The 122,992-nt window shown below is 48.7% G+C and overlaps 2 protein-coding genes across 6 annotated transcripts; one reads left to right on the forward strand and one right to left on the reverse strand.

Annotated features, from left to right (window-relative positions):
• Window positions 1-28,295: 28,295 nt before the first annotated feature.
• Window positions 28,296-62,429, reverse strand: SHE (Src homology 2 domain containing E). 3 transcript variants are annotated; one of them, XM_063946836.1, is made up of 7 exons: window positions 62,288-62,429; window positions 46,916-47,786; window positions 45,464-45,590; window positions 31,711-32,010; window positions 29,977-30,127; window positions 29,664-29,783; window positions 28,296-29,241 (listed from the first exon to the last, which is right to left on the reverse strand). In XM_063946836.1, exons 2-7 carry the CDS (start codon window positions 47,336-47,338, stop codon window positions 29,058-29,060), a joined length of 1,305 nt encoding a protein of 434 aa, XP_063802906.1. In that variant the 5' UTR covers window positions 47,339-47,786; window positions 62,288-62,429; the 3' UTR covers window positions 28,296-29,057. The 3 variants fall into 3 exon arrangements, with proteins under 3 accessions (XP_063802906.1, XP_063802905.1, XP_063802907.1); XM_063946835.1 differs by having other exon boundaries at window positions 62,193-62,429; XM_063946837.1 differs by lacking the exon at window positions 62,288-62,429 and adding an exon at window positions 62,005-62,041.
• On the forward strand, window positions 62,254-106,495 carry TDRD10 (tudor domain containing 10). Of its 3 annotated transcripts, none has more exons than XM_063946833.1 (18): window positions 62,254-62,524; window positions 65,700-65,752; window positions 66,163-66,212; window positions 68,394-68,464; window positions 70,440-70,578; window positions 71,695-71,752; window positions 71,870-71,925; window positions 76,191-76,251; window positions 84,144-84,211; window positions 91,451-91,521; window positions 95,805-95,967; window positions 96,053-96,092; window positions 100,173-100,233; window positions 100,571-100,718; window positions 100,797-100,942; window positions 101,059-101,213; window positions 101,473-101,540; window positions 106,206-106,495. In XM_063946833.1, the coding sequence occupies exons 1-18, from the start codon at window positions 62,430-62,432 to the stop codon at window positions 106,245-106,247; spliced, it is 1,545 nt and encodes a 514-aa protein (XP_063802903.1). In that variant the 5' UTR covers window positions 62,254-62,429; the 3' UTR covers window positions 106,248-106,495. The 3 variants fall into 3 exon arrangements, with proteins under 3 accessions (XP_063802903.1, XP_063802902.1, XP_063802904.1); XM_063946832.1 differs by lacking the exon at window positions 62,254-62,524 and adding an exon at window positions 62,582-62,738; XM_063946834.1 differs by lacking the exons at window positions 62,254-62,524; window positions 95,805-95,967; window positions 96,053-96,092; window positions 100,173-100,233 and adding an exon at window positions 62,582-62,738.
• Window positions 106,496-122,992: the final 16,497 nt, after the last annotated feature.

The raw sequence follows: 122,992 nt of genomic DNA on the forward strand, positions 1-122,992 counted from the left end.
TCAAAAGTAGGCAAGTATGCTCCTATGACATATTCATCGTACACTTAACTATAAGTAAAAGTGTGATATATGTGCACCTTGTCATTCAGTTACATCCCCCTGTATTTAAAACAAGTATTGTTCAAAATGCCATGACTAGGACTGTAACACTGAAACTCATGCACCGCAGTCAGACACCTAACACATGGAGCATTTTACCCCTGCATAGAAAACCGGGTAATTCTAACTATATGAAGCTCGTTGTAATAGGCAATTTCAGCCATTGCAGCCACACACTGCATACTGTATATCTGGTCAGCTGCAATGCATTAAACAGACCATTCCAACTCTATAGTTATAGATACCAGGTTTCCTATGTAGGAACAAATACCTCTAAAAGTGTTGTGTGTCTGACTTGTGGTTTGAGCATTGTATGTTTTAAGTACAGGGGGATGTATGAGGGTGCACATATCTCCTGTATGGGTGTAGAAGCTGGGTGAGCTTGACTGGTTCCTCCCCCAGTACATCAGTAAAACATTGTTCCGACATGGGGGAGGGGTACTGGGTGTTTAGAAATCACCGCTGCTATAATTTGGTGTAATGGGGGTTATTCAAGTTTGTTAGCAAAACAAAAAAGCACACTAACAGGCAAAACCATTTGCACTGCTGGTGGGGCAGATGTAACGTGCAGAGAGACTTAGATTTGGGTGGGTTACAGGGCTGTTTCTAGCCAATTTGGCTCCCAGTGCGAGATTTAAAAATGCACCCCCCCATGACATAAAAAAAGTCCCCCCCCCCCCCCACACACACAGATGAAAAAAAAAAACTTGTGCGCGCACCCGAAAAGGGGGCGTGGCCTCGTATAAATGGGCGTGGCCTCATTTAAATGGGCATGGCCTCGTCTGAAAAGACTACCTCACAATCCAGTTTTTGACCCTGCTCCAACAGATCACGACCACCACAGGAAAAAAAAATTCTACCATATTAAGCCCCACACAGTAATGCCCCCTGTACCATATTATGCCACACACCGCAATGCCCTTGATACATTAAATCCCCACACTACGGCAGGCAAGAGTCCCCATTTCACACATTACGGCACATGTCCCCATTTTACACATTGAGAGAGAGAGAGAATACTTACAGAGGCGATTACCGCTCTTCGGCCCGCATCACCAGTCGCTCCTCGCGCCGGCCTTTCCCTCTTCCTAACTTGGATCCCCCTCTGTACTCCGCTCGGGAGTGGGGGTGGGGGGAAGAGTTTCGCGGAGTGACGGGGTTGCGTCGTGACGTAACGACGCAACCGCGTCATTCCGTGAAACTCGGCCCCCCGAGCGGGTTACTCGGGGAGAAATAGGAGGGGGAAGCAGGGAGCCACAGTTAGTGCCGCAGCGGGCGCCCAGTGCGGTTGCACTGCTCGCCTGCCCCAAGAAACGTCCCTAGTTATATTGTTTCTGTGCCGGGTAAATACTGGCTGCTTTATATTTACATTGAAATTTAGATTTCAGTTGAACCCACCCCACCCAAATCTACCTCTCTCTGCACATGTTACATCTGCCCCATATGCAGTGCACATGGGCCCTCATTCCGAGTTGTTCGCTCGGTATTTTTCATCGCATCGCAGTGAAAATCCGCTTAGTACGCATGCGCAATGTTCGCACTGCGACTGCGCCAAGTAACTTTACTATGAAGAAAGTATTTTTACTCACGGCTTTTTCTTCGCTCCGGCGAACGTAATGTGATTGACAGGAAATGGGTGTTACTGGGCGGAAACACGGCGTTTCAGGGGCGTGTGGCTGAAAACGCTACCGTTTCCGGAAAAAACGCAGGAGTGGCCGGAGAAACGGTGGGAGTGCCTGGGCGAACGCTGGGTGTGTTTGTGACGTCAACCAGGAACGACAGGCACTGAAATGATCGCACAGGCAGAGTAAGTCTGGAGCTACTCTGAAACTGCTAAGTAGTTAGTAATCGCATTATTGCGAATACATCGGTCGCAATTTTAAGAAGCTAAGATTCACTCCCAGTAGGCGGCGGCTTAGCGTGTGTAACTCTGCTAAATTCGCCTTGCGACCGATCAACTCGGAATGAGGGCCATGGTTTTGCCAAATTGCTAACAAACCTGAATAATCCCATAAATAAACTGGGACACTGCTATAGGGAATACAATGGATTTATTCCAATATAGGGCATACATGTACTGGTGTCTATATACAAGCACTGTGTCCCCCTCTATTTATAGCAGCCGTGATTCCAGAAAGTCAACAAATTTGTCCTGAATCTCACAATAGAGTCAGTTCTGCTTGTCAGCAGCCACAAGCAGAAGTTACAGAAGGGGAAGAAGCGGCTAAATGTATATTTGGGGACAGAATTCCTCCCGTTACCGGCAGATGTGCTGACAGTGCAAAGGGCTGAGTAATGGACACTACCACCCCCCTCGCCCACAGATGCTTTTCTGATGTTTGTTTTCACAATCTGTAACGTATTCTGTGCAAAGCAACTTCCATTTCTCCAAAAACTGCTATGTTAAAGAACTATACATTACACTGGACGGCCCACAAGCACCTATGGCGCCTTAAAATGGCTGTGCCAAGATGGTGGCTGCGTCCTGCGGACTGTAGTAGCCAGTGATTTATTTTCCCACAGATCAATGCACACACAAGGCCTGGTTCAGAGGCAGAACAGTCTGTTGAAGATCGCCGGTCTGAGACTTTTGCAAATGATGCTACAAAGCCTTCCCCTGGTGTACACCCATGTGTACGACTGTGTGACGACTGAGACCGCACTACGAGCATCTGTTAACGCTGTATTAGAACCCAGAGGCACGTATGATGTCACCACCGGTCGCAGATGTAGACTTACGGTCAGAGTATGGCTTCCTATGTAAGTGATTGAGCGCCAGAGTATGCAAACGCTACAGCGCCTGTGTGTGTAACTCTGTATAACGCGAGCGCAGTAAGAACTGTCCGGATATTTCGCACACGCTCAGTACTGGCCCATTCTGCATGAGCAGCGGCCCGTCACTACAGGTGATTTTAGGAACCGTGAGTACGAGGACAGTTCCAGCTGGCAGTGCTAATTAAGCAGGAGGCCCCGTCTGCAGTTAATACAGGAGGTCAACCACGCTTGTTGTCTTGGTCGCGCCTCTACGGGAGGTAAGCAGCCATAAGCAAGATTGCTCTTTCCGCAGAACCTGCGTAACAAAACTGCGCAATGTTCCAAGGGTTTTCTGAATCCCCACCTAAGTGCAATAGATGGCTGGAAGTACGCCCATGTCACTTACTGCTCTTCAGCAATTTTTTTTAGAACTACAGGTTCCAGCTTGCCCTCTGGAAGGTCATGCTGTTTCTTCTAGTTCCCCAGCAGTGAAAAGTCAGAAGCACGGATAAAAATGAAAGCCACCTACCTTGCATTCCAGCCTTCTCCAGAGCAGCGTAGGGGAGGGAAGTCTATCCACGTGTGACGCTTGTATCCCTATAGAATATAAATACCCTATGTAATCACAGGTCTGATCATTTAAGGCAGGGATGAGGGACCTTCGGCCCTCCAGCTGTTGTTGAACTACACATCCCAGCATGCCCTGCAACAGTTTTAGCATGGCCAAATAGCAAAACTGTAGCAAGGCATGCTGGTATGTGTAGTTCAACAACAGCTGGAGGGCCGACTGTTTCCCATCCCTGATTTAAGGGCTCACATAATATAATAAAAAAGTCCCCTATGATATAAAGTACTTTAAATAGAGGCAGCTGGACCAATATTTATGAGAACGCAAGCGGTCAGGTCACTGCCGTCATCACTGAGGTACTTTATGGGTGCCGGAATATTCCAGAGACTGTACACTGCGACATAGAATACACTAATAGTACATTGCTAGGCTGTGTTATCACCAGTATTAGGTCAGGCCACACAGCGCTTCTCTCTCTCCACGCTGGCCTAGCGTTGTGTAAACGGCTATCAGTCACGGGTCCGAGCATAGAAAAGCACCAGCGTCAGAGATACCGCCACATTCCTAGAGGATAATCATAGAGACACGGCTTTATTTATTTCATTTATATTTCAAATCAGATTATAGATAAAAATAAGAATTTACTTACCGATAATTCTATTTCTCGGAGTCCGTAGTGGATGCTGGGGTTCCTGAAAGGACCATGGGGAATAGCGGCTCCGCAGGAGACAGGGCACAAAAAGTAAAGCTTTAGGATCAGGTGGTGTGCACTGGCTCCTCCCCCTATGACCCTCCTCCAAGCCTCAGTTAGGATACTGTGCCCGGACGAGCGTACACAATAAGGAAGGATTTTGAATCCCGGGTAAGACTCATACCAGCCACACCAATCACACCGTACAACCTGTGATCTGAACCCAGTTAACAGTATGATAACAGCGGAGCCTCTGAAAAGATGGCTCACAACAATAATAACCCGATTTTTGTAACTATGGCCCTCATTCCGAGTTGTTCGCTCGGTATTTTTCATCGCATCGCAGTGAAAATCCGCTTAGTACGCATGCGCAAAGTTCGCACTGCGACTGCGCCAAGTAACTTTACTATGAAGAAAGTATTTTTACTCACGGCTTTTTCTTCGCTCCGGCGAACGTAATGTGATTGACAGGAAATGGGTGTTACTGGGCGGAAACACGGCGTTTCAGGGGCGTGTGGCTGAAAACGCTACAGTTTCCGGAAAAAACGCAGGAGTGGCCGGAGAAACGGTGGGAGTGCCTGGGCGAACGCTGGGTGTGTTTGTGACGTCAACCAGGAACGACAAGCACTGAACTGATCGCACAGGCAGAGTAAGTCTGGAGCTACTCTGAAACTGCTAAGTAGTTAGTAATCGCAATATTGCGAATACATCGGTCGCAATTTTAAGAAGCTAAGATTCACTCCCAGTAGGCGGCGGCTTAGCGTGTGTAACTCTGCTAAATTCGCCTTGCGACCGATCAACTCGGAATGAGGGCCTATGTACAAGTATTGCAGATAATCCGCACTTGGGATGGGCGCCCAGCATCCACTACGGACTCCGAGAAATAGAATTATCGGTAAGTAAATTCTTATTTTCTCTATCGTCCTAGTGGATGCTGGGGTTCCTGAAAGGACCATGGGGATTATACCAAAGCTCCCAAACGGGCGGGAGAGTGCGGATGACTCTGCAGCCCCGAATGAGAGAACTCCAGGTCCTCCTTAGCCAGGGTATCCAATTTTGTAGGATTTTACAAACGTGTTTGCCCCTGACTAAGTAGCCGCTCGGCAAAGTTGTAAAGCCGAGACCCCTCGGGCAGCCGCCCAAGATGAGCCCACCTTCCTTGTGGAATGGGCATTTACATATTTTGGCTGTGGCAGGCCTGCCACAGAATGTGCAAGCTGAATTGTATTACACATCCAACTAGCAATAGTCTGCTTAGAAGCAAGAGCACCCAGTTTGTTGGGTGCATACAGGATAACAGCAAGTCAGTTTTCCTGACTCCAGCCGTCCTGGAACCTATATTTTCAGGGCCCTGACAACATCTAGCAACTTGGAGTCCTCCAAGTCCCTAGTAGGCGCAAGGCACCACAATAAGCTGGTTCAGGTGAAACACTGACACCACCTTAGGGAGAGAACTGGGGACGAGTCCGCAGCTCTGCCCTGTCCGAATGGACAAACAGATATGGGCTTTTTTGAGAAAAAAACCACCAATTTGACACTCGCCTGGCCCAGGCCAGGCCAAGAGCATGGTCACTTTTCATGTGAGATGCTTCAAATCCACAGATTTGACTGGTTTTAAACCAATGTGATTTGAGGAATCCCAGAACTACGTTGAGATCCCACAGTGCCACTGGAGACACAAAAGGGGGGTTGTATATGCAATACTCCCTTGACAAACTTCTGGACTTCAGGAACTGAAGCCAATTCTTTCTGGAAGAAAATCGACAGGGCCGAAATTTGAACCTTAATGGACCCCAATTTGAGGCCCATAGACACTCCTGTTTGCAGGAAATGCAGGAATCGACCGAGTTGAAATTTCTTCGTGGGGCCTTCCTGGCCTCACACCACGCAACATATTTTCGCCACATGTGGTGATAATGTTGTGCGGTCACCTCCTTCCTGGCTTTGACCAGGGTAGGAATGACCTCTTCCGGAATGCCTTTTTCCCTTAGGATCCGGCGTTCCACCACCATGCCGTCAAACGCAGCTGCGGTAAGTCTTGGAACAGACATGGTACTTGCTGAAGCAAGTCCCTTCTTAGCGGCAGAGGCCATAAGTCCTCTGTGAGCATCTCTTGAAGTTCCGGGTACCAAGTCCTTCATGGCCAATCCGGAGCCATGAGTATAGTTCTTACTCCTCTACGTCTTATAATTCTCAGTACCTTAGGTATGAGAAGCAGAGGAGGGAACACATACACCGACTGGTACACCCACGGTGTTACCAGAACGTCCACAGCTATTGCCTGAGGGTCTCTTGACCTGGCGCAATACCTGTCCCGTTTTTTGTTCAGACGGGACGCCATCATGTCCACCTTTGGTATTTCCCAACGGTTCACAATCATGTGGAAAAACTTCCCGATGAAGTTTCCACTCTCCCGGGTGGAGGTCGTGCCTGCTGAGGAAGTCTGCTTCCCAGTTTCCATTTCCGGAATGAAACACTGCTGACAGTGCTATCACATGATTTTCCGCCCAGCGAAAAGTCCTTGCAGTTTTTGCCATTGCCCTCCTGCTTCTTGTGCCGCCCTGTCTGTTTACGTGGGCGACTGCCGTGATGTTTTTCCCACTGGATCAATACCGGCTGACCTTGAAGCAGAGGTCTTGCTAAGCTTAGAGCATTATAAAATTACCCTTAGCTCCAGTATATTTATGTGGAGAAAAGTCTCCAGACTTGATCACACTCCCTGGAAATTTTTTCCTTGTGTGACTGCTCCCCAGCCTCTCGGGCTGGCCTCCGTGGTCACCAGCATCCAATCCTGAATGCCGAATCTGCGGCCCTCTAGAAGATGAGCACTCTGTAACCACCACAGGAGAGACACCCTTGTCCTTGGATATAGGGTTATCCGCTGATGCATCTGAAGATGCGATCCGGACCATTTGTCCAGCAGATCCCACTGAAAAGTTCTTGCGTGAAATCTGCCGAATGGAATTGCTTCGTAGGAAGCCACCATTTTTACCAGGACCCTTGTGCAATGATGCACTGACACTTTTCCTGGTTTTAGGTGGTTCCTGACTAGCTCGGATAACTCCCTGGCTTTCTCTTCCGGGAGAAACACCTTTTTCTGGACTGTGTCCAGAATCATCCCTAGGCACAGCAGACGTGTCGTCGGGATCAGCTGCGATTTTGGAATATTTAGAATCCACCCGTGCTGTTGTAGCAGTATCCGAGATAGTGCTACTCCGACCTCCAACTGTTCCCTGGACTTTGCCCTTATCAGGAGATCGTCCAAGTAAGGGATAATTAAGACGCCTTTTCTTCGAAGAAGAATCATCATTTCGGCCATTACCTTGGTAAAGACCCGGGGTGCCGTGGACAATCCAAACGGCAGCGTCTGAAACTGATAGTGACAGTTCTGTACCACGAACCTGAAGTACCCTTAGTGAGAAGGGCAAATTTGGGACATGGAGGTAAGCATCCCTGATGTCCCGGGACACTATATAGTCCCCTTCTTCCTGGTTCGTTATCACTGCTCTGAGTGACTCCATCTTGATTTGAACCTTTGTAAGTGTTCAAATTTTTTAGATTTAGAATAGGTCTCACCTAGCCTTCTGGCTTCAGTACCACAATATAGTGTGGAATAATACCCCTTTCCTTGTTGTAGGAGGGGTAATTTGATTATCACCTGCTGGGAATACAGCTTGTGAATTGTTTCCCATACTGCCTCCTTGTCGGAGGGAGACCTTGGTAAAGCAGACTTCAGGAGCCTGCGAGGGGGAAACGTCTCGACAATCCAATCTGTACCCCTGGGATACTACTTGTAGGATCCAGGGGTCCTGTACGGTCCCAGCGTCATGCTGAGAGCTTGGCAGAAGCGGTGGAAGGCTTCTGTTCCTGGGAATGGGCTGCCTGCTGCAGTCTTCTTCCCTTTCCTCTATCCCTGGGCAGATATGACTCTTATAGGGACGAAAGGACGGAGGCTGAAAAGACGGTGTCTTTTTCTGCAGAGATGTGACTTAGGGTAAAAACGGTGGATTTTCCAGCAGTTGCCGTGGCCACCAGGTCCGATGGACCGACCCCAAATAACTCCTCTTCCTTTATACGGCAATACACCTTTGTGCCGTTTGGAATCTGCATCACCTGACCACTGTCGTGTCCATAAACATCTTCTGGCAGATATGGACATCGCACTTACTCTTGATGCCAGAGTGCAAATATCCCTCTGTGCATCTCGTATATATAGAAATGCATCCTTTAAATGCTCTATAGTCAATAAAATACTGTCCCTGTCAAGGGTATCAATATTTTTAGTCAGGGAATCCGACCAAGCCACCCCAGCTCTGCACATCCAGGCTGAGGCGATCGCTGGTCGCAGTATAACACCAGTATGTGTGTATATACTTTTTATGATATTTTCCAGCCTCCTGTCAGCTGGCTCCTTGAGGACGGCCCTATCTATAGACGGTACCGCCACTTGTTTTGATAAGCGTGTGAGCGCCTTATCCACCCTAAGGGGTGTTTCCCACCGCGCCCTAACTTCTGGCGGGAAAGGGTATACCGCCAATAATTTTCTATCGGGGGGAACCCACGCATCATCACACACTTCATTTAATTTATCTGATTCAGAAAAAACTACAGGTAGTTTTTTCACATCCCACATAATACCCTCTTTTGTGGTACTTGTAGTATCAGAAATATGTAACACCTCCTTCATTGCCCTTAACAAGTAACGTGTGGCCCTAAAGGGAAATACGTTTGTTTCTTCACCGTCGACACTGAAATCAGTGTCCGTGTCTGTGTCTGTCGACCGACTGAGGTAAAAGGACGTTTTAACGCCCCTGACGGTGTTTGAGACGCCTGGACAAGTACTAATTTGTTTGCCAGCCGTCTCATGTCGCCAACCGACCTTGCAGCGTGTTGACATTATCACGTAATTCCATAAATAAGCCATCCATTCCGGTGTCGACTCCCTAGAGAGTGACATCACCATTACAGGCAATTTGCTCCGCCTCCTCACCAACATCGTCCTCATACATGTCGACACACACGTACCGACATATAGCACACACACACAGGGAATGCTCTGATAGAGGACAGGACCCCACTAGCCCCTTGGGGAGACAGAGGGAGAGTTTGCCAGCACACACCAAAGCGCTATATTTTACAGGGATAGCCTTATAATAAGTGCTCCCTTATAGCTGCTTTTATAAAATCACAATTTCGCCAAATTTTGCCCCCCCTCTCTTGATTTAACCCTGTTTCTGTAGTGCAGTGCAGGGGAGAGCCTGGGAGCCTTCCTGACCAGCGGAACTGTGTGAGGAAATGGCGCTGTGTGCTGAGGAGATAGGCCCCGCCCCCTTTTCGGCGGGCTCGTCTCCCGCTTAAAAATGGATTCTGGCAGGGGTTAAATATCTCCATATAGCCCCGGAGGCTATATGTGAGGTATTTTTTGCCAAAAAAAGGATTTTCATTGCTGCCCAGGGCGCCCCCCCCCCCCAGCGCCCTGCACCCTCAGTGACTGCCGTGTGAAGTGTGCTGAGAGCAATAGCGCACAGCTGCAGTGCTGTGCGCTACCTTAAGAAGACTGAGGAGTCTTCTGCCGCCGATTCTGGACCTTCTTCTCTTTTCAGCATCTGCAAGGGGGCCGGCGGCGAGGCTCCGGTGACCATCCAGGCTGTACCTGTGATCGTCCCTCTGGAGCTAATGTCCAGTAGCCAAAGAAGCCAATCCATCCTGCACGCAGGTGAGTTCACTTCTTCTCCCCTAAGTCCCTCGATGCAGTGATCCTGTTGCCAGCAGGACTCACTGTAAAATAAAAAACCTAAGCTAAACTTTTCTAAGCAGCTCTTTAGGAGAGCCACCTAGATTGCACCCTTCTCGGCCGGGCACAAAAACCTAACTGAGGCTTGGAGGAGGGTCATAGGGGGAGGAGCCAGTGCACACCACCTGATCCTAAAGCTTTACTTTTTGTGCCCTGTCTCCTGCGGAGCCGCTATTCCCCATGGTCCTTTCAGGAACCCCAGCATCCACTAGGACGATAGAGAAATATAGTTCTTTACTATTGGTGCTTTCCCCCCCCCCAACATTTTAGTGGAACTCACGCTGGATTGGTAGATCCACACACAGGGGCGGAGCCACAGTAACCTATATAACTGCAGCCACTGCATTGTGACCTGTATCAAATATCCCTATGACGTCACCTGGGGATGAGGGAGGGGCTTCAGCCGTCAGTAATGGAGCCGGGAGGTAATACTCTGTCAGGGTAACACTGAACAGTATATTTTGCCATCACGATTCATCTCTTTAATAAAAATATTATACAAAGACAAAACCATAAGGGGTCTGCAGGAACACCTATTGTGAGGAAGAAGGGGAGAGGTATCTGTCCTGATATTTTCCACCCAGAAGTTGAATATTAATGATAAATTAGGAGTTATTACGCTTCCAGTAATGAAGAGAGCAGGGGGATGGACTGTGCAGGAAATGGCAGACACAGACATTGCACTTGAAAACAATTTATCTGACCAGGACCAGAGAAGACTCATTTGGCTCCGACTGGCGAGACTCCCTAACGTTTCCCACAGATAGAACCCACAAGCGGCATCACTCTGCGTGAGAGTAACACAGGAACTACAGCCTGTTTGTGTCGCTTTTTGACCAGAGACACGTTTGTGTTCTGTTGGAACCTTGGCCCTCATTCCGAGTTGTTCGCTCGGTATTTTTCATCGCATCGCAGTGAAAATCCGCTTAGTACGCATGCGCAATGTTCGCACTGCGACTGCGCCAAGTAACTTTACTATGAAGAAAGTATTTTTACTCACGGCTTTTTCTTCGCTCCGGCGATCGTAATGTGATTGACAGGAAATGGGTGTTACTGGGCGGAAACACGGCGTTTCAGGGGCGTGTGGCTGAAAACGCTACCGTTTCCGGAAAAAACGCAGGAGTGGCCGGGGAAACGGTGGGAGTGCCTGGCCGAACGCTGGGTGTGTTTGTGACGTCAACCAGGAACGACAAGCACTGAACTGATCGCACAGGCAGAGTAAGTCTGGAGCTACTCTGAAACTGCTAAGTAGTTAGTAATCGCAATATTGCGAATACATCGGTCGCAATTTTAAGAAGCTAAGATTCACTCCCAGTAGGCGGCGGCTTAGCGTGTGTAACTCTGCTAAATTCGCCTTGCGACCGATCAACTCGGAATGAGGGCCCTTATGTCTAGTCAGGGACTGATTTATTTGTTGTAGCTGATTAGACAATTTTCCGCCCACGGCAGGTTCACAATATGTACTACATTAGGAGGTAAAGCCACAGGAGGACCCATAGGGGGCGCAAGGCGTTCTACCAGAGTACCCAACAGTGTGGAAATGGCGCGGGGCCAGGAGCCGCAGACTGACTGGGAGGTGTGTAACAAACAGCACAGAGACCATCATGTAACATGTTCTCCTCAGCCACACCGGCGGAACACACTCCGCAGGAGATTAACACAGGAGCTTCAGCCTGTTTGTGCCCATTTTTGTTAGACATATTAGCAACACAAAGTGGACGTACCACAGAGAGAGCTGCCAGTACGGCTCAGTGGAGGGGCTGGGCTGGACAATGACGAGAGGAGGGGGCGGGGAGGATGCAGAACAGGGCGTGGCGAAGGAAGGGCAGAGGCGGAACGAGGGCGGTGTTACAGCGGTACACCGTTTAAACCACGCCCCCCGCTGTGTAATGCCGCTATAACCAGCATTTTACAGCAGGGGGCGTGACTATGATGACGCGATACAACTGTCCGGACCGCCCACTTTACTCTCAAAGTGGGCGGCCGGGCAGGGGGGAACTGAAAAACCGGGAGACTTGTCTGCTCTTCCGTGGGGCTGGGAGGGTCACCCGATTTTCGGGAGCTTCCCTGCCATTCCGGGAGAGTAGGCAAGTATGACGTACCAGTAGAATATATGCAATGTAATTAGTATAGGGTATTATGTGACTAAAACACAGATAAAATATTCATATATAGATATAATCTGTGAAATATAACCCAGACAGTACCAAAGCCCAGGGTATGAAATAACAGTGATAGATATCTGGGATACACTGAAAGTGAAACCAGACAGAACACGGCACACAGCCACATACAATGCAGAAGATTATACAATAATACTGCAATGGACCCTTATATCAACTACTCATCTCTGAGGCAGGTAGGGTAAGGCAGAAACTTGTACAATATTACTGCAGCGAACACTTACTTCAACTATACAGCCTTGTGAGGCAGGAAGGATATTTAAGTGATGTAAAAACCTGACCTGTTCAGGCGTTTTTACAGGGACACAGAGACCAGCAATCTCGGAGACCTGCTTGCTGCCTTGCTGTAAAATGGCCGCCCGGTCTCTGTGAGGGAAGAGGGAGAGTGAGGCAGCCCAAGGGCGGGAAATCTGCTGTAGATGGCGGCCAGAGCCGGGGAGGGGTTACAGGTCAAAGTGTCTCCTTCCCTGTGCTGGTCTTCAACCCCAGGTACTATGGGCCTTATTAAACTGATGTTTAAAACACCTGGAACTGTGCCCTCTTGCCAGGTGGTCTAGTGGGGTCCCTGCTCGAAGACAGTGTATCCTTGACGTGAACGAAAGGCGCCGGGATCCCGGACCGGAATGTCCAGCACCCGGCGCCTATGTTCACTGGTGGACTTCTAGTTGGTATAAGGGTATGTTCTTTTTTCTTGTATATTGTTACTTACCTTGACAAAGGGACGATGTAGCCCTGAAACGTTGGTATCTGCTGTGATGTATAACCTCTGATTGGGGGTAGGTTTGAGGTTCCCAATACCAATTATTATACCTTCTCACTCAGTATCTCAATACGAAATAGTCCAGAAAAAAGGTCTTATATGTACAATACCATTGTGGTCTCTTCCTTCAATCTCCAATGGTCACAAAAAGCCCCTAAGCTCCATGCCAGTCAGTCACATAAATAAATTTGGCTATGCTGTGGATTGCTCGTTCTTGTGGCAAGTTTTGTCTACCCATATATTCAAAGAGAGACAAAAATTCCTATATGGTACAGTGTTTATTCTAGAAAAAATAATTAAAAAAATAGAGTCTAAACAGCGCTCCAGATATTGCGGTGTATAATGCACACCAATTGTCCGGTACCTACCGGGAACGGAAATCCACCATGAATGTCCTGGTCTGGATTGTCCATCTCCCTCCTGTCTCTCACCAACGCGTTTCACCTCTAATTGGAGCCTTTTTCAAGGTGTACCGGACTGCTGGGCTTATGGTTCTGTTTATCCCACTTCTGATCACCCATTGGTGGATCCGTTCGGGGGATAGTGACCTTTCCAATAAACATCTTAAAATTCCACTAGACCTTTTTTTTTTATAAATCTCTTTAATCTTTCTACCTAACCGCAGTGGTTATAGTAATCCTTCCTTGATCTCTAGATCCAACTTCGTTCAATAGATAAAGCTTAATTGCGTTCCACGGTGGTTCTTTATTCATTATATTTACCGTTTCCACTACCGGAAGTACGTACTTACTGCAGGCCTTTCTATTGGTATCCTCTCCCGGACACCACTTAATCTTTCCTGTGTTCCATCTATCCTGGAACGGACTGTCTTACTTCCTTTGCCGCTTCCAGAAGTGCGTCACCACTCCTTCCGTCTTGCGCCGTCTATGCATTCCACGGGTTAGCCGATCCTGGAAGTAAGTTCCTTTACTTCCTATCTCACTCGTGGAACGCACTTATAGGCCTGTATGTTATCAGTTGCATTTCTAGAGAACAATCAGCTTCCTAACTGACATGTCACAGGCCGTGTTTGAAAAATGACAGTTAGGAGCTGATTGGCTGGTCATTTAGCACTTCTTATGCGTCTCAGATTTATCTCCTGTTCAGGCTTAATACATTTGGTTCTATATGCACCATGCATCAACACCTGTATGGACTGATGAAATTAACAAGCTGGACATTTCTCCAGGCTGGTGCTGATGGCTGGTGATGATGTCAGTCAGCCAGTACACTGTGACATCACAGACACGGTATAATCGGCTGCTGCCTCTGGAACCTCACTTCTCAATACGAGTTGCTTGGTGAAGGAGCTTTGACGAGAGAGGGAGAGAAATTCAAGACAGAGAATTATAAGCCTGAGACTAAAGATGTCTCTAGGCGAGAAGAGACCACCCGGCCTCACTCTAGTAAATGAGGTGGACATGAGCGATGACATGTACTTACAAATGGTCACTTACCACGCTGTGACGTTCGGCACAATTGTATCATCGCATGTAGGTGCTGAAATGGAAGACGCCCCAAAAGTGGTATACTACACTGGGGAGGAAGAAGAGGATGATGTCACCAGTGAGACGAGCTCCGATAGTTATTACCCAACCGTCTATACTGGTGATGATAATGATGAGGATGATGGTAGAGCGGCAGACACAACTGATGGGGATACAGATGACATCACTGCAGAAGAAGACATCTGCAATACTGAGACCTTTGACACCATTATCATACTCCATGACAGCGATGAGGAGGACATCATTGAGGCAGATAATTACTACCCTAAGGTGAAATTTTATGTGTGGGACGGATGGCTAGATAACACCAACAAGAGAACATCTCCAGCCAAGAAAAGACCTCCCGGCCTCACTCACATAGAGGCTGAGCCACAAATAAACGACTGGCATGAGGTTCTGGAGAACACCACCCAGAGAACATCTCTTGGCTGGAGAAGGCCTTCCAGCCTTATTCTCATAAAAGTGGCCGAGCCACATACAAACATCTGCCATGAATGTCCTGACACCACCACCCAGAAAACATCTCCAGGTGGGAAAAGACCTCCCGGCCTCACTATTATAGAAGAGGCCGCGCCGCACACAAGCGCCTGCCATACCCCTGACAAAACCACCACGGGTGCTATGAATAAAAAACCCAAATCCAATGTCAGGACCTGGATACAGAGCAAGCTGGGGAGAAGATGTAAGAAGGAAGACACTGAGAACGTCAACAGCACAGAGAAAACATCCAAGAGATATGTTTTCCAATGGATAAGAGCAAAACTGGGCAGAAAACCAAAGAAATCCAACTAATCCGCTTACAGCGAGACACTTACATCAGCTCACCATCTTACAGATGTAAGTAACAACTTACTTAGTATTTACCATCCTCAAATACCAACAACTGTTTAAGCACCCACTATTCAGCAGAACAACCCCCCACAAACACACAACCTATAGAGATATGGGGGCCACATGCCCAGACCCCTGCAGATAGGGAGATTATCCAGGACACACGGCACTAATCAGGTGGTCAGACAGGTAACCACAAAGCATATATGTCTCCTGTCCTCTCCAGTGCCGCTCCATATTACCTTACTGTAGTTCTATAGCCCCAGCATGGACTGTTGTCCTGTACAACTCTCACCTTCCCGGTGCTCCACTTTCCCTAACTTACCTCCATTTTCACTAAGGTCACAGCCCCTACTCTAGTTCCCTTATTCTCCTCGCTTATCATTAGAGCCCACCTATTGTATCCAGACAGCTCTCCCTTCCACCCGCAATTACCCCATTCCAATATACACTGATCACTGACACCTGTACCCCTATATACCGCTATATTATATACACACACACAGTGCTATACCATTATACACAGCTCACTGACACCTGTACCCCTATATACCGCTGTATTATACACACACACACACACACACACTGCTATACCATTATACACAGCTCACTGACACCTGTAGCCCTATATACTGCAATATTATACACACACACAGTGCTATACCACTATACACAGCTCACTGACACCTGTAGCCTATATACCGCTGTATTAAACATACTCACACAGTGCTATACCATTATACACAGCTCACTGACACCTGTACCCCTATATACCACTGTATTATACACACACACACACGACTATACCATTATACACAGCTCACTGACACCTGTACCCCTATATACCGCAATATTATACACACACACACACACACACACACACACACACACACGGCTATACCATTATACACAGCTCACTGACACCTGTACCCCTATATACCGCTGTATTATACACACACACAGGGCTATACCATTATACACAGCTCACTGACACCTGTAGCCCTATATACCGCAATATTATACACACACACAGTGCTTTACCACTATACACAGCTCATTGACACCTGTAGCCTATATACCGCTGTATTAAACATACTCACACAGTGCTATACCATTATACACAGCTCACTGACACCTGTAGCCTATATACCGCTGTATTAAACATACTCACACAGTGCTATACCATTATACACAGCTCACTGACACCTGTACCCCTATATACCGCTGTATTATACACACACACAGGACTATACCATTATACACAGCTCACTGACACCTGTAGCCCTATATACCGCTGTATTATACACACACACAGGACTATACCATTATACACAGCTCACTGACACCTGTACCCCTATATACCGCTGTATTATACACACACACAGGACTATACCATTATACACAGGTCACTGACACCTGTACCCCTATATACCGCTGTATTATACACACTCACACAGTGCTATACCATTATACACAGCTCACTGACACCTGTACCCCTATATACCACTGTATTATACACACACACACACACACACACACACACACACACGACTATACCATTATACACAGCTCACTGACACCTGTACCGCTATATGCCGTAGTATTATACACACACACACACACACGGCTATACCATTATACACAGCTCACTGACACCTGTACCGCTATATGCCGTAGTATTATACACACACACACACAGGGCTATACCATTATACACAGGTCACTGACACCTGTACCCCTATATACTGCTGTGTTTTATACACACACACACACACACACAGGGTTATATCATTATACACAGCTCACTGACACCTGTACCCCTATATACCGCTGTATTATATACACACACGGGGCTATACCATTATACACAGCTCACTGACACCTGTACCCCTATATACCGCTGTATTATACACACACACACACACACACACACACACACACAGTGCTATACCATTATACACAGCTCACTGACACCTGTACCGCTATATGCCGTAGTATTATACACACACACACACACACACACACACACACACACACACACACACACACACACACACACACGGCTATACCATTATACACAGGTCACTGACACCTGTACCCCTATATGCCGTAGTATTATACACACAGTAGTGTTCACTCTAAGCTTCTCTCGCCCCTTTTTTGAGTGACAGAATGCGCCCTGCCCGTTTGCGCCCGCCCTGCTAAGAGCTGTCTTCTCCCCCCGCCGCGCTGTCACTTCTCCCCCCATGTGATCGCAAAATACGCGCTGCTATATCCAATCGCCACCAGCAGCGCCTCCTCATCCAATCGCCGCTGGCAGCACCTCCTCATCCAATCACCGCCAGTGCCTCCTCATCCAATCACCGCCGGCAGCGCCGCGTCATCCAATCGCCGCCAGCGTCTCATCATCCAATCGGTGCCGGCAGCGTCTCCCCATCCAGTTGCAGTGTCTCGATATCGAAGCCCGCCTGAGACGTCCCTCCCTCCTCCCTGCCCGCCAGCATGCTGCTCCAGGGACTGACTACACTACTTGTTTGCTGGTGCGAGGTCGCTTGGAAAATAGCGGAGACGCTGGAACGGGTTAGGTTCTCTGCTTCCGCCCTCCGGAACCTACTGACAGCGGGTAACATTGCTGTTACTAAAGGTACGGCAGGGCTGGGAGACTGTTCTGGTAGATACTGTATGTCACTTGTGAGCAACGCGCGCCCTCACCCAATGCATCTATTGCTGAGCTTCACCATCTTGTAGCCATGTCTCTGTCCCCATGGAGTACAGCCGCCCCCCACCCCGCTCCGTTAGTTGCTTACAAGTTTAACTTTGTCCCCATGGAGTACAGCCGCATGTAGCCAAAGTTAAACTTGTAAGCAACTAACAGAGCGGGGTGGGGGGCGTAATTCGGCTAATGATAGAAATGGTCGGGGCTGGGGCAGTGCCCATTATTTACTTCACCCATGCCACCACACTGCCCAACATAAACACACCCAATACCCCCCCACAGTGGACAACATACACCCACACGGTGCCCAGCATATGCACACCACCACAGTGCCCAGCATACACACCCCACAGTGCCCATAACACCCTCCATACCCACCCAGTGCTCATTATAAACCCACAGTACCCAGCATATGTACACCACCACAGTGCCCAGCATACACACCCCACAGTGCCCATAACACCCTCCATACCCACCCAGTGCTCATTTTACACCCACAGTGCCCAGCATATGTACACCACCACAGTGCCCAGCATACACACCCCACAGTGCCCATAACACCCTCCATACCCACCCAGTGCTCATTATACACCCACAGTGCCCAGCATATGTACACCCCCACGGTGCCTATAACACCCTTCATACCCATACTGTGCTTATTCTACACCCTTCATGCCCACACAGTGCCCAGCATATGTACACTCCCACATTGCCAGCATACACACCCCACAGTGCCCATTACACCCTCCATACCCACATAATGCTCATTATACACCCCACCTCTCCCATACACAGTGCCAAGCATACATACAATCCTATGTCCACACATAGTGCCCAGCATACACACATCTCAGAGAGGAGCTGATCTTAAAAGGTAATTGGGGAGTGGGTATCCTGGGTACTAATGCCTCCATACCCCTAACACTGACTACAGTACTACCTGCTCCTAATCCCCTTGCCCCCCAGCACTGTCCCAACTGCTATCTCTCCCTTGTGCAGTGTGCCCCAGTGCTCTCTCCAATATGCGCAATATGTAGAACGTGCTCTACCTGGCGCAGTGTGTATAGGAGATTCTACCTGGTGCAATGTGTATGAGCGGCACTATTGTGTGGTATAATGTTATTTAGTACTATTATGTCGTCATGCCCCTTCCCCACGAAACAACACCCCTAAAAAAAATTCCGGCGCGCACTGTCCATGCTTTCACCTATAGGAATGGGCGCACCAAGCGATATAGTATGTACCTATTTTTGCCCTTCTAACTTAAAAATGTGCCCTCACGAATGAAAAATGTGCCCTACCCGTGATCAGCACCCTGCCCTAAAAAATTCCTAGAGTGAACACTACACACAGGGCTATACCATTATACACAGCTCACTGACACCTGTACCCCTATATACTGCTGTGTTTTATACACACACACACAGGGTTATATCATTATACACAGCTCACTGACACCTGTACCCCTATATACCGCTGTATTATACACACACACAGGACTACACCATTATACACAGCTCACCGACACATATACCCCTATATACCACTGTATTATACACACACACAGGGCTACACCATTATACACAGCTCACTGACACCTGTACCCCTATATACCGCTGTATTATACACACACACAGGACTACACCATTATACACAGCTCACCGACACATATACCCCTATATACCACTGTATTATACACACACACAGGGCTACACCATTATACACAGCTCACTGACACCTGTACCCCTATATACCGCTGTATTATACACACACACAGGGCTATACCATTATACACAGCTCACTGACACATATACCCCTATATACCACTGTATTATACACACACACAGGGCTACACCATTATACACAGCTCACTGACACCTGTACCCCTATATACCGCTGTATTATACACACACACAGGACTATACCATTATACACAGCTCACTGACACCTGTACCCCTATATACCGCTGTATTATACACACACACAGGACTACACCATTATACACAGCTCAGACACCAGTACCCCTATATACCGCTGTATTATACACACACACAGAGCTATACTATTATACACAGCTCACTGACACCTGTACCCCTATATACCGCTGTATTATACACACACAGGGCTATACCATTATACACAGCTCACTGACACCAGTACCCCTATATACCGCTGTATTATACACACACACAGGACTATACCATTATACACAGCTCATTGACACCAGTACCCCTATATACCGCTGTATTATACACACACAGGGCTATACCATTATACACAGCTCAGTGACACCTGTACCCCTATATACCGCTGTATTATACACACACACACACACACACACACACACACACAGGACTATATCATTATACACAGCTCACTGACACCAGTACCCCTATATACCGCTGTATTATACACACACAGGGCTATACCATTATACACAGCTCACTGACACCAGTACCCCTATATACCGCTGTATTATACACACACACAGGGCTATACCATTATACACAGCTCAGTGACACCTGTACCCCTATATACCGCTGTATTATACACACACACAGGACTATATCATTATACACAGCTCACTGACACCTGTACCCCTATATACCACTGTATTATACACACACACAGGACTACACCATTATACACAGCTCACTGACACCAGTACCCCTATATACCGCTGTATTATACACACACACAGGGCTATACCATTATACACAGCTCACTGACACCAGTACCCCTATATACCGCTGTATTACACACACACACACACACACACACACACACACACACACACAGGACTATATCATTATACACAGCTCACTGACACCAGTACCCCTATATACCGCTGTATTATATACACACACACACACACACACAGGACTATATCATTATACACAGCTCACTGACACCAGTACCCCTATATACCGCTGTATTATACACACACACACACACACACACACACAGGACTATGTCGTTATACACAGCTCACTGACACCTGTACCCCTATATACCGCTGTATTATACACACACACACACACACACGACTATATGATTATACACAGCTCACTGACACCAGTACCCCTATATACCGCTGTATTATACACACACACACAGGGCTATACCATTATACACAGCTCAGTGACACCTGTACCCCTATATACCGCTGTATTATACACACACACACAGGACTATATCATTATACACAGCTCACTGACACCTGTACCCCTATATACCGCTGTATTATACACACACAGGACTATATCATTATACACAGCTCACTGACACCTGTACCCCTATATACCGCTGTATTATACACACACACACACACACGACTATATCATTATACACAGCTCACTGACACCTGTACCCCTATATACCGCTGTATTATACACACACACACACACGACTATATCATTATACACAGCTCACTGACACCTGTACCCGTATATACCGCTGTATTACACACACACACACACAGATCAGGGTATAAAGCGGTCCATGATTACGCACAGATGATTATTAGTACCACCTGTGCACAGGCAGGGACATTACACCATGGAGTGCTGGGGCAGTGTGAGGACAGAGTGTGACAACCACTGACCTAGAAGAAACGGAATAAGTGAAGCATCCAGTGTACTCACAGAACGGGTAAATTTACACACATTTATTAACTAATATACATGTATAATACAAGCACATATATTCTCTTTGGAGCTTCGCATGGAGTGTGGATTGATATACAGAGTCCTTCTCCCCCTGCTGGTGACCGGCATGAACTGCAGCCCTGCAAGCTTAATTTGTACTTTTGGATTTGGCGTTTTATTCTGCAAATATTTTTATTTTGTACTTGTTTTGAGCGACTTTAAAACATTGTGGAACCAGCAATTATGTGCGTCCAGTATGTCATGTATCAATGTAGTACACCCAGCATTAGTTACCGTCTTTATTCACTTAGCGATGCATTTACTACTCCCATCACCTGCGGATGCCTAATAGATGTCTGCACACAGCAGCTGCATCACCTGCGGATGTCTAATAGATGTCTGCACACAGCAGCTGCATCACCTGCGGATGTCTAATAGATGTCTACACACAGCAGCTGCATCACCTGCGGATGTCTAATAGATGTCTACACACAGCAGCTGCATCACCTGCGGATGTCTAATAGATGTCTACACACAGCAGCTGCATCACCTGCGGATGTCTAATAGATGTCTGCACACAGCAGCTGCATCACCTGCGGATGTCTAATAGATGTCTGCACACAGCAGCTGCATCACCTGCGGATGTCTAATAGATGTCTACACACAGCAGCTGCATCACCTGCGGATGTCTAATAGATGTCTACACACAGCAGCTGCATCACCTGCGGATGTCTAATAGATGTCTACACACAGCAGCTGCATCACCTGCGGATGTCTAATAGATGTCTGCACACAGCAGCTGCATCACCTGCGGATGTCTAATAGATGTCTACACACAGCAGCTGCATCACCTGCGGATGTCTAATAGATGTCTACACACAGCAGCTGCATCACCTGCGGATGTCTAATAGATGTCTACACACAGCAGCTGCATCACCTGCGGATGTCTAATAGATGTCTGCACACAGCAGCTGCATCACCTGCGGATGTCTAATAGATGTCTACACACAGCAGCTGCATCACCTGCGGATGTCTAATAGATGTCTACACACAGCAGCTGCATCACCTGCGGATGTCTAATAGATGTCTACACACAGCAGCTGCATCACCTGCGGATGTCTAATAGATGTCTACACACAGCAGCTGCATCACCTGCGGATGTCTAATAGATGTCTACACACAGCAGCTGCATCACCTGCGGATGTCTAATAGATGTCTACACACAGCAGCTGCATCACCTGCGGATGTCTAATAGATGTCTACACACAGCAGCTGCATCACCTGCGGATGTCTAATAGATGTCTACACACAGCAGCTGCATCACCTGCGGATGTCTAATAGATGTCTACACACAGCAGCTGCATCACCTGCGGATGTCTAATAGATGTCTGCACACAGCAGCTGCATCACCTGCGGATGTCTAATAGATGTCTACACACAGCAGCTGCATCACCTGCGGATGTCTAATAGATGTCTACACACAGCAGCTGCATCACCTGCGGATGTCTAATAGATGTCTACACACAGCAGCTGCATCACCTGCGGATGTCTAATAGATGTCTACACACAGCAGCTGCATCACCTGCGGATGCCTAATAGATGTCTGCACACAGCAGCTGCATCACCTGCGGATGTCTAATAGATGTCTACACACAGCAGCTGCATCACCTGCGGATGTCTAATAGATGTCTACACACAGCAGCTGCATCACCTGCGGATGTCTAATAGATGTCTACACACAGCAGCTGCATCACCTGCGGATGTCTAATAGATGTCTGCACACAGCAGCTGCATCACCTGCGGATGTCTAATAGATGTCTGCACACAGCAGCTGCATCACCTGCGGATGTCTAATAGATGTCTACACACAGCAGCTGCATCACCTGCAGATGTCTAATAGATGTCTACACACAGCAGCTGCATCACCTGCGGATGTCTAATAGATGTCTGCACACAGCAGCTGCATCACCTGCGGATGTCTAATAGATGTCTACACACAGCAGCTGCATCACCTGCGGATGTCTAATAGATGTCTACACACAGCAGCTGCATCACCTGCGGATGTCTAATAGATGTCTGCACACAGCAGCTGCATCACCTGCGGATGTCTAATAGATGTCTACACACAGCAGCTGCATCACCTGCGGATGTCTAATAGATGTCTACACACAGCAGCTGCATCACCTGCGGATGTCTAATAGATGTCTGCACACAGCAGCTGCATCACCTGCGGATGTCTAATAGATGTCTGCACACAGCAGCTGCATCACCTGCGGATGTCTAATAGATGTCTACACACAGCAGCTGCATCACCTGCGGATGTCTACACACAGCAGCTGCATCACCTGCGGATGTCTAATAGATGTCTACACACAGCAGCTGCATCACCTGCGGATGTCTAATAGATGTCTACACACAGCAGCTGCATCACCTGCGGATGTCTAATAGATGTCTACACACAGCAGCTGCATCACCTGCGGATGTCTAATAGATGTCTACACAGAGCAGCTGCATCACCTGCGGATGTCTAATAGATGTCTACACACAGCAGCTGCATCACCTGCGGATGTCTAATAGATGTCTACACACAGCAGCTGCATCACCTGCGGATGTCTAATAGATGTCTGCACACAGCAGCTGCATCACCTGCGGATGTCTAATAGATGTCTACACACAGCAGCTGCATCACCTGGGGATGTCTAATAGATGTCTACACACAGCAGCTGCATCACCTGGGGATGTCTAATAGATGTCTACACACAGCAGCTGCATCACCTGCGGATGCCTAATAGATGTCTACACACAGCAGCTGCATCACCTGCGGATGTCTAATAGATGTCTACACACAGCAGCTGCATCACCTGCGGATGTCTAATAGATGTCTACACACAGCAGCTGCATCACCTGCGGATGCCTAATAGATGTCTGCACACAGCAGCTGCATCACCTGCGGATGTCTAATAGATGTCTACACACAGCAGCTGCATCACCTGCAGATGTCTAATAGATGTCTACACACAGCAGCTGCATCACCTGCGGATGTCTAATAGATGTCTGCACACAGCAGCTGCATCACCTGCGGATGCCTAATAGATGTCTACACACAGCAGCTGCATCACCTGCGGATGTCTAATAGATGTCTACACACAGCAGCTGCATCACCTGCGGATGTCTAATAGATGTCTACACACAGCAGCTGCATCACCTGCGGATGTCTAATAGATGTCTGCACACAGCAGCTGCATCACCTGCGGATGTCTAATAGATGTCTACACACAGCAGCTGCATCACCTGCGGATGTCTACACACAGCAGCTGCATCACCTGCGGATGTCTACACACAGCAGCTGCATCACCTGCGGATGTCTAATAGATGTCTACACACAGCAGCTGCATCACCTGCGGATGTCTAATAGATGTCTACACACAGCAGCTGCATCACCTGCGGATGTCTAATAGATGTCTGCACACAGCAGCTGCATCACCTGCGGATGTCTAATAGATGTCTACACACAGCAGCTGCATCACCTGCGGATGTCTAATAGATGTCTGCACACAGCAGCTGCATCACCTGCGGATGTCTAATAGATGTCTACACACAGCAGCTGCATCACCTGCGGATGTCTAATAGATGTCTGCACACAGCAGCTGCATCACCTGCGGATGTCTAATAGATGTCTACACACAGCAGCTGCATCACCTGCGGATGTCTAATAGATGTCTGCACACAGCAGCTGCATCACCTGCGGATGCCTAATAGATGTCTACACACAGCAGCTGCATCACCTGGGGATGTCTAATAGATGTCTACACACAGCAGCTGCATCACCTGCGGATGTCTAATAGATGTCTGCACACAGCAGCTGCATCACCTGCGGATGTCTAATAGATGTCTGCACACAGCAGCTGCATCACCTGCGGATGTCTAATAGATGTCTACACACAGCAGCTGCATCACCTGCGGATGTCTAATAGATGTCTACACACAGCAGCTGCATCACCTGCGGATGTCTAATAGATGTCTACACACAGCAGCTGCATCACCTGCGGATGTCTAATAGATGTCTACACAGAGCAGCTGCATCACCTGCGGATGTCTAATAGATGTCTACACACAGCAGCTGCATCACCTGCGGATGTCTAATAGATGTCTACACACAGCAGCTGCATCACCTGCGGATGTCTAATAGATGTCTGCACACAGCAGCTGCATCACCTGCGGATGTCTAATAGATGTCTACACACAGCAGCTGCATCACCTGGGGATGTCTAATAGATGTCTACACACAGCAGCTGCATCACCTGGGGATGTCTAATAGATGTCTACACACAGCAGCTGCATCACCTGCGGATGTCTAATAGATGTCTACACACAGCAGCTGCATCACCTGCGGATGTCTAATAGATGTCTACACACAGCAGCTGCATCACCTGCGGATGCCTAATAGATGTCTGCACACAGCAGCTGCATCACCTGCGGATGTCTAATAGATGTCTACACACAGCAGCTGCATCACCTGCGGATGTCTAATAGATGTCTACACAGAGCAGCTGCATCACCTGCGGATGTCTAATAGATGTCTACACACAGCAGCTGCATCACCTGCGGATGTCTAATAGATGTCTACACAGAGCAGCTGCATCACCTGCGGATGTCTAATAGATGTCTACACACAGCAGCTGCATCACCTGCGGATGTCTAATAGATGTCTACACACAGCAGCTGCATCACCTGCGGATGTCTAATAGATGTCTACACACAGCAGCTGCATCACCTGCGGATGTCTAATAGATGTCTGCACACAGCAGCTGCATCACCTGCGGATGTCTAATAGATGTCTACACACAGCAGCTGCATCACCTGCGGATGTCTAATAGATGTCTACACACAGCAGCTGCATCACCTGCGGATGTCTAATAGATGTCTACACACAGCAGCTGCATCACCTGCGGATGTCTATAGATGTCTGCACACAGCAGCTGCATCACCTGCGGATGTCTAATAGATGTCTGCACACAGCAGCTGCATCACCTGCGGATGTCTAATAGATGTCTGCACACAGCAGCTGCATCACCTGCGGATGTCTAATAGATGTCTACACACAGCAGCTGCATCACCTGCGGATGTCTAATAGATGTCTACACACAGCAGCTGCATCACCTGCGGATGTCTAATAGATGTCTGCACACAGCAGCTGCATCACCTGCGGATGTCTAATAGATGTCTACACACAGCAGCTGCATCACCTGCGGATGTCTAATAGATGTCTGCACACAGCAGCTGCATCACCTGCGGATGTCTAATAGATGTCTACACACAGCAGCTGCATCACCTGCGGATGTCTAATAGATGTCTACACACAGCAGCTGCATCACCTGCGGATGTCTAATAGATGTCTACACACAGCAGCTGCATCACCTGCGGATGTCTAATAGATGTCTACACACAGCAGCTGCATCACCTGCGGATGTCTAATAGATGTCTACACACAGCAGCTGCATCACCTGCGGATGTCTAATAGATGTCTACACACAGCAGCTGCATCACCTGCGGATGTCTAATAGATGTCTGCACACAGCAGCTGCATCACCTGCGGATGTCTAATAGATGTCTGCACACAGCAGCTGCATCACCTGCGGATGTCTAATAGATGTCTGCACACAGCAGCTGCATCACCTGCGGATGTCTACACACAGCAGCTGCATCACCTGCGGATGTCTAATAGATGTCTACACACAGCAGCTGCATCACCTGCGGATGTCTAATAGATGTCTACACACAGCAGCTGCATCACCTGCGGATGTCTAATAGATGTCTACACACAGCAGCTGCATCACCTGCGGATGTCTAATAGATGTCTACACACAGCAGCTGCATCACCTGCGGATGTCTAATAGATGTCTACACACAGCAGCTGCATCACCTGCGGATGTCTAATAGATGTCTACACACAGCAGCTGCATCACCTGCGGATGTCTAATAGATGTCTGCACACAGCAGCTGCATCACCTGCGGATGTCTAATAGATGTCTACACACAGCAGCTGCATCACCTGCGGATGTCTAATAGATGTCTACACACAGCAGCTGCATCACCTGCGGATGTCTAATAGATGTCTACACACAGCAGCTGCATCACCTGCGGATGTCTAATAGATGTCTACACACAGCAGCTGCATCACCTGCGGATGTCTAATAGATGTCTACACACAGCAGCTGCATCACCTGCGGATGTCTAATAGATGTCTACACACAGCAGCTGCATCACCTGCGGATGTCTAATAGATGTCTGCACACAGCAGCTGCATCACCTGCGGATGTCTAATAGATGTCTACACACAGCAGCTGCATCACCTGCGGATGTCTAATAGATGTCTACACACAGCAGCTGCATCACCTGCGGATGTCTAATAGATGTCTACACACAGCAGCTGCATCACCTGCGGATGTCTAATAGATGTCTACACACAGCAGCTGCATCACCTGCGGATGTCTAATAGATGTCTGCACACAGCAGCTGCATCACCTGCGGATGTCTAATAGATGTCTGCACACAGCAGCTGCATCACCTGCGGATGTCTAATAGATGTCTACACACAGCAGCTGCATCACCTGCGGATGTCTAATAGATGTCTACACACAGCAGCTGCATCACCTGCGGATGTCTAATAGATGTCTACACACAGCAGCTGCATCACCTGCGGATGTCTAATAGATGTCTACACACAGCAGCTGCATCACCTGCGGATGTCTAATAGATGTCTACACACAGCAGCTGCATCACCTGCGGATGTCTAATAGATGTCTGCACACAGCAGCTGCATCACCTGCGGATGTCTAATAGATGTCTACACACAGCAGCTGCATCACCTGCGGATGTCTAATAGATGTCTGCACACATCAGCTGCATCACCTGCGGATGTCTAATAGATGTCTACACACAGCAGCTGCATCACCTGCGGATGTCTAATAGATGTCTGCACACAGCAGCTGCATCACCTGCGGATGTCTAATAGATGTCTACACACAGCAGCTGCATCACCTGCGGATGTCTAATAGATGTCTACACACAGCAGCTGCATCACCTGCGGATGTCTAATAGATGTCTACACACAGCAGCTGCATCACCTGCGGATGTCTAATAGATGTCTGCACACAGCAGCTGCATCACCTGCGGATGTCTAATAGATGTCTACACACAGCAGCTGCATCACCTGAACTTTCTGTCACTTTCTATTGTCACTTTTTTTGTTATTTGGGGGGACATTGTGTCTTGTAAGGATGTCCTAAGACTCTAGTGGTGCCTGAGTATCTCCTCCTGCGTTGCGGCAATTTCCTATTGGTTAGGACGGGTCAGTCATTAGTACAAACATCCAGGAGTAGAGCTTAGCCAGCTGCCTATCCCAGGCAGATGGGGCCGGTGGTGGAGAAGCTGGGAGAGCACTGCCAGGAGAGAGACGGCCACAAGTGCGCAGAGGGATGCCAAGAAGGATGGGGTCAGCAGAAGTCAGTGGATCCTGGGTACGGGGTACAACAGGCTCATGTGCTCCGCACCCTTGAAGGGCAGCTTTTGGCTGGAGTAGTAATGGACCACCTCTGGGATGCTGCAGAAGACGCCGCCTGTCTGATTCAAAGTGAACTTGTTGTCTTTTGTTTGGGCCACGATAATATGGACGCAGCCCTGGCTGGTCCTAGAGGGAGGCAGAAGAAGGTTTCAGGGTGCATCATCCAAGGGCAGTTCAGCAATAAAAGGTAAAATGGGCCAACAGTGATCAAACATACCTCTACACCAGGCCTGGCCAACCTGTGGCTCTCCAGCTGTTGTAAAACTACAAGTCCCATCATGCCTTGCCACAGTTTTGCTATTAGGGAATGCTAAAACTGTGGCAGGGCATGCTGGGATGTGTAGTTTCACTACATCTGGAGAGCCACAGGTTGGCCAGGCCTGCTCTACACAAATACCCCCCCCCCCATTACAAAGCCTTACACAAGGTATCACATATCCCACAGGAGAGCAGCCACCAAACGTCTGCCCACGAAGCACCAGGAGGGCAACACAACAGACAGCAGGCTACCCCGCCCAAACAAAGCGTCAGCTCCCAGTCTTACTCACTTCAGGGCAATGGAGTATTTGCTGTTCCCGGACTCGCTGTTCCGCAGTAGGTAGCTCGCCTCGCGACAGGACTGCAGCCTGCTCTCCGCCTCGGCGCGTGTTACGGCTCCGTGGTACCAACTACAGCCAGAAGAGGGAGCAAGAAACGCATAATGAAGTGCAAAACCGCAGGAAGTTACGCAACGCGCCACAGACTGCACAGAACTGAGAGTGCTCAATACAAGTATAAGAAATAATGACAACACATAAGACAATACTAAAATCACACACAAGAGCATGCAATCATAACCCCCCACTGTAATCTAAATTGTACCTCTGCTTCTCCAGGGGGACGGTTGGGTCCACTCTGTCACTGTGCTCGGCCTGGGGCTGCTTCAAGACCTTCGCTGTCCAACTTTTCTGGCGCTGGTGCAGTCGGACGACCTCCTCTTTCACCGGGGACCGGTCGCTGCTTTCAAACTGGACTGTAAGCCGCAGGGAGCAATGGGAGATGATGTGTGAGGAACGGGCGCGGTTCTGCTTGTTCATTTCTCCAGGTATTATACATAGATAAACCTGAACGTAATACGGCAGCTGTACAATCTAACGGTTGACATCTAAATAAAGGAAGGGAGGTGCTCCTCTATCTAGGATCATTCCGGGACAGCACAGACACTTTAGAGCAGTGGTTTCCAAACTGTGCACTGCGGCACTGTGGGTAATCCGGTTCCAAGTCAAGTTCCCCGGCTGATGCTGCCAGTCAGGTGATCGTCTTGGAACCAGTAAGCTTAAAGTAACGGGAGGCACCATGCAAAAAGTTTTTTTAAAGGTCTTTGGAGGAGCCCAGCACTGTGGTCTGATATAACCTCCTCTTATGAGGAAGGGTGGAACCACTGGTCGGCACTCGTGGAAAAGCATTGTAGGAGCCGCTCCCTGTGTCTGTCACTCTTTCTCTAGACATTTTACTATGTCTACCTGTTTAGCTTCTCACCGTCTCTTTGTGTGTGTGTGTGTGTGTGTGTGTGTGTGTGTGTCTCCCACTGTCCCCCCATTCTATCCCCCCCTCCTTAATGTTTCTTCCATATGCTCCTGCTGCCCCACTTGCACCATAGTATCTTCCCCTTGCTTTTCTTTCCTCCTCTTCTGCTGGTGATTGGACAAACCAGTGCTGGCAGCTGCCAATCTGAAGTGATGTGATCCACCTGATGTGAAGGGAATCAAATGCCACATACCTGAGCCTAAGTACGCACAGTCTTGTGACTGCAGTCATTGGTGCCGAGTATTTACACAGGGGGACTCAGCTGATTGCGAAGTTCCGTTTGCGCACAAAGCCGGTAATTACGGCAGGAAACCTTTGCAGATTGTTGATCACACTGTTACGGCGTGCAGACAAGAACGAGCAAGGTTTACCTCCCAGGTGACAGCAAGATGCCGGCGTGCAAACGTTCCTATGAAACCGCTCTAGGAGCGCCGCGAAAACATTTGCGCCGGAAAACGTATAAGCTTGGAAGCCTCAGCCATTGGGACAGGTATGACGTCACTGAAGTAACATGTATACAGTAACGCTCTGTATAGATGTGTGCGCTCACAAACAGGAACAGTCATAACGGACGTGCATGCTTTGCCATTTCACCCTTTTGTCTACTTTCTAATATCAGCCAGCCGACTCGTTTAGAATCTACCAAAAGATACTACAAGTTTGACAATTGATCTGCTCCCAAAAGCAGAACTTGCATGTATGAAAGTGGAAGGAGGCAGAAGAGGATACAGCTGCCTGGTACAGCGAGTAATAAACAACATGCAAATACATTAATATTAACGGTCAGTTACCCTTTAAATAAGGAATGACAATGAGATGCTTTCGCGCTAACGAGAGTCTGGACCTGGCAAGGCCATTATGAGACCGGCTCCACTACTGTCCTCTGTTACCTCAGCCTGTTCCAAGGCTCTCGGGTACTAGAAGTTCCCTCCAAATCTAACTTTTGTTTCTCAGCCTCCTCTATAAACGCTGTGTTCTCTTCAAGCCTCTCCACCACCCAATCACCACCCTCTTCTCAAGATTTCTCACCTGAGAGCGCTCTCACAATATGCTCCTTTTTCCACTCCCACGGCTGCTCGTACTCCTCCGCTGGTCTCTCGTCATTCTCCGGCCGAGTCCCATCTGATACCCGCTGCTTCTTCTCTTGCCCCTCTCCCTCTAGGTCTGTCTTGGGGGGCTCGTAGGGCGTGTCATACAGCTGTGGCGGCTTTCCCAAGAGCTCCAGGGAGCCCTGCCTCTTGGCCTCCATCTTCACCTCGCACGGCGAGCCCAGTTCCAGCAGGAGAAGCTCTGTGATCAGTTGATCTTTGGAGCCCCTGCGCCGGATCTCTGAAATGCACCAACAACAGTATTACAAGAAGCCTCATTCATGCATTGGTTGTACCGCCATCGTACTGGGACACTGAGCAATCCTGTGATTACCCGGCTGTTATAGTTACACGTGTATCTTCTGGTTCTTGCTGTTTTGAAAGTCAAGTTGCACAAATCTGGGGAAATGGTGTGTGGGGGGGGGGGGATATTTTATTCAGCTGTAAGATTCTACTGATTCTACACTTCAGCTAACTGTCATACCCACTTACAGCCTGTAGGTGGTGCTACACAACCATAATCAACGAAAAACTTTCAGGTCTCTTCCATATAAAGAGAATTACGGAGAACAACTAATCGTTATTCTAAAACATTTATCATTTCTTCAACCCTTTAGTAGTGCTTTAAAAATAGCACTGTACTAATTTGGTCATTACGAGTTGATCGCTAGCTGCATTTAATCGCAGAGCGGCAATGCGCACGCGCGACGTACGGGCATAACGAACGATGCAGTTTTGCACAGGGACTAGCTATGCATTTCAGACGCACTGCTGGCCGCAGAGTGATTGACATGAAGTGGGTATTTCTGGGTGGCAACTGACCGTTTTCAGGGAGTGTTCGGAAAAATGCAGGCGTGCCTGGGAAAACGCAGGCGTGGCTGGGTGAACGCTGGGCGGGTGTGTGACGTCAAATCCTGAACAGTCTGAAATTATCGCAAGCGCTGAGTAGGTTTTGAGCTACTCTGAAACTACACAAACATTTTTTGCAGGCGCTCTGCGATACAACCGTTCGCGCTTCTGCTAAACTAAAATACACTCCCAGTGGGCGGCGGCGGCATAGTGTTTGCACGGCTGCGTGGGGGTGCACAATGGGCCAGAATCAGGTCCGGTTAGTATTGCTATTAACATAGTTTTCCAATTATAGGACACATGCGCAGGAGCCGGGCTCCGTTTCACAAAACTGAGACATGTCGCCTTCATTTTGTGGGGGTGGCTATGCCAGAGTCTCCTTCTTCAGGCAGAGATTTCCATGCCTCAACGGCTTCAACCGAACATGACTAAGGCCTAATGTGATACTGCTCACTTCCTGTGATAGGATCCATCCGCCCCCGAGGTCTCAATACCTACCCCGCCCCCGAGGTCTCAATACCCACCCCTGCACTCCCCCCTCCCTGCCCGGCTGTATTCTGAGGAGAACCCTGTATAAGGACAGATCGGCGACTTTATTTTGGTCGGAGCTGCTAGAAACTCCCGTCTCTCCGCAGAAGAGGACATAGGGGTGTTTATTTCCACGGTAACATTTTGTACCAAAAAATAAGAATTTACTTACCGATAATTCTATTTCTCGGAGTCCGTAGTGGATGCTGGGGTTCCTGAAAGGACCATGGGGAATAGCGGCTCCGCAGGAGACAGGGCACAAAAAGTAAAGCTTTAGGATCAGGTGGTGTGCACTGGCTCCTCCCCCTATGACCCTCCTCCAAGCCTCAGTTAGGATACTGTGCCCGGACGAGCGTACACAATAAGGAAGGATTTATGAATCCCGGGTAAGACTCATACCAGCCACACCAATCACACTGTAAAACCTGTGATCTGAACCCAGTTAACAGTATGATAACAGCGGAGCCTCTGAAAAGATGGCTCACAACAATAATAACCCGATTTTTGTAACTATGTACAAGTATTGCAGATAATCCGCACTTGGGATGGGCGCCCAGCATCCACTACGGACTCCGAGAAATAGAATTATCGGTAAGTAAATTCTTATTTTCTCTATCGTCCTAGTGGATGCTGGGGTTCCTGAAAGGACCATGGGGATTATACCAAAGCTCCCAAACGGGCGGGAGAGTGCGGATGACTCTGCAGCACCGAATGAGAGAACTCCAGGTCCTCCTTAGCCAGGTTATCAAATTTGTAGGATTTTACAAACGTGTTTGCCCCTGACTAAATAGCCGCTCGGCAAAGTTGTAAAGCCGAGACCCCTCGGGCAGCCGCCCAAGATGAGCCCACCTTCCTTGTGGAATGGGCATTTACATATTTTGGCTGTGGCAGGCCTGCCACAGAATGTGCAAGCTGAATTGTATTACACATCCAACTAGCAAAAGTCTGCTTAGAAGCAAGAGCACCCAGTTTGTTGGGTGCATACAGGATAACAGCAAGTCAGTTTTCCTGACTCCAGCCGTCCTGGAACCTATATTTTCAGGGCCCTGACCACATCTAGCAACTTGGAGTCCTCCAAGTCCCTAGTAGGCGCAAGACACCACAATAAGCTGGTTCAGGTGAAACACTGACACCACCTTAGGGAGAGAACTGGGGACGAGTCCGCAGCTCTGCCCTGTCCGAATGGACAAACAGATATGGGCTTTTTTGAGAAAAAAACCACCAATTTGACACTCGCCTGGTCCAGGCCAGGTCCAAGAGCATGTTCACTTTTCATGTGAGATGCTTCAAATCCACAGATTTGACTGGTTTTAAACCAATGTGTTTTGAGGAATCCCAGAACTACGTTGAGATCCCACAGTGCCACTGGAGGCACAAAAGGGGGTTGTATATGCAATACTCCCTTGACAAACTTCTGGACTTCAGGAACTGAAGCCAATTCTTTCTGGAAGAAAAATCGACAGGGCCGAAATTTGAACCTTAATGGACCCCAATTTGAGGCCCATAGACACTCCTGTTTGCAGGAAATGCAGGAATCGACCGAGTTGAAATTTCTTCGTGGGGCCTTCCTGGCCTCACACCACGCAACATATTTTCGCCACATGTGGTGATAATGTTGTGCGGTCACCTCCTTTCTGGCTTTGACCAGGGTAGGAATGACCTCTTCCTGAATGCCTTTTCCCTTAGGATCCGGCGTTCCACCGCCATGCCGTCAAACGCAGCTGCGGTAAGTCTTGGAACAGACATGGTACTTGCTGAAACAAGTCCCTTCTTAGCGGCAGAGGCCATAAGTCCTCTGTGAGCATCTCTTGAAGTTCCGGGTACCAAGTCCTTCTTGGCCAATCCGGAGCCATGAGTATAGTTCTTACTCCTCTACGTCTTATAATTCTCAGTACCTTAGGTATGAAAAGCAGAGGATGGAACACATACACCGACTGGTACACCCACGGTGTTACCAGAACGTCCACAGCTATTGCCTGAGGGTCTCTTAACCTGGCGCAATACCTGTTCCGTTTTTTGTTCAGACGGGACGCCATCATGTCCACCTTTGGTAATTCCCAACGGTTTACAATCATGTGGAAAACTTCCCCATGAAGTTCCCACTCTGCCGGGCGGAGGTCGTGCCTACTGAGGAAGTCTGCTTCCCAGTTTCCATTCCCGGAATGAAACACTGCTGACAGTGCTATCACATGATTTTCCGCCCAGCGAAAAGTCCTTGCAGTTTTTGCCACTGCCCTCCTGCTTCTTGTGCCGCCCTGTCTATTTACGTGGGCGACTGCCGTGATGTTTTATCCCACTGGATCAATACCGGCTGACCTTGAAGCAGAGGTCTTGCTAAGCTTAGAGCATTATAAATTTACCCTTAGCTATATTTATGTGGAGAAAAGTCTCCAGACTTGATCACACTCCCTGGAAATTTTTTCCTTGTGTGACTGCTCCCCAGCCTCTCGGGCTGGCCTCCGTGGTCACCAACATCCAAAACTGAATGCCGAATCTGCGGCCCTCTAGAAGATGAGCACTCTGTAACCACCACAGGAGAGACACCCTTGTCCTTGGATATAGGGTTATCCGCTGATGCATCTGAAGATGCGATCCGGACCATTTGTCCAGCAGATCCCACTGAAAAGTTCTTGCATGAAATCTGCCGACTGGAATTGCTTCGAAGGAAGTCACCATTTTTTTACCATGGCCCTTGTGCAATGATGCACTGATTTTAGGAGGTTCCTGACTAGCTCGGATAACTCCCTGGCTTTCTCTTCCGGGAGAAACACCTTTTTCTGGACTGTGTCCAGAATCATCCCTAAGCACAGGAGACTTGTTGTCGGGATCAGCTGCGATTTTGGAATATTTAGAATCCACCCGTGCTGTTGTAACAGTATCCGAGATAGTGCTACTCCGACCTCCAACTGTTCCCTGGACTTTGCCCTTATCAGGAGATCGTCCAAGTAAGGGATAATTAAGACGCCTTTTCTTCGAAGAAGAACCATCATTTCGGCCATTACCTTGGTAAAGACCCGGGGTGCCGTGGACAATCCAAACGGCAGCGTCTGAAACTGATAGTGACAGTTCTGTACCACGAACCTGAGGTACCCTTAGTGATAAGGGCAAATTTGGGACATGGAGGTAAGCATCCCTGATGTCCCGGGACACCATATAGTCCCCTTCTTCCCGGTTCGTTATCACTGCTCTGAGTGACTCCATCTTGATTTGAACCTTTGTAAGTGTTCAAATTTTTTTAGATTTAGAATAGGTCTCACCTAGCCTTCTGGCTTCAGTACCACAATATAGTGTGGAATAATACCCCTTTTCTTGTTGTAGGAGGGGTAATTTAATTATCACCTGCTGGGAATACAGCTTGTGAATTGTTTCCCATACTGCCTCCTTGTCGGAGGGAGACCTTGGTAAAGCAGACTTCAGGAGCCTGCGCAGGGGAAACGTCTCGACATTCCAATCTGTACCCCTGGGATACTACTTGTAGGATCCAGGGGTCCTGTACGGTCTAAGCGTCATGCTGAGAGCTTGTCAGAAGCGGTGGAACGCTTCTGTTCCTGGGAATGGGCTGCCTGCTGCAGTCTTCTTCCCTTTCCTCTATCCCTGGGCAGATATGACTCTTATAGGGACGAAAGGACTGAAGCTGAAAAGACGGTGTCTTTTTCTGCAGAGATGTGACTTAGGGTAAAAAACGGTGGATTTTCCAGCAGTTGCCGTGGCCACCAGGTCCGATGGACCGACCCCAAATAACTCCTCTTCCTTTATACGGCAATACACCTTTGTGCCGTTTGGAATCTGCATCACCTGACCACTGTCGTGTCCATAAACATCTTCTGGCAGATATGGACATCGCACTTACTCTTGATGCCAGAGTGCAAATATCCCTCTGTGCATCTCGCATATATAGAAATGCATCCTTTAAATGCTCTATAGTCAATAAAATACTGTCCCTGTCAAGGGTATCAATATTTTTAGTCAGGGAATCCGACCAAGCCACCCCAGCTCTGCACATCCAGGCTGAGGCGATCGCTGGTCGCAGTATAACACCAGTATGTGTGTATATACTTTTTATGATATTTTCCAGCCTCCTGTCAGCTGGCTCCTTGAGGACGGCCCTATCTATAGACGGTACCGCCACTTGTTCTGATAAGCGTGTGAGCGCCTTATCCACCCTAAGGGGTGTTTCCCAACGCGCCCTAACTTCTGGCGGGAAAGGGTATACCGCCCATATTTTCTATCGGGGGGAACCCACGCATCATCACACACTTCATTTAATTTATCTGATTCAGGAAAAACTACGGTAGTTTTTTCACATCCCACATAATACCCTCTTTTGTGGTACTTGTAGTATCAGAAATATGTAACACCTCCTTCATTGCCCTTAACGTGTGGCCCTAATAAGGAATACGTTTGTTTATTCACCGTCGACACTGGATTCAGTGTCCCTGTCTGTGTCTGTGTCGACCGACTAAAGTAAACGGGCGTTTTAAAAACCCCTGACGGTGTTTTTGAGACGTCTGGACCGGTACTAATTGTTTGTCGGCCGTCTCATGTCGTCAACCGACCTTGCTGCGTGTTGACATTATCACGTAATTCCCTAAATAAGCCATCCATTCCGGTGTCGACTCCCTAGAGAGTGACATCACCATTACAGGCAATTGCTCCGCCTCCTCACCAACATCGTCCTCATACATGTCGACACACACGTACCGACACACAGCACACACACAGGGAATGCTCTGATAGAGGACAGGACCTACTAGCCCTTTGGAGAGACAGAGGGAGAGTTTGCCAGCACACACCAAAAACGCTATAATTATATAGGGACAACCTTATATAAGTGTTTTCCCTTATAGCATCTTTTTTATATATTTCTAACGCCAAATTAGTGCCCCCCCTCTCTGTTTTAACCCTGTTTCTGTAGTGCAGTGCAGGGGAGAGCCTGGGAGCCTTCCCTCCAGCCTTTCTGTGAGGGAAAATGGCGCTGTGTGCTGAGGAGATAGGCCCCGCCCCTTTTTCAGCGGCCTCGTCTCCCGCTCTTAACGGATTCTGGCAGGGGTTAAATATCTCCATATAGCCCCCGGAGGCTATATGTGAGGTATTTTTAGCCAAAAATAAGAATTTACTTACCGATAATTCTATTTCTCGTAGTCCGTAGTGGATGCTGGGGACTCCGTCAGGACCATGGGGAATAGCGGCTCCGCAGGAGACAGGGCACAAAAGTAAAAGCTTTAGGATCAGGTGGTGTGCACTGGCTCCTCCCCCTATGACCCTCCTCCAAGCCTCAGTTAGGATACTGTGCCCGGACGAGCGTACACAATAAGGAAGGATTTTGAATCCCGGGTAAGACTCATACCAGCCACACCAATCACACTGTACAACCTGTGATCTGAACCCAGTTAACAGCATGATAACAGCGGAGCCTCTGAAAAGATGGCTCACAACAATAATAACCCGATTTTTGTAACAATAACTATGTACAAGTATTGCAGACAATCCGCACTTGGGATGGGCGCCCAGCATCCACTACGGACTACGAGAAATAGAATTATCGGTAAGTAAATTCTTATTTTCTCTGACGTCCTAAGTGGATGCTGGGGACTCCGTCAGGACCATGGGGATTATACCAAAGCTCCCAAACGGGCGGGAGAGTGCGGATGACTCTGCAGCACCGAATGAGAGAACTCCAGGTCCTCCTCAGCCAGGGTGTGCCCCTGACCAAGTAGCAGCTCGGCAAAATTGTAAAGCCGAGACCCCTCGGGCAGCCGCCCAAGATGAGCCCACCTTCCTTGTGGAATGGGCATTTACATATTTTGGCTGTGGCAGGCCTGCCACAGAATGTGCAAGCTGAATTGTACTACACATCCAACTAGCAATCGTCTGCTTAGAAGCAAGAGCACCCAGTTTTTTGGGTGCCTACAGGATAACAGCAAGTCAGTTTTCCTGACTCCAGCCGTCCTGGAAACCTATATTTTCAGGGCCCTGACAACATCTAGCAACTTGGAGTCCTCCAAGTCCCTAGTAGCCGCAGGTACCACAATAAGCTGGTGCAGGTGAAACGCTGACACCACCTTAGGGAGAAACTGGGGACGAGTCCGCAGCTCTGCCCTGTCCGAATGGACAATCAGATATGGGCTTTGTGAGACAAAGCCGCCAATTCTGACACTCGCCTGGCCGAGGCCAGGGCCAACATCATGGTCACTTTCCATGTGAGATATTTCAAATCCACAGATTTGAGCGGTTTAAACCAATGTGATTTGAGGAATCCCAGAACTACGTTGAGATCCCACAGTGCCACTGGAGGCACAAAAGGGGGTTGTATATGCAGTACTCCCTTGACAAACTTCTGGACTTCAGGAACCGAAGCCAATTTTTTCTGGAAGAAAATTGACAGGGCCGAAATTTGAACCTTAATGGACCCCAATTTGAGGCCCATAGACACTCCTGTTTGCAAGAAATGCAGGAATCGACCGAGTTGAAATTTCTTCGTGGGGCCTTCCTGGCCTCACACCACGCAACATATTTTCGCCACATGTGGTGATAATGTTGTGCGGTCACCTCCTTCCTGGCTTTGACCAGGGTAGGAATGACCTCTTCCGGAATGCCTTTTTCCCTTAGGATCCGGCGTTCCACCGCCATGCCGTCAAACGCAGCCGCGGTAAGTCTTGGAACAGACATGGTACTTACTGAAGCAAGTCCCTTCTTAGCGGCAGAGGCCATGAGTCCTCTGTGAGCATTTCTTGAAGTTCCGGGTACCAAGTCCTTCTTGGCCAATCCGGAGCCACGAGTATAGTTCTTACTCCTCTACGTCTTATAATTCTCAGTACCTTGGGTATGAGAAGCAGAGGAGGGAACACATACACCGACTGGTACACCCACGGTGTTAGCAGAACGTCCACAGCTATTGCTTCTTGTGCCGCCCTGTCTGTTTACGTGGGCGACTGCCGTGATGTTGTCCCACTGGATCAATACCGGCTGACCTTGAAGCAGAGGTCTTGCTAAGCTTAGAGCATTGTAAATTGCCCTTAGCTCCAGTATATTTATGTGGAGAGAAGTCTCCAGACTATATCACACTCCCTGGAAATTTTTTCCCTGTGTGACTGCTCCCCAGCCTCTCAGGCTGGCATCTGTGGTCACCAGGACCCAGTCCTGAATGCCGAATCTGCGGCCCTTTAATAGATGAGCACTCTGCAGCCACCGCAGAAGAAACACCCTTGTCCTTGGAGACAGGGTTATCCGCTGATGCATCTGAAGATGCGATCCGGACCATTTTTCCAGCAGATCCCACTGAAAAGTTCTTGCGTGAAATCTGCCGAATGGAATCGCTTCGTAAGAAGCCACCATTTTTCCCAGGACCCTTGTGCAATGATGCACTGACACTTTTCCTGGTTTTAGGAGGTTCCTGACTAGCTCGGATAACTCCCTGGCTTTCTTCTCCGGGAGAAACACCCTTTTCTGGACTGTGTCCAGAATCATCCCTAGGAACAGTAGACGTGTCGTCGGAAACAGCTGCGATTTTGGAATATTTAGAATCCACCCGTGCTGTCGTAGAACTACTTGAGATAGTGCTACTCCGACCTCCAACTGTTCTCTGGACCTTGCCCTTATCAGGAGATCGTCCATTTTCTTTGAAGAAGAATCATCATTTCGGCCATTACCTTGGTAAAGACCCGGGGTGCCGTGGACAATCCAAACGGCAGCGTCTGAAACTGATAGTGACAGTTCTGTACCACGAACCTGAGGTACCCTTGGTGAGAAGGGCAAATTTGGGACATGGAGGTAAGCATCCCTGATGTCCAGGGACACCTGGTTCGCTATCACTGCTCTGAGTGACTCCATCTTGATTTGAACCTTTGTATGTAAGTGTTCAAATATTTCAGATTTAGAATAGGTCTCACCGAGCCGTCTGGCTTCAGTACCACAATATAGTGTGGAATAATACCCCTTTCCTTGTTGTAGGAGGGGTACTTTGATTATCACCTGCTGGGAATACAGCTTGTGAATTTTTTCCAATACTGCCTCCCTGTCGGAGGGAGACGTTGGTAAAGCAGACTTCAGGAACCTGCGAGGGGGAGACGTCTCGAATTTCCAATCTGTACCCCTGGGATACTACTTGTAGTCTCCAGGGGTCCACCTGCGAGTGAGCCCACTGCGTGCTGAAACTCTTGAGACGACCCCCCACCGCACCTGAGTCCGCTTGTACGGCCCCAGCGTCATGCTGAGGACTTGGTAGAAGCGGTGGAGGGCTTCTGTTCCTGGGAATGGGCTGCCTGCTGCAGTCTTCTTCCCTTTCCTCTATCCCTGGGCAGATATGACTGGCCTTTTGCCCGCTTGCCCTTATGGGGACGAAAGGACTGAGGCTGAAAAGACGGTGTCTTTTTCTGCTGAGATGTGACTTGGGGTAAAAAAGGTGTATTTTCCAGCTGTTGCCGTGGCCACCAGGTCCGATGGACCGACCCCAAATAACTCCTCCCCTTTATACGGCAATACTTCCATGTGCCGTTTGGAATCTGCATCACCTGACCACTGTCGTGTCCATAAACATCTTCTGGCAGATATGGACATCGCACTTACTCTTGATGCCAGAGTGCAAATATCCCTCTGTGCATCTCGCATATATAGAAATGCATCCTTTAAATGCTCTATAGTCAATAAAATACTGTCCCTGTCAAGGGTATCAATATTTTTCAGTCAGGGAATTCGACCAAGCCACCCCAGCGCTGCACATCCAGGCTGAGGCGATCGCTGGTCGCAGTATAACACCAGTATGTGTGTATATACTTTTTAGGATATTTTCCAGCCTCCTATCAGCTGGCTCCTTGAGGGCGGCCGTATCTGGAGACGGTAACGCCACTTGTGATAAGCGTGTGAGCGCCTTATCCACCCTAAGGGGTGTTTCCCAACGCGCCCTAGCTTCTGGCGGGAAAAGGTATACCGCCAATAATTTTCTATCGGGGGAAACCCACGCATCATCACACACTTCATGTAATTTATCTGATTCAGGAAAAACTACAAGTAGTTTTTTCACACCCCACATAATACCCTTTTTGTGGTACTTGTAGTATCAGAAATATGTAACACCTCCTTCATTGCCCTTAACATGTAACGTGTGGCCCTAAAGGAAAATACGTTTGTTTCTTCACCGTCGACACTGGAGTCAGTGTCCGTGTCTGTGTCTGTGTCGACCGACTGAGGTAAATGGGCGTTTTAAAGCCCCTGACGGTGTTTGAGACGCCTGGACAGGTACTAATTTGTTTGCCGGCCGTCTCATGTCGTCAACCGACCTTGCAGCGTGTTGACATTATCACGTAATTCCCTAAATAAGCCATCCATTCCGGTGTCGACTCCCTAGAGAGTGACATCACCATTACAGGCAATTGCTCCGCCTCCTCACCAACATCGTCCTCATACATGTCGACACACACGTACCGACACACAGCACACACACAGGGAATGCTCTGATAGAGGACAGGACCCCGCTAGCCCTTTGGGGAGACAGAGGGAGAGTTTGCCAGCACACACCAAAACGCTATAATTATACAGGGACAACCTTTATATAAGTGTTTTCCCTTATAGCATCTTAATATATAATCATATCGCCAAATAAGTGCCCCCCCTCTCTGTTTTAACCCTGTTTCTGTAGTGCAGTGCAGGGGAGAGCCTGGGAGCCTTCCCACCAGCAGTTCTGTGAGGGAAAATGGCGCTGTGTGCTGAGGAGAATAGGCCCCGCCCCCTTTTCGGCGGGCTTCTTCTCCCGTTTTTCTGACAACCTGGCAGGGGTTAAATACATCCATATAGCCCCAGAGGCTATATGTGATGTATTTTTAGCCAGTATAGGTACTTTCATTGCTGCTCAGGGCGCCCCCCCCAGCGCCCTGCACCCTCAGTGACCGTTGGTGTGAAGTGTGCTGAGAGCAATGGCGCACAGCTGCAGTGCTGTGCGCTACCTCATGAAGACTGAGAAGTCTTCAGCCGCCGATTTCTGGACCTCTTCTCTCTTCAGCATCTGCAAGGGGGTCGGCGGCGCGGCTCCGGTGACCCATCCAGGCTGTACCTGTGATCGTCCCTCTGGAGCTAGTGTCCAGTAGCCTAAGAAGCCAATCCATCCTGCACGCAGGTGAGTTCACTTCTTCTCCCCTAAGTCCCTCGTTGCAGTGAGCCTGTTGCCAGCAGGACTCACTGAAAATAAAAAACCTAATAAAACTTTTACTCTAAGCAGCTCTTTAGGAGAGCCACCTAGATTGCACCCTTCTCGGCCGGGCACAAAAACCTAACTGAGGCTTGGAGGAGGGTCATAGGGGGAGGAGCCAGTGCACACCACCTGATCCTAAAGCTTTTACTTTTGTGCCCTGTCTCCTGCGGAGCCGCTATTCCCCATGGTCCTGACGGAGTCCCCAGCATCCACTTAGGACGTCAGAGAAAATAGGTTTTCATTGCCTCCCAGGGCGCCCCCCTTCCAGCGCCCTGCACCCTCAGTGACTGCCGTGTGAAGTGTGCTGAGAGGAAATGGCGCACAGCTGCAGTGCTGTGCGCTACCTTAAGAAGACTGAGGAGTCTTCATGCCGCCGATTCTGGACCTTCTTCTTGTTTCAGCATCTGCAAGGGGGCCGGCGGCGAGGCTCCGGTGACCATCCAGGCTGTACCTGTGATCGTCCCTCTGGAGCTAATGTCCAGTAGCCAAAGAAGCCAATCCATCCTGCACGCAGGTGAGTTCACTTCTTCTCCCCTAAGTCCCTCGTTGCAGTGATCCTGTTGCCAGCAGGACTCACTGTAAAATAAAAAACCTAAGCTAAACTTTTCTAAGCAGCTCTTTAGGAGAGACACCTAGATTGCACCCTTCTCGGCCGGGCACAAAAATCTAACTGAGGCTTGGAGGAGGGTCATAGGGGGAGGAGCCAGTGCACACCACCTGATCCTAAAGCTTTACTTTTTGTGCCCTGTCTCCTGCGGAGCCGCTATTCCCCATGGTCCTTTCAGGAACCCCAGCATCCACTAGGACGATAGAGAAAACATTAGTGTAAAAATTGGCAAAAACCCCCTGTATTAGGCGATGGAGCTATTCCCGAACACAGTGCTGCAAGATAAGACAGGGATACAAATCCATTCTTCCCGGCTGCGTCCACCCATTCTCGCTCCCCACCCCTGGGCCACCGCTGGAGCCTGGAGAGCTGGCTATCCCATTCTTATGGCGCCATGGCAACAGGGCCCATCCTGTTAGCCGCCGTGGCTTCCTGTCGGCGTATTTAGCCGTCCACAATAGGAAGCCAGCCCGAGAGGCAGGATGCAGACAGCGGAAGTCACACCCAGGCCCAGAAAAGGGGGCAACAAGTTTGGAAAATACCTTTTTAATTGAAACAGAGATGGGCCCTGCACAGGGGCGGCAGTCACACAGATCCGGGTAAATACACGACTTAGGGAGCGCCCGTTACTGCATAATATACCATTTACATCTGTTATACGGAAACTGCTGTGACATCACTAAGAGCAGGAGGACTTTACAAGTGGTACACGGAATAATTATGTTCGGAAACATCCACTTATCCTATAGAGCATAGGTCTTTAACCTGCGGCCCTCCAGCTGCTGTGGAACTATACAGCCCAGCATGCTCTGCCTCAGTATTAGCATACTTTAATAGCAAAACCGTGGCAGGGCATGTGTAGTTTCACAGCAGCTGGAGGATCACAGGTTGAAGACCCATGCTATAGAGCATGCTGAGACTTCTGGTTCCACGGCATGGTGGCTCGGATGATCGCTTATGCTAGATGGACCGCCCGGTACTAATCTGCCAGGTTCTGCCCTTCGTGGTACATCCCACCCAATAATACGTGCACCAGCAGCAAATTCTGAGGGGGCCTGCGTAAAGGGTACTGACCCTTAGAATATATACTGGCTCTCTATGCGGCAATGTTAAATGGTTAAAGTCCCACACGGCCGATAAGGGAGGGGGGGTATCCACTTACAGGGACATGGTGGAGGGAGGGGGCAGGAAACTGGCGTTTCCTCCTGGAGGGAGAGATAAGGACTGGAGTTTGGGAAACAAGCACATAGTCACAGCTCCAACTACAGGGTCATGAACTTCAACCCCCCCCCCCCCATCCCAACCACCGCCACGGAGAGAACAGGCCAGGCACTTCTCAGTAACAATGATGACCATGTACCTTCCTGGAGCTTTGGCTGTGAAAGGGTTAATGTATTCCATGGGACTCCCCCCCCCCCTTCTGTTTGTTCTCCTCCTGGCAGGGGGCAGAGGTGATGGAAAGAGTCATACACAACAAGTGCTGGTATAGAAGGACAGGTAGGGAAGAGGTGACCGTGAGGTAGCTACCAGTTATCATCTGCTGGGCATCATATGGCTCCATGTACCCGTCGTTCTCGCCGACTCTCTCCAGGTCGCGCTGTCCTTTGGTGCGTGTGGCATCGTAAGGGTCAGCGTAATCCTCCAGGATGATGATCTGCGTTGGGAGAGGAGGTTAGGGATGGTAAATATGTGAGACATTACCCATGTGGCTGTAAGCGCCCACCGGTGACCACACCTAAAGCGCACTGGTCACCTGGCCAGCACGGGCAGCCACCGCGCGCGCAATATTTATAGGAAATTAGTCCAGTCGGTTCACTAGCAAATAGTGAAGTCATTTTGTGCCTCATGCCTCAGTGAGGTCAATAGTTCCTAGCGAGTGGGAGGACCAATCAGACTCCTCAATGACCATGACTGCGGCTTCCCATTGGCCGTCCTGCACAAAGATCCATTGATGACAATAAAACAGCCCCCTCAAGGGCAGGGGTGGGGAACCTGCGGCCCTCCAGTTGTTGCTGAACTACACATCCAAGCATGCCCTGCAACAGTTTTAGCATGGCCAAATAGCAAAACTGTAGCAGGGCATGCTGGTATATGTAGTTCAACAACAGCTGGAGGGCCAAAGGTTCCCCACCCCTGCTCGAGGACTACATCATACCTCCCAACATGACCCTCTCTATTAGGGACACAGTGCTTTGTTCTCTTACTTTCTCTAGAGAGGTCATGTTGGGAGGTATGATACATTATTGTGAAAAACTGCAGAATAAATAATAGAGGTTTTACTCAGCAAGCAAAGATCTACAAGTATGTACTGCTTTAGGAAGAAGCCGTGCTCCTGTCTAACGTCCTATTAAAACAGTATGCCAGGCTGGGGCGACTGAAATACAGCAACACGATTCCGTCAGCAATGCAACGGCCTCATCCATACCAGATTATATCACACTGGTGTAGAGACTGTGCACTGGTAATGACAGCGAGAGCAGTTAGAGAGACATTGCTCTTACAAAAAAAATTGTAAAACACATAGGTTCTCAAACTCGGTCCTCAGGACCCCACACAGTGCATGTTTTCCAGGTTTCCCCACAGAATCACAAGTGAAATAATTAGCTCCACCTGTGGATCTTTTAAAAAGTGTCACTAATGAGTACACCTGTGCACCTGCTGGGTGTCCTGGGAACTGTGTCAGTGAGTAATAAGTACACCTGTGCACCCGTTAGGTAACTTGGGAAATGTGTCAGTGAGTAATGAGTACACCCGTACACACGCGAGGTGACCTGGAAAACATGAACTGCTTGGTGTCCCGAGGAACAAATTGGAGAACCACTGAACATATGACCCCTAGGTGGAGCTGTTCCATTGCAGTATTTGAAAGATATATTTCAGCTCAGCCCCCACGGCTATTCCTTCTAATAAAGATGAATAAAGTGAAAATAATCACTACTTATAGGTAGGATAAATAAAGACGTGGTCTTATGTACTTACCGTTTCCTCCTTCACCCCTTTCTCCTTCTCTTGTCCCGGTTCATCGGCCTCCTGGAAATTTCTTCCGTTCTTCTCCTGCAGGTTGGGATCCACCTTGATGAGGCGGTTAATGTATGTGCTGTGTCCCTTAGGGGCCCGGAGAGCACCAATTTCATCTCTGGAATTTTTTCTGCTCTTGCCAGCTAGAAGACTTTGCAGGCCCTCCCTGGACAACCGGCTATCCTTAACTCCCTTTCCCTGCCCCTCGGATGACGAGTTCTTGCGATTCTTAACAGACGAGCCTTGGGGCGCCGCCGAATCCGTGCAAGAGTTTTTGCGGGAGGCCCCGACTTTAGGCAGCGTTTTGGCCCCCGGGAACCCAGGCTTAGCTCTGTCTGAAACATTCTTCAGTGTCAAAGGGAGTTCCTTAAACCACTTTGCCATGACCAGAGCCAAGGGCCGCAGGGGCCCCAAGACGTCGGCCTGCGCTATCCGGGGGTCCCCAGTATCCAGTGACTGATACTTGCTTCTCTGGCCCCCACCGCTGCCAAGGTCTCTAGATTTATTTTTGATGTGGGGTCAGGGGCTTTTCTGGATGGTGGCTGTCCCAGCCTGCTCTCTGAAGTGGGAAGCAGGACCAGACTACTCAGAGAAGGTATTTTGATGATGTCCTGGGTCCGCCTAGGAAGAATTAACAGCGGTAGAGTTTCAGGGATGGGGTGTTGGCCCGTTATTCACCAAACGGGGTCCTCTGTAGTAATGCTGGAGGTTTCCAATGTAAGAGGGGGCTCCTCACACTCCGGACGGAGTCTCGGCAGTCACACAGGGCGAGGGGCAGAGAGGTCTCGGGCTGTCAGCAACACGTACATCTAACAATAGGCGGATCGGCAGCCTGAAAAACAGATATGTGTGTGATTAGAGCTCCCAGTCACGTCAGGCAGCTCTTCCAGCCATTCCCAGGGGAGAGGATGTACACTTCCTCCATGGCACAACGGGAGGAGGTCTCTCTCTCTCCGACTGCCCCAGTCATCTATCACACCGCTGCTCAAATCTCTAATTCACACTCTAGAGGGGGCAGACTCGCTACAGATATAAGGGGCCCTGCAGCCCCCCACACTCTCCCCAACAGTCTGCAAATCCTCTGGTAATAGGTGAGATAGTCTCTGTCACTCTCCCCATCACCCTCTGGTAATGGAGGGCAGTCTCTGTCACTCTCCCTATCACCCTCTGGTAATGGAGGACAGTCTCTGTCACTCTCCCTATCACCCTCTGGTAATGGGGATCAGTCTCTGTCACTCTCTGGTAATGGGGGACAGTCTCTGTCACTCTCTGGTAATGGGGGGCAGTCTCTGTCACTCTCCCTATCACTCTCTGGTAACGGGGACAGTCTCTGTCACTCTCCCTATCATCCTCTGGGAATGGGGGGCAGTCTCTGTCACTCTCCCTATCATCCTCTGGGAATGGGGGGCAGTCTCTGTCACTCTCCCTATCATCCTCTGGTAATGGGGGGTAGTCTCTGTCACTCTCCCTATCATCCTCTGGTAATGGGAGGCAGTCTCTGTCACTCTCCCTATCATCCTCTGGTAATGGGGGGCAGTCTCTATCACTCTCCCTATCATCCTCTGGTAATGGGGGGCAGTCTCTGTCACTCTCCCTATCACCCTCTGGTAATGGGGGGCAGTCTCTGTCACTCTCCCTATCATCCTCTGGTAATGGGGGGCAGTCTCTGTCACTCTCCCTATCACCCTCTGGTAATGGGGGGCAGTCACTGTCACGCTCCCTATCATCCTCTGGTAATGGGGGACAGTCTCTGTCACTCTCTGGTAATGGGGGACAGTCTCTGTCACTCTCTGGTAATGGGGGGCAGTCTCTGTCACTCTCTGGTAATGGGGGGCAGTCTCTGTCACTCTCCCTATCATCCTCTGGTAATGGGGGACAGTCTCTGTCACTCTCTGGTAATGGGGGACAGTCTCTGTCACTCTCTGGTAATGGGGGGCAGTCTCTGTCACTCTCCCTATCATCCTCTGGGAATGGGGGACAGTCTCTGTCACTCTCCCTATCACCCTCTGATAATGGGGGGCAGTCTCTATCACTCTCCCCATCACCCTCTGGTAATGGGGGTCAGTCTCTGTCACTCTCCCCATCACCCTCTGGTAATGGGGGGCAGTCTCTGTCACTCTCCCTATCACCCTCTGGTAATGGGGGACAGTCTCTGTCACTCTCCCTATCACCCTCTGGTAATGGGGATCAGTCTCTGTCACTCTCTGGTAATGGGGGGCAGTCTCTGTCACTCTCTGGTAATGGGGGGCAGTCTCTGTCACTCTCTGGTAATGGGGGGCAGTCTCTGTCACTCTCCCTATCATCCTCTGGTAATGGGGGGCAGTCTCGGTCACTCTCCCTATCACCCTCTGGTAATGGGGGACAGTCTCTGTCACTCTCCCTATCACCCTCTGGTAATGGGGGACAGTCTCTGTCACACTCCCTATCACCCTCTGGTAATGGGGGGCAGTCTCTGTCACTCTCCCTATCACCCTCTGGTAATGGGGGACAGTCTCTGTCACTCTCCCTATCACCCTCTGGTAATGGGGATCAGTCTCTGTCACTCTCTGGTAATGGGGATCAGTCTCTGTCACTCTCTGGTAATGGAGGGCAGTCTCTATCACTCTCCCTATCATCCTCTGGTAATGGGGGGCAGTCTCTGTCACTCTCCCCATCACCCTCTGGTAATGGGGGGCAGTCTCTGTCACTCTCCCTATCATCCTCTGGTAATGGGGGGCAGTCTCTGAGTCACTCTCTCTATCATATTCTGGTAATGGGGACAGTCTCTGTCACTCTCCCTATCACCCTCTGGTAATGGGGGGCAGTCTCTATCACTCTCCCTATCACTCTCTGGTAATGGGGGGCAGTCTCTATCACTCTCCCTATCACTCTCTGGTAATGGGGGGCAGTCTCTATCACTCTCCCTATCACTCTCTGGTAATGGGGGGCAGTCTCTATCACTCTCCCTATCACTCTCTGGTAATGGGGGGCAGTCTCTGTCACTCTCTCTATCATCCTCTGGTAATGGGGGGCAGTCTCTATCACTCTACCTATCACTCTCTGGTAATGGGGGGCAGTCTCTATCACTCTCCCTATCACACTCTGGTAATGGGGGGCAGTCTCTATCACTCTCCCTATCACCCTCTGGTAATGGGGGGCAGTCTCTGTCACTCTATCATCCTCTGGTAATGGGGGACAGTCTCTGTCACTCTCTCTATCACACTCTGGTAATGGGGGGCAGTCTCTGTCACTCTCCCTATCATCCTCTGGTAATGGGGGGCAGTCTCTGTCACTCACCCTATCACTCTCTGGTAATGGGGAGCAGTCTCTGTCACTCTCCCTATCACCCTCTGGTAATGGGGGGCAGTCTCTATCACTCTCCCTATCACCCTCTGGTAATGGGGGCAGTCTCTGTCACTCTCTCTATCATCCTCTGGTAATGGGGGACAGTCTCTATCACTCTCCCTATCATCCTCTGGGAATGGGGGGCAGTCTCTATCACTCTCCCTATCATCCTCTGGTAATGGGGGACAGTCTCTATCACTCTCTCTATCATCCTCTGGTAATGGGGGGCAGTCTCTGTCACTCTCTCTATCATCCTCTGGTAATGGGGGACAGTCTCTATCACTCTCCCTATCACCCTCTGGTAATGGGGGCAGTCTCTGTCACTCTCCCTATCACCCTCTGGTAATGGGGGGCAGTCTCTGTCACTCTCCCTATCACCCTCTGGGAATGGGGAGCAGTCTCTGTCACTCTCCCTATCACCCTCTGGTAATGGGGGGCAGTCTCTATCACTCTCCCTATCACCCTCTGGGAATGGGGGACAGTCTCTATCACTCTCCCTATCATCCTCTAGTAATGGGGGGCAGTCTCTGTCACTCTCTCTATCATCCTCTGGTAATGGAGGACAGTCTCTATCACTCTCCCTATCATCCTCTGGTAATGGGGGGCAGTCTCTGTCACTCTCCCTATCACCCTCTGGTAATGGGGGACAGTCTCTGTCACTCTATCATCCTCTGGTAATGGAGGACAGTCTCTTTCACTCTCCCTATCACCCTCTGGTAATGGGGGGCAGTCTCTGTCACTCTCCCTATCATCCTCTGGTAATGGGGGGCAGTCTCTGTCACTCTCCCTATCATCCTCTGGTAATGGGGGGCAGTCTCTATCACTCTCCATATCATCCCCTGGTAATGGGGGGCAGTCTCTGTCACTCTCCCTATCATCCTCTGGTAATGGGGGGCAGTCTCTATCACTCTCCATATCATCCCCTGGTAATGGGGGACAGTCTCTGTCACTCTCTCTATCATCCTCTGGGAATGGGGAGCAGTCTCTGTCACTCTCCCTATCATCCTCTGGTAATGGGGGGCAGTCTCTATCACTCTCCATATCATCCTCTGGTAATGGGGAGCAGTCTCTATCACTCTCCCTATCATCCTCTGGTAATGGGGGGCAGTCTCTGTCACTCTCCCTATCACTCTCTGGTAATGGGGAGCAGTCTCTGTCACTCTCCCTATCACCCTCTGGTAATGGGGGGCAGTCTCTATCACTCTCCCTATCACCCTCTGGTAATGGGGGCAGTCTCTGTCACTCTCTCTATCATCCTCTGGTAATGGGAGGCAGTCTCTGTCACTCTCCCTATCATCCTCTGGTAATGGGGGGCAGTCTCTATCACTCTCCCTATCATCCTCTGGTAATGGGGGGCAGTCTCTGTCACTCTCCCTATCATCCTCTGGTAATGGGGGGCAGTCTCTATCACTCTCCATATCATCCTCTGGTAATGGGGAGCAGTCTCTATCACTCTCCCTATCATCCTCTGGTAATGGGGGGCAGTCTCTGTCACTCTCCCTATCACTCTCTGGTAATGGGGAGCAGTCTCTGTCACTCTCCCTATCACCCTCTGGTAATGGGGGGCAGTCTCTATCACTCTCCCTATCACCCTCTGGTAATGGGGGCAGTCTCTGTCACTCTCTCTATCATCCTCTGGTAATGGTGGACAGTCTCTATCACTCTCCCTATCACCCTCTGGTAATGGGGGCAGTCTCTGTCACTCTCTCTATCATCCTCTGGTAATGGGGGACAGTCTCTATCACTCTCCCTATCATCCTCTGGGAATGGGGGGCAGTCTCTATCACTCTCCCTATCATCCTCTGGTAATGGGGGACAGTCTCTATCACTCTCTCTATCATCCTCTGGTAATGGGGGGCAGTCTCTGTCACTCTCTCTATCATCCTCTGGTAATGGGGGACAGTCTCTATCACTCTCCCTATCACCCTCTGGTAATGGGGGCAGTCTCTGTCACTCTCCCTATCACCCTCTGGTAATGGGGGGCAGTCTCTGTCACTCTCCCTATCACCCTCTGGGAATGGGGAGCAGTCTCTGTCACTCTCCCTATCACCCTCTGGTAATGGGGGGCAGTCTCTATCACTCTCCCTATCACCCTCTGGGAATGGGGGACAGTCTCTATCACTCTCCCTATCATCCTCTAGTAATGGGGGGCAGTCTCTGTCACTCTCTCTATCATCCTCTGGTAATGGAGGACAGTCTCTATCACTCTCCCTATCATCCTCTGGTAATGGAGGGCAGTCTCTGTCACTCTCTCTATCATCCTCTGGTAATGGGGGGCAGTCTCTATCACTCTCCCTATCATCCTCTGGTAATGGAGGACAGTCTCTTTCACTCTCCCTATCACCCTCTGGTAATGGGGGGCAGTCTCTGTCACTCTCCCTATCATCCTCTGGTAATGGGGGGCAGTCTCTGTCACTCTCCCTATCATCCTCTGGTAATGGGGGGCAGTCTCTATCACTCTCCATATCATCCCCTGGTAATGGGGGGCAGTCTCTGTCACTCTCCCTATCATCCTCTGGTAATGGGGGACAGTCTCTATCACTCTCCCTATCATCCTCTGGTAATGGGGAGCAGTCTCTGTCACTCTCTCTATCATCCTCTGGTAATGGGGGGCAGTCTCTATCACTCTCCCTATCACCCTCTGGGAATGGGGGGCAGTCTCTGTCACTCTCCCTATCACCCTCTGGGAATGGGGGGCAGTCTCTGTCACTCTCCCTATCACTCTCTGGTAATGGGGGACAGTCTCTGTCACTCTCTCTATCATCCTCTGGTAATGGGGGACAGTCTCTATCACTCTCCCTATCACCCTCTGGGAATGGGGGGCAGTCTCTGTCACTCTCCCTATCACTCTCTGGTAATGGGGGACAATCTCTGTCACTCTCCCTATCACCCTCTGGTAATGGGGGACAGTCTCTGTCACACTCCCTATCACCCTCTGGTAATGGGGATCAGTCTCTGTCACTCTCTGGTAATGGAGGGCAGTCTCTATCACTCTCCCTATCATCCTCTGGTAATGGGGGGCAGTCTCTGTCACTCTCCCTATCACCCTCTGGTAATGGGGGGCAGTCTCTGAGTCACTCTCTCTATCATCCTCTGGTAATGGGGACAGTCTCTGTCACTCTCCCTATCACCCTCTGGTAATGGGGGGCAGTCTCTATCACTCTCCCTATCACTCTCTGGTAATGGGGGGCAGTCTCTATCACTCTCCCTATCACCCTCTGGTAAAGGGAGGCAGTCTCTGTCACTCTCCCTATCACCCTCTGGTAATGGGGGACAGTCTCTGTCACTCTCCCTATCATCCTCTGGTAATGGGGGGCAGTCTCTGTCACTCTCCCTATCACCCTCTGGTAATGGGGAGCAGTCTCTGTCACTGTCCCTATCACCCTCTGGTAATGGGGGGGCAGTCTCTGTCACTCTCCCTATCACCCTCTGGTAATGGGGGGGGGCAGTCTCTGTCACTCTCCCTATCACCCTCTGGTAATGGGGGGCAGTCTCTGTCACTCTCCCTATCACTCTCTGGTAATGGGGGGCAGTCTCTGTCACTGTCCCTATCTCCCTCTGGTAATGGGGGACAGTCTCTATCACTCTCCCTATCACCCTCTGGTAATGGGGGACAGTCTCTATCACTCTCCCTATCATCCTCTGGTAATGGGAGGCAGTCTCTATCACTCTCCCTATCACCCTCTGGTAATGGGGGACAGTCTCTATCACTCTCCCTATCATCCTCTGGTAATGGGAGGCAGTCTCTATCACTCTCCCTATCACCCTCTGGTAATGGGGGACAGTCTCTATCACTCTCCCTATCACCCTCTGGTAATGGGAGGCAGTCTCTATCACTCTCCCTATCATCCTCTGGTAATGGGGGGCAGTCTCTGTCACTCTCCCTATCATCCTCTGGTAATGGGAGGCAGTCTCTGTCACTCTCCCTATCACCCTCTGGTAATGGGAGGCAGTCTCTGTCACTCTCCCTATCACCCTCTGGTAATGGGAGGCAGTCTCTGTCACTCTCTGGTAATGGGGGGGGGGGGGGGGCAGTCTCTGTCACTCTCCCTATCACCCTCTGGTAATGGGAGGCAGTCTCTGTCACTCTCTGGTAATGGGGGGGGGGGGGGGGGGGCAGTCTCTGTCACTCTCCATATCATCCTCTAGTAATGGGGGGCAGTCTCTGTCACTCTCCCTATCATCCTCTGGTAATGGGAGGCAGTCTCTGTCACTCTCCCTATCATCCTCTGGTAATGGGAGGCAGTCTCTGTCACTCTCCCTATCATCCTCTGGTAATGGGGGGCAGTCTCTGTCACTCTCCCTATCATCCTCTGGTAATGGGGGGCAGTCTCTGTCACTCTCCCTATCATCCTCTGGTAATGGGGGGCAGTCTCTGTCACTCTCCCTATCACCCTCTGGTAATGGGGGGCAGTCTCTGTCACTCTCCCTATCATCCTCTGGTAATGGGGGGCAGTCTCTGTCACTCTCCCTATCATCCTCTGGTAATGGGAGGCAGTCTCTGTCACTCTCCCTATCATCCTCTGGTAATGGGGGGCAGTCTCTGTCACTCTCTGGTAATGGGGGGCAGTCTCTGTCACTCTCCCTATCACCCTCTGGTAATGGGGGGCAGTCTCTGTCACTCTCTCTATCATCCTCTGGTAATGGTGGACAGTCTCTATCACTCTCCCTATCACCCTCTGGTAATGGGGGGCAGTCTCTATCACTCTCCCTATCACCCTCTGGTAATGGGAGGCAGTCTCTATCACTCTCCCTATCATCCTCTGGTAATGGGGGGCAGTCTCTGTCACTCTCCCTATCACCCTCTGGTAATGGGAGGCAGTCTCTGTCACTCTCCCTATCACCCTCTGGTAATGGGAGGCAGTCTCTGTCACTCTCTGGTAATGGGGGGGGGGGGGGGGGCAGTCTCTGTCACTCTCCCTATCACCCTCTGGTAATGGGAGGCAGTCTCTGTCACTCTCTGGTAATGGGGGGGGGGGGGGGGCAGTCTCTGTCACTCTCCATATCATCCTCTAGTAATGGGGGGCAGTCTCTGTCACTCTCCCTATCATCCTCTGGTAATGGGAGGCAGTCTCTGTCACTCTCCCTATCATCCTCTGGTAATGGGGGGCAGTCTCTGTCACTCTCCCTATCACCCTCTGGTAATGGGGGGCAGTCTCTGTCACTCTCCCTATCATCCTCTGGTAATGGGGGGCAGTCTCTGTCACTCTCCCTATCATCCTCTGGTAATGGGGGGCAGTCTCTGTCACCCTCTGGTAATGGGGGGCAGTCTCTGTCACTCTCCCTATCACCCTCTGGTAATGGGGGGCAGTCTCTGTCACTCTCCCTATCACCCTCTGGGAATGGGGGGCAGTCTCTGTCACTCTCCCTATCATCCTCTGGTAATGGGAGGCAGTCTCTGTCACTCTCCCTATCATCCTCTGGTAATGGGGGGCAGTCTCTGTCACTCTCCCTATCATCCTCTGGTAATGGGAGGCAGTCTCTGTCACTCTCCCTATCATCCTCTGGTAATGGGGGGCAGTCTCTGTCACTCTCCCTATCATCCTCTGGTAATGGGGGGCAGTCTCTGTCACTCTCCCTATCACCCTCTGGTAATGGGAGGCAGTCTCTATCACTCTCCCTATCATCCTCTGGTAATGGGGGGCAGTCTCTGTCACTCTCCCTATCATCCTCTGGTAATGGGAGGCAGTCTCTGTCACTCTCCCTATCACCCTCTGGTAATGGGGGGCAGTCTCTGTCACTCTCTCTATCATCCTCTGGTAATGGAGGACAGTCTCTATCACTCTCCCTATCATCCTCTGGTAATGGAGGGCAGTCTCTGTCACTCTCTCTATCATCCTCTGGTAATGGGGGGCAGTCTCTATCACTCTCCCTATCATCCTCTGGTAATGGAGGACAGTCTCTTTCACTCTCCCTATCACCCTCTGGTAATGGGGGGCAGTCTCTGTCACTCTCCCTATCATCCTCTGGTAATGGGGGGCAGTCTCTGTCACTCTCCCTATCATCCTCTGGTAATGGGGGGCAGTCTCTATCACTCTCCATATCATCCCCTGGTAATGGGGGGCAGTCTCTGTCACTCTCCCTATCATCCTCTGGTAATGGGGGACAGTCTCTATCACTCTCCCTATCATCCTCTGGTAATGGGGAGCAGTCTCTGTCACTCTCTCTATCATCCTCTGGTAATGGGGGGCAGTCTCTATCACTCTCCCTATCACCCTCTGGGAATGGGGGGCAGTCTCTGTCACTCTCCCTATCACCCTCTGGGAATGGGGGGCAGTCTCTGTCACTCTCCCTATCACTCTCTGGTAATGGGGGACAGTCTCTGTCACTCTCTCTATCATCCTCTGGTAATGGGGGACAGTCTCTATCACTCTCCCTATCACCCTCTGGGAATGGGGGGCAGTCTCTGTCACTCTCCCTATCACTCTCTGGTAATGGGGGACAGTCTCTGTCACTCTCCCTATCACCCTCTGGTAATGGGGGACAGTCTCTGTCACACTCCCTATCACCCTCTGGTAATGGGGATCAGTCTCTGTCACTCTCTGGTAATGGAGGGCAGTCTCTATCACTCTCCCTATCATCCTCTGGTAATGGGGGGCAGTCTCTGTCACTCTCCCTATCACCCTCTGGTAATGGGGGGCAGTCTCTGAGTCACTCTCTCTATCATCCTCTGGTAATGGGGACAGTCTCTGTCACTCTCCCTATCACCCTCTGGTAATGGGGGGCAGTCTCTATCACTCTCCCTATCACTCTCTGGTAATGGGGGGCAGTCTCTATCACTCTCCCTATCACCCTCTGGTAAAGGGAGGCAGTCTCTGTCACTCTCCCTATCACCCTCTGGTAATGGGGGACAGTCTCTGTCACTCTCCCTATCATCCTCTGGTAATGGGGGGCAGTCTCTGTCACTCTCCCTATCACCCTCTGGTAATGGGGAGCAGTCTCTGTCACTGTCCCTATCACCCTCTGGTAATGGGGGGGCAGTCTCTGTCACTCTCCCTATCACCCTCTGGTAATGGGGGGGGGCAGTCTCTGTCACTCTCCCTATCACCCTCTGGTAATGGGGGGCAGTCTCTGTCACTCTCCCTATCACTCTCTGGTAATGGGGGGCAGTCTCTGTCACTGTCCCTATCTCCCTCTGGTAATGGGGGACAGTCTCTATCACTCTCCCTATCACCCTCTGGTAATGGGGGACAGTCTCTATCACTCTCCCTATCATCCTCTGGTAATGGGAGGCAGTCTCTATCACTCTCCCTATCACCCTCTGGTAATGGGGGACAGTCTCTATCACTCTCCCTATCATCCTCTGGTAATGGGAGGCAGTCTCTATCACTCTCCCTATCACCCTCTGGTAATGGGGGACAGTCTCTATCACTCTCCCTATCACCCTCTGGTAATGGGAGGCAGTCTCTATCACTCTCCCTATCATCCTCTGGTAATGGGGGGCAGTCTCTGTCACTCTCCCTATCATCCTCTGGTAATGGGAGGCAGTCTCTGTCACTCTCCCTATCACCCTCTGGTAATGGGAGGCAGTCTCTGTCACTCTCCCTATCACCCTCTGGTAATGGGAGGCAGTCTCTGTCACTCTCTGGTAATGGGGGGGGGGGGGGGGGCAGTCTCTGTCACTCTCCCTATCACCCTCTGGTAATGGGAGGCAGTCTCTGTCACTCTCTGGTAATGGGGGGGGGGGGGGGGCAGTCTCTGTCACTCTCCATATCATCCTCTAGTAATGGGGGGCAGTCTCTGTCACTCTCCCTATCATCCTCTGGTAATGGGAGGCAGTCTCTGTCACTCTCCCTATCATCCTCTGGTAATGGGAGGCAGTCTCTGTCACTCTCCCTATCATCCTCTGGTAATGGGGGGCAGTCTCTGTCACTCTCCCTATCATCCTCTGGTAATGGGGGGCAGTCTCTGTCACTCTCCCTATCATCCTCTGGTAATGGGGGGCAGTCTCTGTCACTCTCCCTATCACCCTCTGGTAATGGGGGGCAGTCTCTGTCACTCTCCCTATCATCCTCTGGTAATGGGGGGCAGTCTCTGTCACTCTCCCTATCATCCTCTGGTAATGGGAGGCAGTCTCTGTCACTCTCCCTATCATCCTCTGGTAATGGGGGGCAGTCTCTGTCACTCTCTGGTAATGGGGGGCAGTCTCTGTCACTCTCCCTATCACCCTCTGGTAATGGGGGGCAGTCTCTGTCACTCTCTCTATCATCCTCTGGTAATGGTGGACAGTCTCTATCACTCTCCCTATCACCCTCTGGTAATGGGGGGCAGTCTCTATCACTCTCCCTATCACCCTCTGGTAATGGGAGGCAGTCTCTATCACTCTCCCTATCATCCTCTGGTAATGGGGGGCAGTCTCTGTCACTCTCCCTATCACCCTCTGGTAATGGGAGGCAGTCTCTGTCACTCTCCCTATCACCCTCTGGTAATGGGAGGCAGTCTCTGTCACTCTCTGGTAATGGGGGGGGGGGGGGGGCAGTCTCTGTCACTCTCCCTATCACCCTCTGGTAATGGGAGGCAGTCTCTGTCACTCTCTGGTAATGGGGGGGGGGGGGGGGGGGCAGTCTCTGTCACTCTCCATATCATCCTCTAGTAATGGGGGGCAGTCTCTGTCACTCTCCCTATCATCCTCTGGTAATGGGAGGCAGTCTCTGTCACTCTCCCTATCATCCTCTGGTAATGGGGGGCAGTCTCTGTCACTCTCCCTATCACCCTCTGGTAATGGGGGGCAGTCTCTGTCACTCTCCCTATCATCCTCTGGTAATGGGGGGCAGTCTCTGTCACTCTCCCTATCATCCTCTGGTAATGGGGGGCAGTCTCTGTCACCCTCTGGTAATGGGGGGCAGTCTCTGTCACTCTCCCTATCACCCTCTGGTAATGGGGGGCAGTCTCTGTCACTCTCCCTATCACCCTCTGGGAATGGGGGGCAGTCTCTGTCACTCTCCCTATCATCCTCTGGTAATGGGAGGCAGTCTCTGTCACTCTCCCTATCATCCTCTGGTAATGGGGGGCAGTCTCTGTCACTCTCCCTATCATCCTCTGGTAATGGGAGGCAGTCTCTGTCACTCTCCCTATCATCCTCTGGTAATGGGGGGCAGTCTCTGTCACTCTCCCTATCATCCTCTGGTAATGGGGGGCAGTCTCTGTCACTCTCCCTATCACCCTCTGGTAATGGGAGGCAGTCTCTATCACTCTCCCTATCATCCTCTGGTAATGGGGGGCAGTCTCTGTCACTCTCCCTATCATCCTCTGGTAATGGGAGGCAGTCTCTGTCACTCTCCCTATCACCCTCTGGTAATGGGAGGCAGTCTCTGTCACTCACCCTATCACCCTCTGGTAATGGGAGGCAGTCTCTGTCACTCTCTGGTAATGGGGGGGGGGCCAGTCTCTGTCACTCTCCCTATCACCCTCTGGTAATGGGAGGCAGTCTCTGTCACTCTCCCTATCATCCTCTGGTAATGGGGGGCAGTCTCTGTCACTCTCCCTATCATCCTCTGGTAATGGGGGGCAGTCTCTGTCACTCTCCCTATCATCCTCTGGTAATGGGGGGCAGTCTCTGTCACTCTCTGGTAATGGGGGGCAGTCTCTGTCACTCTCCCTATCACCCTCTGGTAATGGGGGGCAGTCTCTGTCACTCTCTCTATCATCCTCTGGTAATGGGGGGCAGTCTCTGTCACTCTCTGGTAATGGGGGGCAGTCTCTGTCACTCTCCCTATCATCCTCTGGTAATTGGGGGCAGTCTCTGTCACTCTACCTATCACCCTCTGGTAATGGGGGCAGTCTCTGTCACTCTCCCTATCATCCTCTGGTAATGGGGGGGGCAGTCTCTGTCACTCTCCCTATCACCCTCTGGGAATGGGGGGCAGTCTCTGTCACTGTCCCTATCTCCCTCTGGTAATGGGGGGGCAGTCTCTGTCACTCTCCCTATCACCCTCTGGGAATGGGGGGCAGTCTCTGTCACTCTCCCTATCTCCCTCTAGTAATGGAGGGCAGTCTCTGTCACTCTCCCTATCATCCTCTGGTAATGGGGGGGGGGGGGGGGGGCAGTCTCTGTCACTCTCCCTATCATCCTCTGGTAATGGGGGGGCAGTCTCTGTCACTCTCCCTATCATCCTCTGGTAATGGGGGGCAGTCTCTGTCACTCTCCCTATCATCCTCTGGTAATGGGGGCAGTCTCTGTCACTCTCTGGTAATGGGGGGGGGGGGGGGGGCAGTCTCTGTCACTCTCCCTATCACCCTCTGGTAATGGGGGCAGTCTCTATCACTCTCCCTATCACCCTCTGGTAATTGGAGGCAGTCTCTGTCACTCTCCCTATCACCCTCTGGTAATGGGGGACAGTCTCTGTCACTCTCCCTATCATCCTCTGGTAATGGGGGGCAGTCTCTGTCACTCTCCCTATCATCCTCTGGTAATGGGGGGCAGTCTCTGTCACTCTCCCTATCACCCTCTGGTAATGGGGGCAGTCTCTGTCACTCTCCCTATCACCCTCTGGTAATGGGGGGCAGTCTCTGTCACTCTCCCTATCACCCTCTGGTAATGGGGGGCAGTCTCTGTCACTCTCCCTATCACCCTCTGGGAATGGGGGGCAGTCTCTGTCACTGTCCCTATCACCCTCTGGTAATGGGGGGCAGTCTCTGTCACTCTCTCTATCACCCTCTGGTAATGGGGGGGCAGTCTCTGTCACTGTCCCTATCACCCTCTGGTAATGGGGGGCAGTCTCTGTCACTCTCTCTATCACCCTCTGGTAATGGGGATCAGTCTCTGACACTCTCTGGTAATGGGGGACAGTCTCTGTCACTCTCTGGTAATGGGGGGCAGTCTCTGTCACTCTCTGGTAATGGGGGCAGTCTCTGTCACTCTCCCTATCACTCTCTGGTAATGGGGGAGGGGGGGGGGCAGTCTCTGTCACTCTCCTATCACTCTCTGGTAATGGTGGGCAGTCTCTGTCACTCTCCCTATCACTCTCTGGTAATGGGGGACAGTCTCTGTCACTCTCTGGTAATGGGGGGCAGTCTCTGTCACTCTCTGGTAATGGGAGGCAGTCTCTGTCACTCTCCCTATCACTCTCTGGTAATGGAGGGCAGTCTCTGTCACTCTCCCTATCACTCTCTGGTAATGGGGGACAGTCTCTGTCACTCTCTGGTAATGGGGGACAGTCTCTGTCACTCTCTGGTAATGGGGGGCAGTCTCTGTCACTCTCTGGTAATGGGGGCAGTCTCTGTCACTCTCTGGTAATGGGGGCAGTCTCTGTCACTCTCTGGTAATGGGGGCAGTCTCTGTCACTCTCTGGTAATGGGGGACAGTCTCTGTCACTCTCTGGTAATGGGGGACAGTCTCTGTCACTCTCTGGTAATGGGGGACAGTCTCTGTCACTCTCTGGTAATGGGGGACAGTCTCTGTCACTCTCTGGTAATGGGGGCAGTCTCTGTCACTCTCTGGTAATGGGGGGCAGTCTCTGTCACTCTCTGGTAATGGGGGGCAGTCTCTGTCACTCTCTGGTAATGGGGGGCAGTCTCTGTCACTCTCTGGTAATGGGGGGCAGTCTCTGTCACTCTCTGGTAATGGGGGGCAGTCTCTGTCACTCTCTGGTAATGGGGGGCAGTCTCTGTCACTCTCTGGTAATGGGGGGCAGTCTCTGTCACTCTCTGGTAATGGGGGGCAGTCTCAGTCACTCTCCCTATCACTCAACCTCGGGTAATGGGGGAGGGGACACTCTGTCATTCACCCTCGGGTAATGGGGGAGGGGGGTGCCTCTGTCACTCACCCTCGGGTAATGGGGGAGGGGGCACTCTGTCACTCACCCTCGGGTAATGGGGGAGGGGGGTGCCTCTGTCACTCACCCTCGGGTAATGGGGGAGGGGACACTCTGTCACTCACCCTCGGGTAATGGGGGAGGGGCACTCTGTCACTCACCCTCGGGTAATGGGGGAGGGGCTGCCTGTCACCCTCCCAGTCCTCCCTATCAGACACGCCTGCGGATCAGGGCCTCTCAGTACAGGAGGACTTACGGACCGGGCGGCTTCTCATCCTCAACCCGACCCACATGTCCTGGCTGTTCTGCGCAAGGAACGGTCCCATGATGCAGATGCCGCCATCTTGCGACCGGGCAGCCCTCAATGAAGTCACCGCTGGGGCCGGCCATAACACGTTATGAAAGAGCTGGAGGGATTGGCGGGAAGTGGAGAGACCCGGATGTTGGCAGGCGTGGCGCCAAAAGTCCCGTCATACACCCGTCCCACGGCTAAGTATGCCTGTGTCACGGGGAGGGGTCTGCTGGAAATATGTTATTATGGGAGGCAGGAGCCTGGGGTCACGTTATACTGTTTTGAACAAATGTGAAGATGTTCTGAAGCAGAATAGTTATATTAAGGGGGTCCCATGTACTAAAGTGAGGGGGGTGCCTCCTAATACAGATCTTATAGGGAGGGTTGCATCATGTAATACAGTTCTTATGGTGAGGTGAGGGAGGGTTGCTCCATGTAATACAGTTCTCATGGAGGGGGGATGCCTCACTTAATACAGATCTCATGGTGGGGGGGGGATGCCTCATGTAATACAGTTCTCATGGTGGGGGGGGGATGCCTCATGTAATACAGTTCTCATGGTGGGGGGGATGCCTCATGTAATACAGTTCTCATGGTGGGGGGGGATGCCTCATGTAATACAGTTCTCATGGTGGGGGGGGATGCCTCATGTAATACAGTTCTCATGGTGGGGGAGGATGCCTCATGTAATACAGTTCTCATGGTGGGGGAGGATGCCTCATGTAATACAGTTCTCATGGTGGGGGAGGATGCCTCATGTAATACAGTTCTCATGGTGGGGGAGGATGCCTCATGTAATACAGTTCTCATGGTGGGGGGGGATGCCTCATGTAATACAGTTCTCATGGTGGGGGAGGATGCCTCATGTAATACAGTTCTCATGGTGGGGGAGGATGCCTCATGTAATACAGTTCTCATGGTGGGGGGGGATGCCTCATGTAATACAGTTCTTATGGTGGGGGGGATGCCTCATGTAATACAGTTCTCATGGTGGGGGGGGATGCCTCATGTAATACAGTTCTCATGGTGGGGGGGATGCCTCATGTAATACAGTTCTCATAGTGGGGCGGGGATGCCTCATGTAATACAGTTCTCATGGTGGGGCGGGGATGCCTCATGTAATACAGTTCTCATGGTGGGGAGGGTGCCTCGTGCAATATAGTTGCTGGGGGGGATGAATTGCCTTTTGTAATACAGTTGTTGGGGGGGATTGCCTTGTGTAATTCAGTTGTTGGGTTACTTCGTATAATAGAGTTGTTGGGGCCTGGTGCAGTGATGGCTAACCTTGACACCCCAGCTGTTGAACTACACATACCAGCATGCCCTGCTACAGTTCTGCTATTTGGTAACGCTAAAACTGATGCAGCACATGCTGGGATGTGTAGTTCAACAACAGCTGGAGTGTCTAGGTTATCCATCACTGGCCTCGTGTAATACAATTGTTGGTGGGGGATTGCCTTGTGTAATACAATTGTTGGGGGGGATGCCTCGTGTAATAGTTGTTGAGGGGTTGCCTCAATCAGTCCTCAGTAATACAGCAGTGTAATATAGTCTGTAGTCAGTCCTTTTTAGATTTTTGCAGCAACACCATGTCCATTTGCCCTGCAGCAGTCCGTACCAGGACCCTGGTCTTGCTGTTGGCACGCCGTGCATAGTAATTGCATCATACGTTGTTGTGCGTTCTGTGAACAAAGGCGAATGATCCCCCAGCAGCACAGAGTATATCAGGAGATGAGTGATGTGTCAGTGAGGACAGGGCTGCATGTGACAGGGGCAGTGACATGATGTGAGGAGGGGAATGGAGGCAGCAGGAAGCCACAGACTGAGAGTTATATAGTGGGAGGAGCAGGGTCACCAGCAGCACAGAGTATATCAGGAGATGAGTGATGTATCAGTGAGGACAGGGCTGCATGTGACAGGGGCAGTGACATGATGTGAGGAAGGGAATGGAGGCAGCAGGAAGCCACAGACTGAGAGTTATATAGTGGGAGGAGCAGGGTCCCCCAGCAGCACAGAGTATATCTGGAGATGAGTGATGTGTCAGTGAGGACAGGGCTGCATGCGACAGGGGCAGTGACATGATGTGAGGAGGGGAATGGAGGTAGCAGGAAGCCACAGACTGAGCGTTATATAGTGGGAGGAGCAGTGTCCCCAGCAGCACAGAGTATATCAGGAGATGAGTGATGTGTCAGTGAGGACAGGGCTGCATGTGACAGGGGCAGTGACATGATGTGAGGAGGGGAATGGAGGCAGCAGGAAGCCACAGACTGAGAGTTATATAGTGGGAGGAGCAGTGTCCCCAGCAGCACAGAGTATATCAGGAGATGAGTGATGTGTCAGTGAGGACAGGGCTGCATGTGACAGGGGCAGTGACATGATGTGAGGAGGGGAATGGAGGCAGCAGGAAGCCACAGACTGAGAGTTATATAGCGGGAGGAGCAGGGTCCCCAGCAGCACAGAGTATATCAGGAGATGAGTGATGTGTCAGTGAGGACAGAGCTGCATGTGACAGGGGCAGTGACATGATGTGAGGAGGGGAATGGAGGCAGCAGGAAGCCACAGACTGAGAGTTATATAGTGGGAGGAGCAGGGTCCCCAGCAGCACAGAGTATATCAAGAGATGAGTGATGTGTCAGTGAGGACAGGGCTGCATGTGACAGGGGCAGTGACATGATGTGAGGAGGGGAATGGAGGCAGCAGGAAGCCACAGACTGAGAGTTATATAGTGGGAGGAGCAGGATCCCCCAGCAGCACAGAGTATATCAGGAGATGAGAGATGTGTCAGTGAGGACAGGGCTGCATGTGACAGGGGCAGTGACATGATGTGACGAGGGGAATGGAGGCAGCAGGAAGCCACAGACTGAGAGTTATATAGTGGGAGGAGCAGGGTCCCCAGCAGCACAGAGTATATCAGGAGATGAGTGATGTGTCAGTGAGGACAGGGCTGCATGTGACAGGGGCAGTAACATGATGTGAGGAGGGGAATGGAGGCAGCAGGAAGCCACAGACTGAGAGTTCTATATTGGGAGGAGCAGGGTACCCAGCAGCACAGAGTATATCAGGAGATGTGTGAGGACAGGGGCAGTGACATGATGTGAGGAGGGGAATGGAGGCAGCAGGACGGCACAGACTGGGAGTTATATATTGGGAGGAGCAGGGCCCCCAGCAGCAGAGTAGGAGTGTGATGCTGTGGTCACTCTGACTTAATATGAATGGCGTAAAATGTATGTATATATCAAGAAAAAAAAATCATCCTTCCATTTTGTTAAAAGTAAGTCGTATCATCTGGTATTACTTTACAGCTTCAGTGACTCAGACGATTGTCCTCTATTCATAATGGAACTGCGTTTTAATTGATCTGTCTTGAATCTCACAGGTTTCAAGTGGAGATTGAAACAAAGAGAGAAATGGCTTTTTCTTCTGACTTGGGTAAATGTTCACTTGATACGTGGTGCCAGCTACTTTAGAGTGTATTGCTGATGTAGTGTTAGTTACTAGGGTGTGTTTGCTATTCATTATATGTCCTTTGTAGCTTTGAAAACAATTTTTAGAATTTATACTAGGCGTTCTCCTAAAATGATTGGAGTGGAAGTTCATGGGTACAGGTTCCCATTAGACTGCAAGCTTCTTGGCCCAGGGTCTGCGGTTTTATTACTATATATATTGCAAATTTCTTGTCAGACAGTCTTTCATTATTCCACTAGATTGCAAGCTCATTTGCACAGGGTTTCCAGCTATTCCACTAGAGTGGGAGCTTTTGGAGGGAATCTTCTATTATACTAGTAGGCTTCTTGTTGTGTTATTTTCATTTAATGTAATCTTCATTGCTTTTTCATCAGATGATTGTAAACAAGTCTATGTTGGGAATGTTGCATATGATGTGAGAGAGGTAAGTCCGCTTCATACTTTGGAAGGAATATACTTACTGATATAATAAGTGAATAAGAATGTAAATCAGGCAGAGTGTAAAGGTCTTGTCTGCCCCTAAAGGTCCATATACACTTAACGATAAAATGAGCGACGTTGCTCATTTTCCCCCTCCTTGAGCGACGTCGCTCACTTTATCGTCAAGTGTGTATGCCGCCAGCGACGACCGATGCGCGGCCCCGCGGGTCGGCAACGATCGTTGCTGTCGGTAGGGCATGCATGAAGGATGTGGACTGTCGTCCACGACCTTCATGCAGGGCTGGCGGAGGCGTGACGTCACTGAGCGATATGAGCGGTCATATCGCTCCGTGTGTACAGTCGGCCGGCCCGGGAGGGGGAAACATTAGATGATGTCGCTCACAGAGCGACATCGTCTAATGTGTATGGGCCTTTAGGCCTTGAACAAACATATGTGGAGAAGTTGCCAACACCAACCAATCAACTTCTACCGATCATTTTATAGAATGTACATGATATGTTACCTCAGTGCTGATTGGTTGTTATGGGCAATTGCTTCACTGGTCCTCTTCACCACACTTCACTACTTGATGCCTCAGCTTAGTGCTGCAGGAAGAGTTTCTGGCGCTTCCAGAAGCACACCTGTAATGCAGTGCTTCAATCAGGGCTAGCGGCACAGTTTTGCCTGTACTTCACCTCGCATTGTTCTGTAATGTGCGTGTGAATTGATCTATCCCCCTTGTACGGCGATACGGAACCCTCGTTGTGCCTTACAAATACAAGATAACAGAATGTAGAGCAGGATGAAAAAATGCAGCTGCCGCTGTGATTGCTTATCACCCTGACCGCTAATTGTTCCCGGACGCATCTGGCGGTGTGCGAAGATCAGCTCACCAGGAATGCTACGTTGGCGTCAACGTTCTCCAGGACTACTGTGTTTTACCTTGGTTTGAAAACCTTTTTTTCAGCATGCCACAAACAAGAGGCATCACTGTGCCTTCTACCTCAGTGATGTCACCAGTTGGTGGACTGAATATCAGACCTTTTGCAGGCGGCTGGTGCGCCATAAGTTGCCAAGAAACGCTACAACCAATGTGTGTTGCTCTAGAAATGGTGCCCTGTTGTAAATGACAGACGGCGTTATCTTCTGTCTTCTCTCCTGGTCCTCTGAGTATAAACCTGTATAACGGTATAGACTTAGGGAGAGTTTCTCATATAACCATTAGCATAGAAGCTTACAGGGTCCTCTTTGTTCCACTAGATGGTAAAATGATTGGGTGGGGTATGCAAGATCTATAGTAATTAGGCAGCATCATTAGGTCGGCCACTTATGTCGACATGCATTAGGTTGACAAGGAAAACATAGTGGTTAAGGTCAAACGGTTGACATGGAAATGGTCGACACAAGATGGGGTTTTTTGGGGCTGTCATTTTGTATGTTTAACCATATAGTGTTCATTCTAGCACCCTGCACCTTTCAAAATCCGTGCAGTTCCTCTTTCCTGCCTGGGGTGTCGCACTCTGCTGTGCTGCTTCTCGGCACTCTGATCTGTTACTCAGTGCTGTGATACAGACCTGTGTGTGCTGAGAAGCACCAGAGCAGTGAGTGACACCCCCGGCAGGAAAGAGGAACTGCACGGGATTTGAAAGGTGCAGGGTGCTAGAATGAACACTGACCATATCTGACCCCAATTAGTGGAAATGTGTAATCTAACAGGCCGCCTCACTTGCCATGCTTCAGGTAAGGTGGCTCGCTATCGCTATACTTGCTACAGGTCACTATTCCCAATTGTAGTCCACGTGGATTGGCAAAATTGGAAAAACATGAAAAAAAATCACAAGCTCATTGGCTGTTGTCATGTCAACCTTTTTAACTTGTCGACCTTAAGCACAGGCTACTTTTTAACTGTATTTTTGACCATGTCCACCATATGGTGTTGACTGTCAATCTATACATTGGAACCTAAACGGACTGCTGTAGGAATTGTGATAGTACCACTAGATCGTAAGCTCTATTTGGAGAGGTTCTCCCAGTGCACCACTAGTTTTCAAGCTGGAACATTGTATTCCATTATTATACCAATAAATTGTAAGTTTCTCTGCTCAGTGTATTACTTTATACTACTAAATGGAAAATACTGATTTATTTTCTATGATGCTGAAGGTTGGGTATGTTCTGTTTCAGAATGACATTTTGACTGTCTTCAAAGACTATGAGCCAGTTCATGTGAGGATGATGCATCGTGATCAGAGATGGTATTGTTTATTTACTGAACTCTAGTAATAGTGTTACCTGCACCCTAATTTAAATCTGCGTGCACCTCTCTATCCTTTTACTGCTGGCTACGGTGCTGGTCTCTCGGGCTTTGCTGGCTTCTACTCTTTGTATTCCCAGGAATAAGTTACACTGATAATGTAGGACAACCTGTGGCAATATGGCTGCTTTGAAACTACATATGCCAATGTCCCTTACTACAGGTTTGTTGCTAGGGCATAATAAAACTGTAGCAGGTCTTGCTGGGATGTGTAGTTACACAGCAGTAAGACTGCCACAGGTTGCCTACCCCTGATGTTGGACATGAGCACTTTGTGAGCAAGGATTGGAACTGCTTCTTAAAATTTGCAAGAATTTGAGCTTTTGACCAGATGCAGCAAGCGATCAGATTGGTTGTGGGTCTCACGGGACCTGGCCAACAGGGATTCCCTTTTACTGTCAGTAACCGCCTGTTACTGACTCCACCCACTGTGCAGTGGACGAGTATTTTGCCGCTACCACCATGCTCCTACCATCTGCACTTGGAACCGCGTTTCTGCTCATGGCTCTCCTGTCATCGGCACCTGACCCGCCTGCTGCTGTGTATGCAAGGATATGCTGCTGCCACACCTGCTGACTGCTGTTAGACCACAATTGATCAAAGCCTGCATCGGCAGCTGGAGACGTTGTGCTCAGCGCAGAGAAGGCGGAGAACGGGGTTGCGTGTGTTTGTGTTGCATTCCTGCTGGTCGCAAGAAGAAGGCAGGCGCTTTGTAGGCTAGATGGTAATTGCTCAAAAAAACTCTTTGAAAAGAACTGTCCTCTTTCCGAGCATTGCTCAGAGGGTACAGCGTACAAGATGTTTACAACACATATCTCTCTCGTACTCTTTTCAGATAGCAATGTCTGTAAATCCTGGCTTTTACCCGGCATTCAACTTCTTCACCTGGTAATTTGACTTTGTGTGAAAGGGGTATCAGTCCGAAAATAACTTTCTCTCCGACTCGGGGCTCACAGCCCTCTTCATAGAGCCAGAAGACACATTAGCATGGTGAAATCCTCCCCATATACCTTTTTTAGGATTTGGATATCAATCAGACCAGCTATCTTACAACACATAAATAAAAATTACATTTCAAAAAGGTGCAGCAAAATTTTCTTCCTGCCCCTCGTACAGAATCTGTATGAGAAATGTACATGAAAACATTGATTTCAAATCTACTAGACGCTTTACATAGAGAAACACAAGTCTTTCATTAACGCCTTTCAAGAGGATACTGCCAAGATCCAAGATGTCGCCTAGAGTGCACTGACTAGGTTCATTACAATATGACTTCCTCTGTGAGAATGTCTCAGGAACGGTTTCCTAATGTCAGTGCATTTTAAATATGCAATTCTACAGTCATACATAGAGTACTACATATAACATTATTAAACATACTTTTACAGTAAATGGTACCAAGCAGTGTCTCGTCCATTTAGATAATGGCGAATGCACCACAAGTTTATCATGTTGGACGAGTCTCCGGCCACAGAACCATATGGTAGTAACGATCCTGGGAGCTGTTCAGTTGTTTTACTCAACCAGTCCAGAGACCGCTCACACCCTCCTGAGGTTTAAGGTGTTGGGTCTGGTTGCTGTTGAAGGGGGGAAGATTGTCAGAAGCTCCCAGACTCTCGTTCTTTCACAGCCTGCCTCTCCCATCCTCACCATTTTCATTTTACCTAAGTTCTATAAGTGTTACAAAGTCTATGCAAGCTAAAGCGTATGTAGCGTTCTTTCTGCCCGTCATGCAGAACCAATACCAAAGGAGCTCCTAAACAGGAAATTACTGTCACTGTAACAAGATCTTATACTACGATCTCTGATGTGTTTGTGAGATGAAAGCAGCCGCTGCTCTATCTGTTTCCGTTACATGATGTCAGATTTGCTGGTACTCCTTGGGTGCGTGCGTAAGTTTTGTTTCTCATTTACAGCTATGCATTTGTTCAATTGACGTCAGAGGAGAACGCCTCGCAAGCCATCACCAAACTGAACGGGACCTCCCTCTATGGCCGTAATCTGATCGTGAAGCCATCTTCCAGGGATTATAAAAGAAAGCCAGGCGCCCTGCAGGTGATAGTCTCTCACTAGCTGTAGGTGGGAATGGTGCACAGTTATACGCTGGTCGACTGTAGTTACTTGAATCGTGTGCATGGGTGAGAATGTGCGGAGCTGTAGAGATCTATTCTGCCGCGCCACCCTTTTCCATGCGCAAGGCTTCATAGCTGCCATGATCTGTGCACACTTGCACCAAACCTGTCCTTGGTGCGAGACTTTAGGTGAAAGACGTGTATCTTTATGTATGGGCCTCTTGAGTATAACCCGCTTTTCCATCCACACCCTCATTAAGCTCTTCATACGTGCCAATGCCCATTGGCTCCACTCAACTTCAAGAGGGAGGGCCTATAGATGCGTACGCTCTTCTGCAGGGCATGGCAAACTTAACGGCAAAACTGTAGTGCATTAAACTATTGTTTCAGCGATAGATGCTTTCTTGCTTAGTACATAACATTTTGTGTGCAGGTTTATAGCCATATATTTCTCGGAACATGTATTGTCCCAAAACCTCTTATTTTCTCTTATGCATCCATTTTGTGATTTAGACCTAATTTTACGGCGGTGCATCCAATCATATCGCTAGGATCCAGTGACATCACTGAGAATGCAGCCTATTACATTTTATTTATAATTCGCCATAAGCTTTTCACGTACGTCAGATATTGGAACAATACAGGGTACAATGAACTTAACATTACAATAACTGATTAACTAAAACAGAGAGCAGGTAACAATTAGCAGCACAATTCTCAGTACACCCTACAGCCGAGATGTACGGGAGCAAAGGAGTAGCCTTACACTACTAGGGGCAGGCAGCCACTAGAAGAGATAGTGAGCGAGGTGAGATGTGGGTATAGACATTCGCTATGGAGGAGAGAGTTGTACTTGACGTGCGAGAGACGTCACTATCCCATACCCAACCATTGCAGGAAAACCTGTCAGACATAGAAGGTTTTCCTGCAAAGGTTGGGTGGGTATGTAATCTCGTGGATTCAGTCACTGACCTACAGTGGTTGCAGGAAGATGGTGACTGGAGCACTGGGTGACAGGTGAAATCTTTGGTCAGGTAATGGGTCAGGATTCAGCCCTGGTTTAATTTTAAATATTCTTAGGCAGTGTTTTCTTTTGTAGTTACAGGTAAAGGCTCCTGTACCAGCCTCTGACAGCACCATGAGGCTCCCTGCTAAAGGTAAGCTGGAGGAGAGAAGTCTGCAGCCTCCACTTGGGAATGGAAAAACATGATATTGTATATTAGTAATACTGTAGTCTTTTTTTAAATTAATTTATTTTTTCTCTACCATAACAGACGTGAAAGCTGAAGATGGAACATTCAATGAAAATTTCCCGTTTTATGTAACTGATGTAAGTTATAACTATACTGTGGTTATCCGGACAAAAAATTAAGCACTTTAAAGTAAAACAAAGTCTTTATGGGCTGTTCCGTTGTTTTGGACACCGTTGTAATAAAGGGCACTCGACAAAGTAGTTCAGCTGTTCCCGGGCACCATTTACCGCTGTTGCGCCCAGATAGACCGGGTTTAGCCTCGTATAGCGGCTAAAACCCATCTAAAGTCCTGGTTAGGATGCTCAAATGGGAGACTTGGCGCATTCATGATCCTGCATGCAGAAATGTGTCTCCTGCAGCTAACTGACGCTTGAACTAAGCAACAATTGAATTGCTCGGTCGGGCGCTCACTAATGACAGCCACCCTCTCAATCAGGGTGGCACCAGGAGCTCCCAGATTATAAGAGAAACCAGCAAGTTCATGCGATAGGTAGAGCAAAATGTTCCACTTATCCACATGTTCATCTCAAGGCTGGAGAAGAACTGGGAAGCAGATTTTCTTAGCAAGCAATTCCGTTCATCCAAAAGTCTGTCAAGGGATCCAAAGGTGGTGTTGGTAGACACCATGACAGTGCCTCAGGGCCTCTGTCTGTTTTACCCGATATCTCCAGTAGCATTCCTTCCATTAGTGATAAAATGGTTTATAAAATATCTTGAGATCCGACTTGTACCCGATTTTTCTTTCAGAGAAATCTCCCACATTTAACGGATGTTGACACTTAAAGGAAAGTGGTGCCTATGTAGCCTCCATACCTCTCCCCCAGTGGGGTATCGAAAATGGTGCTCACTGTCTTTCAGCACCCTCCTTTCCAACTCTAGGATTTTTGATTGAGTTGACGTTTCTTACCTGTAAGACTACCTTTTGTCTAGGCCAGTGTTTCTCAAAGCCAGTCCTCATAGAACCCTAACCGTGCATGTTTTCCATATCACCCAGCTGGAGCACAGGTGGTGTTAATTGCCTAACAAATGATCTACAGGTGCCTGAGGACACCTTGAAAACACTCACTGCCGGTTTGGGAAATGCTGATATATGCCATCTCTACAGCCAGCAAAATTTTGGAGCTGGACACTTCTCTATTGTCTCCTTTTTACTTTGAAGATAGGGCTGTTCTCCAACTAGGATTGCCTTTCAACCCAAACTTTTCTTCAGCTTCCACCGGAATCGGGACATTGTGATCCCAGCTGTACTCCGGGTGGTTCTCTGGAAGAAGAGGCCACTTTTCACTCTCTGGATGTGGTCAGGGCCTAGAGGACTTAGATAGAAGTATAAACTGACATTATGGAGGAGAAATGGTATCATGTGCGATAACGCTTCTCCACCTTGTATTACTGTGGCAGTGTGTGCATGGTGTCTATGTGCGGGGCAGTATAGGAACTGTAAAAAGGCAAAGTGGAATTTTTTGTTATGCTTCAACTGAAATAAAAAAAGGAATTAAAAAAAAAAAAAAAAGGTAAAGTGGGAAGAGCCATTTCGGCACTGTGCGCATGGTTAATACATCTCCCCCCTTAGTCTATATTGCTTGTGAAGAGCGTAGATGGGATGATAGACTTCTAAATAGACCATGGCTAGGTATAATACTTAGCTAGTTCCACAGGCTTACAAAGGGGTAGCAAAGGCTGTTTCTGAAAATGGTTCCTTCTATCAGATTGGTAAATGCGTCCTGGGTGTCCCGATATGAGGAACCTAGCAGAGTAGCTTTGCCATTCCGCCTGGCCAGGTACACTGAATTCTTCATTTGTGTATGTGTATATATATGTATGTATGTATGTATGTACACACACACACACACACACACACACACACACACACACGGGATTGAAAGTTTGGGCACCCCAGGCAAAAATTCATATTAATGTGCAAAAAGAAGCCGAGTAAAGATGGAAAAATCTCCAAAAGGCATCAAATTACAGATAAGACATTCTTATAACATGTCAAAAAAAGTTCTATTTTATTTCCATCATTTACACTTTCAAAGGAACAGAAAACAAAAAATGGCGTCTGCAAAAGTTTGGGCACCCTGCAGAGTTAATACCTTGTACTGCCCCCTTTGGCAAGTATCACAGCTTGTAAACGCTTTTTGTAGCCAGCCAAGAGTCTTTCAATTCTTGTTTGAGTTATCTTCGCCCATTCTTCCTTACAAAAGTCTTCCAGTTCTTTGAGATTCCTGGGCTGTCTGTGACGCACTGCTCTTTTAAGGTCTATCCATAGATTTTCAATTATGTTGAGGTCAGGAGATTGTGAAAGCCATGGCAAAACCTACAGTTTACGCCTCTTGATGTAATCCACCGTGGATTTTGAGGTGTGTTTAGGATCATTATCCATTTGTAGAAGCCAGCCTCTCTCTAACTTCAGCATTTTCACAGATGGCATCAAGTTAGCGTCCAAAATTTGCTGGAATCTTATTGAATCCATTTTTCCTTCTACTCGTGAAGTGTTCCCTGTGCCACTGGCTGCAATACAACCCCAAAGCATGATTGATCCACCCCCATGCTTAACAGTTAGACAGAGGTTCTTTTCATTAAATTCTGTGCCCTTCCTTCTCCAAACGTACCTTTGCTCATTCCGGCCAAAAAGTTCTATTTTAACCTCATCGGTCCACAGAACTTTATTCCAAAATGCATCAGGCTTGTCTATATGTTCATTTGCAAACTTCAAACGCTGATTTTTGTGGTGAGGACGTAGATGAGGTTTTCTTCTGATGACTCTTCCATGAAGACCATATTTGTACAAGTATCTCCTTATAGTGAAATAGTGTACCACAACTCCAGTGTCTGCCAGATCTTCCTGGAGGGATCGTGCAGTCAAACGTGGATTTTGACTTGCTTTTCTCACAATCCTGCTAGCTGTTCTGTCTGATATTTTTCTTGGTCTTCCAGATCTTGCTTTAACTTCCACTGTTCCTGACGACTGCCATTTCTTAATTACATTCCGAACAGAGGATATGGGCATCTGATAACGCTTTGCTATCTTCTTATAGCCTTCTCCTGCTTTGTGAGCGTCAACTATTCTCAGTTTCAGTGTTCTACACAACTGCTTAGAGGAACCCATGGTGCTGATTGTTGGAGCAAGGTCAGATGAGTCTGGGCTTTTAAAACCTTTGAGATTGACATCACCTGGTCTTTCCAGACGATGATTGAGAACAATCCATGACACTGCCAGGTCTCAGCTGTCCAAAGGGGGCAGTACAAGGTATTAACTCTGCAGGGTGCCCAAACTTTTGCAGACGCCATTTTTTGTTTTCTGTTCTTTTGAAAGTGTAAATGATGGAAATAAAATCGAACTTTTTTTGACATGTTATAAGAATGTCTAATCTGTAATTTGATGCCTTTTGGAGATTTTTCCATCTTTCCTTGGCTTCTTTTTGCACATTAAAATGAATTTTTGCCTGGGGTGGAGTTCATGGTCTCCACAGGGAAAACCTTGGGTATGGCTGGTGGAGACCTAGATGCCAGCTATTTCTGAGTGTACTCTCCCTTAGGGATATCCTCAGTGTTTTCATTGTCACACGTGCATGAGAGTGGGTATCAAAAAGCGACAATCTGCTCCTCTCAGCTCCGTTTCATGTCCTCAAAAATATAAAGCCTTTACAGCTTGTGAAGGCAATGGGAAATTTCAAAGCGGCGTACAGGAGTCATTAAACAAAATAGCCGGTTGTTCAGGATATCTTCGTTCATCTGAGCCCAGAGAGTGTAACTGCCATCCCCATTCATCCTTTGGCAGTAACGGTTCTGCTATCTCTCCTGGTGTCTGCAATGATGCACCATTGGCGCCGGCAGAGGCTGGGGATGCTGCTATCTTGTCATAATAACGCGGTTTCCCATCCATCTGCTACACGTTCTCACTGAGCCTCTTAGCTTGTAGGCTCATATGGGCGGTGGCCTCCGTACCTTTCTGTTCAAGGTCACTGTATGCGGTTTTTATCCTGACCTTCTATATGTATCATGAGACTATATAAAATATAGATATATAAATGTATATAGCGCGCTCTGCTGCCAACGCTGGAAGAGAAAGATCCGCTGACCACTCAGTTGTCTGACTGTAGAAGCCTCAGCATGATAGCACCTCTTAATATCTGTAGTAATAGGGTGTGCAGTCCAGTGATTAAGGTGCAAATTTCCTTAATCACTTTATGAATGTGCTATCTATTTTCTACGAGTCTGGACTGTAATTATAGGGAGGCGCAACTCTACATCAGTACGTTCACACAGTTATTGATCACAGCCTTGTGTATATTTGTGTGTAATGGTCTTTATTGTAATGTGCTGGTCTATTATATTTCAGGATCTGAAGACAGTCCTACAGTCCGAGTCAAATGACCAAGAGATCCCCAGCAGCTCGTGCGGTAAGAGGACAGTTTGTGTTGGGTTAATGGGACCTTTACCTCTAAGGGGTATATTCAATTAGGGTCGAAAACTGCCGTCTGTCGAAAAGACGGCAGTTTTCGACTTTAGAAGGTCGAATAGTGATTCGACCTATTCAGTCCCAGCAGTTTTTATTCGACAAGTCGTGAAATTCGACTTGTCTAATAGTACGTGAATAGGCGGTAAAGCTGCCGATTCACGTACTCTTGAATAAAACGGGGCCAAATTCGACAGGATTCCTGTTGAATTTGGCCCCGTTTCCGACCATCTCAGTCCGACATAAAAAAAATGTCAGACTGAGATGTGGGACTCAGAGGAGGAGAGGGGGGAGCCACAGGGGGAGATCAGCGCTGCAGCAGGATGTCTCACAGCCGTGCCGCTCAAGGCAGCGTCCACCCGGCTCCAGCAAGTGAGGTCACGCTTGCTGGAGCCGGGTGGACACTGCCGTGAGGTCGGCCGGCTGTGTGACATCCTCCTGCAGCGTTGCTGTAAGCGCTGATCTCCGTCTGCTCGCGGCTGTCCCTGCGGCTCCCACTCCCTCTCCTCCTCAGGGTACCTCATCTCAATTCGACTTTTTAAAAGTCGAATTGAAATGAGATTGAGTAGGGGTTGTCAGATCCATTCCGACAAATGCATGTCAGAATGGATCCGATCCTTATTGAATATACCCCTAAATTACAGTTATTAATATTTTTTTCTGTATACAAATATGATATGAAGTGCACTGACCCAACCATTAATGGGAATCTCTATGCAAAGTACATTTTCTCTTTCATCCACTTCTGGGACACTGAAGACCCTTTATAGGGTATAGAGCAGTGGTTCTCAACCTCTGGCCTCAATACCCCCAACAGTTTGTTTTCCAGATCTCCTCACAGGATTGCAAGTGAAATAATTTTCTCCATCTGTGGGTCTTTTATAATGTGTCGGTGAGTAATGAATACTCCTATGCACCAGCTAGGTGACCTGGAAAACATGAACTGTTGGGGGTACTTGAGGACCGATGATGAGAACCACTGGTATAGAGGCTCAGCCATAAGCATGTGCATTATAAATCTCTACACTGTCTGGACACTCCTCACCACCTATACTCTGTGCCCTCTGGGTGGCACTTTCTGGTTTACTTCAATACTTATATTTGGGGCAGGTCAGATTATCCCTGTAACTCTGAGGGTGTTTTCCGCCATACCAGTGGAGGTCTCCTGGTTTTGCTTTCAGAGATGAAAGAAAATTTGGACTTGATTTTACTGTGCATTGCAACTTCTTCTTGGCCTACCTTCCCTAAAGGCTCACACACACTTGATGTCACTCTATGTGCGTCGTCTAGTGTGTCACCTCCCAGGAAGGGCAGTTGGGGGCCGCCTGTACACACGGAGCTATATGACTGCCCATATCGCTCAGTGACGTGACGCAGCCGCCTGCCATGCTTGCATGAACTGCCGACAGCAACCAACGATAGTTGCCGACCCTTGGGGCTGTGTATCGTTTGTTGCTAGCGGCATACACACTTGCCGATTAAAATTAACAACGTCGCCAGGGGGGGGTGGGGGGGGGATATGAGGACAAAGCTCATTTTATCGGCAAGTGTGTATGGGCCTTTGCCGCATCCCCATGTTATTATAGTGTCGCCCCCCCCTTCTCCTCCCCCAGTGAATGAGAAGGATAAAATGGGTTTTGGTGTTTGTCAAATAATTTTCTAGTACACTATTGGGTACTAGATGCACTTTATGCAATTTGTTTGGTTTTGTTTCTTGCTTTGTTGTCTTTCTCTTAAGTCCTAGAGGATGCTGGGGACTCCGTAAGGACCATGGGGTATAGACTGGCTCCGCAGGAGACATGGGCACTCTAAAGACTTTAGATGGGTGTGCACTGGCTCCTCCATGCCCCTCCTCCAGACCTCAGTTGGATCCTGTGCCCAGAGGAGACTGGGTGCATTACAGGGAGCTCTCCTGAGTTTCTCTGAAAAAATAATTTTGTTAGGTTATTTATTTTCAGGGAGCACTGCTGGCAACAGGCTCCCTGCATCGTGGGACTGAGGGGAGAGAAGCGGACCTACTTAGATAATAGGCTCTGCTTCTTAGGCTACTGGACACCATTAGCTCCAGAGGGTCGGAACGCAGGTCTCACCCTCGCCGTTCGTCCCGGAGCCGCGCCGCCGTCCTCCTCACAGAGCCGGAAGATAGAAGCCGGGTGAGTATGAGAAGAAAGAAGACTTCAAAGGCGGCAGAGGACTTCAGATCTTCAATGAGGTACTGCGCAACGGTAACGCTGCGCGCCATTGCTCCCACATTCACACACACACTAGCGGCACTGTATGGGTGCAGGGCGCAGGGGGGGCGTCCTGGGCAGCAATTATGAAACCTCTAGGGACACTGGCATAGATATATACTGCGGAGGCAGTACATTACAAAAAACCCCGCCAGTATAAAGATTTGAGCGGGATCGAAGCCCGCCGGTGAGGGGGGCGGAGCTTGATTCCTCAGCACTAACCAGCACCATTTTCTCCACAGCACGCTGCAGATAAGCTGGCTCCCTGGACTCTCCCCTGCTGAACACATGTACAGAGGGCAAAAAAGAGGGGGGGAGGGGGTGCACATTTATTTGGCGTAGTGAGTTTATTTATATAAAAGCGCTGTACTGACTGGGATTTTATTCCAGTGTCCGGTGGCGCTGGGTGTGTGCTGGTATACTCTCTCTCTGTCTCTCCAAAGGGCCTTATTGGGGGACTGTCTCCATATACTGCGTGTGTGTGTATGTATGTATGTATGTATGTATGTTTATATATATATATATATATATATATCTATCCCTGAGTGTGTAGGGGTGTTGGTACGTGTGTGTCGGCATGTCTGAAGCGGAAGGCTCATCTAAGGAGGAGGTGGAGCAAATGATTGTGGTGTCTTCGTCGGCGATGCCGACACCGGATTGGTTGGATATGTGGAATGTTTTAAATGCAAATGTGTCTTTATTGCATAAGAGAATGGACAAAGCAGCGTCCAGAGAAAAAACAGGGAGTCAATCCATGGCTTTGGCTGTATCATAGGGCCCTCCAGGGTCTCCGAAACGTCCCCTGTCCCAAGTAGCAGACACTGATACCGACACTGATTCTGACTCCAGTGTCGACTCCGATGATGCGAGGTTACACCCAAGGGTGGCCAAAAGTATTCATTATATGATTATTGTAATAAAAGATGTTTTGCATATCACAGATGACCCCTCTGTCCCTGACACGAGGGTGCGCATGTTTAAGGAAAAGAAACCTGAGGTAACCTTTCCCCCATCTCATGAGCTAAACGCGTTCTTTGAAAAGGCTTGGGAAACTCCAGACAAGAAACTGCAGATTCCCAAGAGAATTCTTATGGCGTATCCTTTCCCTGCACAGGACAGGTTACGGTGGGAATCCTCGCCCAGGGTGGACAAGGCTTTGACGCGCTTGTCCAAAAAGGTGGTGCTACCGTCTCCAGACACGGCAGCCCTCAAGGATCCTGCTGATCGCTGAGAGGAAACTACCTTAAAATCAATTTATGCACATGGCAATAGCGTCGGCTTGGGTTTGTAGCGCAGTAGCAGCATGGGCAGATAACTTGTCATCTGACATTGATACCCTAGATAGGGATAGCATTTTATTGACCTTGGGTCACATTAAAGACGCAGCCTTATATATGAGACGCTGCGAGAGATGTTGGGCTGTTAGGTTCAAGAGCCAACGCCATGGCAATTTCTGCTAGGTGAGCCCTGTGGACCCGCCAATGGACAGGTGATGCTGACTCAAAGAGACATATGGAAGTTTTGCCTTACAAGGGTGAGGTTTTATTTGGGGAGGGTCTCGCGGACCTGGTTTCCACAGCTACCGCGGGTAAATCTACTTTTTTACTTTGTTCCCCCACAGCAAAAGAAAACACCACAATATCAGATGCAGTCCTTTTGGTCGCATAAGTCCAGAAGAGGTCGGGATTCTTCCTTCCTCGCCAGAGTTAAAGGTAGAGGGAAAAGAATGCTTGCTACGGCTAGTTCCCAGGAGCAGAAGTCCTCCTCGGCTTCTACTAAATCCACCGCATGACGCTGGGGAGTCCGCGCCGATGGGGGCACGTCTTCGACTCTTCAGCCAGGTCTGGGTTCAGTCAGACGTGGATCCTTGGGCGATGGAAATTGTATCCCAAGGCTACAAGCTGGAATTCGAAGAGGTGCCTCCTCGCCGATTTTTCAAATCTGCTTTACCAGCTTCTCCCCCAGAGAGGGAAATAGTTTTAGCTGCAATTCAAAAACTGTCAACAGCAAGTGATTATCAAGGTTCCCCTAGTCCAACAGGGGAAGGGGTACTATTCGACCGTGTTTGTGGTCCAGAAACCGGATGGCTCGGTCAGACCCATTCTAAATCTAAAATCCCTAAACCTGTACTTGAAAAAGTTCAAAATCAAGATGGAATCGCTCCGGGCAGTAATCTCCAGCCTGGAAGGGGGGGATTTTATGGTATCACTACACATAAAGGATGCATACCTTCATGTCCCCATATATCCCCCTCATCAGGCGTACCTGAGATTCGCTGTACAGGACCCATTACCAGTTTCAGACGTTGCCGTTTGGGCTTTCCACGGCCCCGAGGATTTTCACCAAGGTAATGGCGGAGATGATGGTGCTCCTGCGCAGGCAGGGAGTCACAATTATCCCTTACTTGGACGATTTCCTGATAAAAGCGAGATCGAGAGATCAATTGCTGAAAAGCGTGTCGCTCTCCCTGAGAGTGTTACAACAACACGGTTGGATTCTAAATCTACCAAAGTCACGGTTGGTTCCAACGACTCGGCTATCTTTCTTAGGCATGATTCTGGACACGGAACAAAACAGGGTTTTTCTCCCGATGGAAAAAGCCCAGGAACTCCAGAACATGGTCAGAGACCTGTTAAAACCGAAAAGAGTGTCAGTCCATCAATGCACTCAAGTACTGGGAAAAATGGTGGCGACCTACGGGGCCATACCCTTCGGCAGGTTCCATGCGAGGACGTTTCAGTGGGACCTTCTGGACAAGTGGTCAGGGTCCCATCTACAAATACATCGGAAAATAGGCCTGTCCACCAGGGCCAGGGTGTCTCTCCTGTGGTGGCTGCAGAGTGCTCACCTTCTCGAGGGTCGCAGGTTCGGCATTCAAGACTGGGTTCTGGTGACCACGGACGCGAGCCTCCGAGGATGGGGAGCAGTCACACAAGGAAGACATTTTCTGGGACTGTGGTCAAACCAGGAGGCTTGTCTACACATCAATGTACTGGAATTGAGGGCCATATACAACTGCCTACGACAAGCAGAGAATCTTCTTCGCGACCTACCGGTTCTGATTCAATCAGACAATGTCACAGCCGTGGCTCATGTAAACCGCCAAGGCGGGACAAGGAGCAGAGTGGCAATGGCGGAAGCCACCAGGATTCTTCGCTGGGCGGAAAATCACGTAAGCGCTCTGTCAGCAGTCTTCATTCCGGGAGTGGACAACTGGGAAGCAGACTTCCTCAGCAGACACGATCTCCATCAAGGAGAGTGGGGACTTCATCAAGAAGTTTTTGCAGAGATAAGTCATTGGGGACTTCCTCAAATAGACATGATGGCGTCACGCCTCAACAAGAAGCTTCGGAGGTATTGTGCCAGGTCAGGGGACCCTCGGGCAGTAGCGGTGGACGCCCTAGTGACGCCATGGGTGTTTCAGTCGGTCTGTGTTCCCTCTTCTGCTCATCTCAAAAATACTTAGAATCATAAGACGAAAAAGAGTGCAGACAATACTCATTGTTCCAGATTGGCCTCGAAGGGCCTGGTATTCAGATCTTCAGGAAATGCTCACAGAAGATCCGTGGCCTCTTCCTCTGAGGGAAGACCTGTTGCAGCAGGGGCCCTGCGTGTTCCAAGACTTACCGCGGTTACGTTTGACGGCATGGCGCACCACATCCTAGCGGGGAAAGGTATTCCGGAGGAGGTCATCCCTACTCTGATTAAGGCTACGAAAGAGGTGACGGCGAAACATTATCACTGTATCTGGAGGAAGTATGTATCTTGGTGTGAAGCCAAGAATGTTCCTACGGAAGATTTCCATCTGTGCCGTTTTCTCCACTTTCTACAGACAGGAGTGGATATGGGCCTAAAGTTTGGCTCCATTAAGGTACAGATTTCGGCCCTATCAATTTTCTTTCAGAAGGAATTGGCTTCTCTCCCAGAAGTCCAGACTTTTGTAAAGGGAGTGCTGCATATCCAGCCTCCTTTTGTGCCCCCAGTGGCACCATGGGACCTGAACGTGGTGTTACAGTTCCTAAAATCTCACTGGTTTGAGCCTCTTCAAACAGTTGAATTAAAATTTCTCACTTGGAAGGTGGTCATGTTGTTGGCCTTGACATCTGCAGGGCGGGTGTCCGAATTGGCGGCTTTGTCTCACAAGAGCCCCTATCTGATTTTCCATGTGGATAGAGCAGAATTGAGGACTCGTCCTCAATTTTTGCCTAAGGTGGTTTCATCTTTTCATATGAACCAACCTATTGTGGTGCCTGTGGCTACGGGTGACTTAGAGGATTCCAAGTCCCTTGATGTAGTCAGGGCCTTAAAAATGTATGTAGCCAGGACAGCTCAGGTTAGGAAAACCGAGGCACGGTTTGTCCTGTATGCAGCCAACAAGGTTGGCGCTCCTGCTTCTAAACAGACTATTGCTCACTGGATCTGTAACACGATTCAGCAGGCTCATTCTACGGCTGGATTGCAGTTACCAAATTCGGTAAAGGCCCATTCCACTAGGAAGGTGGGCTCTTCTTGGGCAGCTGCCTGAGGCGTCTCGGCATTACAGCTTTGCCGAGCGGCTACTTGGTCGGGGTCAAACACTTTTGCTAAATTCTACAAGTTTGATACATTGGCTGAGGAGGACCTCATGTTTGCTCAATTGGTGCTGCAGAGTCATCCGCACTCTCCCGCCCGGTCTGGAGCTTTGGTAAAATCCCCATGGTCCTTACGGAGTCCCCAGCATCCTCTAGGATGTAAGAGAAAAATAAGATTTTAAACCTACCCGTAAATCTTTTTCTCCTAGTCCGTAGAGGATGCTGGGCGCCCGTCCCAGTGTGGACAAAATTCTGCAAGACTTGTATATAGTTATTGCTTACATAAGTTTTATGTTACAGTTTTGATCAGTCTCTGGCTGATGCTGTTTTGTTTCATACTGTTAACTGGTTTGTATGTTCCAAGTTGTACTGTGTGGATGGTGTGGGCTTGTTTGTATCTTGCCCTTAGATTAACAAAAATCCTTTCCTCGTACTGTCCGTCTCCTCTGGGCACAGTTCTCTAACTGAGGTCTGGAGGAGGGGCATAGAGGGAGGAGTCGGTGCACACCCACTTCTTTATAGTGCCCATGTCTCCTGCGGATCCTGTCTATACCCCATGGTCCTTACGGAGTCCCCAGCATCCTCTACGGACTAGGAGAAAAAGATTTACCAGTAGGTTTAAAATCTTATTTTTTCGGGATTGTGGAGAGAGTGGGTTTTCCCTCTACCTCTGGTTTTGTAGGATCTTTTAAGGACAACTACTGATCTCCCATGCATCCACTGGGGCATAGACTGAGATGAGCTCGTGAGCCTTTGCAGCTAGATTTAAAGTGTCCAAGCTCCCGTTCTTCACGTGTGTACCTCTTATTGTCCCAGTGCATTCAACAGACTGAGAAAAGGATTTCATACACGCACAAAAATCTCAAAATTAACATCCACTGTGGGGCACTGCAGGTTTAGGTTCTGCGTGTATTTACTGAGCTTCCCGACATCAGTCTCCAGACTACTAGTTACTGGCACCCATATGATGTGATGTGGATAGCGGAATAAGTCCCTAAAAGCTGACTAACAGTCGCTGTTATCTCTGACCACAGGGCATTATTTTGCTGGAAAGCTGGAGCATAAACTGTACGTGGACAACCTCTCAAGAGATGTCACTAAGGTAAATTTCACATGATCACATCTGGTGCACTCTGTTTTCTCCATTAGTCGCCTTAATTTTAGGCGTGACTGCAAAGCTAGCAGACACCTATAGTTCAGTTTCTATAAATGCCAGGATTTTCCCTTTTGTATGGGTCAAAATGTCGACATGGAATAGGTAGAAAGTTTAAAAATGTTGACACGTGCAATTGTGGAGGTGAAAATTGATGACACAAAAAATGTCAACTCCCTATTTTCTCCTGCAGGGTCCACAGGGTATCCATAGGATACATTGGGATATGGTGGAGCGACAGCGGATCTGCACCAAACGGTCAAAGCTTTCTGGCCACCCAGCATGCAGCGGGCCTGTCCATATATCCCTGGCTCAGGCAAAAGTTTTGTTTGGTGCAGCAGGAGCCGGACCATGGTCTAAGGGCTGCTGGTTTTTAGCAGCCATAAGTTGTTGGTTTTTTTTATTCTATTTTTATAGTCTTACTATTTTTTCTGAGTGATCTTTCTAAACAGTGTCTCTTAATGTACCTTAGAAAGAGTCGCTCTAACAACTCCCCACCGGTTCGCGACAACGCTTACCCACGAGTACAGTGCTGTTTCGTTGGGCGTCTGTGTCGGATAAAACTAGCAGGTCCAGCAGACGTTACCAGGCCGTGTCCGGAGCACGGGTAGACAGTAAGGCATCGGTTCTGCTTAGAGGGGGAACACGGACACAGCCACACTGTTTTGGGAGGAGACTACCAAACAGTTGCTGACGCGGCTGCCACCAAGAGTGCACCAGCGCTAGGCCCTAGGGATAATAGGTTCCAGGGGTAGTATGAGGCTGCGATCCCTAGGGTTGGTGTCAGCAGTGGGGAGTCGGACGCTCCCCCGGTCTCCCCTACCCCCAGTTCATGAACGGTTTTCTCGCTTCCATCCGTGACGCTGTGTACTCGGGGGACACAGTCACAGCATAGGCGGTTGTGTGACTCGTGCGTCAGTGTTCACTATAGGTTCACGGAGCAATAGTGTAAACTTACAGCATCTGGATCCACTCAGCATTCGCAAACATACTGATTGGTCCTGGAAGCGGAGTAAGACTCCCTGTATCCCACTACTGAGTACAGGGTTATACAGCACTAAGTTTCTATATGCCTTTTGATTCTGAATAGTTGGATAAGTGCATAATGCAAGAGAGTCTATATACTATTACTGTGGTTTCATTCGTTATGCGTCTAAATACGTTTTTATAAAGTAATGCAGTAATATGTTCTTCTACATACTTGAAATGTTGATTGTGCCCATATTGCTTATTATACTAATGTATAACCTGTGACTGACTGGTAGTGTGATAACTTTGCTATAATTTTGTCAGCTTTCTGTCTATTCTGATCCTCAATGCTGGTGCTAAGCAGGGTAGGGTCGGATTGTGTGTCAATTTAACAAATCTTAAAGTGATGACAGTCACAAATTGTGTAGTATACTGTTAAATTCTCTGATTACTTATGTCTAAGAGCTAAATCTGGGTATCTTCCTAAGGTGGTGTCTAAATACCACCTTAACGAAGAAATTGTAGTCCCGGGTTTTCAAGGGCCGGACCTTTCTATGGGAGATGCATCGTTGGACGTAGTCTGTGCCTTAAGGATCTACGTAGATCGTACCAGTGCTATCAGACATTCTTTTTTTGCTCTCTATGGATTTCATAAGAGAGGATGGCCTGCTGATAAGCAGACACTGGCGAGGTGGCTTCGGATGACTATTTCGGAAGCATATTCTCAGGCTTATCTCCCTGGTGCGGCTAATGTCTCTGCTCACTCTACTAGTAAGGTAGGTCCATCATGGGCAGCACAGTGTGGTGTTTCAGCAGAACAGATATGTAAGGCAGCCACATGGTCTAACATTAACACATTCATTAGACATTATGTAGTATCTCCGGACGATGAGTTTGGGCAAACGATTCTCCTGTCCAATCAGGAGCGTCCCCACCACTAAATTGCTTTGGGACATCCCAATCTATCCTGTGGATACCTTGTGGACCCTGCAGGAGAAATATAAGTTATGGTAAGAACTTACCATTGGTAACGGTATTTCTTCTAAGTCCACAGGGATCCCACCCTGACGCGCCTGATTTGAGGATCCTTTTACTCACCTCTTCCTTGTACGGAAGGGTGTGCATGTGTGTTCTTCTCGCCTGATTAGGGCTCTATGTGATGCTCCTGCCTTGACCTTTGGAAAACAACTGATTTGCCTGAGCCAGCAGGTGTGAATATATGGATGGGCCCGTTGCATGTTGGGTGGCCGGAAAGCTTTGACTGGTGCAAATCCGCTGTCACTCCATCATATCCCAATGTATCCTGTGTACTTAGGAGAAATACCGTTATCAACAGTCAGTTCTTAACATAATGTGTATGTCCTCACTTGCTGGCACCATATTTGGGAGCTGTAAAAAAAACAAATATTGTGGGGACAGTGTCTGGGGGATGATGGGGAGAAAAACATCAGGTCCCAGTAAATGAGGAGAGTATCTTGAGCTGTTAAACAAAACAAAAACAAAAAAACCCTGTGCGGACAGTGTCTGGGAGATTGGGATAAAGTGGTCCCAGCAAGTGAGGACCGTCTTTGGGAGCTGTGAAATATGTGGGGATGGTGTCTGGGAGATGGTGGGGGGGAAAAAATGTGGTTCCAACTAGTGAGGACAGTTTTTGGAAGCTGTACAAAAGAAAAAAAAAACAAAATGTGGGGATGGTGGGGAAAAAAGTCCCAGAAAGTAAGGATAATGTTTTGGAGCTGTGGAGAAACACAAAATAAAAAAATAAAAAGTAGTTACGGTGTCTGGGAGATGGTGGGAAAAAAATACTGTCCTCACTTGCTGGCACCATATTTGGGAGCTTTGAAAAAAACCAGTGGGGACGGTGTCTGGGAGGTGGTGGGGAAAAAAATTTGGTCCCAGCATATGAGGACAGTATTTGGAAGCTTTAAAAAAGGGGAAAATACCATGTGGATGGTGTCTGGGAGATGGTAGGGAAAAAAAAGTGGTCCCAACAAGTGAAGACAATATTTGAGAGCTATGGAAAAAAACGTGAGGATGGTGTCTGGGAGATGGGGGGGGGGGGGGGGGGGGGGAATATGGTCCCAGCAATTGGTGATAGTATTTAGGAGCTCTAAAAAAAAAAAAAAAATCCGCTGAGACGGTGTCTGGGAGATGGTGGGGAAAAAAATGTGGTCCCAGCAAGTGAGGACAGTATTTGGGAGCTATGGACAGAAAAAAACAAAAAAACTTGGGGATGGTGTGGTGGTAAAAATAAAATTTGGTCCCAGCAAGTGAGGACAGTATTTGGGAGCTGTGGGGGGAAAAAAAACGTGGGGACGGTGCCTGGGAGATGGTGGTGAAAAAAAATGTGGTCCCAGCAAGTGAAAACAGTGTTTGGGAGCTGTAAAAGAAAAAAAACGTGGGGATGGTGTCTGGGAGATGGTGAGAAAAAGAATGCCACAGCGAGTGAGGACAGTATTTGGGAGCTGCAGAGAAAAAAAAAACGTGGGCATGGTGTCTGGGAGATTGGGGGGGGAGAGGAATGTGGTCCCAGCAAGTGAGGACAGTATTTGGGAGCGAGATGTGTGCTGAGCAAGGGGAGGGGGCGCTCACTTCACACAGCGCTGAAGTGTGCCACCTGCATCACTATCGCTGGGGGCCATACCCACGAGAGATCCGTGCTTAACTTCTAAGCAATCTAGTCAGATAGCTTATATTTTAAGCATGGATCTCTCCGTGTGTACCGCCATTAAGGCTGCAGTACACCGCTGTCATTGACCAGAAGGGTTAAGATACTCCAAACTCTATGCCCAAAGTAGTTGATCTCTTATGCTAGTGTTGGAATTAAAGGCAGTGCTCCTCCATCACCATGATCCTGTCAAAGTCGAAAAATATTGTGCTTCACATTGCCATATACTAACCCCATGCACATGCCCGCTGCTCGTGCATTCAGTCTGCCGTACGTGCACATGTCCGCAAATTGCGTACACTCGCTCCGGCGATTACGCGCGGTATATGCGTATTTACGGTAGAGTTTATGAGCTTGTAGCGGGCGACTCGTTTATAACATAGTTAACTAAAATAGTGCGTTTTGTAGATAATATTCCATTTAATAATGTCTGCAAGTATGTTTAGTGTAAATGGTTCGTGGACATGGAGATTCCACTTTGCATGATACGAAGGGTCTGACAAAGGTTGAACAGTGGTGTCTAGTACCTAACTGAAGAGTATTTTATTAGAAACATTCCGGTGTTGGTTAGGAAGAGATTAATCGCTCCTGCGTATAGTTATGTCTATAAGAAGTTTATGGACATTTACTATATTTGCAGTTCATTATCCATGCGGCGGGAATCCTGTGGATACCTCCCACCTGAACAGTTTGAAATAGTCACAGCCCACCTGTTCAAATCCACCTATGACCTTTTGTTATAATGGAGAGAGACATTCCTGTGTCCAATGAACAATGAGATTGTAGGGCCCTTTGTAGTGTACTGTATGTTGTGTATATAAAGGTCACTGTCCCCTGACCGGCCAGTACTCTCTCTCATCAACATTTATCTGTCGGATAATTGGAGGACTGGATCCGGTTGCGCTAGCGAGTGTTCCCCCGTATGGTATGTTTCTCTGCGGCCACTTTGTTACCCGTTTAATGTAAGCCATTCATTCTTATTCTATGTATTTGTGTTTGCGTTCGTTCGCCATTGTGTATATTTTTGTCTAGTTATTCTGTTTAGTTATTAATGTTAGGTCTGTAGTGTATAAGCTGTAATCTGTATTCTTTTCCCTTTTACTTACTAAAAATCATCTGGTAAGGTGTTGGAACCTTAACAAGTGTTTGTGTGATTTACCATATAAGTGCTAAGGGTTTCAGAGCATCTCAATTGCTCAAACAGCTTGCATACTCACAAAGGTTCAGTGTTACACCATTATAGTACCACGGTATTAAGGTTTACAGTGTAAGCATATTCTGTGTTTAAGGTTTAAAAAGGTTATTGTCTGTGTGTACGCTCGCTGTGTGTATTCCGTACACCCAGCGCAGCGTGTGTACGTAACTTGCGTACCACGTGTGAGGTCTTTGTACGCAAATAGCGTACAAAGTACGTAGCACGTGCACGAGGTTTAGCGGCCATTACGGCTTTACGGTATTAGTAAATAGCTTATGTTAAAAGGTAAATATTTAGCTTTATCAATCCTCTTGGAAGCTGGATCATATCCTGGTGAAAGCCGTCTGGCGAATTGTACTTTCTCCTGCTAACGGTACATCTCTTGGGGGGTGTGATTCATTTGTCTGTAGCTTTGTATAAACTACATGGGAGCTGCTCATTGTGTGCCATTGCGGGATTACCCGTATTAAGCAGCTTCTCCTGTGCTAAGTGTCTGGAGTTCTGCAGTCACTGTAACCAGCCCCAAAGCCTACTTTACACTGATTATTACTTGCACCTCATAAGGGTGCAAGCAGTAATCTTTAATAAATGCATCCTCGGGGCTCGTTGCTCCAGTTCAGTAGCTCCCAGGAAGTTTAGATGGGAGCGACAAACAATTAAATGTCCACTTTGCTTGGGTTTCATTTGAACACAGCGTTTCTTAGAGCTTTTCCCTCGCTAGTTCTGACCAGTTTGGTTTGCATAAGTGTGCTGGGCATAAGATTTGGGCGTTTCCACATGTGCTTATTTTATATGTCTCTCAGACACCTCTAAAGTCCCAATTTACTTCAAGGTGTTGGATTGAGTGGTTATATCTGATGGAGAAGAGGCATGTCTCTGTTCTGGCCTGGCAGGTATAGACGCTAAACTCCTGGAATACATTGCCGTGTTCATGGTCACTTTGGTCCTTGGAAGTCTTGGTAGCTATATACAGATAGTGATGCAGAGTTGTTACTTATTCTGCCCTGACCATTTAACTGACCTTGCCATGCTTGGGTAGCTGGGAGACTACCTGAGGTATTGCTTCGACCCAGACGACTTGTCCCTTCAGATGAGGTTTTTCATTTCATGTCTGACGAGCCATCCATTCTCATTTTACTGTGTGTCCTGATCTTGGCTCTAAAGTCCTGCAAAGTGCCACCTATGAGCTCATTGGTTCTGGCCCAACTGCTCGGTGACCATATTTCTCCTTCATCCACTAGGGGCCACTGGAGTGCAGATACAATAGCTAGAGTTATGTTATGTGTTTTGTTTTTTCCCAAATGTAACAACCTGGACATTGTCACGACTTGTACTATTGTAAAGGAACTACCAGTTACAGCAATAGCTATAGTTGTAGGTCCTGAAGGGCGCTTAGTGTATCACGAACACTTCCATGGCCCAATGACCCTTTCGTATTAGCTAAATTGTACTGATCATATTTGTTTCTCGGTAACAATCCGCGGATACATTTTTTTATTTTTTATTGCAAATTGTACAATAAATTTAACAATTGAACAAAACAAAAAGAGAATCATTGCATACATTTTCTGACAATTTTCCTTCCTCCAGGTATAATAAAATAGATATGTATGACTGTTTTTACATTGTAATCATATAAAAGAGAGAAAAAACAACGGACTAAAAATAAAATAAAAAAAAGAGTGAAAGCCAAGCATGTCCAAGTCATCCACCATGTTTTAATTTAGGGAGATAGGTGGATCTTGTAAGAATATTCTAGTTTCATACCAGAGGGTCATACGGAAACATTTATGTATTTGCGGTCTGGTTTCTATGGGTAAGGTCTCTATGTAACTTTCCCATATTGAAAAAAATTGTTCAGTTTGAGAATCCTTTATGAAGCGTAGTTTCAGTCCATTTAAGTTTAAACACTTGAAACAATTTTTCCTTGAACATAATAAGTGATGGGGGTGTGGAGGTAATCCATTGTTGTGATATGCATTTTTTAGCTACCGAGGAGATAAATAGTAGTAGCTTTTTACATCCCATTGAAATTTTAGGAGTGTTTGGCAAGAAGCAGAGTATAGCGCCGCGGATACATTTTCTAAAATGAGACGCTCATACCAAATGCGCCCAGTGTAATGCGGTATTATCCCATTCTAGACTAGCGTTTCGTCAGTCACGACTTAAGGACACCCACTTTTCATACGTCACAAAATAACTTGGTATCTTAACATGGCCTTCAACAGTAGTAAATCACATACAGATTACAATTGTAAAAGCTTTTGGGTTAACAACTATACGCTCACCGGTGGTGCCTAACTGTAATATCCATTTGCAGACAATTAATCAATTGTTCATTTGTTTCTGATTTCAGAAAGATCTGTTATTGCTGTTTGACAGCTACAATCCCCTGAGTGTGTGGAGACCACAGAACAGTGAGAAATGGTAATGGCATTTAATTCTCAGACTGAATAAGAGACTTAATATGATGCAAAAGATCTGTAGGAAATATTTACACACTAGTTACCAGCCTGTCAGAATGACGAAACAATGTATCCGTGATATCAGCACTTGTGACCGTTCACCCCCCCCCCCAAAAAAAAACCCCGCCCCCATCCTCGAGGTGAGGCGCAATGTTAGCCTTCTATTATATAGGATAAAAACACCACTAGCGCTGCAGCCAGGCATTCTGGGTAATATTGTATACATATGTATAAGACAATACACGGAGCTGACGCTGTAGCCAGGCATTATGAGTAATAAAACTGTATAATCAGTGTACAGTTATGTATATAGCGCAAACATATTCCGCAGCACTTGACAGAGAATATTTTACCATTCACATCAATCCCTGCCCCAGTGGAACTTAGGTTGGTTTGTTTTCTCCGGTAGGGTCCACAGGTTATCCACAAGAAGACAATGGGATATGATGGAGCAACAGCGGATTTGCACCAGTCGGTCAAAGCTTTTCCGGCCTCCCAACATGCAACGGGCTTGTCCATATATCCCCGCCTCCTTGTTCAGGCAAATCAGTTTTTTGTTTGGTGCGGCAGGAGCCGGACCATGTTCAGTGCTGTTTCAGCGGATGTCTGTGTCGGATATACTAGCAGGCCAGCAGACGTTACCAGGCTGTAACCGGAGCACGGGGAGAAGGTAAGGCATCGGTACCACTTAGAAGGGGAATACGGACACGACCGCACTGTTTTGGGAGACCACTAAACAGTTGCTGACGTGGCCTGCCACCTCGGGTGCACCAGCGCTTGGGATCAGAGGCTCCAGGAATATTATGAGGCCGCGATCCCTAAGGTTGATGTCAGCAGTGGGGAGTCAGATGCTCTCCTGGTCGCCCCTCCCCCCTGGTTCATGACCAGTTTCCTCCGCCATGAACTGTTTTCTGCCTCCGTCTCAGACACTGTACACGTAGGGGACCCAGTCGCAGCATAGGCGGCTGTGTGACTGGTGCGTTTGTGTTAACTATAGGTTCATGGAGCGGCAGTGTACACTAGTAGCGTCTGGATCCACTCAACGTTCGCTAACGTATTAATAGGTTTTGGAAGCGAGGTGAGTCTCCCTGTATCCCACACTTTTCTCCTTCATCCACTAGGGGCCACTGGAGTGCAGATACAATGGGGATATACAAATGGGTCTTTTTGGCCTATTTTCAATCTCAAAGTACTGGACAAATACATTTGGGTACCTCTTTTTCACATGGAGGCGTAACGTTACATCATTTTGGCCATGGAGCCAGGGGATTACGCGGTATCCCTGGATATACAGGATGCTTACCTACATGTGCCTATAGCACTGTCCTATCAGTGCTATATCAGGTTCGCTATCCTTTTAACAGCGTTTTCAGTTCCAGGCCCTACCTTTTGGGTTAGCCACAGCTACCAGACTATTTACCAAGATTATGGTTGTAATGGCAGCTTATCTCCGCCAGCAGGGGATAAGAATATTTCCATACCTCAACAATCTTTTATTCCTGGCACAGACGCAGGATTTGCTCTTAGGTCATCTGCAACAGACGATAACGTGTCTGCAGAAACACGGGTGGCTCATAAATTGGGCAAAATCATCTCTGGTTCCGTCACAACGGATGATTCACTTGGGGGCTGTACTGGATTCAAGTCTTCAGAGAGTAAGTTTACCTCTGAACAAGATATCAAAGGTCCAGTCAAGCATTCAGGACTTGTTACACAGTCAGAAGGTATCCTTTCACGCAGCAATGTGCGTGATGGGTTTGATGGTGTCAACATTCGACATGGTGGAGTATGCACAATTCCACTCGAGGCCTCTGCAGCGTTTGATTCTTGCCAAATGGAATGGGTTGCATCAGATGATAAAAACACAGACTGTTTCTTACGATAGAAGTAAGAAAGTCATTAGCCTGGTGGCTACAGACATCCCATCTGGAAAGGGGAGACCCTTTCGGATTTCAGATTGGGAAATTCTGACAACAGATGCCAGTCTCCAGGGCTGGGGAGCAGTGTCAGGAAGGTTGTGTTTTCAGGGGCAGTGGACCAAGTAAGAAAGTTGCCTGCCAATAAACATATTGGAACTTCGGGCCATATACATGTCACTGATTCAGGCAAAGGACATTTTTCGGGGAAAACAAGTCCAGATCTGCTCGGACAATGCGACGGCAGTGGCGTACCTTAACCATCAAGGAGGAACTCGCAGCCGAAAAGCGATGGCGGTAAGTCACATACTAAAGTGGGCAGAACTTCATCATTTCAGCCTTGTCCGCAGTGTTTGTTCCGGGAGTCCTAAACTGGGAAGCGGACTTTCTCAGTCGACACGCCATTCAGGCAAGCGAATGGGCTCTACACACGGAGGTCTTCCAGACGCTAGTAGACAAGTGGGGGTTGCCAGAGAGATCTCATGGCGTCCTGTCTGAACAACAAAGTGCTCACATACAGGTCAAGAACAAAGGATCCCAGAGCGATCTTTGTGGATGCCCTGTCTGTGAAATAGTATTTTCTTCTGGCTTGTGGGTTTCCTCCAATCTCCCTATTACCCAGGGTGGTGAGAAAGATAAAGCAAGGAAAAGGTGCCGTGATACTAATAGCTCCGGCTTGGCCCAGAAGACATTGGTACACAGATCTGCAGAGGATGTCGCAGGATGTTCCACTTCTGCTCCCTCAACATCCAGATCTGCTGATGCATGGTCCTTGTTATCACAGACATCTGGATCGACTGTCTTTGACGGCGTGGCTCTTAAAACCTCTATCCTGATGTCAAGAGGATTCTCACAACAGGTAATTCAAACTATGCTCAGAGCAAGGAAACCTTCCTCAGCTCGCATTTATCACCGAATATGGCAGACCTATATTCTTTGGTGCAGTGAAAGAAGTATGGACCCAAAATCTTTCAGAGGATCCAGGGTCTTAGATTTCTTTCAGGCAGAAATGGATAAGGGTTTGAAGGTGGCTTCCTTGAGAGTGCAAGTATCAGCATTGACTGTATGGTTTCAAAAGAAAATTGCCAATTTACAGGATGTGCGTACTTTTTTCCAGGGAATGCTGCGCATTCAACCTCCTTTTGTTCCTCCTACAGTGCTTTGGACTTAAGTCTAGTCCTGAAAGCCCTTCAAGTTGCCTCGTTTGAACCACTTAATAAAGTGTATCTTAAATGGTTGACAGCTAAAGTTCTCTTTCTACTGGCTATGGAGTCAGCTAGAAGAGTATCAGATTTAGGGGGATTATCATGTCCTTCCCCATTTCTGTTTTTTTTTTTTTTTTTAATCCAGGTAAAGCCGTTCTCAGAACTAGATCTGGGTATCTTCCGAAGGTGGTGTCTAAATTCCACCTCAATGATGAAATCGTAGTCCCGCCTTTCCAGGTACCGGGCCTTTCCGCGGGAGATGCATCGCTGGACATGGTCCGTGCATTAAGGATCTACGTGGATCGTACCAGTACTATCAGAAAGACAGATTCTCTCTTCATTCTCTACGGATTTCACAAGAGAGGGTGGCCTGCTAGCAAGATGGCTTCGGATGACTTATTTCAGAAGCATATTCTCAGGCTGATCTCCCTGTTGCGGCTAATGTGTCTGCTCACTCTACTAGTAATGTAGGTCCATCATGGGCAGCACAACGTGGTGCTTCAGCAGAACAGATACGTAAGGCAGCCACATGGTCTTCCATTAACACATTCATTAGACATTATGCCTTGGATACTTTTGCCTCTCATGACGCTGAATTCGGGCGAAGGATTCTCCTGTCCAGTCAGGAGCGTCCCCACCACTAAATTGCTTTGGAAAATCCCACTGTTATCCTGTGGATAACCTGTGGACCCTGCCAGAGAAATGTACGTTATGGTAAGAACTTAACGTTGATGACTGTATTTCTCCTAAATGCACAGGATCCACAGGGATCCCACCCTGACACACCTGATTTTGAGGATCCTTTTATTCACTAACCTCTTCCTCCTTGTACGGAAAGGTGTGCATGTGTGTTCTTATTGCCTGATTAGGGATATCTATGATGCTCCTGCCTTGAGCTTTGGAATACAACTGATTTGCCTGAGCAATGAGGCGGGGCTATGTGGACGGGCCTGTTGCATGCTGGGAGGCCGGAAAAGCTTTGACCGATTTGTGCAAGTCCGCTGTCACTTTATCATATCCCATTGTTATCCTGTGGACTTAGGAGAAATACTGTTATCAATGGTAAGTTTATACCATAACGTATATTTTCTGTTAGTCTACTCTTATGTATCTTTTTATCTCAGTATTGCTGTTGTGGATGTGACTTCCGACGAGGACGTAATCCAGGCACTGACTCATCTTAATGGGACTATGTTTAAAGGGTCCTGTCTGACTGTAGTGTCCATGTTTAATGAGCTGGATGGAGTGACGCAAAGCAAAACAGAACCTGAGCTTCCCCCGATGCCGGTAACCAGATGTGCTCTTTCTGCTGTTCTCATTGTGGCAGGACTGGAAATGTGTCACATTCCTAATGGTCTAACTGTCATTGCAGGCCCTGGAGCTTGTGCCGCAGCCTGACCATGGTGATTGTGGTAAATTACACTTTTTATTTTTATTTTTTTCTCTCTTGTTTCTGCCGTGATTGTCCCAGAACTGTCATACTAGCTGAGTTTTTATTCCAGTATTATTGTGGTTCCGAAGCAGGTTCAAGATGTAATCCTTACACTCAGTGATCGCAAGTATGGAGCCAGGGAAGTGTCTGGTATCCTTGGATATCCGGGATGCATACCTGCACATTCCGATTTGGAAACCTCCATTGGGCATTCTTGCATTTTGCCATTCTGGACCCCCACTTCCAATTTCAAGCTCACTCTTTCGACCTCTTTGGTGTTCACGAAGGTGATGGTGGCTCACCTACAATCTCTGGGAGTGACCATTGGCCCTCATTCCGAGTTGTTCGCTCGTTAGCTGCTTTTAGCAGCATTGCACACGCTAAGCCGCCGCCCTCTGGGAGTGCATCTTAGCTTAGCAGAATTGCGAACGAAAGATTAGCAGAATTGCGAATAGAAATTTATTAGCTGTTTCTGAGTAGCTCGAGACTTACTCCTACACTGCGATCAGTTCAGTCAATTTCGTTCCCGGTTTGACGTCACAAACACACCCAGTGTTCGCCCAGCCACTCCCCCGTTTCTCCAGACACTCCCGCGTTTTTCCCTGACACGCCTTCGTTTTTTCGCACACTCCCAGAAAATGGTCAGTTTCCGCCCAGAAACACCCACTTCCTGTCAATCACACTACGATCAGCAGAACGATGAAAAAACCTCGTTAGGCCGTGAGTAAAATAACAAACTTTTGTGCAAATTTACTTGGCGCAGGCGCACTGCGAACATTGCGCATGCGCAGTTTGCGACTAATCGCTCCGTAGCGTAAAAAAATAACGAGCGAACAACTCGGAATGAGGGCCATTGTTCCTTACCTCAACGGCCTTCTCAAGGCACTGCCGACAGGTGCTTTGCTGTATCAGGTGACTGTGACCCATCATGTTTTCATCTCTAACGATTGGATTGGAAACTTCAAGACATCCAGTCTGGTACCGTCTCAGCGTCTTCTGTTCCTGGACATGATTTTCAACACATCCTTGCAGAGAGTTATTCATCCTCTGGACAAATTCCAGGCGATTCAATCGATGGTCCGTTTGGCGCTTAAGAAGCGGTGTGTGTCCGTGTCATTTATGCATGTGTTTGCTGGACAAGATAGTGGCTTCCTTCGAGGTGATTCATGTCGGCAGCTTTCATTCGCGGACATTTCAACTGAACTTGTTATCCCAGTGTACAGGATTCCACCTTCTGTTACATCGGCTTGTATGGCACGCCCCTTAGATTTGTCACTCCCTCCTGTAGTTGATGAATGCAGACCATCTTGGGGCCAATCTATTTGTGATCTAGGATTGGATCTGTTGACCACAGATGCCAGGTTGGGGGGCAGTAGTCCTACATGCTCATTTTCATGGTTGGTGATCTCGCTAGGAAGATCTCCTGCCAATTAAAGTTCTGGAACTACTGTACTTGGGATCTTCAACCCACTGATGGCAACTTGTCATCTCAGTGCAGTCTGACAATTCCATGGCTGTCTCCGATCTAAACAGACATGGTGGGGGAGAAGGGGGGGGGGGGGGGCACTTGGAGCCATTTGGCCATGAAGGGAGTCTTCTCATATTCTAGAGAGGGCAGAGAAGCATGCTCCGGCCATATTGGACGTGTTCATTCCCGGGGTTAAAAATTGGGAAGTGTGGCCTATCTAAGTTGCCAGGATCTGCATCCCTTCATCAGGATGTTTTTCCTGCAGGTGATATGTTGTTGGGGTCGACCTGATCGTGTCGTGGCTCAATTACAATCTACCATGGTAAAGTTCCAGGACTTGGGAGCCAGCGGTGGTGGCAGCGGATGCACTGTCCATTTGGTGCACTTTCTCCTTCTGTATCTGTTTCCGCCGTTCCCTCTAATGCCTCGGATCCGGAAAATTCTCGTGGCTTCATACTGGCCCAGTCGGTTTTGGTATTTGAGCTTTTTTTTTCAGCTCCTACACGACCATCCTTGGCCACTCTGGCACGATCTCCTTCAGCAGGGTCTGGACTTACCTAGTCTGCGTGTAACAGCGTGGCTGGTGGTGACGCCCCGATTCTGAGGGATAAGGGCATTCCTGAAGGTGTGATTCCAACTATACTTAAGACCAGGAAGCCAGTATAAGCTGCTCATTATCGCATCTGGTGTTCTTGCATCTCTTGATGTGAGCGTTGCCGGTTACCTATTACCTCTTTCCTGCTCACACGTCTTCTCCTGTTCTTCAGGCCAGTCTGGACGCAGGTTTTCAACAATGCTCCTTTTAAAGGTGCAGGTTTCTGCCTTATCCATCTTTTTTCAACGTTGGTTGGCCTAGATTTCAGAACTTCAAACTTTTCTGCAGAAGGTGTTCGTGTTCAGCCACCATTTATTCCTCCTACGGCTCCGTGGGACTAAAACTTCGTTATAAGATTTCTCTAGTCTGCGGTTTTTGAGTCTTTGAAATGAGGTGGATCTCAAATATTTGATGTGGAAAATTAGTTTTGCTCCAGTTGAGAGGGGGTTATCTTGTTGTTCTTATCTTGTTTTTTGTAACTGGGCTATCCCCTGTGCAAAGCCTTCCTTTTTGCCTAAGGTCACATCGAGTTTCAACATTAACCAGCCTATTGTGGTTCTAATACTTTTCTCTGCTGATGTCTCTTTCCACTCTTTGGATGTGGTCTGGGCCCTTTGGGGGGGGTTGTTGCTTTTCCCGCCACCTTGCGTAAGACGAATGGTCTCTGTCACCTATGATTCCCATATGCGGGACTGGCCTGCTTCCAAGAGTGCCATTTCCAGGCGGATCCATATGGTCATTTGCCAGACCTATGTTGCCAGTGGTCAGCCGCCGCCTGGGTCTATATTGGGGAACTCCACTCAGTCCTTGTGGGCTGTGCAGTGTGGGGTTTCTTTGGCTCCGCTCTGTCATGCTGCCACCTGGTCTTCGGTCAACACGTTTGTCAGGTTTTACCGGTTTGATACACATGCGTCCAAAGAAGCCAAGTGCGCAAGTTCCTCAGTGCCTAGCTGCTGTGAGGACAGCTTTGGGCTGTCCCCAGTGGATGCAGGAGATACCAGGATTTTATAGTTGATGATAAATCCCTTTCTCCAAATTCATGGTGGATACTGGACACCCTCCTGCCGCTATTGTGTTGGCTGTTTTGTGTTGGTTGCTTTGTTTTTGCTTGGTTTGTATTGTCTGCAGTCTCTTCACTGCATTGTGTTTGTTGAGGAACTTCTATCCTTCATTGGGTCCTTCTGGCCCCTGTTTGGTTCCTCTCTCTCTTCCTTCCTTTAGTCTCTTTCCTCTCCGTCTCCACTCGGGCTTGGTTAATCTTAAATGAGGCCAGAGGGAATGCCCCTGCCCCTTGTGTATGCTTGGTTTACTTCTCATCAGCTTGCCATACAACTGCCCATCATTAGGCGCCATAGAAGCTCCTCCAAGTGGATGCGATGGCCTGCCAACATCTACTCAGGCTATACTTGGCTTATTTTCCCTTATTTAGCAGCTTTTCGCCACTTTCCAGGAAGGGGTAGATGCTGGGTGAGGATATCATTTGCCCAGCAGTTAATTCGCTTAAACCAATCTGCCTAAACTTGTGGCCAGCATGAGAAAAAGCCAAGGATTGAGGTGAGCTCTGACATTATGTCCCTGCGACCTCATCAAATGTTGGGAGGCTGCCGTAGTGATGGGCAACAGTTAGGGGGGGGGGGGTAAGAGAATTTGAAGCGTGTGTGTATAGTGATTTAAATTATTGAGTTTGGGGAACAGAGCTGCCCTCTTACAAGGTTACAGGGTCCTAGAAGTGCATCATGTTGCCTGTCAGTGTACAAATATTTAATAATTATTTATTCTCAGCTCCCGACCGGTTTTTATTTTTTACTTTTATAAAAAAAATTTTTGCTAATTCAATATTTAATAAAAATTCCCCAGACCCTTGTAGCTACAGGAGAGGTTTCACTTTAATTTCTGCTCTGTGGTCCTTTTGTTTTTGTTTTTCAAATTACATTTTTAATAAATGCCAATAAGGGCTTAAGTAGCCATTAATGGACAGTTATCTGGTCTGTCACCAGGAGATGGACCAGCCGATGGCAGAGCCCACAGAAACTCCTCCATGATTCCTGCAGAGATGAGGTACACGGATATATAGAGGTTTGCAGGGAACACAGACTTGTGCGTTGTCTCCACTTTTCTCTCTATTGGAAAATGTCCCATTATTGATTTTCACCTTACTGTGCAGAGCAGTATTTTTTGAGGTTGCAGCTGATTGTATGCCTTCTGGTTTCTCAGATTGCTAAATTAGAGGTACTTATTTATAAGGCCTTTTTCATTCACAAATGATTTCTTGGTATTGCTGTTAGTGTTATTTTAATTTGGCCACCAGGGGGCAGTTTTCAACCTTGGCATCCCAAATTTTATTGAATAGATTATCTTCTGTGTTCTGATTGGCACACAATATTGTGTTACACAGTGGAGCTTTCCTCGTCAGCATGCTGAAGGACTGCTACAGTGACTTAAGCTGGCTGGAAGAACTTGTGAATCTGAGCGGAGAACTGGCGTTACTAGTCACCCATGTGTATCCGGGTATCGCCTACTTCTGGGGTGTGATCATGAATAAGGTGAGTGTCGGTCACTCGTGTTCTCTGTCATTAAGGGCTCTGTTAACAGGTCAGTAATGAGTATCTGTGCACTCGCAGGAAACGTGCGTCACTTTGATCGATCTCTGCAACAGCTTGGTGCAGGTAGAAACGCAGCTGCCCTACCTGAACAAGGGAGATGTTCAGAGAGGTATGCGGTGCTTGGCACGGGTCACCTTCGCGGGAGAGGAAAGAACATTGTGCAGGTGGGTGTTATATTCACTGCTACATACTAAACCCTTACAATTCATATCATTGCAAAGTGTATGGCTAGTGTAACGGTCTATATAAAGAAATTATTAAATGTTTGCTTCCCACACAGGTGCTGGGTGAATGACGTGGTTTCCGACAATGCAGTCGTATTCTTCGTGGATTACGGCCTGACGGAAGTCTTACCCGTGGAGACCCTGAAGCCTCTGAATGATGCCCAGTATTGGCACACCCCTCCCATGGCTCGGCCCTTCCTCTTACTCCAAGGTGAGTCAGGGGTCTATTTACGAAGCTGTAGATGGAGATAAAGTGGACAGAGATTAAGTACCAGCCAATCAGCTCCTAGCTGTCATTTTTTTGCAAACCCAGCCTGTGACGTGACAGACACTGATTGGCTGGTACTTTATCTCTGCCCTCTTAACCTCCATCTAAGGCCTTGGTAAATAGACCCCTCAGTCTGTTGCTGTACCCATTAATATTACTTCTTATTCCAGTTGTGTGATGTTTTCCTGGTTTATCTTTACAGGGCTAGCCACCTCTGACCTATCAGGAAACATTGTCAAAGGCCGAATCTGCAGCAGGTGCTCCAGACAGGTGATTATAAGTGTTGTCTCAGGGCGGATACCTTTCGCTAACATCTATGGGGGGGCCAGGTCTTCTCTGCAGCCCCACTAGACCACCAGTCATTTGGCAATGGGGCACTATAATTGTAGCGACTACGTCCCTTGGGGTTGCCAGTAGGGGGAGGAATGCTCTTGGTGTGTGTGTGTGTGTGTGTGTGTGTCTGTCTCTCTCTCTCTCTCTCTCTCTCTCTCTCTCTCTCTCCACAGTGCCTGTCTCTGCTGACCTATATCGCACCCGCGGTCAGGCCTGGTTTCCGGAGCATTATATTGCCCATTCCTATTTGTTATCTGCATTGAATGTTCTGTGTACTTGTTTGATTTAAAGTGTATAGGAGTACTTTGTTGGTCTGTACTTTGTTTTTCACTGCTGTATCTTTCTCCCTTTACACTTCACGACTGTGCTTTTTTTTTCCTGTTTAACCTAATGTTTAGTGTGAACACTAATTTGTTAGGGTTCACAGAAACTTATTGCCATATACAGTGTTGTAGCCTCACTTATTTCTATTTCTCTTAAGTCCTAGAGGATGCTGGGGTCCACATTAGTACCATGGGGTATAGATGAGTCCACCAGGAGCCATTGGCACTTTAAGAGTTTAATAGTGTGGGCTGGCTCCATGAGGACAACATCTCAATTTCTTCAGACATGGAAACTCATCTGTTCCCAAACACAGGTGGTTAATGAAGCCCTAATCAAGGTGGTTAGATCCATACTTTTGATTAAGGACTAGGATCAGTCTTAAGCCTGATGCTCCTTTGTTTAAGCGTCAGAAGAAGGCCAGCAGCTGAATTCCCTTCCTCCTCTTAGCTGGAAGACCTCCTATCAGAGGCGTGGGCTCATCCTAACGAGCGGTTTTTGGGATCTAAATGCAATTTTAAATTTTATCCTCTATCGGCAGATAAGGCAAAATGGAAGTCATTCCCAAGTTCCTCCACAGTGCCAGTTTAGTTAAGTCCAAACACTGCTTCCCTTAAGGATCTGGTGGATAGGAAGATGGAAAATTTTCTTAAAATATTCTAATGATTGGGGCGGTCATGCACCCAGCTTTCACTTCCGCTTTGGTCGCTAAGACCGTAGGATGTTAGGCGGACTCACTTGAAAGAGGTCTTCACTCTGGTGCTCATAGGTCTTATTGTCTCTAGTTGAGCATATCCAGGGGGAGGAAACTTACCTGGGTGAGGCCACTAGTGACTCTGGTATCCTCACTTCTAAAGTTTCCGTTTCTGCAATCGCTGCCATGATAGCCCTCAGGCTCATACATGGCGTGCCGATGCAGATTCCAAGACGGCTCTAGGGGCTCTTCCTTTTCAGATGTGCTGCTCTTTCCAGAATTGTGCATAATTGTAGCTACAGTGGCGGCTTCCAAAACAACATTTCTAGCCTCTGCAGCAGCACCTAGGTTGCGTCCTTCTACTTTCCGCACCTTTCGCCTGCAAGGTAAGGCTATGGGCTAGTCTTTCTACAGGTTCAAGAGCTCTTCAACTATGAGTTCGATTTCCAGTGGTAAACAGGCCTGGTCTGCCCAGTTGCCAACCCGGCCAACAAGCCTTCTGTCTGATGGGATGGGCCTCCACCTGGGAACTTCCAGGGTCAGAGGCTGTCTTCTGCTTTTTGCTGGTATCTGGACGTAAATGACTTTGGACGCTTTGGTAAAGGGCATAGTTTCCCAGAGTAATGCACTTACCTTCCAGGAATGTCCTCCAGCCCAGTTTTTTTTTTCCACAGGACTTCCAGCAGATCAAAGAAAAGCAGATGATCTACGAGAGTCCATTCACTCTCTTCTGGCTTTCCGAGTTACAACCCCAGTTCTCACATGCCAATGAGGCACAGGCTTTTAGGCCAACCTCTTCCTTTCTTCATAACCTGGATGTATCATTCCACCTCGTTCTGAACCTCAAGTCATTCAGCAGACGTTTTCAGGTTTTCAGATTAGGTATGGAGTCTCTACGCTCCAAAATTCTGGCTCTGAAACCAGGGGATATCATGGCCTCCTTGAATTTCCAAAATGCCTACTTACGTATTCACATCCAAAACTCCCACCAGCGCTAGCTCAGGTTTGCAGTTCGGTAGGAACACTTCCAATTTTCCATTTGGACTTTCCACAGCTCCTGAAGTCTTCACCAAAGTCATGGGGGCACATCTCAAAGGCATGGGATCCAAATACTGCCTTACCTGGTTAGCCAAATTGATGGAATCTCTGCAGAATCCTCCAGCCTCATGGTTGGGTCATCAATTGTCTGAAATCCACTGTCACTCCTTCCCAAAGGATATTACACTTGGGGGTGTTACTTGACTCCAGTGTCCAGCAGGTCTTCTTGCCGAGAAAGATGATCCTGGCCTTACAGGCCAAGATTCGTGCCTTCCTGGAACTCCTTCCGCTCTTGTATGTAGGTCCTTGGGACTATTGTTCCCACCTTCGAGATGGTGGAATACGCATTGTTTCAATTCCATTCTTTGCAGTTGGAGATCGCGGCCAGGTGGAACCGATCCACTATGCATCTCAGTTGTTGTTGCTCGAAGCGTCTGTCAATCACCACTGTCAAGTCTTTGGGGTTGGAGGCAGTAACCTATAGCCAGATGTTTCAAGGCCGTTGGATGTCTGAGGAATGCCAACTCCCAAACAATGTACTCAAACTCCGAGGATTTGAGTAACCTATTTAGATTATGTATGCAGCTCAGGGTTTAAACCATAGATCTTTTAATCTCTCTTCTTTACCCCAGTTGGGTCTGGACTTGGGCTTCCAACTTTCCTCACTCAAAAGTTTAGATTTCAGCAATTCTGCCACTTTATGCTGAAAAAGGACATTTCTGCCTGATGTGCAGAACTTTCTGCAGGGGGTTCTCCATGTGCAGCCTCCCTTTGTTCAACTGGTGGCTCAGTGGAACTTGTCTCTAGTCCTAAGGGTTTTACAGGCTGCCCCTTTTGAACCTCTTGATACGGTTGTGCTTAGCTGGCTTACGTAGAAGACTGTTCTTGCGATTGCTATGGCATGAGGAGTCCTTGATTTGAGCACCTTATCTTGGCACTCTCATTTTCTTATTTTCCATCTATCCGGACTGAGCCATCCATCAAACATGCCTGAGTTACCGTCTGGAGGTCTGATTTGGACTGTGGGATTGTGGTTCCGTCATTTCAGGTACCTGATACTTCTCAGGGACAGGCCTCCTTAGACGTTGTGCGGGCTTTCCAGATTTATGTGGACAGAACCCGGGGCTGTAGCAGGTCAGATTCCCTTTTTGTTATGTATGATTTCAACAATTAGGGCTGGCCGGGTACTAAGCAGAAGTTGACTAGGTGGTTCCGCCTGACTGTTAGCTAGGCATATTTGCTGGCTAATCTTACCTGCCTTGGTATGTGCACGTTTCACCAGGGCTGTGAGCTGTGCTGCGCCTCCACAGATCAGCTTTATTAAGGCTGCAAAGTGATCCTCTGCTCATACGTTTATCAAATTTTGGGGCAGATGTATGAAAGTGCGCGGTGGTTTCTGCTGACCACAGCGCACTTGAAGCGTGCATCTAGCGCTTCCCTTCAATGTATGAACGGCGTGTTAATGCCATATGCACTGACAGCCGCGTGCCCCCGCCGCTTACCGCTTCCCCGCAGTAGAGCATGGGAGACGAAGGGCAGAGGCAATGTATGATTGCCTCTGCTGTCACTTTTCGCCTCCTAAGGCCGCCGGTCGGGTTCGCCTCCCCCGACCAGGCGATGTGTGGCAGCAGCATTCAGGCATGTTTTTTTTTTCTTATTGAAATTTTGAGCCTAAAACTTTATTGCTCGTCCACACAGCCTAATTGCGCATGCGCCTTCTGCTGCCAGCGGCGCGAGCAGGGCGAACGGCAGAAGGGCGCATGCGCAGAAATACGCTGACAGCGATGCGAGCCCAGCCGATGTGGAAGGTGCGCTATGGCGGAACAGGGAAGATAACGCCCTCCCACGTCGGCGGGGGCCTCAATAATACATTGTGGCGGCGGCTGCGGGCGTATCACCACGATAATGTGGTGATACGCCCCTGGACACAACGTCTGTTAGGACATTTTTCATTCATCACCCCCTTTTATTTTTTTGCCTCCGCAGATGATGGCTTCAAGCGTAGAGTTCTCAGAGCAGCCAAGGAGCGGGACGCTTAAGGAGACTTCTTTCGGACGGCCCATGGTGATCCTTGGATGCTAGAGAAAAAGGGCTATTTGTACTTACCAGTAAAATCCTTTTCTCAGAGTCCATGATGGATACAGGACTTATATCTGTGGTCTGTTAACTTGTCTCCCTTCTCCTTTCTCCTGCTCACCACCTATACCCCATAGTGATCCCGTTGTCCCCCGTGGACTCGGAGAAAAGGATTTTAGAAGTAAGGATAAAAATCCTCTTTTATTCCACTAATGTCACATTTCATATGACCAATACCCAGCGTAGATAATCATTTCTTTCTTATGCCTGCGTTCCACTTGACTCCTGTCCAGCTGGTGTAAGTCTGGCAGGTTGTTTCAATAATACGAGCTACCTCGCTGGAATTGCGCCTGTGTCTGCAGTGCCGATTCTCGCATAGTTTCCCGTTGCATTTTTTTTAAGTCTTAAACTTGAGAAAGTAGCAGCCTGTGCCTCATACCTCATTATGTCTCTTTCTGTTCTTTATCAACCAGTGGCACATCCGTCCGTTCCGTGCATTCACCCAGGAAGATTAGTAGCTATGTTCCTGAGCAAGACTCTCATTCTGCGGATCTAGAACACCCCCCATTCCCCTGGTACGGTCATTGATGCTTTTCTGCAAGGACATGTTTATGTTGCATTGGAATATTGCCTTCATATCTGTTTGTGTTGATATTTTCTGCCTTTCCCATACGGAATCTGTAGTATGTTATGTATAAAGCCTCCATAAGGAAGGAACCATTATGTTTGTGTCTGATAACATAATAAAATGATTTGGAAATGCCGTCAGTCCTTCAGGATTCCTTTTTCTCTTACATCTTTTGCAGCACTTAGAAAATCAATAATGGAACCAGAGAGTATTTCAGTGATGCTTAGCACAAGGGTACGCTATCCTCTGATTATGAGGGGAGCCATGTACTCTGATATACTGACTGTCTGCTGTGTCTCAGGAGTCCTATGAGGTGAATCCAGTCAATTTTTATTAAACTATACTTAGGCTAAGAATTAATAGAGGTCACCACCAGAGGGCAGATTTGTCAGTAATGGCTTTGACCCCTCCCCATGTGAGTTACCTGACAAACCCCTCTCACTACGTAACCACAAGATTACTCCCATGTCTGAAGGTGTGTACTCACGGTGAGATTTCTTCTTTCAGTTTTGACTATAAAGACAAAATCGCAAGGAAAGTTAGTGGAAAGTGTGAGCCATCTCCTCTTTTGTAGCTGTCACCGCCGCTGCTAGCGCACTGAGCGCTAGAGTCTTTGGCACAGTGCCAGAGTCTACAGCGCATGCGCAGGACTTAATAAAAAATGGCGCGGTGGAAATTTTTTCGGAGTCCAGCGCATGCGCTGTAGACTCTGGCACTGTTCCAGAATCTAAGCGCTGAGAGCGATAACAGCGCCAGTGACGGCTACAGGAGACGAGGGGGCTCACACATGGAGTCTGCACACGGGTCCCCTCCTCTCTAGAAACGCCTCTGCAGTTTGCGATACAGATTTGATCCCGATGCGCACTCCCGCGGGGTCGGTATCACAAGGCTCGGTAGACTGTGCCGCTTAGCATAGCAAGGATCTTACCGTGTGTACACACCTTTAGAGTCATTTTATTTTGCAAAACCCAGCGCCTTGTTTAGTGTTTGGTAATCAGTAGATAATCTTTAATTTCTCTAACGTCCTAGTGGATGCTGGGACTCCGTCAGGACCATGGGGAATAGCGGGCTCCGCAGGAGACAGGGCACATCTAAAAAAGCTTTTAGGTCACATGGTGCGTACTGGCTCCTCCCCCTATGACCCTCCTCCAAGCCTCAGTTAGGTTTTTGTGCCCGTCCGAGAGGGTGCAATCTAGGTGGCTCTCCTAAAGAGCTGTTTAGAAAAGTTTTTTTTTAGGTTTCAATCTCAGTGATTCCTGCTGGCAACAGGATCACTGCATCGAGGGACTTAGGGGAGAGATTTCCAACTCACCTGCGTGCAGGATGGATTGGAGTCTTAGGCTACTGGACACTTAGCTCCAGAGGGAGTCGGAACACAGGTCAGCCTGGGGTTCGTCCCGGAGCCGCGCCGCCGATCCCCCTTACAGACGCTGAAGAGACGGCAGAACGGAGGTCCGGAAAGCAGGCGGCAGAAGACTCCTCAGTCTTCTTGAAGGTAGCGCACAGCACGGCAGCTGTGCGCCATTGTTGTCACACGGCTCACTGACTCAGTCACGGAGGGTGCAGGGCGCTGCTGGGGGCGCCCTGGGCAGCAATATAATTACCTTTAGTGGCAAAATAAATACATCACATATAGCCATTAAGGCTATATGTATGTATTTTAACCCAGGCCAGTTTCTTAAAAACCGGGGAAAAGCCCGCCGAAAAAGGGGCGGAGCTTATTCTCCTCAGCACTCAGCGCCATTTTCCTGCTCAGCTCCGCTGGTGAGGAAGGCTCCCAGGTCTCTCCCCTGCACTGCACTACAGAAACAGGGTAACAAAGAGAAGGGGGGCATAAATTGGCGATATTTATATATTAAGAGCGCATATATAGTAAACAACACCTTCTAGGGTTGTTTTTATACATTTATAGCGCTTTTGGTGTGTGCTGGCAAACTCTCCCTCTGTCTCCCCAAAGGGCTAGGGGGTCCTGTCTTCGATTAGAGCATTCCCTGTGTGGCTGCTGTGTGTCGGTACGTGTGTGTCGACATGTATGAGGACGATGTTGGTGTGGAGGCAGAGCAATTGCCGATGATGGTAATGTCACCCCCTAGGGAGTCGACACCGGAATGGATGGCTTTAGTTATGGAATTACGTGATAATGTCAGCACATTACAAAAGTCAGTTGACGAAATAAGACGCCCGGCTAACCAGTTAGTACCGGTTCAGGCGTCTCAGACACCGTCAGGGGCTGTAAAACGTCCTTTACCTCAGTCAGTCGACACGGGTACCGACACAGATGAATCTAGTGTCGACGGTGAAGAAACAAACGTATTTTCCAATAGGGCCACACGTTATATGATCACGGCAATGAAGGAGGCTTTGCAGATCTCTGATACTGCTGGTACCTCAAAAAGGGGTATTATGTGGGGGGGTGAAAAAACTACCTGTATTTTTTCCAGAATCAGAGGAATTGAATGACGTGTGTGATGAAGCGTGGGTTAACCCCGATAGAAAACTGCTAATTTCCAATAAGTTATTGGCATTATACCCTTTCCCACCAGAGGTTAGGGCGCGCTGGGAAACACCCCCTAGGGTGGATAAGGCGCTCACACGTTTATCAAAGCAAGTGGCGTTGCCGTCTCCTGATACGGCCGCCCTCAAGGATCCAGCAGATAGGAGGCTGGAAACTACACTGAAGAGTATATACACACATACTGGTGTTATACTGCGACCGGCAATAGCCTCAGCCTGGATGTGCAGTGCTGGGGTAGTGTGGTTGGATTCTCTGACTGAAAATATTGATACCCTGGATAGGGACAGTATTTTATTGACTCTAGAGCAATTAAAGGATGCTTTCCTTTATATGCGAGATGCTCAGAGGGATGTTTGTACTCTAGCATCAAGAGTAAGCGCGATGTCCATATCTGCCAGAAGAAGTTTATGGACGCGACAGTGGTCAGGTGATGCGAATTCCAAGAGGCATATGGAAGTATTGCCATATAAAGGAGAGGAATTGTTTGGGGTCGGTCTTTCGGACCTGGTGGCCACGGCAACTGCCGGCAAATCCACTTTTTTACCTCAGACCCCCTCCCAACAGAAAAAGACACCGTCTTTTCAGCCGCAGTCCTTTCGCTCCTATAAAAAGCGACCAAAAGGACAGCTTATCTGCCGCGAGGCAGAGGAAAGGGTAAGAAAGGGCAGCAAGCAGCCCCTGCCCAGGAACAGAAGCCCGCCCCGGCTTCTACAAAGCCATCAGCATGACGCTGGGGCTTTACAAGCGGACTCAGGAACGGTGGGGGGTCGACTCAAGATTTTCAGCAATCAATGGGTTCACTCACAAGTAGACCCGTGGGTCCTGCAGATAGTATCTCAGGGTTACATGCTGGAGTTCGAAAGGTCTCCTCCTCGCCGGTTCCTAAAGTCTGCTTTACCAACGTCTCCCTCAGAAAGGACGTCGGTTTTGGAAGCCATTCACAAGCTGTATTCTCAGCAGGTGATAGTCAAGGTACCCCTCCTACAACAGGGAAAGGGGTATTATTCCACACTATTTGTGGTACCGAAACCGGACGGTTCGGTAAGGCCTATTCTAAATCTGAAATCCTTGAACCTGTACATAAAGAAATTCAAGTTCAAGATGGAGTCACTCAGAGCAGTGATAGCGAATCTGGAAGAAGGAGACTTCATGGTGTCCTTGGACATAAAAGATGCTTATCTACATGTCCCGATTTACCCCTCACACCAAGGGTATCTCAGGTTCGTGATACAAGACTGTCATTATCAGTTTCAAACGCTGCCGTTTGGGTTGTCCACGGCCCCTCGGGTCTTTACCAAGGTAATGACCGAAATGATGGTTCTTCTACGAAGAAAAGGCGTATTAATTATCCCTTACTTGGACGATCTCCTGATAAGGGCAAAGTCCAGAGAACAGCTGGAAGTCGGTGTAGCGCTAACACAAGTAGTGCTTCAGCAACACGGGTGGATTCTAAATCTTCCAAAATCTCAATTGACCCCGACAACACATCTGCTGTTCCTGGGCATGATTCTGGACACGGTTCAGAAAAAGGTATTTCTCCCGGAAGAGAAAGCAAGGGAGTTATCCGAACTTGTCAAGAACCTCCTAAAACCAGGAACTGTGTCAGTACATCAATGCACAAGAGTCCTGGGAAAGATGGTGGCTTCGTACGAAGCGATTCCATTCGGCAGATTCCATGCAGTCCGGATCGCATCTGCACATGCATCAGCGGATAACACTGTCACCGAGAACAAGGTGGTCTCTCCTGTGGTGGTTGCAGACTGCCCATCTGTTAGTGCGCCGCAGATTCGGCATACAGGACTGGGTCCTGGTGACTACGGATGCCAGCCTACGAGGTTGGGGAGCAGTCACAAAGGGAAGAAACTTCCAGGGCGTGTGGTCAAACCTGGAGACGTCTCTTCACATAAATATACTGGAGCTAAGAGCGATCTACAATGCTCTAAGCCTGGCAAAATCGCTGCTTCAGGGTCAGCCGGTGTTGATCCAGTCCGACAACATCACGGCAGTCGCCCACGTAAACCGACAAGGCGGCACGAGAAGCAGGAGTGCAATGGCAGAAGCTGCAAGGATTCTGCGCTGGGCGGAGAATCATGTCGTAGCACTGTCAGCAGTGTTCATCCCGGGAGTGGACAACTGGGAAGCAGATTTCCTCAGCAGACACGACCTTCACCCGGGAGAGTGGGGACTTCATCCAGAAGTTTTCCACATGATTGTGAACCGTTGGGAAAAACCAAAGGTGGACATGATGGCGTCTCGCCTCAACAAAAAATTGGACAGGTATTGCGCCAGGTCAAGAGACCCTCAGGTAATAGCTGTGGACGCTCTGGTAACACCGTGGGTGTACCAGTCAGTGTATGTGTTCCCTCCTCTGCCTCTCATACCAAAGGTACTGAGAATTATACGGAAAAGAGGAGTAAGAACAATACTGGTAGCTCCGGACTGGCCAAGAAGAACTTGGTATCCGGAACTTCAAGAGATGCTCACGGAGGATCCGTGGCCTCTACCTCTAAGAAGGGATCTGCTTCAGCAGGGACCTTGTATGTTCCAAGACTTACCGCGGCTGCGTTTGACGGCATGGCGGTTGAACGCCGGATTCTAAAAGAGAAGGGCATTCCTGAGGAAGTTATTCCTACTTTAATTAAAGCCAGGAAAGAAGTGACCGCACAACATTATCACTGCATTTGGAGAAAATATGTTGCGTGGTGTGAGGCCAAGAAGGCTCCAACGGAAGAATTTCAATTGGGTCGATTCTTACATTTCCTGCAAGCAGGATTGTCTATGGGCCTCAAATTGGGGTCCATTAAAGTTCAAATTTCGGCCTTATCAATTTTCTTCTAGAAGGAATTGGCGTCAGTGCCTGAAGTACAAACTTTTGTCAAAGGTGTACTACATATACAACCCCCAATAGTGCCTCCAGTGGCACCGTGGGATTTGAACGTGGTTCTAAATTTTCTCAAATCTCATTGGTTTGAGCCTTTAAAATCGGTAGATTTAAAATACCTTACATGGAAGGTAACCATGCTGTTGGCCCTGGCTTCAGCCAGGAGAGTTTCGGAGTTGGCAGCTTTGTCATACAAAAGCCCATATCTGATATTCCATTCGGACAGGGCAGAATTGAGGACACGTCCTCAATTTCTCCCTAAGGTGGTTTCGGCATTTCACTTGAACCAGCCTATTGTGGTGCCTGCGGCTACTAGCGACTTGGAGGACTCCAAGTTACTGGACGTTGTCAGAGCATTAAAAATATATATTTCAAGGACAGCTGGAGTCAGAAAATCTGACTCGTTGTTTACATTGTATGCACCCAACAAGTTGGGTGCTCCTGCGTCTAAACAGACGATTGCACGTTGGATATGTAGTACAATCCAACTTGCACATTCTGTGGCAGGCCTGCCACAGCCTAAATCTGTAAAGGCCCATTCCACAAGGAAAGTGGGCTCATCCTGGGCGGCTGCCCGAGGAGTCTCGGCATTACAACTTTGCCGAGCAGCTACGTGGTCAGGGGAGAACACGTTTGTAAAATTTTACAAATTTGATACTCTGGCTAAAGAGGACCTGGAGTTCTCTCATTCGGTGCTGCAGAGTCATCCGCACTCTCCCGCCCGTTTGGGAGCTTTGGTATAATCCCCATGGTCCTGACGGAGTCCCAGCATCCACTAGGACGTTAGAGAAAATAAGAATTTACTTACCGATAATTCTATTTCTCATAGTCCGTAGTGGATGCTGGGCGCCCATCCCAAGTGCGGATTGTCTGCAATGCTTGTACATAGTTATTGTTACAAAAATCGGGTTATTACTGTTGTTGTGAGCCATCTGTTCAGAGGCTACTTCGTTTGTGTTATCATACTGTTAACTGGGTTCAGATCACAAGTTGTACGGTGTGATTGGTGTGGCTGGTATGAGTCTTACCCGGGATTCAAGATCCTTCCTTATTGTGTACGCTCGTCCGGGCACAGTACCTAACTGAGGCTTGGAGGAGGGTCATAGGGGGAGGAGCCAGTACGCACCATGTGACCTAAAAGCTTTTTTAGATGTGCCCTGTCTCCTGCGGAGCCCGCTATTCCCCATGGTCCTGACGGAGTCCCAGCATCCACTGCGGACTATGAGAAATAGAATTATCGGTAAGTAAATTCTTATTTTTACCTAATGAGAACAATTATTGTGGTTGCCTGCCGCTACTACTATTACATGAAAATACACAGGTCGTCATTCACAAAGCATAACCGGTGCACACAAAGTCAGAGTCCCCGGAAAATCCGCCCCACGTGTTCCAAGGTGCGGTGTTATCAATTATATAGCTTACATTTTTCATGGACCGTAAAGTCTTGGAATAGACCTGTAATAGCTGTTACTGGGGCTAATTCTGACCTGATCGCTAGCAGGCGATTTATGCAGTCCTGCGATCAGATAGTCGCCGCCTACAGGGTGAGTGTATTTTCTCTTTTGCAAGTGTGTGATCGCACGTGTAGCAGCGCTGTACCAACAGATTTTGTGCAGTCTCTGAGTAGCACAGGACTGACTCAGTCACTGCGATTGCTTCAGCTTGTCCGGGACCGGAATTGACGTCGGACACCTAAACACTCCCAGAAAACGGTCAGTTGCCACCCACAAACGCTCTCTTCCTGTCAATCTCCTTGCGAATGCCTGTGAGAATGGATCCATTTACACAAACTCATCGCTGAGCGGTGATCCACTTTGTACCTGTGCGAAGCGCCTCCGCATTGCGGTGCATGTTCAGTTTAGACCTGATTGCCCGCAGCCTAGCGATCAGGTCTGAATTAGGCCCATTGTCCTGTGGAATTGGGAGCAGTTGGCAGCTGTTTGAAGTGTCTCAACAAAAACATAACGACGACTTTTCCTTAGCCGACGATGGTGGCCGTCATCTGGTGTGGCACAGTTTGCATTAAATCATCCTTCACCAGCAGTAGGTGCTTACAGCAGGTGCTCAAACTTTCATCCCAGGTATCCTGGACTTATCTCCCCTTGTTTATTTTGCAACCTGCTAAGTGGAACCTGTCCTCCTGCCAATGTAAAGACCTACCAAGCCACTAAGTAGTTCTCCCCACTGATCTATTTAGCTTCCAGGTGGGAAACCGCTGCGGGTCCCCTCTTCCTTCCTAATAACCCTTTTCTCTGACGTCCTAGTGGATGCTGGGAACTCTGTAAGGACCATGGGGAATAGCGGGCTCCGAAGGAGGCTGGGCACTCTAGAAAGATATAGGACTACCTGGTGTGCACTGGCTCCTCCCACTATGACCCTCCTCCAAGCCTCAGTTAGATTTTGTGCCCGGCCGAGGTTGGATGCACACTAGGGGCTCTCCTGAGCCATTAGAAAGAAAGATAGAAATTAGGTTTTTTATTTTCAGTGAGACCTGCTGGCAACAGGCTCACTGCAGCGAGGGACTAAGGGGAGAAGAAGCGAACCTGCCTGCTTGCAGCCAGCTTGGGCTTCTTAGGCTACTAGACACCATTAGCTCCAGAGGGATCGACCGCAGGCCCAGTCCTTGGTGTTCGGTCCCGGAGCCGCGCCGCCGTCCCCCTTACAGAGCCAGAAGCAAGAAGAGGTCCAGAAAATCGGCGGCAGAAGACATCAGTCTTCACCAAGGTAGCGCACAGCACTGCAGCTGTGCGCCATTGCTCCTCACACACACTTCACACTCCGGTCACTGAGGGTGCAGGGCGCTGGGGGGGGGGGGGCGCCCTGAGAAGCAATAATAACACCTTGGCTGGCAAAAATACCACAATATATAGCCCCAGAGGCTATATATGTGGAAAATACCCCTGCCAGAATATAGGAAAAAGCGGGAGAATAGTCTGCGGAAAAGGGGCGGAGCTATCTCCCTCAGCACACTGGCGCCATTTCTCCTTCACAGATCCGCTGGAAGGAAGCTCCCTGGCTCTCCCCTGCAGTCTACACTACAGAAAAGGGTAAAAAAGAGAGGGGGGGCACTAAATTTAGGCGCAGTATATAATTATATAGAAAAAGCAGCTATAGGGGACATAACTCAGTTAGTCCCTGCATTATATAGCGCTCTGGTGTGTGCTGGCATACTCTCACTCTGTCCCCCCAAAGGGCTTTTGTGGGTCCTGTCCTCTGTTGGAGCATTCCCTGTGTGTGTGCGGTGTGTCGGTACGGCTGTGTCGACATGTTTGATGAGGATAATGATGTGGAGATGGAGCAGATGCCTTTAGAAGGGATGTCACCCCCTGCGGGGCAGACACCTGAGTGGTTGAGCTTATGGAAAGAAATGAGTGCACGTATAGACTCCTTACATAAGAAATTTGACGACATGCCAAATGTGGGACAGCCGACTTCTCAGCTCGTGCCTGCCCAGGCGTCGCACAGGTCATCAGGGGCTCTAAAACGCCTGCTACCTCAGACCGCAGACCCAGATGTCGACACTGATACTGACACCAGTGTCGACGACGATGAGTCTAACCTGATGCCCACTAATGCTGCTTTCACATCGCAAAACCTGCTTTTGAAATGGTATTTGAAACGGTTCTTAAAACGGGTCTGAGCAGTTAAACCCCTTTCACATCTCATGTTGTAACCAGTAAATTACCATTTCATTCCCGTTTTGGTACCTTTCACACTGAACCCGTTTCACCCATAGAAAACAGTGGTTGTCATTATAAATGGACTTTTCTGGCCCACACATTATTATTAATCACTAATTAATTCATTATTAATAATTTGGATAGTCGTACGATGGAACCCAGCAGCTTGAAGCATATCTATTTTTATTAGATGGGATTAGGTACTTGGTTTGTCTTTTTTGGAGGCACAAGTATTATTTATATATTTTTTAAAATTATTATTTTTTTTTTTAAGATGGATTGGTTAAAAACACGGAAAAAAATGGCGTGGGGTCCCCCCTCCAAAGCATAACCAGCCTCGGGCTCTTCGAGCTGGTCCTGGTTCTAAAAATGCGGGGGGAAAATTGACAGGGGATCCCCGTATTTTTAAAACCAGCACCGGGCTCTGCGCCTGGTGCTGGTGCAAAAAATACGGGGGACAAAACGAGTAGGGGTCCCCCGTATTTTTCACACCAGCATCGGGCTCCACTAGCTGGACAGATAATGCCACAGCCGGGGGTCACTTTTATGCCGTGCCCTGCAATATCCAACTAGTCACCCCTGGCCGGGGTACCCTGGGGGAGTGGGGACCCCTTCAATCAAGGGGTCCCCCCCCCCCAGCCACCCAAGGGCTAGGGGTGAAGCCCGAGGCTGTCCCCCCCCCCCCCCCCCCCATCCAATGGGCTGCGGATGGGGGGGCTGATAGCCTTTGTTGTAAATGAAAAGATATTGTTTTTTCCAGTAGTACTACAAGTCCCAGCAAGCCTCCCCCGCAAGCTGGTACTTGGAGAACCACAAGTACCAGCATGCGGGAGAAAAACTGGCCCGCTGGTACCTGTAGTTCTAATGGGAAAAAAATACCCAAATAAAAACAGGACACAGACACCGTCGACAGTAAAACTTTATTACACACTGCCGACACACACATACTTACCTATGTTCACACGCCGACATCGGTCCTCTTCTCCATGTAGAATCCAGGGGTACCTGAAAATAAAAGTTCAATATACTCACCTCAGCCATGGTCCAGAGATAAATCCACGGACTTGGCAAAAAAAGAAAACGAACACCCGGACCTGCGGACCGAAAGGGGTCCCATGCTAACATATGAGACCCCTCTCCCCGAATGCCGGGACATCACGTGACTCCTGTCACTGAAGTCCCTTCAGCCAATCAGGAAGCGCTACTTCCGTGGCGCTCACCTGATTGGCTGTGCACTGTCTGAGCTGTCAGACAGCGCATCGCAAAGCCGCTCCATTACTTTCAATGGTGGGAAGTTTGCGGCTAGCGGTGGGGTCAGCTTGGATGACCAGCTATTGCGTCAGCTTGGATGTGCAGTGCTGCCGCTGCGTGGTCAGATAAACTGTCAGAAAATATTGACACATTAGACAGAGACACGATCCTGCTAACCATAGACCATATCAAAGACTCAGTCTTATATATGAGAGATGCACAGAGGGAAATCTGCCGACTGGCATCTAAAGTAAGTGCATTGTCCATTTCTGCTAGGAGAGGCTTATGGACTCGCCAGTGGACAGGAGATGCAGATTCTAAAAGGCACATGGAAGTTTTGCCTTATAAGGGTGAGGAATTATTTGGGGATGGTCTCTCGGACCTAGTTTCCACAGCAACGTCTGGGAAGTCAGCATTTTTACCCCATGTCCCCTCACAGCCTAAGAAGGCGCCGTTTTATCAGGTTCAGTCCTTTCGGATCCAGAAAAACAGGCGTGGAAAAGGCCAGAGGCAGAGGTAGGGGAAAAAGGCTGCAACAAACAGGTTCCCAGGAGCAAAAGTCCTCCCCCGCTTCTTCTTCCAAGTCCGCTGCATGACGGTGGGGCTCCACAGGCGGAGCCAGGTACGGTGGGGGGCCGCCTCAAGAATTTCGGCGATCAGTGGGCTCGCTCACAGGTGGATCCCTGGATCCTTCAAATAGTATCTCAGGGGTACAAACTGGAATTCGAGGCGTCTCCACCCCACCGGTTCCTAAAATCTGCCTTGCCGATTGCTCCCTCAGACAGGGAGGCGGTGCTAGCGGCAATTCACAAGCTGTATTCCCAGCAAGTGATAATCAAGGTACCCCTACTTCAACAAGGCCGGGGTTACTATTCCACACTATTTGTGGTACCGAAACCGGACGGTTCGGTGAGACCCATTTTAAATTTGAAATCCTTGAACACATACATAAAAAAATTCAAGTTCAAGATGGAATCGCTCAGGGCGGTTATTGCAAGCCTGGACGAGGGGGATTACATGGTATCCCTGGACATCAAGGATGCTTACTTGCATGTCCCCATTTACCATCCTCACCAGGAGTACCTCAGATTTGTGGTACAGGATTGCCATTACCAATTCCAGACGCTGCCGTTTGGACTGTCCACGGCACCGAGGGTATTTACCAAGGTTATGGCGGAAATGATGATACTCCTTCGAAAAAAGGGAGTTTTAATTATCCCGTACTTGGACGATCTCCTAATAAAAGCGAGGTCCAAGGAACAGTTGTTGGTGGGAGTAGCACTATCTCAGGAGGTGCTGCACCAGCACGGCTGGATTCTGAATATCCCAAAGTCACAGCTGGTTCCGACGACACGGCTACTGTTCCTGGGTATGATTCTGGATACAGTCCAGAAAAAAGTGTTTCTCCCGGAGGAGAAAGCAAGGGAGTTGTCATCTCTGGTCAGAGACCTCCTGAAACCAAAACAGGTATCAGTGCATCGCTGCACGCGGGTCCTGGGAAAGATGGTGGCTTCTTACGAAGCAATTCCCATCGGCAGGTTCCATGCCAGAATCTTTCAGTGGGACCTGTTGGACCAGTGGTCCGGATCGCATCTTCAGATGCATCGCTTAATAACCCTGTCTCCAAGAACCAGGGTGTCTCTACTGTGGTGGCTGCAGAGTGCCCATCTTCTAGAGGGCCGCAGGTTCGGCATACAGGACTGGGTCCTGGTGACCACGGATGCCAGCCTTCGAGGCTGGGGGGCAGTCACACAGGGAAGAAACTTCCAAGGACTATGGTCGAGTCAGGAGACTTCCCTTCACATAAATATTCTGGAACTAAGGGCCATCTACAATGCCCTAAATCAAGCAAAATCCCTGCTCCTACACCAGCCGGTGCTGATCCAGTCAGACAACATCACGGCAGTTGCCCATGTAAATCGACAGGGCGGCACAAGAAGCAGGATGGCGATGGCAGAAGCCACAAGAATTCTCCGATGGGCGGAGAATCATGTACTAGCACTGTCAGCAGTGTTCATTCCGGGAGTGGACAACTGGGAAGCAGACTTCCTCAGCAGACACGACATCCACCCGGGAGAGTGGGGACTTCATCCAGAAGTCTTCCAGATGCTGGTAAACCGTTGGGAAAAACCACAGGTGGACATGATGGCGTCCCGCCTCAACAAAAAGTTAAAAAGATATTGCGCCAGGTCAAGGGACCCTCAGGCGATAGCTGTGGACGCTCTAGTGACACCGTGGGTGTACCAGTCGGTTTATGTGTTCCCTCCTCTGCCTCTCATACCAAAGGTATTGAGAATAATAAGAAAGCGAGGAGTAAACACAATTCTCGTGGTTCCGGATTGGCCAAGACGAGCGTGGTACCCGGAACTTCAAGAGATGCTCTCAGAGGACCTGTGGCCTCTACCGCTCAGACAGGACCTGCTACAGCAGGGGCCCTGTCTGTTCCAAGACTTACCGCGGCTGCGTTTGACGGCATGGCGGTTGAACACCGGATCCTAAAGGAAAAGGGTATTCCGGAAGAAGTCATTCCTACGCTTATTAAGGCCAGGAAAGATGTTACGGCAAAGCATTATCACTGCATATGGTGGAAATATGTTGCATGGTGCGAGGCAAAAAAGGCCCCAACAGAGGAATTTCAGCTGGGTCGATTTCTACATTTCCTGCAAGCAGGAGTGAATATGGGCCTAAAGCTAGGCTCCATTAAAGTACAGATCTCGGCTCTGTCGATTTTCTTTCAAAAAGAACTAGCTTCAGTACCTGAAGTTCAGACATTTGTGAAAGGAGTGCTGCATATTCAGCCCCCGTTTGTGCCCCCTGTGGCACCTTGGGATCTCAACGTGGTGTTGAGTTTCTTAAAATCACATTGGTTTGAGCCACTAAAAACCGTGGATCTAAAATATCTCACGTGGAAAGTGGTCATGTTATTGGCCTTGGCTTCAGCCAGGCGAGTGTCAGAATTGGCGGCTTTATCATGTAAAAGCCCTTATCTGATTTTCCATATGGATAGGGCAGAATTGAGGACTCGTCCCCAGTTTCTACCTAAGGTGGTGTCAGCGTTTCACCTGAACCAGCCTATTGCGGTGCCTGCGGCTACTAAGGATTTGGAGGACTCCAAGTTGCTAGACGTTGTCAGGGCCCTGAAAAATAAGAATTTACTTACCGATAATTCTATTTCTCGTAGTCCGTAGTGGATGCTGGGGACTCTGTCAGGACCATGGGGATTAGCGGCTCCGCAGGAGACAGGGCACAAAAGTAAAAGCTTTAGGATCAGGTGGTGTGCACTGGCTCCTCCCCCTATGACCCTCCTCCAAGCCTCAGTTAGGATACTGTGCCCGGACGAGCGTACACAATAAGGACTCATACCAGCCACACCAATCACACTGTACAACCTGTGATCTGAACCCGGTTAACAGCATGATAACAGCGGAGCCTCTGAAAAGATGGCTCACAACAATAATAACCCGATTTTTGTAACAATAACTATGTACAAGTATTGCAGACAATCCGCACTTGGGATGGGCGCCCAGCATCCACTACGGACTACGAGAAATAGAATTATCGGTAAGTAAATTCTTATTTTCTCTGACGTCCTAAGTGGATGCTGGGGACTCCGTCAGGACCATGGGGATTATACCAAAGCTCCCAAACGGGCGGGAGAGTGCGGATGACTCTGCAGCACCGAGTGAGAGAACTCCAGGTCCTCCTCAGCCAGGGTATGCCCCTGACCAAGTAGCAGCTCGGCAAAGTTGTAAAGCCGAGACCCCTCGGGCAGCCGCCCAAGATGAGCCCACCTTCCTTGTGGAATGGGCATTTACATATTTTGGCTGTGGCAGGCCTGCCACAGAATGTGCAAGCTGAATTGTACTACACATCCAACTAGCAATCGTCTGCTTAGAAGCAAGAGCACCCAGTTTTTTGGGTGCATACAGGATAACAGCAAGTCAGTTTTCCTGACTCCAGCCGTCCTGGAAACCTATATTTTCAGGGCCCTGACAACATCTAGCAACTTGGAGTCCTCCAAGTCCCTAGTAGCCGCAGGTACCACAATAAGTTGGTTCAGGTGAAACACTGACACCACCTTAGGGAGAAACTGGGGACGAGTCCGCAGCTCTGCCCTGTCCGAATGGACAATCAGATATGGGCTTTTGTGAGACAAAGCCGCCAATTCTGACACTCGCCTGGCCGAGGCCAGGGCCAACATCATGGTTACTTTCCATGTGAGATATTTCAAATCCACAGATTTGAGCGGTTTAAACCAATGTGATTTGAGGAATCTCAGAACTACGTTGAGATCCCACAGTGCCACTGGAGGCACAAAAGGGGTTGTATATGCAGTACTCCCTTGACAAACTTCTGGACTTCAGGAACTGAAGCCAATTCTTTCTGGAAGAAAATCGACAGGGCCGAAATTTGAACCTTAATGGACCCCAATTTGAGGCCCATAGACACTCCTGTTTGCAGGAAATGCAGGAATCGACCGAGTTGAAATTTCTTCGTGGGGCCTTCCTGGCCTCACACCACGCAACATATTTTCGCCACATGTGGTGATAATGTTGTGCGGTCACCTCCTTCCTGGCTTTGACCAGGGTAGGAATGACCTCTTCCGGAATGCCTTTTTCCCTTAGGATCCGGCGTTCAACCGCCATGCCGTCAAACGCAGCCGCGGTAAGTCTTGGAACAGACATGGTACTTGCTGAAGCAAATCCCTTCTTAGCGGCAGAGGCCATGAGTCCTCTGTGAGCATCTCTTGAAGTTCCGGGGTACCAAGTCCTTCTTGGCCAATCCGGAGCCACGAGTATAGTTCTTACTCCTCTACGTCTTATAATTCTCAGTACCTTAGGTATGAGAAGCAGAGGAGGGAACACATACACCGACTGGTACACCCACGGTGTTACCAGAACGTCCACAGCTATTGCCTGAGGGTCTCTTGACCTGGCGCAATACCTGTCCAGTTTTTTGTTCAGGCGGGACGCCATCATGTCCACCTTTTGGTCTTTCCCAACGGTTCACAATCATGTGGAAGACTTCCCGATGAAGTCCCCACTCTCCCGGGTGGAGGTCGTGCTGAGGAAGTCTGCTTCCCAGTTGTCCACTCCCGGAATGAACACTGCTGACAGTGCTATCACATGATTTTCCGCCCAGCGAAGAATCCTTGCAGTTTCTGCCATTGCCTTCCTGCTTCTTGTGCCGCCCTGTCTGTTTACGTGGGCGACTGCCGTGATGTTGTCCCACTGGATCAATACCGGCTGACCTTGAAGCAGAGGTCTTGCTAAGCTTAGAGCATTGTAAATTGCTCTTAGCTCCAGTATATTTATGTGGAGAGAAGTCTCCAGACTTGATCACACTCCCTGGAAATTTTTTCCTTGTGTGACTGCTCCCCAGCCTTTCAGGCTGGCATCCGTGGTCACCAGGACCCAGTCCTGAATGCCGAATCTGAGGCCCTTTAGTAGATGAGCACTCTGCAGCCACCACAGAAGAGACACCCTTGTCCTTGGAGACAGGGTTATCCGCTGATGCATCTGAAGATGCGATCCGGACCATTTTTCCTGCAGATCCCACTGAAAAGTTCTTGCGTGAAATCTGCCGAATGGAATCGCTTCGTAAGAAGCCACCATTTTTCCCAGGACCCCTGTGCAATGATGCACTGACACTTTTCCTGGTTTTAGGAGGTTCCTGACTAGCTCGGATAACTCCCTGGCTTTCTCCTCCGGGAGAAACACCTTTTTCTGGACTGTGTCCAGAATCATCCCTAGGAACAGCAGACGTGTCGTCGGAGACAGCTGCGATTTTGGAATATTTAGAATCCACCCGTGCTGTCGTAGAACTACTTGAGATAGTGCTACTCCGACCTCCAACTGTTCTCTGGACCTTGCCCTTATCAGGAGATCGTCCAAGTAAGGGATAATTAAGACGCCTTTTCTTTGAAGAAGAATCATCATTTCGGCCATTACCTTGGTATAGACCCGGGGTGCCGTGGACAATCCAAACGGCAGCGTCTGAAACTGATAGTGACAGTTTTGTACCACGAACCTGAGGTACCCTTGGTGAGAAGGGCAAATTGGGACATGGAGGTAAGCAGCCTTGATGTCCAGGGACACCATATAGTCCCCTTCTTCCTGGTTCGCTATCACTGCTCTGAGTGACTCCATCTTGATTTGAACCTTTGTATGTAAGTGTTCAAATATTTCAGATTTAGAATAGGTCTTACCGAGCCGTCTGGCTTCAGTACCACAATATAGTGTGGAATAATACCCCTTTCCTTGTTGTAGGAGGGGTACTTTGATTATCAGCTGCTGGGAATACAG

Source organism: Pseudophryne corroboree, chromosome 12, assembly GCF_028390025.1.
Source record: "Pseudophryne corroboree isolate aPseCor3 chromosome 12, aPseCor3.hap2, whole genome shotgun sequence".
NCBI lineage: Eukaryota > Metazoa > Chordata > Amphibia > Anura > Myobatrachidae > Pseudophryne > Pseudophryne corroboree.

Bases quoted from the DNA above. Each gene is read 5' to 3' on its own strand.
- SHE (XM_063946836.1), bottom strand. From the start codon at position 47,338: ATGGCAAAGTGGTTTAAGGAACTCCCTTTGACACTGAAGAATGTTTCA. The intron at 32,011-45,463 runs GTAGCTACCTCA...GGTGCATTTCAG, and splicing joins TGCCCAGCAGATGATAACTG to AGATCCGGCGCAGGGGCTCC. The intron at 29,242-29,663 runs GTGAGTAAGACT...GCCTCCCTCTAG, and splicing joins AAATACTCCATTGCCCTGAA to GACCAGCCAGGGCTGCGTCC.
- TDRD10 (XM_063946833.1), top strand. From the start codon at position 62,430: ATGAAAGAGCTGGAGGGATTGGCGGGAAGTGGAGAGACCCGGATGTTG. The intron at 62,525-65,699 runs GTATGCCTGTGT...TGAATCTCACAG, and splicing joins TACACCCGTCCCACGGCTAA to GTTTCAAGTGGAGATTGAAA. The intron at 68,465-70,439 runs GTATTGTTTATT...TCTCATTTACAG, and splicing joins ATGCATCGTGATCAGAGATG to CTATGCATTTGTTCAATTGA.